General features: G+C 37.5%; 1 protein-coding gene across 13 annotated transcripts; it reads left to right on the top strand.

Moving 5' to 3' along the window:
* Nucleotides 1-4599: 4599 nt before the first annotated feature.
* Nucleotides 4600-69605, top strand: RBM26 (RNA binding motif protein 26). Of its 13 annotated transcripts, XM_082050076.1 has the most exons (25): nt 4600-5024; nt 17497-17615; nt 18154-18290; nt 19176-19264; nt 19833-20071; nt 21736-21996; nt 24530-24769; nt 27405-27572; nt 27927-28067; nt 28834-28945; nt 29724-29883; nt 31255-31419; nt 34909-35040; nt 36030-36101; nt 39214-39342; nt 41404-41478; nt 42126-42296; nt 48522-48626; nt 50612-50821; nt 53201-53287; nt 56618-56731; nt 61269-64319; nt 65860-67430; nt 68064-68123; nt 69014-69605. In XM_082050076.1, exons 1-22 carry the CDS (start codon nt 4954-4956, stop codon nt 61356-61358), a joined length of 3087 nt encoding a protein of 1028 aa, XP_081906202.1. In that variant the 5' UTR covers nt 4600-4953; the 3' UTR covers nt 61359-64319; nt 65860-67430; nt 68064-68123; nt 69014-69605. The 13 variants fall into 13 exon arrangements, with proteins under 13 accessions (XP_081906202.1, XP_081906200.1, XP_081906198.1 ...); XM_082050074.1 differs by having other exon boundaries at nt 65860-68123; XM_082050072.1 differs by having other exon boundaries at nt 68064-69605.
* The last annotated feature ends 74574 nt before the right edge of the window (nt 69606-144179 follow it).

A 144179-nucleotide genomic window follows, 5' to 3' on the forward strand; every position in this document is an offset into this window, starting at 1 on the left:
CAGGCTAAATGCTACAGGCACTAGCTACAAATACTTAAAACACCTGTGGCTTTGGGACGCTCTGCCAAAAGACCTTCACAGAATTGTGGGATGGTTGAGGTTGGAAGGGACCTCTGGAGGCCATCTGGTCCAAACCCCCTCCTCAAGCCGAGCCACCAAGGGCCCTTTTCTCCAGCTGTATCACCTCTCTTCTTCTTGCAAAAACAGAAAGCAGGAGCGACACACAATCCCATACCTTAGACCTGCTTTATAGAAAGACCATGGTCACAAAAGTCATGTAATGTCCACAGCATATTTCATGATTAAATTTTTGTGGTTTTTAAGACCTGAATCTGCACTGAGAGCTTTTACAGGCCCCATTTTTTAAGTGGCCATGACTCTGATTCAGTTCACTATGCAGGAGTCAACACTAGAAAACCAAAGACTAAATATTCATATAAACATTGATCCTTGTGAGGCACAGTCAAGTCAGTGGATATCCAAGAAAATGTAAGCTTTCAAGGAAAAATCTTCAACACTTAAAACCTGCAGCTTGACACATTGACAGAGATTGTTTGTGAGCAGAAGTCCAAGGGCTTTGGAGAGGAGTCAGCGGAAATAAAATCTCAGAAATGTCAGGAAGGATTAATATCTCTGTCTTGGCTAGCAACACGCAGCTCTCACATGAGTAGGTGAAACAATAAAAACGTGAATAAATACAAACCATTATTTTTAGATACCAAAGGTCACTAAATTGAATTAGATAAGACTAATGCAAAGTAAGCACACACCAAACCTATGAACTTTAGGAGTTATTATATATGAAATCATCTACACCACTCTGAAGAAGTTAACTATATTTTTAGAAGCCAAAAGGCTGTTATGGATTAGTAATTCTGATGCATGAATAAATAAGAGAATTAGATTTGTATTACTTTATTAACTTAACACTTTGTTTATATTTAAAGACTATTGATGTTAAAATATGCTTTTTGTATTAATCCAAAGAATATGTATGTCTGGTTTTGTATTTTTGAGGTTCCTATCAAGTGTTTAGTATCCATAGATCATATACATGATACAGAATATCACTGTTATTTTGCATCAGGAACTAATTTTTTAAATTAAGGTTTTAAATAGAAACCTGAGGAGAGAATGTTCAATTCTTCTTTTGCTGCTTTCCAGTCTTTTCAAAGCTTCATACTTTTCCTTGGTATCTTCTTCAGGGCTTTACCTGTACAGGTAGAGGTTAAATTTAGGGTATATTTTATTTTCCCTTGGACAGTTTATGAATTTTTCATCAAATAGCTACTGGAGAAATAGAAATATATTTGTCTCATGGGAATATGACACTGTAGAAGTTAATAATTACTTTGATCCTTTGCACAGATTATCTATTATGTTGCGTTAAATGAAACATGATCTTCAGAATTTTTGTCAGTTAAAGTACTCATTTCAGGTGTGGCTAAAGTTTGTCTTAAGTAAAGACTATTCCTTATTTTGTGGTTTTAGAATTGTTATTAAGAACCTAAATATGTTGTGTCTTAAATAGAAACCACTTTATGTATAGAAGCCACTTTGTATTTTAGAATAAATTGCTTCCTCAGATCTAATAAATAGTTTTACTTTGTACCCCTCTAATCCCTGCTGTGAAATGAAATGAAAATTGTTTCAAAGATGCTACAGAACATTGCAGTCACATCTGAAGACACAGGATCAAAATCTTTACAAGGCCTTAAGATTTCAAGCCTGCAAACTCTAGAACGGGGAATGTCAGCAGCTTTTATTTATTTATTTTATTTATTTACTCTGAATATTGCCACAGAAGGGTGATAATAGCATACTTCTATCAACACAGTAATGTTCAAAAGCTACCACATGCAGACAAGTCTTATCCAGTGCATGAAATGTTTTTTGTGAAATCCTTTTGCTGATTACAAATTTAATCTACTTACAACACTGTGCTTCTGAATGGCTGGAAAACAGTTTAGAAAATGAAATGTCAAACACAGAGAAGTTGGTACCATGATTACATCCAGACATTTTACGCAGACAAGACTTAGAGGCTGTGTTTTCTTGCTGGCCATTGTATATTCAAGGATCAAAGGTAGTTACAAAGATGAGAATGAAGTGGACTGACATAGTGCTTGCCTGAATTATTTCCTCTAGACAACAGCTTTTGCAAAGGGTTAAGTGCCAGATCCAAAACCAAATTTAGGTTCTTATCACAATTCCTATGTGCCTGTCCCTTCAAAGACTCATCAGAATCCCAAGCTTAGTGACCCTTTTTACTTGTTCAGGGAGAGTTAAGTTACAAGTTGGTGATTGTGAGCCAAGGACTTTTTAGATGGCTACACAACAGTCTCCAGACAATTTCAGGCTCTGGTGATTTTCTGTCTACTGACTGGACATGCTCTTCACTCTTGACCACGCAAGGAAACCAAAGTGTATCTTGTAATTGGTAAGTAAGTTCTCACTGAAGTACCTATTAAGCTGGCAGTTTATTTGGTTGGCTTGCTAGACTCTGGGTTTCAACCATCTTTCAAGGATGATAATCAAGCCATAGATGATCACGTGCAGGCAGCCATAGCCTCCTACAGCTCTTGTTTAGCTGTCTCAGATACTGGATATCTTGGCAGTCTCTCTACTGAGGTCAGGTGCTTCTCAGTGGCATGAAAAATTGTAAATAAGGGTCATAATTGTCCATGACCCTTGCTCTGTTACAGATGCAGCCAAGTAAAGTTGAGTTTTTCAAACCAAAGTATGAGCAGTTCATGGTGGTTTCCCATAGAATTACAGAATGTCCTGAGTTGGAAGGGACCCACAAGGATCCCACAAGTCCTGCCCCTGCATCTGACAACCCCACAGTTCACACCATGTGAACTGTGTTGTTCAGTCTCTTCTTGAAAACTGTCAGGGTTGGGGCTGTGACAACTCCCTGGGGAGCCTATTCCAGTGCTCTGGGCAGGATGAAAGTGGGCATGGATCTTGAAGGAGTTTCCATGCCATGACAACAGGCAGGCATTCCCCTTATAGCCAAACATGCCTTCTTGCCTTCACCCCTGCTCTCCAGGGGTCCTTCTGCTGTTATCCTGACTCCATATTGACAGGTCAGCCAAGACCACAGTTGCCATTTAATCTAAGCTGATTACCTGAAGTCTGTCTTTACCTGAGAAAAAGTAGCAGGCATCCTGAGTGTCGTCCACTCTGTCCTAAGAAATGTGGCAGGAATTATTTCCTTGAAATACCCGCCTTTGTTCATCGACTGTGCAAAATGCCTCACTTGGGAGTTCAGGCGAGACACTGGTCTTTTGGAAGCCCACCAACCTGACTGACTTAGATGTACTGCTGACATTTTCTGTCAGCACTCGGTTACTCCACTGTCCCAGCAAAAGCAGCAGCATACACTACACCATCTCTGCCTCTGGGGGTGACTGAGTGGCTGTGTGGCCTTGGCTCCTCCACCAGATCCACCTTGCACGACCTGAACTGGGGAACCACCACGTAACCATCGCAGGCAGGTTGGTGTCAGCACCTGCAGTCCTGTCATGGTACCTTATCCCGCCCCGCAGGACCCATGTAGGGAAGATGCACGGCTCTGTTGCCAACTCCCATGTTTTCAGAGGAATTTTTTACTCTCACCTTTAAAAAAAAAAAAAAATTAAAAAATCAAAAAATCTGTCAGCTGCAATAATTTAGGAGCATTTGTGTCACCGGGCTGGCAGCCCTTGCTGCACCTCCCCTTTCTGTGGCCAGGAAGGCCAATGGCATCCTGGGGTATATTAGGTCAAGAGAGGTTCTCCTCCCCCTCTACTCTGCCCTGGTGAGACCCCATCTGGAATATTGTGTCCAGTTCTGGGCCCCTCAGTTCCAGAAGGACAGGGAACTGCTGGAGAGAGTCCAGCACAGGGCAACAAAGATGATTATGGGAGTGGAGCACCTCCCATATGAGGAAAGGCTGAGGGAGCTGGGTCTCTTTAGCTTGGAGGAGACCGAGGGGTGATCTCATTAATGTTTATAAATATGTAAAGGGTGAGTGTCACAAGGATGGAGCCAGGCTCTTCTCAGTGACAACCAATGGTAGGACAAGGGGAAATGGGTACAAACTGGGACACAGGAGGTTCCGTTTAAATTTGAAAAGTAACTTCTTCACGGTGAAGGTGCCAGAACACTGGAACAGGCTGCCCAGGGAGGTTGTGGAGTCTCCTACGCTGGAGACATTCAGAACCCACCTGGACACCTTCCTGTGTAACCTCATCTAGGTGTTCCTGCTCCGTCAGGGGGACTGGACTAGATGATCTTTTGAGGTCCCTTCCAATCCCTAACATTCTGTGATTCTGCTTCCCCAGGGCGCGTTTCCCTCCCTTACGGCACTCTCCCGCCCACCCAGCAGGCCGGGCGGTCGCTCCCCCCTCACGGTGGGGCGGCGACGGGCGGCGTCAGGCTTCTCCTGGCCGCACTCCCGCACGGCTCTGCCCAGCACCGCCTCCCGGCAGCCCCCGCGCGCCGCTCGCTCTCGCGAACTCCTTATTCTCGCGGCAGCGGGGCGCCGCCATCTTACCTGCTCGCCCGCTCGCTCCGTCTGGCTCTGCGGCTGAGGAGAAAAGCGGGGCGGGCGGGTTGGGCGGTGTGTTTGGGAGCTGCGCTCTGGGCCCGCCGGCCGCGCTGCTCTCCGCCTGAGGCGGGGGGGAGAGGGGAGAACTGCGGAGCAGCTGGACCGCACTCCACCGGGCGAGGAGCGGCGAGAGCGGGGCCCGCAGGGAGCAGCCGCCGCTCGGCTGGTTCCGCCCCCTTCGTGGCGCTTGGGCCTCCGGCCCCTGCCAAGCGGCTTTTGCCGAACCGGGAGGCGGCCTCGGCGCGTGAGGGGAGGCGCGTCGGGAGCGGGGGTCCCGGCCGGCGGGGCGCTGCGGACCCCGCCGGCGCTGTTGGTGCGGCTGCTGCTGCCGGGGAGGCGGGGGGCCCGGGCCGCTCTGGATGGTGGTTAAAATGATCATAGAAAACTTCGAGGCGCTGAAATCCTGGCTCAGCAAAACGTTGGAGCCCATGTGAGTAGCCGCGACCCTTCCTCTCTCTCTTTCTCCCCCCCCCCCCCCAAATAAACCTTCACTTGGAAAAGACGGGGCTGCTGAGGGGCGGGGAACGCCGTACCGGAGAGGCCCGAGGGCCCGAGGACAGCCCGGGAGTTGCCTCCCCAGCGCCCTTCTCCGCTGGTTCTCTCCCCTGGGTTGCGTCGTTCCCCCGCTCTCTGTGGCCGTCCCCGACGGGGAGGTAGGACCGTCTTTCTCCGGAGGATGCAGCTTCCCCCCCTAGCGACTGCATTCGTCTTTCCCTTTGTAGCCCAGGGTGAGCGGGAGATGGTGTGTCTGCGTGTGCAGCTCGCTGTTCCCTGCTCTCAGCCCCAGTCGGGGCCAGGTTAATAGCCACAGCCTGTCCGATAACCCTCTCTGAGAGAGCTCGGGTGCCACTGGGACGTTTTCCAGGATCCTGGCATCTTCCCAGTAGCATTTTCCATAGACTCGTCCCACGTCGTTCTTGGTTGTTTTTGATATTTGTTACTCTCGTGTTTTCCTCCACCCGAATAAAAATTGCATCAGTAGAACACTTGGGAGTAAGAACCCCAGTGAATAATTTGCTTCTTTGTGAATACCTACTTGGCTTCTAAGCATAACATTCATGTGAGTAATTGGGGATCTTCTGCAAATAGTCCATGTTTTCCTTCTCTGAATTACATTTTAGTGGAAATGAGATGTGAACTTGGTTTTAAAGGTTTCATCTTCTGGAGGTGTGGTGTCTGTAGACATTTTAGATCAAAACATGCACTTCATTTGTAGTTCTGAAACACCATTATAACATTTCTGAATTAAATTGCTGGAGCTTGATCTGAGTCAGTAGAAGTAACAAATCTATTCTGGTATTAACTTTTCCTCTGAGATGTTTGGCCACTGTTGGTTTTACTCTGATGCTATCGAATGGGGAAAAAAAGAAGTCTGCTTTATGTCTTCCATGGCCATTAGTTAAGTATATATACGTACATGTATAGTTTTTATGACTTATGCTAAAATGAATAAGTTATAAAATGCTGGGACATTTTTAGGAGAACTTCACTGGTGTTTTGGCAGGGGGGCTACTGTTCTGTTTTTCCATAGGGCCTAATCCAAACCACAGGGAAATAGATGAGTATTGAACTTAATTTCAGTGGACTTAGAACTAGGCCTGCAGCAAATTACGCTGTGTGTTTTGTATAAAAGGTTTGACCCTTAAGACTATGATAAGAATTTTTTTATTTGAAAAAAAATACGTGTCTTCATCTTGTAAAGGTGTGGTTTTGGGAAGGTGGATTAATCTTCCTTTTGGGTCAATGTAAGGTGATATTAAAATAACAAAGGACATTGGTAAGGTAATATTAGAATAACAGAGTGCATTGTGTTCTGTGGTAATAGATCCAGCTAGTCCTCAGGTACAGAATGCTCCCTGTTATTCTCTGGATACATTCTTGCATGAATATTCTGCTAATGGCAATCAGCAGTTTGATGTCACTGTTGGAAAATCTTGTCATTTCCAAAATACATGTTGGTATTTTTAAATGATTAATCGTACACACTTTTCTCTTAGGTGCTCAGGAGCTGGAGATGGATACGTTAGCTTCAAAGAGTTTACAAGCAACATTTTAAAATTCTGTGAGATCTGGAAGTCGGCTAGTGGCGTTTTCAGGAGGGCTTTAGTTGACTTAAAAATCTCTATCCTGAGTAGATACATTAGGTTCTTTGAATTTTGCAGATCTTATCCAAAATTGATTTATATGTTTTTTTTCTACTCACTCTTGAATATTATGCATCGGGAGCTGAAGTTTGACTTTACCAGTACATAATAAAAGTTTCCTATTCACAATACAAGAATAATAGAAAAATTGCCAGATATTATTTAGCTGGAGGTCAGTGTGGTTCTTCAGTCATTCTCCTCAAGCTCATTAGCGATGTGTTGTAGTAACTTGTTTTTCTGGTAACAAACTCGAGTTATTCAATGTTTCTCTGTTTTAATATTGCACCGTGATACCTGCTAGTGATAATAAGCAGTTAAAGGGTGAAATTGTGATTTTCAGCTTTTGTGATCAGCGCAATTTTCTGCTTCTTAGTACTGAAAGGACCAACGTATTTCTGTTAAGTTAAATATAGTGTGTGAGCAGTTTAAATGCATTTCTCATGCTGTAAAACAGTGTTGTGGGGAAGGGAATTGCTGTCCTGGAGTATGTTGAGTTCCCTGAACCTTTTACTTTGGGAGGAAACAAACCAACAGGGACTGTTAAATTCAGCTGTCATTCAGTTTTGTGCAGACTCCTATGTAACTGCATTATTCCAATAAATGTTGGAATCAGTGGGGAAGTATTATCGCTTCCTAGCAGTCAGATACTTTTGGAGCTGCTTCTGAAATTTGTGCCTACAGCCATAGCTTCTGGCTGTATGAAAATTTTAGTGTGCATTTACTTCTAAAGAAGTAAGTGTTGTTAGTGAGATATTAGCACAGTGAAGCCCTTGGTGCTGGTTGTCTGGAGGTGGTACCATAACTTGAAAATAATTTTTTACTTGTTTTTTCCTTTTAATGAAACAAAAAAATGTGCCAATATTTCTTTCAGAAACCTTTAATTGCAAGATAGGCATCTGAATTTCTTAACTAGAACAAAGAAAACACCACTGCATTAAACCATTACAGAGGTGTTGTCTCAGTAGTTTTAAGGTGAGAAGTGTATTGAAGAAGATACATAAATAAATTTTATACACCTGTCTTTAAGTCTGTATTTATGTGCTAGGTACCCAGAGCTGAATAGTTAGAACATGCTTAATTTTCGAAGTTACCTGTTTCCAAGTAGCTAGCAGTCTTTAATCAGGATGTATAGCTTGTTCCAAAGGCCATAACGCATGTGCTTCTGAAACATAATGTTTCAGAACTAGAAGATAGCAATATCCATAAAGCTTGTTTAATTTTATCATTAAGTTTCATCTTTAAACTATTATAAAGCATTAGCAAGAATGCTAACTTTTTAGTGTAATGAGACAAGTGTGTTATGTAATTGTATGGACTGGGCATAATTTGGTTGTTGGATTGCTTTCACATGGTGCCTTGGGGAAACACTGTTCATAATAGACAAGAAGGGGATGATGGAGAATTTAAGTTTTAGAATTCTTTGTTTGTGGTAGATTGTTGGGGTTTTGTTTGGTTTTCACTGCTCTAATGCCTTTGGCAAAGCCTTGGTGATTCTCCACGCAAACACTCCTTATCTGAGTTTACTCCTGTTGCAGTGAGGCGGGAACTGCAAATGCTGCCACGCTGGAGCACATCCATGGTCCAGCTCTGCTCAGGGCTTGTAATCCTCTTAGTAACTTTATACAGTTCTCAAAAGAGAGGCTGCTTTTATGGTTTTAGAACTAAGTCTTGGGCAGCTAAGTAAATATTCATAGGGAACCATTACAGATACATCTATGTGAATGTAATAGTGGTGTAAACGAAGTGGCAAGAGTACTTTTGGTGCTGAAGCTGCTCTGTGTTTGACTAGAACTGTCTTGTATGTTCAATTCCAGTCAGCTCTGTAAAGAAGGCATTTGTCAACAGTCTTCTTACTTCTTGCAAACAGCAGTATGCTTGTTATATACTTTTTCTTGGCCATGGCATGGATCCTGTAGAGTGTTTGAATATAATGTTAAATTTGGAATATAATTTTATGTCTGTCACTTCTAATTTCTGTACTAACAAAGTCTTCACTGAGCCATATCTCTTGTGATGAATTTCTTCTCTGTGAATCTGTTCCAGATCCTGTATAAACTGTGTAGATAATCCCTGCTGGAATAGCAGGATCTGGCTTGGCTAAGTTCCACACAGGGATGTCTTTTTCATTTTTTTCTTGAATTTCTTTGAATCTCTATCTGTGAAAAAATTAGCTCTTTTGTACCCGTGCTGCACTCGCCATTATGCCTTGTAAGACATTGTGATGTTCTCCCCCTTGCCCTAATTCTTTACAGTGGAATTTTTTCTTGTTTTTAATTACTTTGTGTAAAACAAATTTAATTAAAATCTGCTGGCTCACTGAATTTTACTTAAAACTTCATTAAGACTCCCATTTTTATTTTTTTTTTCCACTTTGCTGTATTTAAATTTTTGTGAAAGTTTGTTTATGTACTTAATCAGACTTCCAAGGAAGGTTTAAAAGTACCTGAAACAATGTTTATGCAGTATTTAGATATACCTCATAAAAATGGAAAGGTTTTCTGGATTGGTTAATTCTGTACATGATCATGGTGTTGTAACTGCTTCGTCAGAAGGAATAAAATACAAATTGTTTAAAGAATATTTTGAATATATTTATCATTGGAATATTGTATGGCAAACAGTCAGTATGCTCTGGCATTCAGTTATGCTGTCACTGTTCTATTTTTTGTTTGTCATTTTTTTTTCTTTGTTAAATTCATCAAGCTAAGCTTCTGTGTAAAAAATACGATTATAGAATCAAAATATTGATATTAAAGGTGTATTTGAAAGAAGAAAATAAAGATGAGAAAATTATTTCTGTTAAGGGACACCTTTCTTGTTCTTACACTGAACAGCAGTGAAATGGAACCCCTTGGCTGCATAGCAAGTCATAGAGACAGGGTTTTTGCTTTCTGCATTCTGTTGGACAACCAGCAAGCTGTCAGCCGTTCTCCCTCAAGAGAGCTCTCTTGAATGGAGACGGGGCATTTTAAGCTCCCGGTTACCTGTGGCACCTGTATGGACATGTCAGGTCTGAGTATCACGATAGCTATTGTAATGACATCAGTAACTTATGTAGCAGCAATGGAGACTGTCGGATTCCTCAATGTGTTTCTGTTACTTTAAGTACTGTTAAAAAGTTAATGTAAGTGAGCATTACAGGAGTCATCCTTCTCATCTACAGTAGTGTCTCAAGGTGAAAGTTAGGTCTTGCTGAATGAGTCTGACATTCATTTTACTTATCAAACACTGTTGCTTTTTATAGATCTTTTTTAGTAGCAACACAACAGAATGGTACAACTGCCTAAATTAGACTAGCTACTCTGCCCAATATGCAGTGTACATTTTTCTGAACCCACTCAGCCCTGCAAATACGAAGTATGTCTCAACCTTCAAACATAACCATGTCCACCTTGGTTAATGTCAAGGACTGAGCGGTAGTCTAGAGAAGTTTATGTATATATTAGTCTTTAGGCAACAAAACTAAACTCTGAAATTAGCTTGTAAATTCTCAGGATCAGAATATGACAACTGACATGCACCTACGTGTTATTTCCTTTACAGAAAGACCATTCACTGCCTGGAGGACTTGAGACATGCTTTTGTGGTTTCAATGTATTGTGGTAGTTTACATTTGTTAAGGAACTGGTTTCAGAACTTGCAGCACTGTTTTGGTCTCTACATTCATTTAAAAAAAAAATGAAGAAAAAAAACCCGTGCCTTATGTAGTTTCTTTCATGATTTAAGAAAGTAGTGTGTGCACACTAGCTTTATCTAAAATGAACTCGAGATTTGAGGGTCTTGGCATTAGTTTGAAATAAAGGCAATGAAAGATATCTGAAATGAACAAGCAGTGTCATTACAAGAAAACTTTATGGATATTTTTTTTTTTTTTTCTTCTGTCCTCACTCCTCTCCCTCCCCCAAGCAGAGCTTTTCCCCTAAGTGAGTAACCATGTTCATTTTGTGTAAACTGTCAGGTTACAGTTTGACAGTTTCATCATGGGATATATATATATATATATATATATTTTTTTTTTTTTTTTTGGTCAGATGGTGGAAAGGTTACATACCCTATAGTTAAACACTGCTTATGTGTATCTCCCTTTGGGAATTTGCATACATTAGCCAAACATTTTCACCAGAGGGTGGACTTGGAATACTAGTTTTGTTTTTTTTTTAATAGAAAAGTTTAAATCGAATGTATTTTCTGTGTAATAGTTGAGTTGTTGTCTAATAGCTGTAAAATTTAAACAGCAGTTTGTTTTGCCATGCCAAGGAGATTTTTAGCAAAATAAAAGATTATCCTCTTGTTACACTGATTTCTGTAGTGTTTACTACAGCACCATAGTACCACATCTGCACCAAATCCTGTAGATGCTACTACTAAAAAAATGACCAGAAAGAATTACTTTTTTAAGGCTATAGTTCAAAGTGGCTACTTATTAAGAACTCATTTAAATGATAAATTTGCAGCATGAGAAATTTCATAGCACTGGAGATATGGGGTTTCCTGAGAGGAAACCACCTGGATTTAGATATTTCAGACCTTTCCTCAAGCTAATTAGTTAATACTTTAGAAGACTTCAGCTTGGTATATATGTAGTATACATTGAATATGTGTCTTTATTCGCACTGTGCTCTGTCATGTTGGAAAAACATTATTTGAGGAAATCAGACTGGAGTAGAATAGGCAACATAAATAAGCTATTTAAATATGTGAGTTTTTCAGGTGTATTCTCATCAACTTCACAACTATCATTCTTGAGTCTGTGTGCCATTTTTTAATTCCTCGCTTGTCTTTCTCCTTGGTTTAAGAATTCACCAGGAGTTTGTTCTGGAGTTTTGTTTGCTGCCAGTGTGAGTATTGTAACAGGAGTTATAGTGGCTGTACATTCAGTATTTACTTCGTGGGGTGTTCAGGGCTCTGTTGGGGAGATAGGCCCAAAGTTCTCAGTTGGTTGCAGAATATTTAGTCCAGCAGAGGCTTTTAGATCTGCCTTCCCTTTTGATACTTTTTACCTTAAAAACACTCAAATAACAGCATGTTTTGTCTTTCATTTTAATATGTATTGTTGTACTGATGCTTAAACACATTCATAGGCACTAACCTGGCAAAATATGTCCTCAGTACACTGTATTCAAAGTTTGTGTTTATTTTTTCTCAAGACGTGAGAGATATTTATTGTATGCTTCTATTCAGTGTCTTCTAAAATGGTTCTTGTGCAGTATTTATGTACAAAGGTATTTTGCTGGTTTAGCTTATCTGCCTTGTTGAATTACTTTTAGCTGCTCTGGCGAAGTCTTTCTAAGTCAGTATAAGCTCTGTTGTTAACAAGGGGTTTTGTACGTACAACTATGCCAGTAACATTTTTTTTTTTTTGCAAACAACTTTAACATGTATTCCACATCCACTGAATTTCTAAGTTAAGGCTGATGCCTGTAATTGCCTGATAATTATAAAAATCAAAATGTGAGTATTGGAAACAGGTAGATTGAGTGGCTTTTGATGAATTGCAAAGTAAGCAATTAAATACTGTGCAGAGAACCGGGTCCTCTTCAGCCAAATTATTTCCCCCTTCTCAAACATTCATTATTTTAAAAGAAATATATATGGCTTAAATTTACTCATAACAACTTTGTCTTTCCTTTTCTGTTTTCTTTATTTGAAATGATAATTTCAAATAATGACTGCAAAACCAGATGAGATCAGAAGGATTTCGGAAGAGGGATTTTTGAACTCTTCTGTGAGGTTTGTTGCAGTTGTGTGCTCTTGCTCCTACAATTGACCAAAATATTTGACACGGTGTTACTTTGCTTTTTGAAGCTTTCCTCTGGTGGTTAACAGTTGGGGATATCCACATAACTCTCTGAAGAACATGTAGAGCTGTAGCAAGAGAGTTCTTCCATCTGCCTGTGTATTAACTACTGTTTATTAAAGCAAGATTACCAGAACATTCTTCCTTGTTTATTATAGAGTCGTAGTCACTGTATATTCTCTGACTGATACAGACTCTGCAAAAAAAGCATTACTAGAGGCAAAAACATTTAGCATTACTAGTTAGGAACATATATTGAGCAAGATGGTGTAAGAAAATAAGCTGTGGTGTTTAATTGTAGCAGGCCCTGGGATGTACTTGCTGCAGTAGAAATAAGTGCACATTGCTCGTGCCAACTGCTTTTTGTTTGTTAAAGAAAGCATGAAAAAGAAAACAGGAGGAGAAATTTATGGTATTACTGCTTGTAGCACACACCTACAAAAAGTTGAAGGGATGTAGATATAGGATTCAAAGTTGAGAAATGTTCATTTACATGTTTAAATGCATGTGAATGTTTTTCTAGTAGCCATATTATAGCATAAGAATGAAGTTATGTCTAAATTTGTCACATTTTTGACGTGTAGATTCCATTTATGCTCAGATCTGTGACATACTGCACCATGTTCAAGTTAAGCTAAGTATTCAAACCTGTACCTAATAACTGAAAGTGTGTGTCATTCAGTGAACACTAGACTTGAATTTAATTTTGAATGCTACTTACACTGTTTGAAATGTGTAGGTGGTATTCTGATTTTTCTTATTTTTCTGGATTGTCAGTTAAGGAACATGCCTTTATTAATCTTATAATCTGCAAGAATATGTCTTGATATATACTGTGTGATAAGTCCCTGTGCTACACAATATGTTTTGCTGCCATCAGCTTGCGTGCCTTTTCTGTTTTCTTTAAGGTGACATCACTTAATGAAACAACGTCATCTATCAGAGCATAAAATACAGGAGAGAGATTTAGAAATACTGATAAAACTAACTCAAAATGGGTGAAACATCTACATATGCGGAACAAAGATACAGCAAACATATTGCCTAATATTCACACACAGTGGCTACTATTCTGTAAGAAAATACTGTCAAACAGAAGAACATAAGACTTGTTTTATCAAAAAAGCTCCAGGCCCTTGTAATCCAAACTAGCAGATTGTGATTAAACCAAAGGATGGAGAATTTATAGACAACATTTCAGAATTCAGTTTGAATGAAAAAGTATAAAGGAATTGCTTTAAAAAGGGAGCTCTCCCCCAAACAAAACCATGAACAATAATATCCAGAATTCTAATAGCTATGAAGAACAGAAATTTTCCGGCAGACCTCCTGTATTCACAGTTCTGTGAAGTTTAAATACCTTTTTACTTCATGAGATCAGTTATTCCTCTCTTCCACCACTTTGGGTTGCTAGCAATTTAATTTTAGCATCATCTTTAGAAAAAAAAAAAAGGCAAAGCATTTTATAAGAGTCTGAAAAGCAGTAAAAGGTCAGACTATAACCTTGTTAAATCCATCTAAAATACTAGCTGGAGAAACAAGCATTGTCTTCACAGTAGTGTGGAGAAAACAGATCATTTGGTTTTTTTTTTTTTCAAGCTTTGAACAACAGAGATAGAAGGGAGACTTCTGTTTCAAGTCAGTAGATTGAAAAATAAGTCAGCCTTCAGCTGTGTAAAGATCATTAGCAGTTTCATTTTAAAAAGTGAAATCACATAAAATCATATTGTCGGTTTACAGAAACATTTTCTCCATCTCTACCACAAAATGGATTGTATTCATTATTGCTTAATTAGCATCAATTTGAAGTAATTTGCTTGTTAGTATTTTTTTTATAAATAGTATTTTTTGAATAGCCAAAATAAATACAGTTTTAACTTAAAAGCCTTCAAGTTCTTCCTGTTGTGTACTGGGGAATTTCTATACTGACATATTGAATAATAATAATAGAGGTCAGTACAATTTTTTGCATTGTTCACATGAGCTTGTATTGCATTCAGACTGATAAAGGACAGGACTGCCACAAGAGAAAGTGATCCTGTGTTTTGTGAATTAAAATTACATTTTATTTAGAATATTTTCTTGAGAGCATCTTGGAGTTGGGTGGATGGATTGAAATTCTGAAGTCATTCTGAGGTGGACAATATTGCAAAAATTTCCAAAATTGTCATTGGTGGGGAGGGAGGAAAGCGCCAGTTGTTTGTTATAGTTAAACAAGTTTGTTTGTTTGTTCTTTGGGTTTTGGGGGTTTTTGTTTGGTTTTTTTGTTACACCTTTTGGATTCTAGGTGGCTTTCCAGATGAGATTTCACATTTTTTACTGTGTTCATAAGAGAGGAACTAGTTTAAACTGAGTATGTGGTTGTTGTATAGCCACTACTGTAGGAGCTGAAGAATTAAAGTACATTGCAGTAGGTAACAGCAGTGGGTTTTTACCATACTTTTTTTTACACTAAATAATTTTGAGTGCATGTGTCATCATTTAAATCAGTAGTAGCTGATTTTGAACAGTGACAGCTGATGTGCATATTATCAGACGAGACCAGATTTGTGGAAATGGAAATAAAACAATTCAGCTTGTAATGTCTTACCTGATTTTTGTGGAGAATAGAAAGGAGAAGAAAAGAATTTAGAATTATCATATGAATAGTGTCCCCTCCCCAAAAAAATTCTTTTCCTGTAATGACTATAGATAGGTAATATGAAAATAGCATGCTAATTTTCTGAGTCATGATTCAGCATGAAACTGGGAGAGGACTGAAAATCTTCTGTAGTGACGTTGAAGTAGCACTGAGGAACCATAAAAAAGAAAAAAAAAAGAAATAATTTTATAAATTCAGGCATTGAGAAGTTACAAAATGCTGGTGTTTGGGCCTCCTGGGGGCTGTACTGGACAAGGACCCTCACTGCAGCCTCTGAGGAACACTGTTCAGTGTCAGGCTTCTAGCTCATCTGCTTGGATGGTGTGCTCAGGTGCAGTCTCAGAGACCGTGCTGTGCCACTGCTCTTGCTCTGGGAGGTTATTTATGTGCCTGCCTCCATGATGGCTTGGTGCTTGGACAGCATTTGCTTCTGAATAAAGAACTGTTAAATCTGAATGGGGGCAAACCAGACGTGATAGTGTAAGGAAAACAATTCGGAAGCATTTTCAACTGGTGTGCAATGTGTTTTTCGATTAACAGTATCTGTTCGCATTTTGTCAGTTTGGTGTGTGCGGGTTCTTTTGGAATGTAGACTTGATTGTGAGCTCCCATCTCCTGTATCTGTGAATAATGCAGGCTAATACAGCTCAAGTTGCTTTTACAGCATGAATTGAAATTCTGCTGTTACCTGCTTTCTAGAGGATGCTGAGTTATGTTTGAAGCTTTGACCTTTAACTTCAGAGCACTCTGTGCTGGGCCCAGGCTACCCAGAGGATCTCCTGAGAATGGATGCTGACGGATCTGCTTCCTTTGCCCAGTGGATGTGTTTGCACAGAGGGTGTTGCTTGCTGTGCCGGAGTTAGCTTCTTTGGAGAGAGGAATTAGGGAGCCTGATATGGGGAAGGATTTGGTTTCTTCTGCCCAGTGTCTAAAACATACTTCATTTAAATGATTGATGTTCATATTTGTAATTAAACTTCAGCATTGAAATGTCACTTGGTTAAATGTGGAAGACATTGAGGAACTGCAGTTTTATTCCATCATTGTGACTAGTGGACCTCTGTGCTGGAACAGTATTTGCATGATATTCATATTTGATGAAGCTCCCTGACCACAGTTTGATTTACTTCTCAGTTATTTTTGCTAGAAGTCTGTACAGTTAGGATGCATCAGTGCAATTTTTTTCCACTTGTAGTTTTTTAAAACACTAGCATTAACTTGGGTCACCACTAAAGCCAGCTGTTTGTATCACATGATCAGCGTGTGTGTGTTAAATCCTGCCCAGTTCTGTGAGGTCTGAGGTCTTCCTTTGGTTAGTGCTAACTAATGGGATTAAATGGTTTAACAAAATGCTGCTGTTCTACCTGATAAACCATTTTCTAACCATTTCATTAGTTACTGTTTTTGCATTATGAAGTGTGAAATGGTTTTCTGCAGTGTTCTCACTTGCTTTGGCAGGTTTTACTTTTCAAGACCACTACAAAGTTCATTGTCCATTACTATTCATGAAACATAAAAAAGCTATATCAGTTAAATTAAATAATGTTCTACTTAATGTGGATATACAGCTTACTCTGTTCCAAGTTCTTTGTTGATGTGCATGAGACCATAGGTTTTTACACTGAAGTGCTCCATACTTAAATTGATTGAATTTAGATGCTGAAAACAGAAAATGATCCCCTAAATTTCGCTGCATTGTCTGTGTACTTCTTACAGAGGTTTCCATGATAATATTGTATGAACACTTTCCTTAGACTTTCGAAATTAAGATTTTTCAGTTAATCTGCTTTTTGTGGTGTTCATATGTAGTTAGTAATAAGATTCTTTAAAAACACATTTAAGCGAAAGAGTCTCTCTGAGAGTCTGAATCTTTTTATAGCATAGATCACTTCTGCAGTGTCACTGTATTCATTTGTATTTAGGTAGACTGACTTTTCCCCACTAACAGTCACTTAGTGTTACACTCAGAATTACTGATTTAAAAATTGAGAAATTATGGAAGTATCTGTTGTATTTGTAATCGTTTTTAAGACTATTAGGCAGCAGAGCTGTTTCATTCTAAAGTTCTTTCAAGTTTGCGATGAGGTGCTCTGTAGAATATTGTTTGGAAATATTCTGCTTCTCTAGAAAAGAAAGGTGATGCTTAGTGATCTTACGTATCTGGACTCTAAAAACAAAAACAACCAACCTTGAGTGTTTTTCAGTTACTTTGACAGGAAATGTTTTAGTTCTCTATATGTATTGGCCATACCAGTTTAAGACATTAACTTCTGTAATGTAATTGCTGGTTTTTTTTTTTTTTTAATTAATGTATTTGCAGATGTGATGCAGATCCATCTGCCCTAGCTAAATATGTTCTGGCTTTGGTAAAGAAGGATAAAAGTGAAAAGGAACTGAAGGCATTGTGTGTTGATCAGCTGGATGTATTTCTTCAGAAAGGTATGGACTTTGTCATAACAGTTAAGCTTGAGTAAAACGTCTGTCTTGTTTAGTTCATTCAAATAATCTTTTACCATAGAATTGTGTGCTTATCTCTTTATTAGCTTTGTTACTTTGAAATATGTAATTCAATTTTAGTGAAGTACTTTGTTTTAAAAAACATACATAGCACAATATGCATATATGCTTTGTGTCTGTTTGTATTCCTTGGAGAGAATTATGAATGTTAAGAGTTATTGCCAGAATTAGAAGTGTTGGAGCACTGTATATATTGCAGAAATATTTTTCCAGATACTTTATTAAGAGTCATCAAATAATTCAATGATTTTAACCTTTATGAAACATTGTCATTGTTGACATGTTTCTTGACCCTGTAAATATCCTTTTTAAATATAAAATTATCAGCTGAGTATTTAAAAATAATACTCTTCATTGTTTTAACTTCTTGGTAGATGTTGATTTGAAAAAATATTTATTTTTAAAGCAAATGTTAACTGAAGTTTTGAATAATGGATATTTGTACACTCTCTACTTTTAGAAACTCAGATATTCGTGGAAAAACTGTTTGACGCTGTGAATACAAAAAGCTATCTACCTCCACCAGAACAGCCATCATCAGGAAGCCTGAAAGTAGAATTTTTTCAGCACCAAGAAAAAGAGACAAAAAAAGAAGAGGTAGGCATTGATTTTATTTTAAATGTATGTCTTTTTTCTTCTTCTGTGTAGTTTGCTTATGTGGTTCACCTTCATTGTGCTTATTATTTATTTATAAAAGTTCCCAAGCTTATACTACAGCATTAAAATACATCAGAAGATTTGTGCCTAATATGTTCAAGTACTGCTGCACAATTTTTCACATCATAAGTGGGTGCTTCAAAGGTAAACCAAAGTGGTTCTGACTAAGGAAATGTAAATAATGTTACTGAGTATTGTAGGCGTTGCAGTACAACCTACATTAGTTCTTTGCTCAGGATTGCTGTTGCAGTTATGCTGCCCTTTAATTCAGCATAAATCCAGGCTGCTGTTCCAAATGGCAGTCCTCATTCCTCCAGCTGCTTGATCTAAATAACATCCTTATTATGAAACAAGTGTTTATGTTGTTCTTTGAGCCAGAAGAGTAGGTTTGTCCTTTTCAACAGCAGCCTGGGTTTGGCAGCATGTAGATGTTTAACTGTGATCTGAACCAGCTAACCTGCTGATGAAGAAAAGACCTTACTGTGTGAATTGTTGAACATTCATGTCTCATCAGATCTGTCCTTCCATCTTAGCATGGATTTTTGTCCACCTGTAGCAAAAGCAGATGTATTTTCAGTGCAGCACAATAAGGATTGCTTATGCTGCTTTATTTTCTCCCACTTTGTGCTTTGAATATTCCTAGAAATAGAAATCTAATGTTATGAAGATTCTTTAATTGTATTAGACACAAAAATGTTGTTTCAGTTCAGTGTTATTGCTGACTTTGCTCAGCATTTTGAAGTTTTTGTTGTTATTTGATGGTGCAGAAATCTTTATTTAATAGTGCACTCACGTTTTGATCTAATGTATATACTATAAATTCAGATAGTTAAAGAGGAAGAACGAGAGAAAAAGTTTTCTAGAAGATTAAATCACAGTCCTCCTCAGTCAAGTTCTCGCTACAGAGATACCAGGTAATGACTTTTGTTTAACCTCTTGTACTGTATCAGTAATTAGATGGATTTGGATTTTTATAGTGTTACTAAATTATTTCCTTTCTGTATGGTCACCTAATAAGCCTAAAAATAAGACTTCTATATGTGTGTGGTTAAATTGTGAGTATATAAGTGGCAGTGTAAACAGTTTCTAAGTTGTGTATAACTATCACTTTTGAGTTTTATGATGCATTTTTGTTATATTAAAATTTGTTATATTACAATTACTCTGTTCATTATTGGGACTGGATTGTGATAATTTTAATTTAGAAACCTTTTTACTGTTTCCAGTTTGGGGAAGGTGCACTATTGTGCAGAAAAAGTGTTTTACACACATTTTAAAATCCTAGGGATGGTAAAAGTAGAATGCATAAACCAAATAAAATAATTTAAAAAAACTTCAAAGAAGAAAGGAAGTTGTATAGATTTCATTTATAGTTTTTCTCTAGTTTTCCATTGCTGTTACTTTTAAGTTTTTAATGGTAGCTAAGATTTTAAAGTGAGACTCCATAATTCTTGTAATTGACCTACAACATTGCATGTTTAGAAGCCGTGATGAAAGGAAAAAAGACGAACGTTCTCGAAAGAGAGATTATGACCGAAATCCTCCCAGAAGAGATTCCTACAGGGATCGATACAACAGAAGAAGAGGGAGGAGTCGGAGCTACAGCAGGAGTCGAAGTAGAAGTTGGAGCAAAGAAAGATTGCGGGATCGGGATCGAGACCGGAGCAGAAGCCGGAGCAGAACACGAAGCAGAGGTACCAACAGTTGGTCTCTGAAACACGGTGAATGTTGCCTACAAAATTTAGACACTAAGCTTAAACACTGTTCACGTTGTACCAAAATTTCCTCTATTGTTCTTGTATCTTTGTCAAAATTTGGTTTGGTTTTCTGTGGAAATAAGGCTTTTGTGATCATGTTTCAGTGCTTGTTTTCCACTCTTCTTTAATACCTTTGACTGTGCTGGCCACTTCTAAGCAATGTTGTAAGAGGGGCAGAAAAATCTAAGTTAAGGGCATTTCATTAAGGTTTAGGAAACTCAGAGTCTTGTTTGGGAAGATACAGAAATTAATACCCACTCCTTGGTGTCACAGGCAAGGACTGACATTATTACAGTAAATGTTTGCATTTGCAAATGTATCTGTAGGACTTAAGGCTTCAGTAAAGTAGTTTTTTAAATTAAGCTTTAAAAACAGAGCTGGATGTTCAGCTGAAAAGAGTGGGTTTTTTTCCCCCAGTAGTTGTTATTGATAAATTGAAAAAGAGCATTGAGAGTAATTTTATAATCTCTTCACTGTGTTTTAAACAAAGTAGAGGTAAAAAATTAGTCTGATGTAAGTCTCCTGTGTATTATTTTCTTTCTGTAGAATGGGCCTTTCTAACTCAGCCTTAAAAGTAGGAATGTGGAGTTTCTGAGAGTAGTCAAGCAGATATTTTCCAAACAACTTATGAATGAGGCAGTTAATTAGCATATGGCTGTTTAACTAAAATATTACAATGTGATTAAATCTTAATTCAAGGATTATTTTACATAAACTGCAATAGTAATATAGACAATATAGTGAAAGCTTTGTTTCTTTTTCTAAGCACATTAAGGAAAGTATGGTTTGCGCACAATTACCTACTATCTTTAAGACATTTTTATTAATGTTCCTTTGACGGGGGGTTGTTTAAGTCTACTGATCTATCTCATGAGGGAATTCTTCTGTCTTAATCTGGATACTTACTGTTTATTTGATGGTAATACTAGAAAATTCGTGTAACAGCTTGTATGTATTCAGAATAAAAGGTCATGTCACTGCTATATCTGGTCACTCCAGTCACGTCAAAGCAGGTAAAATGAAGATAAACAACTTGAAGATATAACAGTTACAGTGTCTTGAAGCATGAAAGATGTGTAACTTTTGTAATATTTTCAAGTGGTGGCTATCTTTTTCTTGCCTATTGTTTTTCTATATTCAGAATAATTTTCTATCTGAAATTCTTAGAATAAACATAGCACTACAGAAGATGTACTCTGCTTGAAGTTAAACAGGGTTTCTGCTGTATTGTGGGTATAGCTGTTATTAAAATAGCCCAGCAGCTGACTGTGTACTTTTAAGGTGATTATTTTTCGGATTAAACCTTTGGAATGAAGGATCCTGGAATAATTGAGGTTGGAAGACACCTCTGAAGGTGATATCTTCCAACACCCCTTCTCAAAGCTGATAAACTGGAAGAAGTTGCTTAGCACCCTGTCCAGTTGGGTTATAAATAACTCTGAGGGTGGTGACTCTACAGGCTCTCTGGGCAACCTGTAGAATGTTTCAATTATCATTTTTATATTTTGAGTTGAACAGGTGTGGAATAAAGATACTTATGTAGCTTAGTGGCTGTTTCTGGAGAAAAGGTACAGAAGGAATCATCCAGTGTAACTATGTTTTTTTGGTTGTATTTTTTTTTTTTACAGATAGGGATCTGGTAAAGCCAAAATACGATATGGATAGAGCAGATCCATTAGAGAACAATTATACTCCAGTTTCTTCTGTGACAAGTATTTCATCCGGCCACTACCCTGTCCCTACACTGAGCAGCACTATTACTGTTATTGCTCCTGCTCATCATGGAAATAACACTACTGAAAGCTGGTCAGAGTTTCATGAAGAGCAGCTGGACCACAACTCCTATGGAAGACCTCCGCTGCCAAAGAAACGCTGTAGAGATTATGATGGTAAGTCTGTATTTTTTTCAATTGGTTCCTGCAACTCTGATTGGTCCCTTTCTGAAAAGACCTTTCTTTTCTTAATTTCCTCCAGTACTTTTTTTTTTCTGTTACACAATTCTTGAATCCGTATTTCATCTCACTTTTTATTAATTTAGCTTGTAGACAGCTTTCTTTATTAGCGTTTTTATTGATATTTCAGTTACCAGAATTATTTTATATAGATGAAAAATAATGTATATTAAAAATTATTTTTAAAAATCCAGTTTTACCCAGTTTTTCTGTCTTGTGTTCAAGCCAAATACTGTATTTCAGAGTTCTGACCATGATTAGCACCTTACTGACCTCATAATTTTTTTTTTTATTCCATCCAATCTAAGAGAAATGTCTAGACCTGCAACTTCCCAGGCTCACGTTAACCCATTTGTTCCATGTTTCTTGAAATTGAGTGGGTTTTTTTGCTTATCTGTGTCTTAAGCTATCATTTTGCATGTCTTGTGCCAAAATCCACGCAAGGTGCTGCGTCAGTTGGCAGTGAATTAGCTAAATTCAAGCCAGTCGACTTGTTAGCTCAAAAGAGTTTAAATTTCCCCCTAAAGTTTTTCCTGAGGGTTTTTTTTGTTGTTGTTCTTGTTGTATCTCACAATGATGAGTTTAAGATCTAGGCCAGTTTACATTCAGAAGGCTGATTAGAATAATAATGTGATTTTAGAATCATAATATGATATAATAATGTGATATTAGAATAATAATGGGAGGCTGAGCTCTCAAGTGTTGGCAGAGTTGTGCTAGTGGAGAATAGCTTTGCCAATATATGTCATAGTATTGTGAAGTGAGTAGAGTTGTGAAAGTGTGCTTTCATTTTGAAGTTTTCTTCTAATGCAAGCTGAGATGCAGAATGTTGTGTCATGGTCTCCCAGCTTGACAGTTTTTTTAGAAAGGAACAACATGTGCAGGCTAACATACTTTTGAAAAAGTATCTCCAGACATGACACTGAAACTTCGTATCTTTTAACAGTCTGTTATCTGTAACAGCTTATTACTTCCAATTTCTGAGTATGAAGCAAATGGTAATGTTGGAAAACAGCGATATAGTTGTCTTCAGAGTTTTACTGTTGTGGTGCTTGGTTTTCTTTCCTTACATCTCTGTTACTGAAATCTTTCAGAAGATGTCTCTTCTGCTTGCTTTTCTCCTGGCTGTTTGTGTCTCTATAATCTCACATCTCTCTTCAGTGGCTAGCTGGTTCCAACATGGGTGCTCTTCTTTACTGTACTTTCACATTTTCTATTTGATCCTCTGCAGAACTTGTGGTTTTCCTTAACATTTCAATTTAATATGTTCTGTAACTCTTCCTGAAGGTGAGGTAATGCAGACTACTTTTCAGCATCAGGTTTTGAGGAAGGAGACACTCTGCTTTCTTCCTCTTTTACCAGAAGATATTTTAAACTTTTACCCCCACATTGTATTGTATATTTTTTTTTTTTTGTTTGTGGGGGCTGTTCCTAAACAGTTAATTGTAGAATGGTTGGTATTGGAAGGGACCTTTAAAGGTTGCCTTGTATAACCTCCTGCAATGAGCAAGGACATCTTCAACTAGATCAGGTTGCTCAGAGCCCTGTCTAGCCTGGCCTGGAATGTCTCCAGGGATGGGGCATCTACCACCTCTCTGGGCAACCCCATAGTAAAAAAACTTATTTTTTATATCTATCTTAAATTGATTCTGCTTTAGTTTAAAACCATTACCCCGTGTGCTATGCTACAGGCCCTACTAAAAAGTCCGTTTCCATCTTTCTTACAACCTCCCTGTAAGTACTGAAAAGCCCAGTAAGGTCTCCCCAGAACCTTCTCCATGCTGAACAACCCCAACCCTTTCCTCCCAGGGGAGGTGTTCCATCCCTCTGATCATTTTCATGGCTCTCCTCTGCGTTCGCTCCAGTATTTTACTTGCTTGTAGACTAAGTGAATGCATATTTTTTTATGTATATGTACATAATTAATATTTACATATGTATGCATAGAGACACATTTACAATACATGTATAGGTAAACAACAAAAAATTTTGCTCTTGCATAATCACATAGTATGACAAAATATTCTAATTCTTCCTGAAATAATTGCAGAGGAGAAAAAAGTGGAATGAATTTTCTCATGTTAGAATTTTATAATATTAACTTGTAACTTTAATAGGGGTTTCTCAGTCCCAATATCTGCATTTTTACTTCGAAACACTGTGGTTTTGTTAATGTGATAACACCCAGATTTCATTCTTTGCTTTCACATTTTGTTACAATTCAATGCAGAATTAATTCTTCAAGAAAATCTCAGTCCTATATTTAATCTGCTAGAATGTAGCTGCAGTCTTGCTGTGTGCTGACTGTTAAGGTAAATGGTCAATTTAATGTGCTAATATAAATTTTTGTTGATATGAAGTTCCTAATGTACGAACTGTTGCATTACACATAGATAATCTCTAATCTACTCTGAATCAAACTACAGCTGTTGAATACTAACAACAATTCTTTTTGGTTTTGCTTTTTCAGAAAAGGGTTTCTGTATGAGAGGAGACATGTGCCCTTTTGATCATGGAAGTGATCCAGTAGTGGTAGAAGATGTGAATCTTCCTGGCATTCTGCCTTTTCCAGCACAACCTCCTGTTGTTGAAGGACCACCTCCTCCTGGACTTCCTCCTCCTCCACCCATTCTGAGTCCTCCTCCTGTTAACCTTAGACCTCCAGTGCCACCACCAGGCCCCTTGCCACCTAGCCTTCCACCCGTAACAGGTAATTAAAACCTATTTTTTTAGTAGAAAAGCCTGGATGTTACTTGAGTTGCATGCATGGCACAAAGCTGTTTTAAGAATGCCAGCTATATTTTAGGAAGTTTTACTGTCTTCTACTATGGCATACCTTACCCCAAAATATTTTTAATAGTAATTGTTGCATAGTTGATTGTTGTAAAATTTGCATATTAAATGTGAATCTTGAATATGAGATAATATTTTAGTTGTTTAAGCAAAAGCATGGCATGGCAAAACTCAGTTCCTGGACTTCTGTAGGAGAAGTTGTATTAACTTCTTAGTGTCTGAGGGAAAGGCTGTGGATGTTGTCTTCCTAGACTTTAGTAAAATGTTTGGCACTGTTTCCCACAACATTATCGTGCAGAAGCTGGCTGCTCATGGCTTGGACTTGTGTACTCTTCACTGGGTAAAAAACTGTCTGGATGGCTGGGTGCAAAGGGTTGTGGTGAATGGAGTAAAAGCCAGTTGGCGGCCGGTCACAAACAGTATTCCTCAGGACTCAGTAGTGGGGCCAGTTCTGTTTAATCTCTTTATCAATTATCTGGATGAGGGGATTGAATGCACCTTCAGTAAGTTTGCAGATGACACCAAGTTGGGCAGGAGTGTTGACCTTCTGGAGGGTAGGAAGACTCTACAGAGGGATCTGGATGAGCTAAGGCAAATTGCATGAGGCCAGGGTCCTGCGCTTAGGTCACAAAAACCCCAGGCAGCACTACAGGCTTGGGGAACAGTGGCTGGAAAGCTGCCTGGTGGAAAAGGACCTGGAGGTGTTGGTTGACAGCCAGCTAACATGAGCCAGCAGTGTGCCCAGGTGGCCAAGAAGGCCAACAGCATCCTGGCTTGTATCAGGAATAGTGTGGCCAGCAGGACTAGGGAAGTGATTGTCCCCCTGTACTTGACACTGGTGAGGCCGCACCCGTGTTCAAATCTTGTGTTCAGTTTTGGGCCCCTCACTACAGGAAAGACATTGAGTTGCTGGAGCAAGTTCAGAGAAGGGCAATGAAGCTGGTGAAGGGTTTGGAGCACAAGTCTGATGAGGAGTGGTTGAAGAAACTGCAGCTGTTTAGCCTGGAGAAAAAGAGGCTGAGGGGAGACCTTATAACTGTCTACAGCTACCTGAAAGGAGTTTGTAGCATGGAGGGTGTTGGTCTTTTCTCCCAAGTAACAAGCGATAGGACAAGAGGAAATGGCCTCAAGTTACACCAGGGGAGGTTGAGATTGTTTATTAGTTTAAAAATGTCTTCACAGAAAGGGTTGTGAAGCATTGGAACAAGCTGCCTAGGGAAGTGGCTGAGTCACCATTGCTTGAGGTGTTTAAAAGACATGTAGATGTGGCACTTAGGGGCACGTTTAGTAGTGGACTTGGCAGTGTTAGGTTAACAGTTTGACTTGATGGTCTTTGAGGTCTTTTCTCATCTAAATGATCCTATAATGCTATGAAACTGACTACTGATAGCGAAGAATGGAGAATCCTGGAAACCACAGATAATTGGCTTTTCATTTGTAATGCTGAAGAATTCATGACCCCATCAAATTTACACCTGAAAATATGTCATTTGCAATTGATTTTGAAACTAAACCTGTAACTAAGAAAATTCTCCATCTTTTTTGCTCTTTCATTGAAAGGTACTTTGGCTCACATACTAAAACTTACATGAAGACTTGTGTGCCTGGCTGTCAATCATAGAACAGCAGCTTAGTATTCAGTTCTCTTCTGTGGTTTAAAAACTGTTATAAACATTTTTATGTTAAAAACTGTTTAAAACTGTTTTATGTCATTATTCCTTGCTCTCTTTTTTTAATTAACTTAGATATCCCACTTGGTAAGATTAAAAAACAGTTTATATTTTATGTTTCTTGAAAGTTTCTTAAACTGTGTTCATTTCCAGTTGATAGTATATTTAAGTATGAACTGAACTTATGTGTTTCACTTAGTAGAGAGAGTAACTGTATTGCTGGGATGATCAGTTCTGCTTCACCTGTTATTTCCAGATGTGTGTGGAAAGTCCAAATATGTGACTTTGTATCTTTTTCCAAAACTGGTTTTGCCAATGATTAAACTGAAGGTCAGTCTTGACTGCTCCACTCTGCAAGTGTCACATTACCTGTTGTAAAAAAAAAAAAGTCAAAACAACCAAACAAAAAAACCCCTCACTTTTAAGAACGATCTCTTTGACTTTCTACTGGAGCTATAGGTATCTTCTTGGGTGTTTGGAAAAAGAATTTCAATAAAGTTAGTTACTGTAATCATAAAATATTTTTGTTATATGCTCTTAAAAATAGAATTTGTTTCTTTGAGGGAGTTTTATAGAGCTTTAAAGATCTTCTGGTGGTCAAGATGAATACTGGCTTAGCAGTTAAATTTTGCTTATAGAAAGGAAGTGTTTGGAAAAATGTTAAACTACTTGAATGCTTTTCTCTGTAATCTAAGTTCTTGGTCATTTGCTGGTGGGGATGTTTTCATATGAATGAATGATACAGCACTGTGTACATGCCCTCTCACCTCCTTTTATTAAAATAGCCTTAAAAACATTTCAGGTCACATTCCTTGTAAGTTGAGTGTAATGTAAGTCTAGTGGATAATAAATGAGTGCCACGATTTGCTTTGTTTTTGACAGGACCACCACCTCCACTTCCCCCATTGCAGCCTGCTGGCATGGATGCTCCCCCAAACTCAGCAACTAGCTCAGTTCCCGCTGTTGTTACAACGGGTATTCATCACCAGCCGCCTCCTGCTCCACCCTCTCTTTTTACAGCAGGTGTAGTACTGAGGCTTTGCCCACAAGGTTTGCTAAATAGTATAACATTGATTCATATTATACTGTACTTTTTAGATATTATAATTTTATAGTTTGGGAGAATAAGTTTATATTATTTAGACTGTGACAATAATTTAACACTCTTTTTTTCTAACTTAGATCAGGACAGAAGTAAAATTTGTGTGTAAAATGTAAATCTTGACAATGGAATAATATTTTCACTGTGTTTAAGCAGGAAACTTGGCATGAACGTTTTTTAGGATAGTGGTTATAGAACTCTTCCATTGTAACTCTATCTTGCAATTAAATGGAATGTTATATTTGAAACCTTAGGGGTTTTAACTGCAATTTATTTTAATTAGACAATTTCTTTGTTACCAGAAACGTATGACACAGATGGCTATAATCCAGAAGCTCCAAGTATAACAAATACATCAAGACCTATGTATAGACATAGAGTACATGCCCAAAGACCAAATTTGATAGGACTCACGTCGGGTGATATGGATCTACCACCCAGAGGTACACTCTCAAAGCTATACTTAATTAGTTCATCTCGTTTTCTTACATTAATGCAGATTGAGGCAGTTTTCAGAGAAGGTAATACTGAAAACACTGTATTTTTTAAAGTCTTCTGGAGTTAAGAGAAGTTAAATTGAATAACAAATTATGCTTATAGTTGTTTTGTGTGTGTTTTTACAGGTAAAATGAAATTTCTTGCTAGAGTATTGCACGGTTAATACTTGACTGTGATAACTGGTCACTTTGTACAATTTTTTTTTAATGTGGTTTTACTCTGTCTCTGTTGGTGTATTTTCAGTGAGCAGTCCCTCTTTATGATTCCCATTCTTCAGCAAGAGCCAGTCCTCTCCTACCCGATCCCTAAATCTTGCCTCCTAGGTGTTAGTGCTCTGGAGTACCGTACATTTCCTATCATGAGCGTTTTTGTGTATGCCATCTAATAGTGGAATGGAGGTGTGAACAGAAATGTTGTGGGTTTCCAAGCGTTGTATGGGACATGGTGAATCAGTGAGTGCAGTCATCTTGAGGCAGATGCCTCTTTTGTTTTCCTTTTGCATGACATTACTGTGACAAAAAAACCCTATTATCTATTTTGATCTGTCACAGCATCTGTTGGTAGATAAGAAAAGTTTGTGACCAGGAATTGATCCAGTTTGAGCATTTAAAATAAACAGTTGTGCTTTCCAGTGCAAATTGAGAGTACCTTTTTATAATCAAATACATAGAAAATACAAAAATATTATAAAATCTTTTTGTCTGTTTACAGAAAAACCTCCCAATAAAAGTAGTATGAGAATAGTGGTAGATGCTGAATCCAGGAAAAGAACAATTGGTGCAGGGGATGGTGGAGTTCCTACAAAGAAGACTTGGTTTGACAAGTGAGTGCTCATTAACACAAGATTAACTTAATAGTTGGAATTTTGTGCAGCTCTTTTGTGTAATCTGAAGCATATATAAATCTATATAAATTGCAAGCAAGTTAAACTGTGAATAACCTGACTGTACTAAAGTAAATCTCACAGTAGTGTGGTCTGTATTTGACTGTCTTCTCTCAAAGGCAATACAGAGATAACAGAAGTTGATTTGAAGTGATACCAAGATCTACTCCTTGAAATCTGTAGTGTTGTAAAAAACAGAGAAGCTGCAGTGTGATTATCGTTAGGGCTGACTGATTTCAGTTTTGAGATGTGAATTGTATCATTGCTATTTTGGATTGAGTTGTCAGGTATGTTACTGACAGAAAATATAGGGTGCAGTGCTTAGTGTCCAGATATACTGGGGATTTTAAGAGGTTACTGGGACTGAGGAGAGCCTTGAAGTAAGAGTTACTGCAAACATTAGTGGGGAGATTCCATGGAATAGTTGAGGAATAGTTTTTGGAGAGAAGCAATGTAGAAGTCAGGGCTTACCAACACAAGCATCTTATTGTGAATTATGGATTTATATGCTGGGATATGCTTGGGAGTATTGGTGGGGAAAACTGCAGGTATATGGGCCTTTGTCCAGTACTCTTCTACGCTTCTCTAAATTTACATTTTTTTTAAGTCTGCAGATCTTTCTGTCTGTGTTGCAGATGCTCCTATGCAAGCATATATAATTTCACATGGTGTTTTTTAGCTTGCTATGGATTTCTGGCTTGATTTTTATTTGTTGCAGGCAAAATTTTAACAGAACAAATAGTCCAGGTTTCCAGAAGAAGGTGCAGTTTGGAAATGAAAATACAAAACTTGAATTGAGGAAAGTTCCCCCAGAACTAAATAACATCAGCAAACTTAATGAGCACTTCAGTAAGTTCGGAAACTTAGTCAACTTGCAGGTAAGAGTCAACGAAAAGAAGGCAGTATGCTTTGACTTAACGATAGAGGTAGCTGCTAAAAGGAGAATGCCAAATGTTTTATAGCTGTTTCCCTGAAGGTGTTCTTATTATTTTCCTAAGTTGTTTCTTAAACAAGATTTCATTGTTTTTTAATGGAATTGTCATTGAAGAAGCAGAAATGAAATGTTCTAGTCTTCTTTTAATTTTTGAACAAAAGTTTCCTTACAGATAAGACTTCTAAGATACATTGTTTAAAACACTGAAAATTGATTGGAAGTGTTTTTCCTCCACCCCTTTTCTCAAGTTTGGACCTGATATCATAAACCCTCTGTATTTTTTAGATAAATTGGGAGTACAGAAGACCTGTATTTCTCATCCAGAAAGCAGTCCTTGTGATATAGTTACTTTCTAGTCCCATAGCAGTGAGGGTTTATCCCTTATAGTTATTTTGTGGTGTATCCCAGTGACCCACATTTATAAACAAAAATAAGAAAATTATTAGGGAGACATACAAAAGAGATGCAAAGAACTGAGGCCTAACTTGTGTTGATGTTACGTATTACAGGCTGTATGTGTAATGTCAGTATTTCATATCCAGTCACTAAGCTACTCTAATCTGATCTCTCATCATGTTTCATTGTCGAGAAGTTTCAGAAGGTAGCCAGTGTTTTCACGGACTGCTTTCTTGTTTGCATGGTGAGGTTTAACAAAGAGATGTAATAGAATATTTTTGTGCCTAATGATAAAGTACAAATTAAACCTCCTGTGCCTGTCAGAACACTGAGGGAGTTTAAATATCTCTTAATTGCTCTTAAATATTTCTTAAGCCTTTCCGTAGTTTATCTAAGAATATGGGTCTATTAGCAGGCAGTATGATTCAGTAAGGCAAGTAAAATTGTGTGTGAGTATGCACAGAGAGGCAGACATACGTAGATAGATATTGCAAGCTGTGCTTTTCTTCCAAAAAGTATAATTTTGTCCTTTGGAAGTGTCTAAAATATTATGTAAATGCTCAAATGAAAACCAAAATGGACTTTATCTAGTTCTGACACTAGATAGGACATTTATTAACTGACCCCTGTATTTTTTGTAATGATGCTTCCGCTTGTCATATTTGCGATTAGAATTATTGTTTAGGTATTTTACTTGTTTGTTTTGGGTTTTTTAGCTATTCTTTAAGTTTATTAGCTTAATCTCAAGGTTGCATCTTGACACCATGCTTTTCAAACAGAATCATGAAGGGCAAGTACTTATCTGCTGACCCATATTGGGTTTAAATTGTAAGCTTCTGAGCCCTGAAACTGGTGATAATAGAGACACAAATGAAAAACCTACATGCAGTAAGTTTTGTTCTTATGTTTTCAATCTCAGGTTGCATATCAAGGTGATCCAGAAGGTGCCCTTATTCAGTTTGCCACACACGAGGAAGCAAAGAAAGCTATATCTAGTACAGAAGCAGTACTAAATAATCGTTTTATTAAAGTTTATTGGCATCGAGAAGGCAGTACACCGCAGATCCAAACTACTACACAGAAGGTAGAGGATCTAAGTCTATTCTATGTAGAATCTTATGTAAAATAAAATATTTTGAAACATTTTTAAAAAATACGTCTAGGAAGTAAACTGAGTCCTTTTGAAATAATGAAGACTTCATGTAATTGTTTTCCAAAAGTTACTCTTGAATTCTAGATTCTTTGACCTCAGATACAAGGTTCAGGAGTTGATTAGCAAGATAATACTGAAGGTATTTAAAGAAAACCTGTCTGTGACTTATGAAGAATTCGACTCTGTTGTCATCTCATGTGAAGCAAGATTTGATGCTACTGTCTGCTGAATAACATCTATTTTGCTTTGACTAGTATAGACTTTTTTTTTCTTCTGATGGGCACAGTAAAGACAGCAGAGTTATATTTATTTTCTTGGAAGATAATCTCTTCCAAAAGGTGCTGTTTTTCCAGTCTTTTCTTTTTTCCTTTCCTCTTGAGTACGCATAGTGTTTTAGAAATGAGTAGTAGAATTAGTTTTGCACAAAGGTACTTATATGTATATACAGATATATATACACATTTGTGTAGAGAGAGAGGAAATGCATGCAACGGTGTAAGAGAAGAGCTGCATTAGAGACACTGATTTAGTTGAAATGGATCAGGGACATTTTACATTTTAAGTGGAGAGGGAGGAGCTGATCTCTCTGGTATCCAGTGACAGAACATGTGGGAATGGTTCAAAGCTGCGTTAGGGGAGGTTCAAACTTGATATTGGAAACCATTTCTTTACTGAGAGGGTGGTCAAACACTGGAACAGGCTTTTTAGAGGGGTTATCGATGCCCCAGGGCTGTCAATGTTTAACAGGCATTTGGATAAAACCTTTAATAATATGTTTTAACTTCTGACTAGCCTTGAAATGACCAAGCGGTTGGACTAGGTCATCACTGTAGGTCTCTTCCAGCTGAAATATTCTATTCTGCATTTTTGGATCAAATTGCACAGTGGAGCACCTATTGGTAGTTGTCATGTGGATAGTAGCATTGGCAACTTTTTAAGAATACAAATCAGCAATTACTGTTGTGGAGCTTTGATTGGTTATGTGTGGCAAGCCAAATCAGATTTGTTAGCAGGTGTAATGGTACTACCCAAACATAAGGGGAAGCTTGGATTCTCCCAGGTTGTGTAGGTTATTGGACAGAGTATTTTCAGTTAGCTCCCAGTGTAGCAAGTCCCCCTAAATGCTTATGTATCTTGCTTCGTTGGATTTGCTGCCAATGTGGAACAAATTCTGCACATAGGAGATACGGGGCAGGGTCTGTAGAAGTTCATTTACTTATATACATTGGTATAAAGAACAAATGAGTTGTTAGAGGATTATTTCAATTGCCGATCTAAGTTTTGAATTCCTTCTTTCTCCTGATGGCGAATGTCGTCATCATTTGGAATCAATGACCCAGTTTTCCATAGCAATCCTGCTGTAGAGCACATTAGGCAACAATTTCCTTTCTTTCCTTTTGTAAGAAATGTCCTACTTTTTATCTAAAAAAATGCACTTTTAAGGACACCTGTCTCACTGTATCCCCAGTTACTATCCTTTAGATTTGAGTTTGGATTCAAATTCATAAATATCCTTGATGTTTCATGTGAACAAGTGCTTCTCAAACTGCTCTTTATTTTGCAAGCTTGATTTACTTCTGATCAGCCAGAAGAGGGCAGTGGAGTATGTAATTTGAATTAACACAATCATCACCTGTCTTGAGAAGGCTAGCTTGAATAGTTACTGATATCAGCTTATTTGCTGTTTATCTTGGTACATCTTGGAGTATTAATAGTGTATTTCCAAACAAATATCTGATCTGTATATTTCTTATTTTGGAAAACATGAATTTTAAATAATCTTAAGGTTTTTAGTGATGTTACTAGCTTTCCAGCACACCACCTCTGGCAAGTTAACCTTCAGAGTGAATTTCCCTTGATACCAGGTAAATAGTATTAAGAGTTCCCGCTTCGCAAATGACAGCCTTTATCATGAGTCAGGAAGCTACAACTTGAAGTCTGTTGTGGGCGTACAGTGACAAGAAAAATTTAAACAGAAAATTAAAACATTAAGTGCGATGCTTTCATCTTCCTCTGTCTCAAAATATAAAGTCACTAAATCACTAAGTTAAGTCACTAAACAGGTGTTGCTAATTCATAAGGCTTTCAGAAGCATTAATATGTTTACTTCTCTTTTTATTGCCATTAATATTTAGTAGGGTATCTGCAAGTAGTATGAGAACTTTTTTCTTACAGTACTTCTCATACTCTATTTGAATTTTTGTCAAGATTTCTGGTGTATTAATTAACTGCAGCTGAATTAATTTCACCTGTATTAATAATGGTTTCCAGCCAGATTTTCTGTGTGTCAGGCACTAAGGGCAGGCTTTTGAATTGTTGTTTTTCAGTGTAAAATCAGTTGGTGTTTAAGTTGTCACTTCAGTAGTACCTGGTGTGCACAATTTCTTAACCATTGCTGTTTCCTCAGCAGGATTGCTTGTGGAAATTCTGAATGCAGGGGAAGTACTTGGTAAAGATGGTGGGAGACAACCATAACAAATCATCAAATAAAAGACTTCTGCCAAGAAGCAGAAATAATGTGCTCTCCACATCTGTGGTAGATAAAATAAGTAGTACTGGGCTTAAAAAGCAGCACAGGAAATTTAGGTTAAATGTTAAGAAACATTTTCTAATGCCAAAGGGTACTGAAACACTTTTCCTAGAGAGCTGATAGGATCTCTTTAATTGGAAGTCTGTAAGAACCAGATAGATAGATACTGTCGTTAATGACTTAGTTATAGTTGGCTTTGCCCTGGAATGGGGAAATGGGTTAGGTGACCTCCTGAGGGCCGTAATTATGACAGAAAGCTTGCTTGGAAACTTATTTTTTTTTTCGGTCCTAAGTGTTTATGTTTTTGTCAAAGAAAAAAAAAGCAAGGTAAATATTAGCTGGTCTGTTTTCTATTTCTTCCGTCCCAAGATTGCATGTCTCCATGTCCTTCTTTCTTTTTTTTCTGTTTTGTCAAAGTTAAACACATAGGAGATGAAAAGTAACATATTGGTGTGAAATGTGAGAGTCTTTGTGCTACAAGTTTGTAATTCCACCTTTACATAACTAAATGGTTGATGATGAAAGATTTGTGAAAGGAATGAGAAGACTGCTTATTACTTTTTGTTTGGTTCTAGAAGGTGGAAATTAAGAATTAAGGAGGCATGATTAATAGATATAGACCAGGGTCGTTTGATCACTTCTGTGAGCTGCAGGTGCAAAATAGATGTTATCACTGTATGCACTACACAAATAGTCAATATAACATCCTAAATCTCATGAAGTGTTTATTTATACCATCGGGTGAAAAAGCTATTGGATGATAGAAAGGAAGAAGTGTAAATCTAAATGCCACTGCAGCAATTTTGATTTGTATTTATTGTACTACGTATACGTAGTGGCTTTCTGTTAATATTATGATGTGGGTTTTTTTTTTGGGGGTGGTGTTACAGGTAATACAACCCTTAGTTCAGCAGCCGAGTTTACCAGTAGTGAAACAATCAGTCAAGGAGCGATTAGGTCCAGTACCTGCAAGTAATATTGAACCTGCAGAAGCACAGAGTGCCAATACAGAAGTCACTCAGGTATGTATGATAGTAAAAAAATCAGTTGCATGTTTTTCTTTCTGTAATAGGTTCCATAGTGTATTGAATGTATCCATTACAGTTACTCATATTGTGCAAGTGCATATTTTACTACTTATAGGTACATCTAATTTGATTGAGAGTGGTGTTTTGATGTTAATTTTCCTCAGTGCAATGATACTTGGCTTTCTTACCCAAGGATGGGACTTCACTTTTAGTATCATAGATTTTTACTTAATTTTTAAAAAACCTAGAGACTCTATTTTGAAACCTGAAAATATTTTCAAAGTTGGTTTCTATCCGGAGAACTAGAAACTATTCTTTTTCTTAATATTATATCTGCTAAACAGCTAGAGGCATTAGAGACAGATGATCAGCATCTCAAAATGTTTTCAATATTTGTATGTCGTCCTTAATACAAGGAAGAATGTAACTACAGCACCAATAATGACAGAATGTTGGCATGTTACTCTGATTAGAAATAGCCTTTAAATTTTTATTGTGTTAGAAGTATTTCATTATTAGCATTGTGCCACTACTTTAATTTTACTTCTGGAACGGAAGACCACCACACTTGAGAAAACATTTGTGGTTTAAATTCAAACAACAACTTTCTGCAGTTGATGCCTGCAAATACCAGATTATAAAAGACAAAAACTGAAGTGTGTTTATAAGGGCCTGTGTAGATAATCCTCTGCTAACTAGCATGTCATGGACTTCTTGCAAAAAATATGCAGTATGATCTTTGATTCCAAATTTGGCTTTGTTTTCTCCAATCTAGTTATAGATAAATGTATATTAACTATGAAATCGAATATCTACATTTTATCAACTGCTTTAATATTATTTTTCTTGTTGCTTAAAAGTCTATGGTTTTATTAGTTAAATGTTTTTTTTCTAAATTTCTAAGATTTGGGATTACAGAGGAAACAGTAAAATATTCATAAGGTAAAGTATATTTTAACTTTAATTTTGTTTTGTTTTCTTAGAATGTGACTAAATTATCTGTGAAGGATAGACTGGGTTTTGTGTCAAAACCGGTTACTACAACAACTGAAAAGGTAAGAGTATGTCTCATTCTCTTCCTCTCACTCTTAGTTTCAGTAGAATTTTTATTATAAAGCCCTTTGTGTCAATATTAAGTTTGTTTCATAACTATGAATAAAGTTATTGATTAAAGGTTAATTTTATGAAGTATAATATATTGAAACTTAGCTTAGCAGATGGCTAAATGGTTATAAGAAGAATAAAACGTGCTAGGACAGAAGCTGCTTTTCTGTGGTTTTTGCTTTGATATGGCAGATTCCTAGCTACATATGTTTCAGGAACCCAAGCTGTTAAAAGAATGCAGAAGTAAATTTAAAATATAGATACATTTTGATGCTACATATGAATCTATTGAAAGCTTTTCTATAAAAATGTTTTTGGGATTTTGTGTCCCTTAAAATGTGATGCTGTAAACTTTTACCCTACTATTTGGTCTTAAAATTTACAGTACTTGTGAAAAGATAAAAGTGGAAATTAATCAGTATAGAAAGCACAAAGAGAGGTAAGGTGGAAAACGTGCATCTGAATTGTGGTTTTGAGTTACACCTTTTGCCTAGTGGTTGCAATTTTCAGAACACGGAGGTGGTGATGTATTTACTTTAGTAGGAAAGTTTATGATTAATGTTTCCAGATCTACTGAACACCTTAAGGGACAGGCTTTATGGATGTTTGTAACATCCATTTGAGAAGACTTTTGGTAGGAAGGCAGCAAGTTTTATCTGGTAACAAGATTCCTTTGCTTAATTAATTATGTGTCTGTTCTGTTGGGAATTGGCTTGGCTGAAATAAACGAAGTATCCACTGTGTTTCACTCCCTGCCCCTACAGTATGGCAGTTAATGCATTTAGTGGCATCTGACAAGTAAAATTCTCTCTAAAGATACTATGCTGTACTCAACATTAAGTATTGTTACCCTTGTGTATTGAGTTTTAATTGTAGAAGATGTCTCTCACGCATTTCAAGCCAAACAGTCCACCTAAATGGACTGATTTTGGCTTCTTGCCTGTATTCTTTTTTTGTTTGATCAGTTGCATTCTTGTTGCCCTAAACTAGTTGCAGATAAATATGTAACTGTGTATTCCAGAATGACATTTTAGGTACATACTCTATACTTACTTTAGAAATAGGAAGTCTGCTTCAGTTTGAATGGAAATTCATTTTTTTTCCCTGTTCCACAAGAGTTGAGTTATTCTGAAGTGCTTTTCTACAAAAAGTAAATTTGTGCTGAAATGGTTTTCTGCTGTGTTGTCTTGTAGTGCAGACTGGTTTTGATGACCTGCTGGGCTGTTCAGTGAATGGGTTGTGAAACCAACTGTTTCCTTTGGCATTTTTAGTCGGGTTCTGAAACTTGATTTGCCCTATTTTACCTACTACTGTCCCTTTACAAGGAAATACCTTGCTTAATTTGCAGTGACAATGATCTATAACCATTAGAAATTAAAAATTGTCAGCTGTCAAAAAACAGATGTCGTGTCCTAGACTTTTTTTTGCTTCTGTCTGATCGCAGAGTTTATCAAGAATTCTACAGTAAGAAAATAGGTAGCTATGTTTCCCAAAGAGCAGGAGGAAAAGGAGATGAAACAGTCATTGTGAGGCCTTACAAGATCTGTATAGGGACTTAAAATTTATGAACTTCTGGAAAGATTCACAGTATTCTTTGAATAGTATTAAGAGATTTAGAAGACATTAACATGTTGCTTCTTGCTCTTGTATATTAGTTGATGCAGGTATATCTGCTGTGGCATCTCTCCTTATGTTAAAGAGATGAGGAAGCGTGGTTCACTCTGCCATGAAGACAGTTCAGGGCAAAAAGAGTGTGTCAATATTTTTGTCTTGGTCCTCTGTTTGTGATGTACCCTGTCCTGAAGCTGCTTTGTAATGGGAACCACGATTGGATTGTGTATACATTAATGTGCTTTAATAAGTTTTAAAATACTTCATCTTCTTTTTAATGGCCTGCTTAAAACATCTTATATCACTTTTTATAATACCCCATAACATGCTTTGATTTTCTTTTTTGTTCTCTTTGTGCTGCTTACTCTAGAAAACAATATATTGTGCGAAGAAATAGTATAAATAGCACAATGAAGTGAAAAGCTTTTGTATTGTGTTCCTGTTGTAAATTCTGATCTCTTGATCTTTTCTATCTTTCTTATGTTTCTTGGCTGTCTCTGTCTTTTCTTCTCTTGGTGGGTGTTGTGTCTTATTTTATGGAGTGCATGGTGACCAATAGACTCTGCATGCAGCTTTTAATTTTCCACACATATATATATATATATATATTTAAACTCCTGGAAATGATACCATTTGCATAATTGCTGTGATTTGCTAACAAGGTGGACAAGATCACGCCTCTATCTCCAGCAGTTAGCCATGGATTTATCAGTACTAAAATGGCCAAAATGTTCTTTAAGGAATGTGATAAAAGAACAGAACAGTCCAAATCTTCAGGTATTCTGGGGATGTACATAGTATACTTTAGAGAGGGTGTATAGCAGACAACTGTGTTCTCAGTAAATCATGGAGAAATTTTCATACCTCATTCCAAATGTAGGAAAGAGAGCAGAGAGGCATTAGGAGTCTCTTCCTTTGCTGTACAATGTTGAAGACTTCCCCGTATTTGAGTTACTTCTTGTTGATTGTGCAAGCTCTGCTTTGCATAAACTGCCTGTAAAAAAGAACTATTGTATCTACTTTGGACCTTAGTCTCTAAAATTATGTTCATTTTTTGCTTGGAAAATTCATGCAGCCATGAAAAATGTATTTTAAACTTCAAAACAAAAAAAGAATCTTCAGTTATTATTGGTAAAATCCCAGTCTTCTGTTTCCTTAATTATGCTCAAATACGTAACATTTTATGTATTTGAAACCTGGAAGTACATATGAAATCTCAATGGAAAGGATTTATAATCTTATGTTAAGAATTCTTATATATCTGGTATGAAGCTGCCTCTTTAAAAACTGTTTAACTTCAGCAACTCCACATATAATGGTTACACCATTTTTTTAATATTCCATATTATCAAAATATACAAAGAAAAGATGCTTACATATTTTTAAGCACTCACTTTTTTTTTTTAATTGAAATTCACTGGCAAAAAAAAATAAAACAATTTCCTCCTATAGGTTTTATCCACTTCTACTGGCTTGACAAAAACTGTGTACAACCCTGCTGCTTTGAAGGCAGCACAGAAATCTTTGCCTGTTGTTTCCACTTCCGTGCTAGACTCTAATGAAGCACAGAAGAAAAAACAGGTAAATTAAATATACTTCTTTATGAAATGGACCTAGATTGGGAACTTGTGACCACTAGAGATAGTGCAGGAGGTATATTCATCTCAAGAGCACAGATGAAACTAGTTACAAGATTAAATTCCTTTCAAAGACAGAAAATTCAGCATTGTTTTTTTATTTTTGCAGTGTATGTTCAGGCAGTGTAAGCAGGTTTAAAACTCTCTGGAAGTTCAAAATGTGAAACACTTTTACCTGGAAGCAGGATCTCCATGTTGAGGCACGAATTGTCTGTTGTGAGTGAGAAGGAAGTGTAATGTAGTCACTCTTCTTCTCTCTTAAGCCTCTCTGGAACTGACCTTTATTTTCATTAAACTGGCCTTTATTCTCACTGTGTTTTGTACTTGTGACCAAAATTGTTTCTTCACTTGAGAGAACTCAGAACTGTATGACCCTGCATTTTATTGTTTCCAAAATATAGTTCTGCTTGCTTTTCAAAGAACCTGGTAAAGCTCCTTTTTCAGGTTTATTCTTATCATTTAGAAAAACTAAATATAAGACAATGTTTATCTTACCGGTTTCAAACCACAAATTAAGAGTTCAATACTAAGTTAGACTCAAACATAAGTATTGAAATCAGTATAACCATTAAACAAAAATTTTAGCCCATTGGTAAACTTCAGTAACTAGTACCTAACATAATTTGAAATAGGAGTTTGTAGCTGCATGTCAGTCGTGGGATTGATCCAGACTTTAAAGAAATCACTTCTAATTTTGGAATTTCATTTCATATGTGTCCCCTAAAACATGTTTTTCAGAATTAGAGCCTTTACCTTTCAAGTTAATATGATAAGTGCCTGCGAAATGGCAAAAAGCTCGTAATGAAATTATTGACTCATCTTAACAGCTGTAGGGGTTTTTTGAGAAAAGACTGACTCTTCTTTCATGTACTCTTGTGCTCTTTCCTCTCTTCAGAGGTTTATACTACAATATACTAGTACTTTCGGAAAAACATGATTTTTGGGACTCACTCCCTTCTTTCCTCCTGTCTCCCTAGTTTTTCTTAGCATTCTTCCACTTGTCCCTTTTTCCCTTTCCCTTCAGAAAAATGATTGCACACTGTATTGCAAAACTAACATTTCATGCAGCAGAAGTTGTCAGTATTTGGGAATACATACAGAAACATTATTACTCTTTCTTTTTTACATCTGTTTTGCCTTTACACTCTTTCTATAAGGTAATCCACTTGCAGTCTGATCCCAGTTGATTGGTGATCTAGAGGTCACCTTCTTCCTCTCCTCTTTTATCCCGTTAAATATGTTGGTATCAAAGCTCTCAGTTGTTTTCTACAAGTATCTTGCTATCTAAGACTTAAGCATTCCGTATCTGAGAGCAAGAAGCAATTGCTTTCTCTCAAGGAGCATTAGTGGGAGCTGAGCGCAGCAGCTGTGGCATCTCCTCCTCCTTCTCCTTTTGAGTGCAATGTGTCACATATTTATCAGTTTCAATTCATTTTGATTTGCCCATAGCAATGTCAAGGTTCTGTGTTCAGCAGCTTGAGTAGTAGTACTTGTCACTTCCAGGTTATAGTAGTCAGATTCAGGAGGGATGGTTTTCTTTGGGTAATATTTTAATCTTACAAAATAGAATATATATATATATTTTTTTTTTTGCTTATAACTGTACTGGTGAATGTGTTTTAATTGATGGACTTAATTTACAGTTGCTTTCAAGATACTGTCCTTACACATACGACTCTTGTGTGTTGTACCACTTGTCGTAGTGTATTATATTGCCTTTCAGCCTTCAGTGGAGTTGTGTAAAGGGTTGCTTTGTACGTAAGTAATAATGAATTCTTTCCAGCACAGATCTAACTAAGAAAGATCATTAGATCCTTCACTGATTTGTTGATAAATTGTTTTCCAAAAAATAATTTGAAATATTGCCTATTAGTACCTTGAGTTTCTGTTACAAATTTTTTCCTTGTTATTGTAAGTTACTACTGTATAGTTGTCATGTATATTTTTCTTCTGGCATTTTTTTTTTCAAAATCTAGAAACTTTCTGTAATTTTTTATGCTTCTAGGAAGCATTACGACTTCAACAAGATGTGAGAAAAAAGAAGCAAGAAATCTTAGAGAAGCACATTGAAACACAAAAGGTAAAATGTTAGCATTAAAGTAAGTTTGTCATTTGATTGTAAAAATCTCAAGTCAGTTCTCTAAAATATTTCAGAATTTGTAAGCATGAGCTACAAAACTGACCTATAAAATAAGCGTTTGCTTAGAATGGTATCATCACATTGTTTTGAGTTTAGACTTTTAATCTAACTTGTCTTGTTAGTTCACTTGAACTACAAGCTTGTGCAATTTTAGTTAAAATTGCCTAATTTGGGTTCCACATGCAAATGTTTTTTGGGAGAAGTAGAAGTCTGAGAGTTCTACTTGACAAGAGCGGGAGAGATTAATGTAGAAAGGTGTGCTTGACTGCACTTAGGCTTAGGAGGAGAAAAAGGCCAAAATGTCATTTGAGTTGAATAAAAATTTTGAAATAATTTAAGTATGTTGAGCATATTTGTCCAAATGAAATGGAGATAGCAAATGCTCAGTAGCATATGAATTAGAGATTCAAAGATTTTAATTTAATATAAGCTGTTAAAAGCCCTATATGTTGACTTTGAAGAACACAGTAAAAGGAATACAATATTCTGTTTTTCCATTAGTTGTAATGAGTACTGGAATACAGATCTTTAATCGAATTATGAAGTAAAAAGATTTATTCTATTTATTTTTTTTTTTAATTGGATAGATGCTGATTTCAAAGCTGGAGAAGAATAAAGCCATGAAGTCAGAAGACAAAGCGGAAATCATGAAAACGCTGGAAATTTTGACTAATAGCATTACCAAGTTAAAGGATGAATTAAAAGGTGTATCACCAGGAGGAGGGGCTCCTTTAAAAAGCATGAAAACTAAGACTCAGGTACTCAAGTTTTGGTCAGCTTTTTAATAAAATGAATTTACCTGCTTTTGTCAGCAGAAAAAAAATATGCAGCTACATCAGCAGTTTTTAGAACCATACTGGTTTAATTTTAAAGTTCTTTTCGTTTTTGAAGTGAGATTGGTTTTGTCCTCTTTTTAAAGGAGCATAATTAATTTTAAAACCATGCTGTCGTCTAAAAGGTTTATCCACCATTACACAGATATTACATCAAATCAAAAAAGCCCCAAAATCTTGTGATTATTTCTGTTGCCTTATTGGATCTTTTGTGTTTAGTTTATTGTTTTCTTAACTTTTAACAGAAATAATGAAAATAGTATTTCTTCTGCAAAAATATTATCATTATGCAACACAGATATTGTCTGGTCAGTTTAATACACAAAAGAAACTGCTTCATGAAACTAGTCAAACACTGATACATAATTCTCTGGGGTTTTTATGTCACTGAAATATTTCAATATTTTAATTAAGCCTTTTAGATTGAAGACTACACTGCTCAGTTTTCCTTTAATCTGTCTACCCATGTTTGGGTTCTACCTGTGATAGGAGTTCCCCTCCTTTGCTGTCATTCTGGTTAGTATTTGGCTAAAAACAGTTTCCTAACTGCTCAAATACACAATTATATTACATTTTTAAAATGCAATATTTTGCTTTTTCTGGAAGTACGTATTCCTAAGCAGGTTACAAGGAAATCAAGAATTAAGCGAGACTTTGAGAAATAGCCTTTTAAGAAATTAATGTGTTCCTTTAAATACATTAGAAGCTTTTCTTGCTTTGTCAAGTCAGGAAGTGCATACTAATAAAAGAGTAGATGTTTGTCCAGTGTATTTTCCAGTAGAAGACAAAAAGTCTTGCACTTGTCATGCTGTTTTCATTCAGATATTAAATCTTTGGAATGCTTAGTCTTCTGATGTTGAGGATGTTTTTTTAAAAAGCTGGTGTAACATTACAACCCATATTTACTTTGAATGAATCATTAGTTTTCAGTTTGAAACAGCATTTCTACTGCTTTATTTTACACAGAAATATAGGCATTTAAAGTAAGTGCAGTGTAGATTACAGTGATGTACAGTTTTGAAAAGAAATATCAAAAAGAAATACTGAAATGAGCTGTGTGTACTCTCTGTAACTTCTTACATTGTTCATCAGTCAGGAAAAAGTTGAAGCAGTGTATTTTTATCCTTAAAATTGACATAAATTATAATTTCTGGAAGTCACTTTATGCTCCTTAAAACAAATTTAGTTTCTGTGGAATACTCTGCTATGTTTTAGAGGAGGAACTAATGATAATAGGAAAAAAAAGATTCAGACATGGCTATAATAAGATCAAATTCCTCTCTTTTTTTGGAGATGAGAGAAGATTTTTATGTTTTTGGAAGAGAGTGGATATTGTTTGATAAGAAAATGTTTCTGAGAGGTCTGAACAAAGTTACCTACCTGTAGAGTGAATTTAAACTATGAAAGTCCTAGAAATTGTCGATGTTCTCCAAGCTGCATTGGAGAAAACCTCATGTTTTTGTGAAATACTCTTCTGCTGGTGGTATACTGTGCTTCATAAATTTGAACAGGAAGAATAGTTTATAATAGTTTCAATCAAAGAATAATGATTGGTTGTGGGTTTTACCACATGCAAGGAAAAGAATCCAGAACCATAGAAATAAAGAAGCAAGTTGCATCATGAAAACTCAGTAAATTCTTGACTAGAAAATAGTAAATGCAGCATTTTAACCAATGACAGTTATTTTATCCTGAGAGTGGTCCAGTGCATCCTTAGAGTGGACAAGAAAATAGTCTGATAACACAAAGTTGCTCAAAAGGACTGAGGTTAGAATGGATTTCTGGGGATTGTCCTGTTCCATCACCAGGCACTGCTACAGAGAGTCTGGATGTCTTCTTCACTAATGCACACTGGGAATTTAAACACATGGATGAGGTCCTGTCCCCCCACCACCTTCTCATCCTGGAGTTGAACCATCCCAACTCAGCCATATAGTGGGTGCTCCACTGCCTTAATGATCTTTGTGACCTTTCGCTGGACTCTCTCCACTGTGTTTCTCTTGTGCTGGGGAGGCTGGAACTGGACACAGCACTCTGTATGTGGCCTCACCACTGCAGGGTAGAGAATCACCTCCCTCAGCCTGCTGGTGTTGTGCTTCCTAACGCAGCTCAGGAGGCTGTCAGCCTTCTTTGTCGCAAGGACACCTTCCTGGCTTATGTTCAGCTTCTGCTCTGCTACCAGGACACCCCAGGTCCTCTTCTTTTGGGCAGCCCCCAACCTGTACTGTTGGCTGTGGTTATTCTTCCCCAGATGTAAGACTTGGCATTTCCCTTTGTTGAAATGCAGGAGGTTCCTCCTGCCCTGTTTCTCCAGCATGTCAAGATCTTTCTGAATGGAAATACAACCAACTCGTGTAGCAGCCACTTCTCCTAATTTTGTATTATGCACAAACTTACAAAAAGGCCCACTCTGTGTTACCATCCAGGTCACTAATGAAGATAGTAAACAGTATTGGCTGCTGGGGTACACCACTAGTGACTGGTCTTCAGCTGGGCTTCTGTCACTGATCAGAACCTTTGAACCTAGCAGCTCAGCCAGTTTTCAGTCTGTCTTTGGCTGTGAGGATGTTGTGTGTGGCAGTGTTGAAAGCCTTACTGAAGTCAAGGTAAAGAACTTCCTCTTCTGTTCTTGTCCACCAAGCCAGTCACCTCATTGTAGATGGCTGTTAAGGTCAAGCATGATTTCTCCTTTCCTAAATGACCTTCTTGTTCTTAGAATGCTGGGAAATGTTTTCCAAGATTATTTGCTCCTTCATCCTCCCAGGGATTGTGGTGAGACTGACCAGAATGTAGTTCCCTAGATTTCCTTGCCCTTCTTGAAGATCAGAGTGACATGTGCTTTTTTTTCAGTCCCAAGGAACCTCCCCCAAAAGCCATGACCTTTCAAAGATAATTGAGATTGCCTTTCCAATGACATCAACAAACTCTGTCAGTACTTACGGTTGCATGCTGTTGGGTTCCAGGTATTCTGTGTATGTCCAATTTGTTTCAATGTTTCCTAACTTGGTTTTCTTCTGACAGAGGTAAGGCTTGCTTGCGCCAGGCTTTTCCATTGATCTCAGGATCAGGAGTTGCCAAAGGCAAGTCTTCAGTAAAGACTAAGAACAGGAGGTATTGAGTGCCTCAGCTGTTTCTGTGTCCCTTGTTGCCAGGTCCCCTTTTTCCACATTCAGCAATTTTCACACTTTAGTATTCCTCTTGCTGCTGATGGACCTGCAGAAGCCTTTCTTCTTGTTCCTCACTTCCCTTCCCAGATTAAATTCTAGGTGGGCTTTGGCTTTCCAAACCACTGCCTGCATGCTCAGACAGTTTCTCTGTATTCCTTCTGTGATCTGAACCTGCTTCCATCTTTTGTACACGTTGTGTTTGGATTTAAGTTCTGTTAGAAGCTGCTTGTTCATCCACGCAGGCCTCCTGCCACTTTTGCTTTATTTCCTGCATGCTCTGGAACTTGGAGGATGTGATTCTTGAAAACCATCTTGCCTTTCCAGCAGATATCCAGGCCCATGGTCTTCAGACAAGAGACTTCTTCCAATTGTCTGAAGAAGGCCTCACCTACTTGTTTTACCTGGGCAGGCAGTGTGCAGTACACACCCACTGCAGCACTACCCATGTTGCTCTGCCATCTTGATTCTCACTCAAACTTTCGACTGGCTCATAATCCATCCCCAGGCAGAGCTCCATGCATTCCTACTGCACTGTCACGTAAAGGACAGCTCCTGCTCCTTGCCATCCTGGCTTGTCCTTCTGTGAGAGACCATATCTGTCCACTGCAGCGTTCCAGTTTTGTGAGTTTTCCTGCGGTGTTTCTGTAGTCTCAGTGAGATTGTAGCCCTGTAACTGCACACAGACATGTAATTCCTCTCCTTTTTTTCACATGTTGTGTGTATTAGTGTACAGGATCTTCAGAGAGGCACTGATTTCCCAGAAAATAAAGGAAATTTTCCCCCGTGATACTGTTCTGTAGGTCCTCCCTCATTTATGTGGATTGGTATGTGTATGCTTGAGGTTGGTTCCCCTTCAACCCAGTTTTGTTGATCTCGAGATCTCTTCTGCCCAGATCACCCTTTGCTTGGCAACCTGGTTCACCCCTTCCTTGTATGATTGTTTTTTTTACTTAGCAGAGTGAGACACTATGCTAATTGGAATTACAGTTATAATGAAGTTAAATGAGCTGTTTTCCATTTCCTTTGTAATATGAAAAGTGAAGAAATATTTTTTGCAAACCCATTTAATAGTGGACAAAATATTCCAAATGTACAAACATTGATTTTATTGATAGCTTTCCTCTCAGGGAGATTGTGCATTATGTGTGAGCACTGTTTTGTTAGTATTTGAAAAAGAGAAAACAATCAGTCCCATCTGACCTTTGTGAAAGTGAGAAATTAACAGATCCTTCAGTTAAAGTTTACAATTTTGACAATTTTCTGAAAGACTTTGCTCTAGGTTCTCCTACATTTTCTTAGCTTTGAAAGCCTGGGCAGCTCAGAAGACCCTGCAGTCTTGAAGATGAAGCCCATGTGACTGTGCCATTATCTTTACCTATTTTTGTCTTGTTCTAGTTCATACAGATTACAAAATATGCTTCCTCCCTGAGTGTAGAAACCTTTGCTACCTCTTGGTGTATCTTGAAGGAGGGGAGGTATTTTCTTCTTGAGACCTGGCATAGCTCTGTAAAAGAGAAGTCTTCATTAAGAGTGCTAGAAATAAACCTCAAAAGTTTAGAGATTTTCTTTATGACACCAGTGTCACTGGCTGCTTTGTGAGTTCTAACTGCTGGTCATTATTAAACTTCAGAAGTGGTTGTTTTGCCATATCATTGATGTGTTGCAACACAGTGGGATTTGAGAGAAACAGTGTTTCCAATTTTGAAAGCTTTGAAAAACATTTTACTGGAGATAATGGATTTTGTTTTGTGGTTGCTGTAGATAATCAGAAAATGCGGCTGAAAGGAGGTCAGATTGAAGTTGCCAGTTGAATAATCCAGTTTTTTTTTCTTTTAAAGCTTCCAGGAAAACAAACTAACAAAAAAAACCCCTTCTTTATCATTCAGTGGTGATACTTGGTTTCCAACTGTCACAACTGCAAAACCTTCATCACTTGACAACCAGCCTTTGAATACATTACATGCTGTGATTTTGAATCAACAGGTGTAAATATAAAACTGTTTCACAATCATCTATAATTTTATCCTTCATTTGTGATGTCACTGGAACATTAAAAAAAAAATACTCCAATTTGGAACAGAACTTCAAATAAAATTTTCATGTTCACATAAAGCCCTTTCCTGCACCTGTACCAGCACCTGCACCTCACTGATTGCAATAAGCATGTCTAAATTTGGGTTCAGTCACCTTTCAGTTTTGTATCTTATGTTGAATTTTCTAGTAGTTTCTAAGAGTTTTTTTAATTATGTGCTGGAAGGCATCTCCGGGTGCATCAGAGACCAACCTTTTGTTAGCAAAGGTCTTGTTATTGTGTTTTTTCTACCATGGTCTGAACAGAACTACCACTTGTGCTTTTTCCATTACGAAATTGTAATAGACTTAGATGCTTTTTCTCATTATTGTTTATAGATTTTTGTATTCATTCATAATTGTACTGCATTTTTCATAGAATCCTTTTTATCTCATCATCACTACCGTGTAATTTTGCATTTTCTATTTTGTGTATCTGTAGCTTAGGAAAAATCCCATTGGCTTTGGCTGTGTGTTAGTCTAAAAGGTTTGACATCACCAAGCTCAGAAACATTCTACTACACATGGAAGTTTCATCTTGCCAAGAATCTCCTAAGCTTGTGTTTGGTTTGTTTATGAAGGTGGAAACCTAGTGTAGTAAAGCGGTATGCCTGCAAAGTTGCAACTGTGATCTGAATTAATAAGCCACACAACTTGGTTAAATTTAAAATTCCACTACAGCTTCTGGTTTTCAAATTCCTTTTCCTTAGAGTTTCCAGGGATCTGTTTTTGAGGTAGTTGTGCTGCGGCAGATTTCTGCCTTCCCTGGAGGGAATCTTTAAGTCTCTGTGTATTTCCGAAATAGCTTCCTGGTAGGAGCGTAGCAATAGATTCTTGGGTTTTATCGGAAAATTGTTTCCTCAGTAGAGAATGTGAACTGTGCAACTAATAATTTACCATAACAATTTCTTAGATGCAGAAAGAGTTACTAGATACTGAACTGGATTTATACAAGAAGATGCAAGCTGGGGAGGAAGTTACAGAATTAAGACGAAAATATACAGAGCTACAGCTGGAAGTATGTTTGTCTCCTCTTTTGTAGCAATTAACTTTTAATCAAATGTTTTCATATATGTTTATTATCTTGTGTATTGTATCATAAACTATTTTCTTTCAGAGTGCAATATTAAGTTGCATATACATGGAGGAATTTAGCAATATTTTAAAAAGTCAATTTCTAAATTCCACTGAGGTAGAGAAATAGTATTGTCTCTAATTTTGATTGTTAATTTGTTTAAATTCTGTAACTCTTAAGATGATGTTATATTTTATACATTTGTGGTAGTAGTAATGCCTTGAAACTGTGGCATGTTTTTAAATTGTTGCCTGTAGGTGGTGTTATGTTTGATACAGAAGAGTTAGAACACACTGTTTGATCTTTTATTCTTAGGTGTACTGTTAGTGAGATTAACCAAAAAGGCTGAAGTGCCAAAAGTAGTAGTAGTGGAGCATTCATTTCCAGAGGAGGATTTACCAAAAGCGAATACAATGTCTCAAGAAGTGTTCAATGTATAGAAACACAGTTTTTTCGTAATGTACTTGCTTTTTAAAAAAATCAGAAGACTGTGCAAGATTCTTCATATCTGTCTTATTTTGAGAAATTTTGAATGCTATGCGTGTTATTCTGTGTTATATTGCACTATCTTGCTTATATGATTATGTAATATCTACTTAATTGCATGGTAATCTTATCTCTTTTTACTGTTAAGCAGGCTGCTGTGTCGCTTAAATCCTTCTTGTCTTAATGAAGTTTGGTCATGTCTTATGTATAACTACATATGAACACAGTGCACATAAGTATGGCTAAGTTGCATTAAAATCTTACTTTAAAACTAAGTTGTTACACAGCTTTGATAGTTGTGAAAATAGGTTTGTTAATAAGCCAAGCCCAACGTAACAAGCCTTGATTTTACTGTGAGAAAACCCAAACAGTATACAGTTTGATTGTTGAGTCAGCATGATCTTTAACTTTCTGGATTATTCATTTAACTTTTTTTTTTTTTTTTAAACAAAACAACAACAAAACCCCCTACAATATTATTTTTACAAACAAAAAAAAAGTGAACCACATACTATCATAAAATTATCTGAATAATTTCATTAATAAAGCCATAACATATAGATCTTCTCGTGGGTCATATCACTGGCATGCACTTAAGTAGTCATATCAGTGCTTGAGTTGTAAACACTGTAGGATATGTCAAAAACGTTCTGGTGATTTCATTTAACGTTTGATTGTTACATCAGATCTATTCGGATTTGAAAAGTTATTTTTTTTCTTGTGATAAATGTTGTAATTAAATCCTTCAAAGTGCTTTTTTGAAACTTCAAATTAACTTTTGCAAATTGTTTTTTAAATGGCTGTGAGAGATGCTGTCATTGGCCTTTTTTTTGACTTTTCTTGGAGAGTTCATGCCAGTTCTTTACAAAGGCTATACAGGTATTATGGGAATGGAAATTAGTGAGTACATAGAGCCAGATTTTTAGTGAGTATTTTGTTCTTGAAGGTGCTTAGTAGAGCCCCTGTTTCATACCTCACAATTCTGTGGCCAAAAGCTAATGCTGCGTTAGTTCTGGTCAGAATGAAAGTCTTGGCTGGACACTGAGAGACAAATTAAGAGATGGATAAAGAGACAAATTGAGTAGTTAGTCACCACATCAAGAAAATTTGTTAATGAAATTTCAGATGTTGTGCTGCAGTTCCTTTCTCCTATGAGGAATTATCCTTGCAGATAAGAGCTCTTTTGCGATCTGCTTTTAATACCTGGTTCTTCTTCCCTATATCCATCCTATTTTTGATTTGTTAATAAGTAACAGTATTAGCTTTTTAATGTTATTAACGTGCTCACCTTTTGTTATTTTAAGACCTGTAAGCTGCTCTTTCTGAGGCTTGTTTGCGGATATGTTTTCGTAGGTAACATCAAAATATGTGTTTATTAATTTTGTCTAAATATCTAGATTGTGAATTTTAATATGTCAATATGTTATGTATAAACATCTTAGGCTGCCAAACGAGGGATTCTTTCTTCAGTTCGTGGTAGAGGGGTTCATGCAAGAGGTCGGGGTGCATCACGTAGCAGAGGTAGAGGAATACGAGGCCGGGGTAGAGGCAGAGGAGTTCCTGTGCATGCAGTTGTGGATCATCGACCTAGGGCATTAGAAATCTCTGCATTTACAGAAAGTGATAGAGAAGATCTTCTTCCTCATTTTGCGGTATGTGGCAATTTTTTTGTTCTTTGGATGACAGTCTTCTTGTTTTCTCTTGATATAATTCATCTGGAAACATTATTTAGGAATGAACCTGTTCATGGAAAAAGAGGATACATCAGAAAAAGGTGTAACAAATTACACCACTGATTCAACTAGTTATAAAAGTAACCACACAGCATTTACAAGACTTGTGGGGGTTTTTTATTAAAAGAAAGGATATTGGGAATATAAAGCAATGACTTTTTTCAGCATATATGTAAAATGGTTACAAATTATTAGATATAGAAGGATAAAATAACTGAAAGGATGGTGAGAAAAAAGACTGATTCAGTGCCCAAACTTTCAGTGCCTAAAGTCTGTTTATCTTCATTGAAATATCTTAACAAGTGCTTAATGAAAATTTTCACTGAGGATTTTCAGTGCCTTTGCCTGACTTTCTGAATTTAAGAATCAAGATGAGAATTGTGCAACCATATGTAGATCTTGGCAGGACAGCCAAAGGTTTCTGTCTCTTCATCTGTGTAGGCTTAAGAAGTCAGAGCTTTTTATGCTTTTTTTTTTTCCTGTTTTTAGTCTAAAAAATTATTAACTGCCATTTTTTAGCAAATGAAGTAAGAAATCGGCGTAAATTTATAGAAACGCTTATCCTCTATTATAATAAAAGAAAATATGTTTATTTTGTAAAATGAACGGTAGGAATATATAGTGGCATAAATTGTGTGAATCTTCGTATGTTGTCCCCCCGTTGTTTTTTTCTTTCAATATTTAATTGTAGTCATCTTCTATGAAGGTAGAAGTCCAAGAGCCACTAAGTCCAGTAAATTCTACTCCAGTCAATGTACTTAATATTTTCTGTCTGGCAGCCATGCAGGTAGGTTTTAGAAAAAACAAAGGCCAACAAGGACCTGTCTCTCCTTTTTAAAACTTAAAAACCAAATGAAACAAACAAAAAGAAAAACCCAACCAAGCAAAAAAACCCAAATGAACAAACAAAAACCCACTACTATTATACTAATTTTTTAAGGTGTGTTTCCAGGAGCTATGTATATATACACATATATAAATGTATATATATTTAGTTCCCCTTAAATACACTGCATCATATCTATGAAGAGGAAACAAAAAGGGAACCATGTACCCATAAGGGAGGACCAAAATACTTTCTATAGAGATTAATGCCATACTGAATATTTCTGCATACCTATATATATTTTTTTATATATATATATATATATATGTGTGTGTGTGTGTATTAAGGGGAACAAAAGTACTTTCTGTAGAGATGCATGATGGACTGAACATTTGCTCAGTGACTTTGCAAATTTCTGGTGTAAAACTAAGAACAGAACTTTAAAATGAAGCAATACAGTCTACTTGGTCAACCACAGAACATTTCTCAGTCCAATTTCAATGATGAGTATTAGAAAAATCTTATTTTTAAGCTACAGCATTTTGTTGTGATTTAGTCAGCTTTATGAGTCACCTTACATGTTTTTCAGTTCATATGTACTTTTCTTACTGACTGCAAAGAATATAAAAATGAAGATGGAGAATCAGCCACTGTTAAAAGCTTGCTGTGTGGTGTCAGTTTATGGTCATAACTTAGCGTTTTCTTAGACTTTGGTTCTCTTGCAGGGAGAATTAAACTTAATAAATTTAACAAACAAAAATATTAACCAAAAACCCCCAATTTAGTAGTATTTACAAATACAGTTCTACTCACATTTTTAGTAGTATAACACTGAGAAAAAATGTTAATTGTTTCAGTTTACAGGTTGTACTTTTGCTGTTTTAAACTTGATCCAAATTGCATGGAAATGCACTGAGCTGTATTTCTGTGGTATGGTATCACAACTGTCTGCACATCAGCGGTATGTTCTGCCTGTATAGATATGTTGGGCACTGCAGCTTACAGGGCTGGCAGCATTAAAGGTAGCAATACCACGGAGACCATTACAGTAATAGATGACTCAGGTTCTTAAGATTCTTAAATCAAATTTTGAAACTTTTTCTACCATCCCTGCATCTAATAAATCTTTTTGTGAAAGTTTCATAATAAACTAATGGAATCATCCCAAGATCCCTTTTTTTCTGCTAAAGAGAGGAGTATTGAAGCAGAAGAATCTCTTTTTCTGTCGTAATTTTACTTCATACCGGTATGTTTACAATCAGGAAATCCAGACACTACAGCACTTCTGTGTTTTAGAAATGCAAGTCGAAGTAACTATTCCTTGCAAAGACAAATACTCTGATTGACATTAAGGCTGTGAAAGGTACACTGTTCTAATTTTATATTATTCCTGAGGGCATTTGATTTAGGACAGCATTTTTAGAGGTGGAGAGCTATTTCACTAAGCTTTTTTTTTATTTATTTATTAAAAGCAATATGGTGAAATTGAAGATTGCCAGATAGATGACTCTTCTCTCCATGCGGTGATTACCTTTAAGACAAGAGCAGAAGCTGAAGCTGTGAGTATAGTCTTTGTTGAAAATACTCTGCACCATTGAACTTCTTTCTAGCTACAGTATGCTTCTATATTTGATTAAATTTAATACTGCTAAGTATTTAAAAATGTTTTAAAATAAGCCTGACACAAAAGTTTAATTCTAGGTTAAATCTGTCAAAACAGCATATTACTGAAATCCTTGGGAAATGAGGATGTTTATAGCAAGTTCAAATACAGGATATAAAAGAGAAATTAAGAGAATGGGAATTAATAGGTGGTTGTCTTGGTTTATCTTTATTTAATTGCTGGTTGTATTCTACCTGAAGACTTGTTACCCCCCCAGTCTTCCTGAAATTACACTGGTATCCTGTGGAGTGAGCCTGTATTTTGTTCAAGATCAGTTGGATTTACCTTTGCCTGAAAACCTGTGATAGTGTAAATGTGATTTGATGGGATTTGCTTTTTTTCTTTCCCCCTTTTTTTCCCCTTTTCTTAGCATATTTCTTAGAAATTTAGGAAATTACAGAAGTATAGAATTATAGAAGTAACTTTCAAAGACTAAAATCCAGAGTTGAGGTATGTTGTAATTCAGCATCCTTACATGTGGATCATTAGGACTTTATACATTTGGCTCAGCAGGACTCCTGCCTTATTCAGTTCATGGTGTAGGCACCATGTGGACATGTGCAAAATAACAAACAGTTGTTCTGCAGATGATTTTGTTTTCTTTAAAATCCTTGCATCACTGTTGGGAAGGAGTAAACTGAAAATAATAGGGACTCCTGAAAGAATGGATTCATATTTACGGTATGGTTTTATGGAAAGATTTCATTTTATATTTATATTTTGCACAAAGTTTCTGTTTTTGCATGAAGTTCATCTTGTGGAGTTTACTTGAATGTAGTTTTCATACGTGGCCAGACTCCTTTGTGTGCTTTATCTTGAGACACCAGTAACCTAAGTGACGGAAATACTGTCATTTACAATGCAGATTAAGCCAATGGGGACAATAGTTTTAAGCATTTACAGTATCATTATGGTTACATATTTTAAGAAACAATTCGATGCATATGCCAAAGGTGTTTTATGGAAGCACAGAAATGTTGTTTGTGAGACTCTTAGATGTAGCAATGATGAGCATTAACTGTATGGAGATTTGTAACTGTTCTGTAAAAAAAAGAAGTGTAATTAATGATACATAGTATATGCTAACTGATAGTGAAAAACAGTACTGTACAACTGTATTGAAGGAACACAGTTCAACAGTGAACAGAAGTTCAGTGGAGAATAAGAAATATCTGCTGGCAGATGCAAGCTGTCATAATTCACGTACTCAGAAATTGACTGAACTAAGATTGGAATTTTAATTTTGATGCTTCCTGACTTTGGGCACTTCATTTTGCAACTTCATATTCTTTGATGTTGTTTACATAAGAAATATTCTAAGTATTGAGAGAAACTTCTGCTTCCCTGAAAATAAAAACAGTTCGCCTAGAACAATAATTGTTTTTTATGGACTGTCCAAATGAAGTCTTTAGTTCTCCCAGGTGCAGTATGATTCACAACAAGGATCTTGACGTATTTGTTTATCATCAAAATACACTTTTTACTGTTATAACTTTTTTTGCCTAAAAATTGGCATGGAGAATCTTTTCAGCCTTACCCAAAAAGAATTGGGAATGGTAGCATTTTGGAACCAAACATAGAAGTGTAGAGATAGGAAGCACCTGAAAAAGAAAGTTGTGTAGAGAATGAAAAAAGATGTGACGTGGGAGAAGGGAGATGTGTTTGGTGGAAAGGTTGAAGTCAACATTATGTGCTTGGTTTTTTTCTTTTTTTTTTCTTCCTTTTTCTTCACTTTTTATGATGCATTTCACTGCATTGGAAAGCAGTATGTTTTTCCTTGATCACTCTCAAATAGGTAGAGTTTTCAACCTGTATTCAAGGTGACGTTCAGAATATACTCTGGAAAGAGGGGATGTTTTAGCTGGGTCAGAATTCGTGATCAATGTGTGAGATGTCCACATTCTAGTTATCATTAAAACTTCTAATTGTCAAATGACTTCAAGTCTAATTGCATCTTTATTTTTAAATTGAAATTTTATGAAAACTGTGTTTGATCCAATATAGTAAAATCTGTGTTTTTCTTATTTCTTTTTTCTTATATATGAAATATATTTCCACTGAAATTTCTGTGTTTACTACTAAAGCAGACTTTAAGGCTAGCAATTGGAGAAGTTGTAGAAGGTAATCCCTAAGAACCTCTGTTGAGGCCAATTGTGAAGTAAATGCAGCTAATATTTTACCTTCTTAAATGAAAATAGGCCTATGCTTTATGACCATATATGTTCTAGCCTGGAAGGAAGAGGAAGATTCCCTATTGTAAAATGTTGCGGTTTTATGTAGTAGTAATTTCTTCCAAAGATTACAAGTTGTTTCTGCACCTAAATGTCAGGGATAAGTACTTTTAAAAATTCTAGTTGTGTGACATTGTGATGGGACCATGGACAAAAAGCTCCTGAGCTGCATTTTAATAAGCATAGAATCTTTTAAATTTATCATAAATTTATATGTACAGATTTAAAATTTATACCTGGGGACTTTAATATCACACAATTCATGTTCAGATGTCATTGAACATGTAATTGTTTCTACATTTCACATTATGCTGTGCTTTCAGATTGTACTATAAATCTTTTGTGACCATGACGGTTATTTCGGAATGTTGCTAACGCTGATTTATGCTCATTCATGTTACTTTAATTTGAACATACTATTTCCAAAGCAGCCACTTAATGCAGCTGGTACTTAGGCATGAATATCCCATAAGTTAAAAATTTTTACATTTCAATTACCACGGCTTTACAGGAAGTGGAGCATTTTCCAGTAGATTAAGTTGTAATCACAAAGGGGCTTTTCTAGTTGTTTGGGTGATTTTTTTTTTTTTTTTAAATATATTAAATCATTTGTATTTGTGGGATGTCTTCTTCCAGTAAGGTGTGCATTAACAGATTTGTGTCCATCTTTGAAAGGTGAAGAACCCATCAAGATAATACGAAAAATGAGGAAGGTGTTGGTTCAGTATGTTACCCACATTACCAAATGACTTATGGTTTTCAAACCTTATTTTCCTCTAAATGTATTTTGATAATTTTCCTGAAAGGAAGTGTGAATTCCATGCGCAGTGAATGAAGTTTTGTTTTAACCCATTGACAATAACTCAGCATGAACATATTACAACTTGGATGTTCTTTTGAGAAAGCAGGCTGCTGGTTTATTTCTGGCATTTAAGTATTACCCAAGTTAATTTTTCCTGACAAATATATAACTAAAATGTTTAAACTTGTTTTAGGCTGCAATTCATGGATCTCGTTTTAAAGGACAAGAGTTAAAGTTGGCATGGAACAAACCTGTTGCTAGTATGTCAGCTGCTGAAGCAGAAGAAGCTGAACCTGATGAAGAAGAAGTAAGCTTGCTTTTTCTTTTTTTCTTTCATTTTTTAAGTTGAAATATTACAGCATTTTCAAAATCAAATGATCTGTTGATTCATACTTCTATTTTTGAATCTAACTCCTGTTTTGAATTAAGAAAGTGCATTTATCTACAAATACATCTTGTTTCCTAAGCTGTTGAAAGTTCAGGTACTTTACTTTTCCTTGTAGAAATGTTTCATTTCTTACACACAAAATACTCTAGAGGATATATCTAGAAAATGAAAGGGGTGGGTTTGAATTTGCGTGAGAGAGATTAAGGATTTTTTCCAAAACATGAGTTTTTATATAACCTACACTAGGCACTTATTTCTTAGATAATCAAAATTCAGAATCTAATTTAACTCATTACGCTCAAATACCGATGTTTGTGAATTCTGGAAAAATAGATGTCACTTGGTGAAAAAGTCAATAATCTACTTCAGCTCAGGAAGTGCAGGTTGGACCTGTGCACAGTGATATGGATTGAGAGCTGGCTGGATGGCAGAGCTCAGAGGGTTGTGATCAACAGTGCAGAGTCTAGTGGGTTTCCACAGGGTCCAGTCCTGTTCATCCTGTTCATCAGTGACCTGGATGAAGAGACTGAGTGCACCCTCAGCAAGTTTGTTGATAATACCAAACTGGGGTGAAGGGCTGACACACCAGAAGGTGAGACCTGGACAGGCTGGAGGACTGGGCAGAGAAGAACCTGATTAAGTTCAACAGGGGCAAGTGTAGAGTCCTGCACCTGGCGGGGAATAACCTCGGGCACCAGTACAGGCTAGGGGTTGACAGGCTGGAAAGCAGCTTTGTGGAGAAGAACCTGGGAGTTATAGTTGACAGTAGGTTGACCATGAGTCAACAAGGTGCCATTGTGGCCAAGAAGACCAACCGTATCCTGGAGTGAGGCCACATCTGGAGTACTGCATCCAGTTCTGGGCCCCCCAGTTTAAGAAGGATAAGGAATTACTGAAGGGAATCCAGCGGCGGGCTACAAAGATGGTTAGAGGTGTGGAGCATCTTTCTTAATGAGGAGAGGCTGAGAGAGCTGGGTCTGTTCAGCGTGGAGAAGAGAAGGCTGAGAGGGGATCTTATCAATGCTTATAAATATCTCAAGGGAGGATGATAAGAGGATGCCATCAGTTAACTGTGTATGCATAATTGCCGTAAAATAGCTGAAGTACACCTTGACTTATTTACTCAGTGACAGCATTTTGTCTGTATATTTTTCCTGTACCTTGGCAGGTCTACCATAGTAGCAGCTTCACAAGGTTGTTTTGATATAACCAAAATTGGTTATTCTTCTTACACTTCCTAGTATTCACTTTCTGTGTTTGTTTTGTTTTATTTTCTGAAGAAAGCCAGTTTGGCTATTCACATTCTGTCTCCAAAAATGCTAATTTATTTTTATCATGTCAGCCTAAAAAACAGGTAGGCTACCTTCACCACTATGTATTCATATTAGGCATTTGTGCATTCTAAGTATCATTTGTCTTGTATATGCAGACCTCAAGCACTGTCAGTAATAAGCTGTGAGTGAACAAGAGGCTACACTAGATAATCTTCAGACCATAAATTGATGGACTCATCTAAAACTTGCCAGATTTTCAGAACTTAAGTAAAAAGGGAAAGTAACTTTCTTTTTAAGGAATAGCTTCATTACTGGGATGTATACCTTTGTTGTGGACATGTGTTTTTAGTGACCGTTTATTTTTCTAACCCTTTTCTTGAGATCTGATTTTATCTTTAACGGTTTGTCTCTGGACTGTTTCTGCAGTTATTCCTCAGCAAATTATTCTTGTGGAAAATGCATAGGATTTGATCTTGGATCAAAAACTCTAGCTGTTCATTGCTTTTGTATGCTTGCTGAAATCTTTGCAATACCAAACGTGTAGTACAAGAATACTAGTTTACCTATATTTTTGTTAATAGTATTGGTGGATTCTTACTTGGCCCAGTGTTTACAGATATTTTTTTTAATGTAACATGATTGATGTACTTGCCTCTGACCTTTTTCCATTTTCAAAACAAGCCCAATATATGTATCTCTCGTATCTTCTTTCTGTAATGAGATTGGATTTTATTTGAATTTTCTACATCTGAATTAGTCCTAAACTTCAACAAAATTATTTACATGAGAGATTTCTATTCAATAAACCTTGAGAAATTTTGCATTTAAATGTCATTCTCTTCTGTGAGCTTTGTATTGCTTCTAGCATTTGATTAAGTTAGTATTTGAAGTATAATGTTATGATCCCTGGATGAGTTCAAGAATGTGTGTTCACGCGCTGAAGTTCAACCAGTTGCATAAAATAATTTTTACATAGTTTTATTGTTCCAAATATGGTACTTACGGAGGATTAGATTGGGGATGGGATAAGTTCCTACAGTAAGTGGTCTGAATTTCATATATTCTCTTTACATGTAAACTGTCTTGAGTTTCTGTAAGCCTACAATTAATCATGGTGTGTATTTAACTTATTTCATGGTATCTATTTTGAATACAAAAAAAGTTTCCTTCATTTGTACGTCTGCCGTTTTAATTCAGCTAAGGAATGCTGGGCCAAAGAGGGATAGCTGACTTAAGAATTGAGTGAAACTAAACACCTTGATGTTTGGGACAGGAGAGGGAGAAAAAAGGGAGATAGATCAATTCAGCAGAGCGACATTTTTAATAATGAAACAGGGCTCCTAGTACGTTTATGAAAAAATTAGGACTTGAATGCTATAGAAAATCTCTGGTGAGTAGCCACTTAATTATGAAAGCACCTAATCTCCCTAGATGCCTTAACGTTCTACACCTGGGTGCCTAATAAAAGAGTTGGCTCTGCTGACTCAACAACAGATGTCTAGGAAGAGTATAGGATGTGTAAATAGAGATAAACTTTTAATCTTCAGCAGGTTACAGTTCAGGGACCTGTTGAGTCAGAGGTATGGGAACTTTGTAGTTGAAAGCACTTGATAGGTGTTTATTTTATGAATTTGTCTGGTTTCTTTGGAATCTGAATAGCATCTATAATGTCCTGCAACAGGGAACGTTACTGTTAAACTGTCTAGCAGGGATAAGTAACTTTATATTTGACCTGCCACCTGCATGTTTAATTTTTATGTTCTCCTGCTTTTGCATAAAAAAAACCAACCATCATTCCCTCTTCACTTTCTCTGGGACACTTAATATAAATGGGCTACTGTCATACTTCCCCTCAGTTACTTTCTCTTCAGGCCAGAGAATCCAAGTCCCTATAGTTGTTCCCCAAATGGAAGTTGTTCTGGGCTTTTTCATCATCCCTACTGCCAGTTTGCCTTGTGCACCATGAAGTTCTCCATTGTGTGATGCCCAGGAATCCTCCTTTTTGGCAGCAATGACATATTTTAGCCTGCTGGACATCTAAACACCAGGAGAAGAGGCTGAGACCTCGAAAAGCTTCTGTGCTTTAGTCTGGCTTAGAGTACCCAAGGTCAGTTGTTGACAGAGCTGCTTTTTAAAATGCACTTTCCATAGGCAGAAGTAATGGAGATAGTTTTTCCCTCTTGTAAAACAGCCTACTGAAAAGAGAGGAAGCTTAGTTCTAGGCTTTTTTTAGCCTGGAGCCTCATATCTCGCCAGCAGGCACCCGAACTTCACTAATCAATCTTCGCACCTCTTTTAGAATTTGGAAATTCTGTGGAAGACAACCCCCCTACAATTACTGGGACCAGAAGAATAAGCCATGACTGTTACTGAAAGGCTGGGAGACTTAGCTGGGGAGAGATATCCTTGTGCTGTAGTCCTTTCAATTTAACTTGTGCAGAAATTGCTGTGATAGTTGGAATCATCAAAAAAGTTCTGAGGCAGGGGATAGTTTATCTATACCCCCATGTTTATATGTAGACAAAAGTTAAAACAAATCACTGTTTATATTTTTTTTTTCTTCTTTTAACTTTGCCTCTCTGAAGCCTGTAACTGTCGACCTTAAATGTTCAGGGTTTTGTAATGTGTACTGAGTTAGTATGTTGTTGCTGAAAGCAACTGAAAATACAGAATTATATTTTGTCTGAATTTCTGTAAATTCCTGTCTCCCTGTCCCAGTCTTTTAAATCTTGATATTGGTTTTAAGCTTGATTAAGCTGTCAAAATCAAAATGTGTCAGATTCAACATTTCAGTGCTGTGGCACAGGTAGATTAAACTCTTGAATGAAAACAGGCATAGTTATTCTCAATGTGGAAAAACTGGCATTAATTTTCAGAATAACATCTTAAGTTTCATGGGAACATTGCAGCTTGGGCATGAATGATACGCTGAAGAATCAGAACAGCTATTTTAGTATGAGGTGCAAATGTCCTGGTCATTTTGAAGTCCACAGAAGAGGTTTCATTTGCCATTTGTTAATACATGTATATAATACATATACACACAGCTTTTTTTGAGAGCATTACTGTGTACCTATTAAAAATATATCTGTTCTTTATTAAATCACAAGGATCAGAGATCTGTGTTTTGCCTTTTGATCTTTAACATTTTCTGACCTGAGTATCATGTTTTGTTCCTAAAGTTTCAGGAGGAATCTTTGGTGGATGACTCGCTGCTTCAGGATGATGATGAAGAGGAGGAAGATAATGAATCTCGTTCGTGGAGAAGATGATTCAACCAACTGATCAGTGACAGTGCTAGAACTGCACTTGTGTTGCATTAGTATTACCTAATGTACTTCTGCATCTTTGTATTTGTTTCGTGATGAAGTTGGATTCGGATATAGACTAAAAAGCAGCTGGTCGGTTATACATTTTGAGAGATTGATGTTTGAGTTACATTTCAGTAAATGATTGCTAAAGACATCATACTAGGAACATATGCAATGTTTTTATTACATAGTTCTACAGAAAGTTACAGAATTCTTTGGGTTCTTTGTAATTTACCGAATTGGTCAAACACAAATGACCAAAAGTTGTTATAACATAGATAATTTTTGTTCTATTCCAGATACGGAATGAAAATTTGCATTTAAAATCTTTGTGAATGTTTTCTGAAATGAATAGATAACAGTACTAAACTGAAGTCTCTAAAGTTATGTATTCAAAATATTGCATAGTAGTATGCTTAGGCTTTACTATGTACTAGCCTTTTGTTGGATTTGTGTACGTATTTTACCTATGGGTTTTAATGATAAAGTGTATGACTGCTTTGCATATAAGTCCTTATGACTTTAAGATGTTAAAAAATAAAGAAATGGAATGGTCTTCAAAAAAAAAAAAAGAAAAAAAAAAGAAAAAAAAAAAAAGCAATAACCAAAAGGCAAAGGCAATGGTCCTTTGCAATGGAAAAAAAAAAAAGAGAGAGGAAAAAAAAAAAAAGAAAAAAAAAGAAAAAAAGACCGTTCCAAATGGCAAACCCCACCCCCATATTCACAAAAGGAGCTCTAATCACTATCACTTATACTAAAATAGTATTTAATATAAAAACATCTCAATATTTCATTTATGTTAACACACAGCCGTACTTACTCTCTTACATAAAAGCTTTTGGATGGCTTCTGAATTTTAAACTGATTTAAGTCAAATGGTAAATAGCAGGATAATATTTCAACAATAAGGAATTTATTCTGTATTCTTGCGCTGTGCAACTGTAGGAGAAAATTTGATCCCACAAAATATATGCAGTACTGAAAAGTAATTTAGAAAAAATACGTAAGGTCAAATGGAATATTTGGTAGATATTATTCTAAAAACTTCTAACTACCCACACTAGTGCATTTTTTAAATTTCTATCTTTCTATCATTACATTTCTCTATTTCAAAAGTAGCAGATACTAAGTTCAAACTATAGTGTATGTTCATCATTTAAAAATGGACATACATGAGGTGTTGGTAGATTTCCTATTCCACAGAAGTACTTTAATTGTCTCTTTCTAACAGGGCATTCTGCTATGTGAGGTCTGAAGTTTCTCTTAGGAAGAGGAACTGCCTGGTCCTTTGCACTAAAGGACCTCTCTCACCAGAAAAATGCAAGGCATAATACTTCAGTTGTCAGTGTATTTTCTTTAGTCTGTGGTTTGGGGATTTTTTGAGGAGGAGGTAAGGGAGAACTTCTGTAAGTCATGTCCCTGCCCCTTAAAAAAAAAAAAAAAAAGAAAAGAAAAGGAATGGAGGAAAGTAGAAATAATAGTAGTAATAGTATTGCAGAGAAAAGAGCTCCAGGTGTAGAATTGTAGAATTTTTGTTCTGTGCTTTTCAGTTATTTGAGGGGTTTTGGGGACCTAGATCCTATTTGGGGTTTGTTTTTACTTTTTGTTTTTCCCTACATCGCTGTGCATATGCATATCTTGTTGCAAAAATATGCACTTAAAATTTTTGTATAGTCTTAGTTTCATATTGAAATTTCACAATTGACTGCCATGCTTGTTACAGTAAGTTCTAAATCTTGCCATAAGGAATTGTGTTTGGGAAATGGATTTCCTTTCACAGTGAAGTTCAGGCAAAATAAAATGTTTTAAGAACCTTTTTATTTAATGCTCTGAATGAGCTGTTTCTAGTTCACTGAATTAAATACAAGCCTTCCTACTTTTCTTTTTTAATAATTTAGTACATCTGAAGGGTGCCAGATTGACAGTCTGGGAGGTGGAAGTTTTCTTTGTGTTGTGTTACAGAACAGGTGCAGCACAAGAACAGGCTGCGGATGCTGCCTCCAGGTGGTCGCGTGGCATCCTGTGTCTGGTGCTCAAACATGCCTTGTCACTGCGGTCAATCAACACAAGCTAATGACAACTATTAGTGTGTTCTTTCCATGGTCACTACTTATGAATCATCTGAAGTTGCCATATCGTGTAATTTTAAATTTCATATTACAGGTTTTCCTCCTTGTATTGAATTCAACCTGGTAATGCATCCGTGCAAGATTCATTTATTAATAACTGTTTGCACTGTGGGCTACCTGTAGGAGGAAGAGATCCTTTAAAATTCTTTTTACTACCTTCCTCCCGAAACTTCCATCAATGAAAGGTGTTAAGGGGAATTCTTACCGGTGTGTATTTTATCTCCTGCTGTTACCTTGTGACACTGAATGACTGAAAACCACCTGCATCAGAATGGCTTGGTTTACTCTCACTTTAAAAAACAAACCCAAATGCTTGTTTCAGTCAAAACTAATCTGTGATTGTGTGCCATTCAGCATAAGAGAATGGTGTCCCAGCTGCGGTTAAATGGATTCTGTATGTATTTCTGTCATTATGAAATGATTTTCTTGATTTGATTGCTTCTTGGCTTGCTCTGTCCTTGTATTCCTTGTCTAGCTCTACTCTCCCTTTTTTTGTTACTACCCGATCTAACTCTTTTAATTTCAGTTCACTCAGATCCTTATTAGTGCCGCCTTCAGTGAAATCTCTTGTCACCTGGAGCAGCATCCTTCCTTGCCTGAATCTGCAAACCAAGCATCCTGCTGACTTGCATTCCCTCTTTACTTGGTTCATCCTTCTGAATGCATTCCCAAGTATTCCTCCACTGTGATTAGCTAAATAACTGTATTTTTTTAACAGTTCTGCAAATGGATTTTCCTAGTCTGAAACACCGAGAGTGAGGTTACCTTGGTTTTCCCTGGACAGCTTAAAAAGGTAAACGTTTAAGCAGGCATATTCTTTTCCAGCTAGATGCTAAAGGGCTTGAGTAAGATGTGATCTGACATGGAGTTCAGCAACAATATTGTAGTAAACCACATTTATTTGAACTACAAAAAATTTCAAGTAATGTGAATCAGAAATTCAGACTATATTAGAGTCTGTCTACAAAATAGTAAAGTAACAAGAATACTTCTTTAAAGCATTACTTATGGCCCATGCTATTTGTATTTTTCTTCTCTTAAAACTCACTTATTTCAAATCAGCAAATTCATAGGTGAACACAAGTTATTTATTAGTAAAACACAAAGTTACAGGATTTATTTTGCGACAAAGTCTAAGCAGGTCTATTTCTTAAATAGAAAAAGCACCCATTGAAAAGTATTTATATAATTCCAGAAACTTAAATTAGGTTCTAAACCGCACTCTGAAAACAGTCTTTATTCCTTAGCTAGAAAAGCAGTCAAAGCCACTGTCAAGGTAACTTAGGTAACTGAGAACAGTGTAGCATGATTGTACCTAATTTAAAACATATGATTTTGTTGTTGACCATCTACTCTGAAGAGGTCCCCAAACTGTCTAATTCTAGTCAGCTCTTGGATAACTTTTAAGAACTGTACCTTTATTTGAGGTATTTTATGGTGGAATGGATAATTTGTCAGTTGTCTCATGAGCATTAAAAAAGCACAAAAAGACGCACAAGAATTTGGCTTGGCTCAAAGAAGATCTTTATTCTTTCTTTCTTTCACCTGTCACACAGTACTGTTGTACCAATACACAAAGTGACTTTAAGGGGCTAGAATAGGTCTTCTAGGAAGTACCTCATTTGCTGTAATTCAGTGTTGTTTTAATGTTGCAACTAAAAAAGATACAGTCAGATTCAATCCCGTATCACTTACCTTTTCTTATAAATAGCAAATTAAGTTGCAATTAAGATTAGAACAACTGGAACAATAGCAGGAATTAAGAGGGGTTTGTTTCTTTGTCATCCTGTTCTGAGTGGAGCTGTTTCTTGCTGTGCTGTATAGCACTTGATTACTTTCAAGTCAGACAAAATAGAAATTCTTGATTGAAATAAAACAAGTAATTCTTTTTCAGTTGAGACGGTATTGTTGTAAACTGATCCTTGGTGAAAAAGAACTCTTAGTTTTTGTGGACTCATGTAGACCTTCATAAACATGTTAGTATGCTTGTCACACAGTTGTCTAAATACTGTAGTTTTCTAAAATAATTTTCATTTTTTAAATATGTGTTTGCATGTTTTGTTCTGAGCTGTGTTTTAAATATGTAGACATCTAAAATACTTGCAACACAAATAGACTTTGGTGATTTCAGTCTTTTATTTGAATTCTCTTTAGATCTAATTGGAATGCTAATAAGGATTTCAAGAACATACTGCACAAGAAATTTATTTTTTTCCTAATGGATCATTATTTGTAAAATCTTTCTGTATGTATTAACAGCTTATCTGAATGTTGGTGCTTTATTCTTTGTCCATGTGAGTGAAGGTTATTATTTTTTTTTCTTCTTACATTAGGCTTGTAATCCTGCGAGCAGTCGATGTCTTTGAAAATCATCTCATCTGACCCTGTGGTATTTTATAATAATTTTGATGTTACACTTTGACTTCCTGAATTCCAAGATCCTTCCTGCTGCGTTAGCACAACAGAATAATTCAGTTTCTCACCTTTCTTTGGCCAAGACTGGAATACCACATTCAGCAAATCCGCCTGTGCTAGTTGATGAGCTGGATTTTAGTATTTCCCTGTCAGCAACTGGGAGAAAAAATTTTGAGGCGTGTATGCTTCAAAATCCATTTTTCTGAGAAACATCTGTAGGAGATGTATTTTTTTTCATTTTGACCTTTTGAATGCAGAGAGGATAAAATTGTCTTTCTTCCCTTTTTATGCTGTTTTACTCTTCTGTGTTGAAGTTTCACATAAGATTTTTGCATAGTAATTTAATGGGCAAATATTTTCTTCAAAATGTCTGAGCTTTTTATATCATCTAGCATATACTTTTCTTTTAAAAGGAAGGAAAAGGAAACAATCAAACTGGTATTTACAGTTCCTCCTGACAATTTATGGAGATAATTTGAAATCAGAGATGTTTACAGGCCTCAAAACTCGAACGGTGCAGATGACCATTTTCAGTTGCTAAAGAATGACTTCTTAGGCTTTGTGTTCTTTTAAATGCAAAGGAAAAAGGAAACACTAACTTCTCCAAAATATTTTCGCAATGATCTGCAGCTAGACAGAAAATTTCTTGGCTCTAAGGCACACTAACTTTTCTTTCTATACAATAATTTGCCCTCTAGGGAAATGAGAAAAGTTTCTTAGGTTTTAAAGGTCATAGTTTATTCTTCATCATGTATGGAATTTTGCGCAACAAATAAGCTTGAGCCAAAATGAGAAAACAAAGACTTCACAAAAATGTATGTGGATCTATGCGTGTAAAAATCTGTATCTTTTGCCAAAATCATGTGCATGTCGCTAATGCATATATGGTGTAGGTGAGATTTGCGGAAGCACAGAAATGCCTTTAGGGTACAAGAACTCTGATTTTCAGAGCTTCACAGCTCTGCAGGACTCTGCTGCATAAAAGCTGAGAGAAGTGTCTTTGCCATTAAAGTACCTTGTTTTTAACATGAAGAAATGTTCTTCCTCACATTTGCAGACTCTGCTTTCTCTGCTTAAAAAAAGAGTCAGTTCTGATTTTGTGGATTTTTTTTTCAGATGCAGCCCTGTATTTTCTCTTTCGAATGCTAGAGGGCACTATGGCTACACAAGTGAAACACAATAACTGGAAGTAATTTGCTCCCATTTCAACACTTCTGTGATATTTTTCCTGTTTCAGTTCTCATACTAATATTTGCATTTCTTGCAGAAACCTGTATATATCTCTACCATGTCAGCAGAAATTCTATTTGTGTGAACTGAAACAAAGTATCTCTCTTTGGATTTAGGTACCTATGATAAAACATGACTCCAGGTGTTTAAATCTGAATAAAATAGAAGAACTGTGTTGCGAGAGGCATATATCCATCTCCTGTTCTGGGAGTTGAATTAGCTTTTTATGGATTCCAGTTGAAGTTATAGAAAACTTCAGGTACCTACATTTGTTTTTCAAAGCTTTTCATAAAAATTAATCATTTAAGCATGTTGTTTATGCTCTAGAATAAGAGGATATTCAGGGAATGGAAAGCTAAAACATTGCTGGATAGTGGGGGAGAGGAGGGGAGCAGAAATGGCAGATGATATTACATTTTTATATAAATCACAAAATAAATCACTAGCCTAACATGGTATGAAGAAATTTCCCTACTGTAACCAGTTATCTTTGCTTTATGGTAGACTCATGTTAAATGTATCAATGAATTACTGCTGTGGCTCTACCAGCTGGTGCAGTGTAACTACATGAAACAATTTTTCAGCTCTGATATGGAATCCTTGCTTATCCTCGTACCTCTGATGTGCTGCCTGTTACTGTCTTGCCCGAGCACATCGGGAAGCTGCTGGTAGCCCATGGGTCTCTGCACTTGGAACTCTGAATGTGCAGTGTCCATGCGCACAAGCCACATTTAGGCCAACAACATGCAGGATGCACATGGCTTGCTCTGCGTTCTTTTCTTTTCAGTCAGCAGTGCAATATCAGAAAGCACTGAGGTATCACAAATTTTTTACTTAACCCACAAATTCAGGTATATGGAGATCATTACATACTCTCTTTTTTTCTTGCAAGACAGCAGCTGTATTGTTACCTGTGGACAGACATCGTAAAATGCTGAAGAACTTCCAACAAGTCAGTATTTTTGAGTTCACTTAAAGATGCAAACCTTACATGGCAGAAGTGATTGTGAGAATTTCATGTTCAAAAAATTCTTTGGTTTTTTTGGTCACAATTTTCTGTTTGTATTCAGATCTGATAGATGATTAACATCTACCCAGTGCTGCTCTCAGAGACCTATTAGATAATGGTTAAAATTATATATCCCCCGTGTGTTCTTTCTACCAATTTGGTAGCAAATGAAAGAGACATACTATCTTCATATATGTTTTGATACAATTTTAATGTTAGTTTTCCGTCTACATTCTCCACAGTAATACTTTACGTTAGAAAAACACAGAAGAATGGTAGGATACTATTTATTTTTACAGTCTTAACCTTTCTCATTACTGCTGTTTTCAAAACTCCCCCATAGACCATACCATCCTTCATGTATATAAGACAAAAAAGTTGTGTAAGGTTAAATAGAATTGCGAGTTTTATCAAGAACACAAAAATAGAAATATCCAGTAAGCAGAAAGTGAGCAGATTTAGAAAATTTTGCTGCAGTAGAGAGTTGTGCAGTACAAATGTTCACAAAGATAGATTTTCTATACCTGAGTAATTGAAATCTTGTCTGTATTTCAAACAAATTCTTACAATGAAGGGAAATGTTACCTGCTCATATCTGAAAACTTTGCTTTAGTGTGTTACTCCTGCAATTGAATGGACCTGAATGTGGAACCATAACTGCTTATCTACTGGAACACCTTTTAAATGGATTAATCTTTGTACAGAGAAAATAGAACTTCTTTTGCCAGCTATATCCAGGAATAATTATACAGTATCTTTTGGGAAAAAAAAAATCTGTCTGCTTTTAAAATACTAAGTTAAAAACTGATTAATATTTGCTTCCAATATTCAAGGATCTGAACACTGGGAGTCCTACAAGCTACTTCTGTTGGATTTTTTTCTGATGCAGTGAAATTTCATCATCTAGTTTGCAAAACTACCTTTTGGAATCGGAGAAAAGCATTTTCTGATTTTAGAGCTTGGAATTCTTTGTTCCCAGAAGCAAAATCCTGTACGCAGTGTATTTAGATGTATTATTGTGATGTACCCAGATTTATGTGTGGGAGTATTCTGTTACTGAAGAATGTGAGATTACAGAGCAAAGAGCAACAGCAGGAGCCTTCATGGTGGACAAAGCTGAGAGATGGTTAACAAACAAAGTTCTGATCAGCAGACTTGCTGCCTGACCTGAATTACAAAACACTTTTTCTGTTAGAAATTATGTAAGGATCTTTGCGGTATAGCACAATGAAACTGAGCCCTTTTTCTGTCTATAAATAGTGAAAAATTAAGGAACATAAGTCACCATTAGACCTTGTTAACTTTTAGCAAGTTAATGCTGTCTGTTTTTGCAATTTTGTATTGGTGAACTTACCATAACATTATTTGTATGTCTTCACTAAATTTATGTTTTGGTAACTTTATATTAAAATAATTTAAAATTGATTAGCTTCTTCTGTTTCTGTGTTGAAGTATCTCTAAACATCCTTTCAAGTGAATTTAAAGTAAGTGCTATTTCTTTTCCATCCTCATTTAATGTAATGCTTCCTGTACTGAAAATAGCGATGTGTTTGCTCTAGTACTGGCTCTCCTCTGCAAATTTACTATATATTGAATTTTTTTAAGACAGCTTGCCAGAAAAACACTGAAGAAATAGCTTTGTATTAGGGGAATAAATTATAGGAACCAGAATGTGAAATAATAAAAGGATTCACCAGTAACATTCACTACACTGCATTTTTGAAGATGGCACTGTATCACACTACAGTACTATCTGTAGATAAGCTTTTGTTAAACTTTTAAAGTAATTTGAATAGGTAATTACTAGTATTTTAGTAGTCCAAAGCATGATTGATGGCAGCTTGATTGGCTGTTACAGTTACTAAAGTTCACATTTTATGACCTCCTTAAAAATATTAATTTAGAAGCTTATGAATTTCTCTCTGGAGTCACCCTGTATTAACAAATACTGAGCTAGCTTTTAGCTTTTGAATCTTTCTGTTAAATAATTTCTGCCTACTACTGAACTTTATAGTGTTTTTCAAGAACTCGTTTTCTAGATAGAGCGGGAGTAACTCTTTCATGGCCAGAGCTAAGTTGCACAAAATGTTTTGGGTTTTTTTAGTATTATTCTTTTTTATACAAATGTGTGACAGCATTAAAGATTACCCTGGCTGGTCACTCCTGCCCATTCTTTGTGTTTGACAGAGCAGTTATTTGTGTGATAATCACAGAATGTTAGGGATTGGAAGGGACCTCGAAAGATCATCTAGTCCAGTCCCCCTGCCGGAGCAGGAACACCTAGATGAGGCTACACAGGAATGTGTCCAGGCGGGTTTTGAATGTCTCCAGAGAAGGAGACTCCACAACCTCCCTGGGCAGCCTGTTCCAGTGCTCTGTCATCCTCACTGAGAAGTTTCTTCTCATATTTAAGTGGAACCTCCTGTGTTCCAGTTTGAACCCATTACCCCTTGTCCTACCATTGGTTGTCACCGAGAAGAGCCTGGCTCCATCCTCATGACACTCACCCTTTATATATTTGTAAACATTAATGAGGTCACCCCTCAGTCACCTCTTTTCCAAGCTAAAGGGACCCAGCTCCCTCAGCCTTTCAGTGCAGTAACTGAGGAGCTATGCTTTTAAAAATAGGGTAGTCCAACTGAATTACCTTCCTATTCTACTTCACCAGGTGGCTGAAAATACAGTGTTGGGGGATGCTGGGGCAGGACTGAGGAGCTGGGATCAGCAGAGCTCTTCACCTCACATGTCTGGTTCAACCTGAGCTACTTCCATTGGAAACACCAACACCACTGTGCTGTTCCCAGGTACCTGTGTTTGAGTTCAGCAATTTGTTCTCTTCCCTCACTTAACAGGAGCCAGGACAAAGCCTTTAGTGAGCAAAATATAGAAGCTGAAGTGCTTCCTTAGAAGAGCAACTGAGAACAGAAGCATCAGGCTTTCCCAGGCTCCTCAGAACCATGAGGTGTGCCATGGTTCAACAGTGAGCTGCTGAACTGAGCTGCATGGCCCTGCATTTGAGCTGCCCCTCTGTACCCATTTGGAAGTCAGTAGAAAGGTCACCTAAATAGCCTTATAAACTGGGGTGGAGAGGGAAAGGCGTTCTCAGATGAGTTAAGGGTTGCCTCCAAAGGAGGTATGAGAAGCCTTGCAAGAATTTTGTTAGACCTTCTCAATCTTCGCTTAGCTTATTGTGAGTGCAGTCGCTTTGTGCCAAAGGCTGTATGATTCATGAATCAGTGCAGATGCTTAGGAGATGCTTCCTGCTCCACACCACCATTGTGCAGCAGGGTCACAGTGCCTGCGCTTTCATGTCCTAGGAGAACTCAGGTTTGCCAGCTGGGTAAAACAGCTCTGTGGCTCAGCTACAGCGGGTAAAGATCATAGAATCATAGAATCGTTCCGGTTGGAAGAGACCCTCAGGATCATCAAATCCAACTATAACCTAACTCTAGCACTAAACCATGTCCCTAAGAACCTTGTCTAAATGCCTTTTAAACACCTCCAGGGATGGTGACTCCACTACTTCCCTGGGCAGCCTGTTCCAATGCCTGACAACCCTTTTGTCGAGGGTTAAGATTGCGGGGTGATAATAAAACCCTGCCAGATGTATTGTTAACCTCCTCTCCCCTCCCCCCCACTTCCCCCTTTTGCCCCTCCTTCGCCCCTTTTCCCACTAAGGACAGGCGATTGGGAGGGAAAGAAGGACAGAGAGAAGAGAGTTGGAAAAATTAACAATGTTTTACTAATGCTACTAATAAGAATCGAGAAAATAATACAAAATATACAAAACCAATCTTGAAAGTCTCAGCAACTGCAGAGCCGGCACCCGAAGTCCTGGATTAGACTCTGCAGCCAACCGGAGCTGGATTCAGTCTCTCACTAGGCCTCAGTTCGCAGGGACGACTAGCAAGGTCCTCTCCTAAGGTCGGCCATAAGCAGAAGGGAAAAAGCAAAGGCAAAAAGGGACGAGATCCTCATGATCTCCCACTTTTATATGAAGTATTCATGTGAATGGAATGTTATACACAGTTGGTCAGTTTCTTGGTCACCGGTTTCTCGTTGCCCCTCTTGCGAGATGTCCATCCGTGCTTATCAATAAGTTTGCATTCCATTGCTAGGTTTACCAAAACACGTGTCTGGTTCTCCAGGAAAATGCAGTTAATATGAAGGCTTTAGCTGACAGGCAAAATCACTAAATGAGAAACTTGTTTTTTAATAAAACTAGGACACCTTTCCATGGAGAATTTTTTCCTAATATCCAATCTCAACCTCCCCTGGTGTAAATTGAGGCAGTTTCCTCTTGTTCTATCATTTGCTACTTGGGAGAAGAGATTGTTGCCTCTAATAGATCTGTATAGACAAGATAAACTATTGGAAGGGAACAGACAATTCTGATGGTATTTAGAGAGCTTAGACAGTCAGGAACCAAGCAGGTGGCAATGTTGCCATGACAGGAATTAATCCTCTTTGCAATTGCTAACCTGAACATATGCAAATCGTTTCAGTTTTAGGTTTGTCTGCTCATATAACGAATATAAGAGTGACTTGTAAAACACCTAATCATGAACTACAGACACTACTGACCTTGCAGCTCTAAACATTTTGAAGCTTGTACAATTAGTTGAGTCTTGCTTTAACGCATATCCCAAGACTTGGATAAAGTGCTCTTTAGCTGAACATTACTCATAATATGCTAAAAGGATTATGTAATGCAATATGCCAACGTGTGACCAGTTGGCTCTTTAGGGTGTGATGGTAGCGATAAGATTTTGTATATAATGACTTTTACTTTTCTTGCTGGCACACTGGCTTTATTCCAACATGCAGACTTATGCAACTCTGTAATAAATATCTTGTCTCTGTGTGCTAAATTTGGCTCATTTATATGCACACCGGGTAAAGAACCCTGTTTTGGGACCAGAGGAAGAGAGTGGAGTAAGTACAGGGATGTACCATGTGCTGTAAGACTTGCAGATAGTTTAGACAATGTCAAGGCTGGTTTTGTTGAAGTTTGTTTGGTGTCAATGAAATAAACTACCAATATCAAACTGTTAGGAGGTGCTGAGGCAGATGGAAGCAGAGGTTTCAAGTTTTTGGCCAAACAACTGGTTATGTGCATATCACCTTTTCTGCAGTTTACCCACTGTCTGCCACACCTGTGGGCAGCCCAGTCTGTTGCAGAAAACACTTGCTATAAAAGATTCAGGAAATACTGCTAAATCCATAGATCGATAGAACCGGATGAGGAAATACTGTGTGGCAAGGAACTGGGCAAGGAAATACCTTGTACTTTCACAGAGGCTTCCATCTGGAATTTTAAAATAGCATCCAAGATACCTAGCAGTTTAGAGAAACTTTACTTTAGTGGTTCCTTCTGGATGGCTTAGGGATTTCAGAATTCAGTGTTCCTTGTTATGAATCCCTTTGGAATATGTTGTGTCATCAGTCATTTGCTGATATGAAACACTGCTGTCCTTTTTCTGCCAAACAATGGTTGTGTGTTCAAGCCTGTTTGTCCAAGTTACGTTAGGTTCGCTTAAACAGGTAAAGTAATGGACCTTTGCTGTTATTTAAATGTCTTGACCATGTTGCCTGAGCGAAGAAGTCAGGAAGCAGTTATATGAGCAGCATGGCATGCGGCTCATAATTTCAGATGGGAAAATGAATGACAATAATCTGTGGTAGTACAGGAATATAGGATCCTCTTTGATCATCATGGCTGCAGAATAATCGGAAAGGTATGGGTTTCAATGCTTACAATTACATTAACTGGAGCTTGCATCAATTGAACGTTTAGAAGTGGACACTTTTGCAGTGCAAAGCATTTCAGTGCCTAACTCCTTTCAGATATTTCTCCAGCTGTCCAAAGAATAAATGGTCCTGTCTTGCCCTTCTTTCTCTGAGCAGATTGGGAACTCATCTGAATATTTGAAGTATTAGGAGCCATACCAAGTACTGTTTTATCTGAGTGGTTGTGTATGCTTTGGTGACTACTTTCCAATATTGAGTAATCAAAAGCATCCAAAATAAAATATTGATATGAAAGGAAAGGTAGGCTGTTATCCTACATCTTCACTGGAGTCCAAAAGTCACAATGAAATGTAATTTTCTACTTCTATCTCCATGGACCCACTGGTCAATTTAAAGAGTTCTCAAAGCTGACAGTAGAATCATAGAATAGTTTGGGTTGAAAGAGACCTTCAAAGGTCATCTAGTCCAAGCCCCTGCAATGAGCAGGAACATCTTCAACTAGATCAGGTTCTCAGAGCCCCATCTAGCCTAACCTGGAATGTCTCCAGGGATGGGGCATCTACCACCTCTCTGGATAACCTGTGACAGTGTTTCACCACCCTCATTGTAAAAAATGTCTTCCTTATGTCTTTCCTGAATCTTCCTTCTTTATTCAAATCTCTAAAATGTACTCAAATACTGTGTATACTGTTTCTTGCAAAAATACACATTGCCTTTTGAAGAACTCAAGTTCATTTCCTTCCAAATGTCTGCAGAAAGAATTAGTGGCCTTCTCTAGCCACGCTGTTTAGTATTATTTAGTGGTTATAGGAATAATGTGGTAGGAACCCTCAGCATGAGTTCTGTAATTTTAGTTACTAAGATACTGAATGAAATTTTAGATATTGTGGGGATCTGAGGCCCTTCTGAATTTCACACCAAATGTTTAGGGGACAAAGAACTAACAGTTACATACAACAGGCACTCCTACCCCAACAGTCAAAAGGTAAGAAAAGCCCATCAATGTTATTGCAACACCAACTGCTCCTGCCTGCAGCACCTTGCCTGAAGATTTTGCAAGGTGGTAGACCATGGTGGCTTTTGAATGCATTGATGTCATGCAGTCATACTCTGGTTTAGTCTACTGCCTATCTGGCACTATCACATTTTGGCATGTCTTTGTAGCTTTTGCTTTTAGCAGAGCTCACTGGAGACATGTATTTTTTTGGTGTCTCTTTTCCCGTCTGAATGTTGGTACTCAGCCTCTTAGTCGACATCAATACTAGCAAATTAAACATGGCTGGGACTGTTCTCTGGTGCTGAGGCCACCTGGCATGGTTGCTCATGGAGCAACACCATCTATTAGGCTTCAAAACAGGACAACCACATCCACGTTCTCTGCTGGGAATGGTCTCTGGCTTGAGATAGCTGATCCAGGTCTCTGTGGAGCTAAGGCCTAACAATTTAATAATACCAACAATAAAGTTCCAGTGCCTGTTATATATGCTGGACCTGTTCCTTTTACTAATTCAGATGTGGTCTGAGTTGTGCTGTATCTTTAAATGCCAAGTGTTGTTCAACAGCAGCAGGTAATGGGGTCTAGTTCCACTGGTAGAAGGAGGGGCATGGAGGAAGATCTGTTGTTTGGAAAGTCGGCGAGAATTGCCAATGCTGTTCTGCAAGGAATCCGTCCTCTCTAGCGATAAATGTCACTAAATAAAAGATAGAAAGGGTACTTTTGCTAACATATAAATAAAAGGCAATTAAGAATCCAAAATTTATAGACTATAGTAACTACTAGATTTAATAAGAAGTGTAAAATACATGATGGTCTTGTGAGATACAGAGTCAGAAGAAACCTTATTAAAGAAAATTTCTAAAAATCTTGAAGCTCAAATATACATAGGCCATTATATTCAAACTTTCCTATAATAAGTGAGGTTTGGAGGTCTCTCGAGCTATCCACTAAGTATTACCAGCCATCTTAAAAATTAACCTAGCAATAATGCAATGTTGTAATCAAAGGGGCAATCTGTGATACTTTTCTGGCAAGCCTGCCTATAGAATTGCAGTTTCCCATAAACAGGCAAAGGGGGATCTATACAGAGATAATTCATCCTTCAGCCCTTCATGTATAAGTATGTTTCTGGCACAATGCATCACCTTAATATTATACCTTCTGCAGCAGGATAGAATTCTCTGACTGAATATTTTTTGTTGCCAAATTACTTGCACACACATTGTGAAAGTATTTTCTGTGTCTGTACATGTATTTTGTCAGCTATGGTGACATCTGTCAAAGTAGGGTGAATGCTTTAATTGCTTAATCAGCTTTCTGGGTCTCCCGTGCAGGCATAAAACCACCACAGTGAGTTGTATAGTTATGTGGTGGTGGATAAGCAATTATTAGAAGTAGCTTTCCCAACCTTTGTATTCTAGTAGGCACCAAGCACGGTGGATTTAGTAACACGATAAGAACAGTTATTTACTAGCAGAAGCTGATGTTTTTCTCCCCTCTATTTTTACATCTGAGGATAAAGTACAATTTATGTTCTGGGCATCATCGTGTGGAAGTTCTAAATCACTTCATGAGGCTTTCAGCCTGGCTGATGTCATTTATCCCTCAGCACTGAGTCCATTTAATCCCGGCCTCTCAGCTGTACAGACCCAGCTCCTGTTGTGAGTGATCGGCCTGCTTGAGTGCTCCCAGCTTCTCCTGTCACATCACATTTGCATAAAAGAGGACGGATAACCAAATTTGAGCACACAAATGAAAATGCTAAGCGCCGAACCTGTCACAGTTGTTGTTCAACTAATTGTGAAAAATTTGATTTGCTGGCTTTTCACTCTTTATCATGTGGACCCCCTTCTCAAATTTGCCTTGGCTTCTGCTTCTGTACATGTAGCTTTTAAACTCTCTACACAAGCAGCTCACCCTGGGGATTACTTACCTCTCCTACCAGCTTTTAATGTTGGCTCATCTACTTGACTAAATTAGGCCACCATGGCAAACAAACACATAATTAAAAACCTGGGAAAGACAACTGCAGTTGCACTTCTTAAATTGATTTTGCAGTCTATTACTGCTATATGCCTTCTCATTTTGCCATTTTATCTTGTCCTCCTATAAATCCTGAAAATGTCTTTGCATTTGGTTATGTATAGGAGGAAAATATTATTTCAAAATGAAGACTAAGATTTTCTTCTCAAAAAGGGAATAGTAAATAAAACCAAATTCTTATTTCTGGGTACTTTGTGGCAGCCTGTTACAGAGGTGCTGTATTCACTTGAAATTAAGACCAATTTTTGAACTAGCATTGAAAGCTCATGGTTTGCATTGTTTGAAATCTTGTTATTTTCAAATTTCTGGGGTTTGACTTAGCTTTCCAAAGGTACTTACAACTGCTGTCATACTTCTATTTCAGATCACCTTCCCTTATCTGTATAATTTACACATCACTTCTTGTAATGTATAGCAAAAGGTCACCAATTAAAACAGTTGAATGTCATTTTGCTTTTTTTTTTATGAGGAGAGAGGAGGTTCAGCCAAACAATTATATATACAAATATGCAAAGTTTCATCTGCATATCCAAATCATCCATCTCTTGGGTATCGATGTTGGTTATACTCTAAATATCCACAACTATCATCATTTAATAAGGTGGATGATAACATGGACTAGTGGATACAAATTTATGAAGACCGTTGAAAGCTTCTAAAAACAACCTGATAGGAAAACCTGATATTCAGACACATGCAAATAATTGATATTTTTCTGGTAGTAATAAACATAAAAATAACTGATTTTAAATGAAGAGAATATTTATTCAGCAGATACAACTGAAATATTGTTTAAAAATAAAATTGAGAACACTTTGCTGAAAATGCTTTTTAATTTCATTCTGTTGGTGAAGGTAAAAAGTCCCTGAAGTGACCTTTGTGTGAAGTGCAGTTCACTGGCAACAGTGATAGTAAAGCCCCATAATCCCTTTCATAAACTGATAAAGAAAGACCTATCTTAAAACTGTAGGATATTTTCATCTGTTTCTCTAGTAAGATTGTGAAGAAGAAAATAAAATCTATATTTTCTGATTATTAAAAATTCTGCAATTTGTAGTCTAAACTGATTTACATTCAGGTTAACTATGTTTAGGTATCTTTTATTTTAAATAGCTTTTCTTTCTTCATAGTGATTACTTCCTTCGTACGTTCATGAACAGCTGTCATGTCGTCGCCGCCTTCATTTCACCAGGCCACAATGGCTGAACTGCTAAAGGGCTTCGACGGACAAAGTCTGATGCATTTAACAGCATCAGCTTACAGTACAAACATTCACAGCCCAGTGTCTTAGAGATGACTGTCCTTTATTTTACCATTAAGTTTTGCTCTTTTCTTCATTTTTACTACTGAATTCTACTGCCATTAAAAATGCAGCTGGAGAAATAACTCATTCTGTACTCTATACTCAATACATTTTGTTTGTGATCAGTAGAATACTGTTTCCTTTTTCACGTGCTTCACACCACACTACTTTATTTCCTTCATCATTAATAGCTTTCCAAACATATCCTCCTTTCCTGCCCTCTTCATTGAGTTTGCCAATGAATTACATTAAATACACAAATAATATTTACAGCATAAAGTATTTAGAAATGAGTGTTTGGAAGAGAGTATTTATTAGCATGTCAGGCCTACAGCAGCAAATGGAGGTGCAATAGAAATCTGAGAAATGAGTTAGCTAAAAAAACCCCATATTCCTTACTTGACAAACTGCAACTACATTGGCAGCAGGTTTGATTCTGAAGATCTGAAGTAGCAGCTCTTGGTCCAGATCAACAAGGTGGCTTGCAGATTTCCAGAATGCTGTTACATCCTTTAGGTTACTCTGAGTAACCTTCAACAATATGTTCCATAGTGAATGTAGTAGTCCCTCCCAGCTTCTCCCACTTGCAAAATACGTCCTGATAGCTGAAATGTCCTGAGGTATCCATGTGATTGAAGAGGCAGAAGAAGATTTATCTATTCATGAAAATAGGTACCATTTTCAAAACCCCTTTTCTTCATATAAAGAGAGCAGTAAAAATTAACTTAGTAACCATGTTTTTCAACAATGGGGTTAATATCTATTGATAAACTGTTATCTCTTCTTATCATGGCGGGATCAGATCTGGAAACCTCACACATACGTTAAAGCTGGTAGAACAAAATTAAATATTTAGGCTCATGCACTGTCTTGGTCTTCGAAGATCTATGTTTATGGATAAGATTCTGTCCTCTGCTTTTTCTCAGGGCCCTAGATGATCTTTCGAGGTCCCTTCCAATCCCTAGCATTCTATGATTCTATGAAAACAAGACGTGAATTTCTCACTTCTTTTTTTTTCCAATTTAACAATATTAGAATGTGGAAATTTTATTGTTCAATCCTGGAATTTTTTTATTCAGTAGAAAAAAACCAACCAAACAAAACTTGATCCCTTGTTTTACCTCCTTTGCCTTTCTTTGAACTTAGTTGTGTATTTTGTTAGATATATTCTGAAGTAGTACAAGAAAAGCAGAATGGAAGAGAATTACTACAACAGCCACACAACAAAATATCAGTTCTCAGGGTAAGTTTTGAAGTCAAAATATTTGTGACAGTGGAACTTAAATGGCAGTTTCTCAAAAGGGAAATTAGATTTTAAACTTTCTTCAGAAGTTCATCTGTTGGCTAAATAAATGTGAACTCCTGATTTATAATTTCAGAAACTACATTGCAAAATTTCTTCCAGTTCTGTATCCTTCAATATCCTTATCCATAAAATGCTTTGCTAGGCAAGTCAGAGAAACACAACAGAGTGAGGACAAGAAATGTGTTTAAAATTTTGAACAGGTATTAATGGAAAATGTTTTGCTATATTCCCTCAGCTCTAATAAAATGTACACTTTCCATTTATCCTTCAACTAGGTATCTATTGATGTTTGATTAAAAGCAATCTCCTCTGCTTCTGTAAGTACCTTTGTGTAATTCATGGGGATTTTCTCATTTTCCCAGGTCCACTTGGGTAAATAAAGGTTTCTTCTTAGCTCAGTCTCTTAGGTTGGATGTTAGAATAAACAAACTTCCATTAACTTGCTTTTTGTTTTGCTTTAAATCGCAAGTAAATTCATCAGCATGTAAGAGAGACGACTGCTCCATTTCTCCCTATATATTCTGTTACACAAAGCTGACCCCCTTCCCATGAGCTTAGCTCTTACCTATAGCTAAAAGCAAAAGAATAAGCACACACAGATAGATTAGCAGGTTTACACATAGACATCTCCATGGTCTGTGGGTATATGCAAAGAAAGAGATATGTTAAATTGACTGCTCTTTTTATATAAAGAAGTAAACTTACTTACCCTATGGGTAAAATGTGTGTTGACCTACAGTATTACAGTATAAGCATGAACAAGGTTACTTTTTCCCCTCTTCTGCTAAATAATAAGGCAACTCATGCTGAGGGTGCACTTAAACTATACCTATAACTCTTGGAAATTCATAGATCGTAAGGCCAAATGGGACCATTATGATCATCTTGCCTGACCTCCTCTATAGCACAAGCCATAGGGTTTCGACAACATAACAGTATTTGTAATTTCATATGCATTAGAGTGCTATTTATAGGATATATATTGTATTGAAATGGCAGAATATTCATTGCTCTGAAATTCTGCTAGATAATTTTACTACTGTAGTGACATCTACAGCATTCTCAGTTGGTACATATTACTAATAAAAAAATTCAAACTGAATTTCAAGTAATTTGCTGAAAGTGTGACTACATCTAATAAAAATGCTTGGGACAACAGCTGCAAAGCCATATGTTTAATATAAAAATACAGTTGATACAAAATAATCCGAGTAATTTATTAATTACCAAGTACTGTAGAATCTGAAGTCTAATTAAGAAAAGGAAAATTATGACTAACTGGCCCATTCTACAATCTGGAGTATTTGAGCAAGACTAGAGAAAAGTAAACCAAAATTTGTGTACCTTTCACAAGGCTTACTCTTTTCCTTTGGGCATCTCCCTTATGAGGAAAGGCTGAGGGAGCTGGGTCTCTTTAGCTTGGAGAAGACTGAGGGGTGACCTCATTAATGTTTACAAATATATAAAGGGTGAGTGTCACGAGGATGGAGCCAGGCTCTTCTTGGTGACAACCAATGATAGAACAAGGGGTAATGGGTAAAAACTGGAACACAAAAGATTCCACTTAAATTTGAGAGAAACTTCTTCTCAGTGAGGGTGACAGAGCACTGGAACAGGCTGCCCAGGGGGGTTGTGGAGTCTCCTACTCTGGAGGCATTCAAGACCTGCCTGGACACCTTCCTGTGCGACCTCACCTAGGTGTTCCTGCTCCAGCAGGGGGATTGGACTAGATGATCTTTTGAGGTCCCTTCCAGTCCCTAACATTCTGTGATTCTGTGTGTGTGTGATATCAAGAACTATGGTGCTTGATTTTCATTTCCATGGAGCCGTTGCTACAAACGACCGCTACCAATGGGAACTGGTTTTAAATGGCAACTAGTGCAGAAGCAGACATCTGCATACATAAAGCAAACTGAAACGCATCCCCTGCCTTGCTTTGTAAAACTATCACCCCAAGGAGTATATTTAAAATTCATATCCCTCCCTTTTTTTAAATAAATTTGTTAGTCCTCAAGTTTCATTTCCTACCTATCTGAAAACCAGAAAATGTTCTCAGTGTTTTCTATAGGAGTCGCTAATGAAATGTACTACATTGAACAGCCCTAAAGGTTCCAATCAAACCAAACCAGCTTCACTGCTCAAATCTTGGAAACAGATAATATGCCTGATTTTTAAAGATGAGAATCCAGATATCATCCATGTTTGTATTTGCTGCTGGGAAGGGAGCAATAAAAGAGCAATTAGCATTTCTACTGATCATTGGTTAAAATGATTTAACCTGCCTTTTAGCAAAGTAATAAAGATCCTTGAAGTAATTACATCATTTTGTTAAATGCTAAGAATGATGAGGTAAAACAGCATAGATATCATTGGTCAAAGATGTTTATCTGATGACATTAAAAGCCTTTAAACCTGATCCTGTAGAAAAGCCTATGCCATTCAGGGCAGTCCCTTCTTCTCCCAGTCTTGTCTGAAATTACACAAATTTAAAGAACAACTATGCCCTAAAAAAAAATAAAGCAGAGAGAACACTAAATATATCACTTAATGGAAACTTTCAGGAATTATTTATCAGGAAAATAACCTCACTTTGTAAAATCCGAAATGCTTTGTTTGGAGTCTCCCTGCTATGCGGAACCTTTGACAAACTCCTGTGACAAGTGTGGGAGATGGGCTGTGTCTCAAGGATAGAATTTTGATCCATTCACTAGCAAATTCTCTGAGACCCCAGATGGTTACAACATTTTGCTAAGAAAGGTTAGTTTAAAAGCAGTTTTTAAAGACATTTCAATGGGGCGAAAGAGAGCAGGGATGAAGAGACCAATTAACCAATTTTTCTTGGCCTTTCTCTCACGCGCAGACACATTCCATACAAACCTCTGTTTTGATGTATTATTTTAATTAATCCCAGTCTTTTGATTTCTGCAAAAAAGAAGGTTAGCAAATGTAACAATGCTCGAGAGTTTCTTTATCGTAAAAGACACATAATTTCAAGCATTTAATAAGGTAGATTTATTCTGGGTAGTTTAGTTTGCACATTCACTCAAACAGCCCTCCCCAAAGACAACATTAAAAATGTGATTAGTTAGCTGCCATCAATAACACAAAATAGGAAAACACTCTCTGAAGGGACAGCTTTGTGGAGGGCACTGCACAGTGTGTAGTAAAAATATATGGCCTAATAAGTTTACATTTGCAGGCTCATTTGTTAAAACTCTTGAATTTCTAATTTGTGTCGGAAAGATAAATGGATGGGGCCTCAGTAAAGTGTGAGATTAATACTGATGGATGGGGATTCAGATTTTTGCTAGCCTCTTACTTCTGTACAACCCAGTAGGCAGTTTATGGGGAAAACCAAATGTAAATAAAAAAGAGGACATTATTTACCTTGGTCAAGGCCAATTACCAGTTATATTGTTCTTTTCAACTTTATTGTTTGGATGTAAATTATCCTTATCTAATTATTGTTCAATGCATTTTGGTAATCAAGCCCTTACAAAGTGTAATTAGATGCTAAAAAGGACGGGCACCCGATGGTTACTTTGAAACAGTCAAATGGTAGAAATGGAGGCCACTGGGACCATCAAGGGTGTAAGGTGGAAGAATAATAATAATAAACCATATTATATAATAAAAGCTCCTTTATACCTGATTCAAAATACATAAAATGAAAATGAGCTGAGGTTCATACCAATAATAAAATAAGTGGGACGTGCATATGTTGTACAGAGTGGATTTCAACAGCCTGCCTTCTGCATGCCGTGCCAGAGCAACACTATTGGTGCTCTGTAAAGGGACAGACAACCGAGGTGATGGACATATGTCTCAGCTGTTTGGCAGAAGGTACCTCTGAACTTAGGTGAACTTCACCAACTTAGAGGAAAAAGTTGTTATGCTCCAATAAGGTAAGCTGCAAATATATTTTCAAACTAAAATATGAACATAGATGTGGGAGAAATGCAGACATCAGTAAGGATTAAAAAAAAGGGACACTTCAACATGAACTAACAAAGCAAAGGTTACACTTCTGCATGTATAGTCCTTTCAGATCAAAGCTGATCCGGAAGTCTTCAATATTTGTCAAACAACATGTGTTGGAATGTCAGTACAGGTTCATGTGGGTTGCTGAAGCTGACAGCCCCACAGAGACAAGACTGACACAGCTCCAGGTGCCCAGTTCCGACTTGTGGTGGTGCTGGACATGTATTCCCAGAAGGCATGAGCAAAAATGCACGTATACAATTGTTGTGGTTTAACTCAAGCTAGCAATAAAAACGTGAGAGCCGCTCGCTCACTCCCGTCCCCACCCCTCCCCAAACAGAGGAGAGAATCGAAAGGGAAGGGAGAAACTTGGACTGAGATAAACATAGTTTAATAAAATAACAAAACACTGATACACTACTAGTAAATATATATATAAAGCAGAAATAGAACATAAAATAAAAGATACTCAAGGCAATTCCTCATGAACTCTGTTCACATCAAGCAGCCAGTCCCAGGAAGCAGCACTTGGTCCCAACAGCCGATCCCAGAGAGAGAAAAGAGGAGAAAGGCAGAAAGGCCCAGAGGCTTCTGCAAAACAGCAGGATGTCAAAAGGCCAAACTAAAGAAAGTCCTGAACAGAACTCCCCCAAACAGGTCTCTGAGAGCAAAGAGAAGAGCCAGAGAGAAAGAGAGACCAGAAGATCCCGACTTTCCTTAAATATGAAGCATGACACTAATGGGATGGAATACTCCCATTGATCACTCTGGCTGTCAGTCATGCTCTGCCCCATCTCTGCCCCCCCTTGATGCTGCACACCTGTGGGCAGAGCTCTCAAATTCTCCTTGACTCTCAGACCAGAGCAATTAAAAACATGAACTCCATGCTGTGGTGTTATCTGCTTGTTCTCAAACTATAATGACCATGTTAGTTATGAAAAAGAAAGGTTTCTAACTGCATGAAGAAAATTAACTCATTTTCAGTCAAACCAGCACAACAATATATGTATATAAATGCATATACCTCTCTGGTCATGCAGCTCAACAGAGGCAGAGACACGTGAACATAAACAGTACCATGGCTTCATCTTATTCTCCTCTCTGGCTGATTAGGATGAAAGCCCATTTGTGGGAAAAATATAGATATATATGCAATGTGACTGTCTCCAGTAACTGGACTCTGACACACAGCCTGTCTGGTAACTGCCCCTGGATCCTCTCATCTCCAGGTTCCTCATGGATACCCACACACAGATCTCTCAGCCAAGCCTCAAGGTCTCTCCATCAGTTGGATGCGTCTCACCTGATGCTTCCAGTAGCCAACTCTTCCCATAGTCTTATCCTCAGATATCCCTTGTCTCCTGAACCACTTTGCCTACTCAGCAGATACTTCCTCTCCTTCATATCCTACAGTAAATCCTGTGCAATCCTGAAACACTCTACCGTTGCACCCCATAACATGTACCCTGCCCCTCGGTAGTGATGCCTTTCAGTTCAAAAGGTGCTCTGGAGAGCAGCTCCTCTTGACTCATGATGATGGGTTTCACTCTCCCCTGTGATGAGCCTGGAAGTCGCTGGGCAGGGTTTTTGTGTGTGTGGAGGTGGGGTTTTTATCACATAACACAGACTAATGCCTCGAGGAGCTACATACTTAATAAATTTGTACAGCCATCTTTAAAGAAGCAGGCAGAGATTTGCAGGGAAGACTATTGTCTTGGAAAAAAGAGAGAGTATCAAAATGGTCTGTGTAAGCAGCTGCAACTTAAAATGTGGTTGCAGTCAGAAAAGTGACTTACATCTGATTTTGCGTTACAAATGTTTTCTTGACTTATTATACTTCCTCTAATACCAATGGCATTTTGTCATTTTTTAATCTGTGTTGCAATATAAATGTAATAATGAAACTTGAAGGCAGGTGCTTCTTTAGCTTCAGCATCATCCATTGCAATTTAAATTGAATTCTTCCCATAGGAACTTCAACCTTTAGCCTCACTCCACGGATACATGGTTCAGGGTATCAGTGTTGTGTGAATTGTAAGAATGAAATTTCAGGTCTGGCTTGCATTCACTCAGTAAGGGGGGAAGCTTGTTTTCTTCCTAGCAGCCCATGTGGTGCTGTCTTTTAGATTTGTGACCAAAACAATGTTGATAGCTCACCAGTGGTTTAGATGTGCTTGCACAGCTTCAAGGCCTTCTGTTTCTCACTGTGCTTCCCTGCTCAAACCTCACCAGTGAGTAGGCTGGTGGTGGCCAAGAGGTTAGAGGGGACACAGCCAGAACAGCTGACCCCAACTGATTAAAGGAATATTTGATATACTATATGATGTCATGCTCAGCAATAAAACTGGGGAAGTAGTCTTTCCAAGGTTGCTCAGAGACTCGCTGGGCTTCAGTCTGCTGCTGGGAGGTGATGGCTATGCATCACTTTACATCACTTTCTGTTGTTGTTGTTTGGCTTTGTGGTGTTGGGTTTTGCTTTTTGGTTGGTGGTTGGTTGTTGTTGTTTATCAGTTATCAAACTGTCTTTATTCAGACCTGTGGGTTTTCTCTAGTTTTTGGTCTCCCAGTTCTCTTCCCCGCCCCACTGCAGGGTAAGCGAGCGACCAAGTGCTTAGTTGTACCCTAAGTGTGTAAATATATTGTGAAAATAGAAATAAAACTGGAACATATATCCTCTGTGAGCAGAAGTAAGCAGTTCTTAGTTTAGTTAAAAAAAAAAAGAAGGTGTAATAGTGACTTGGCACATTCTCTGGTGACAATTACAGAAACATGGTGGGACAGTTCACATGACTGGAATGTGGTCATGGATAGCTATGCCCTTTTCAGAAAAGACAGGCCGGCCAGGCATGGTGGTGGAGTTGCTCTCTATGTGAGAGAGCAACTACAATGTACTAAATTCTGCCCAGGAGCGGATGACGAGCGAGTTGAGAGTGTATGGGTCAGGATCAAGGGGCAGGCTGCCAGGGGTGACACTGTTGTGGGCGTCTGTTACAGGCCACCAGATCAGGCTGAGGAAGTTGATGAGGCCTTCTATGGGCAGCTGAGAGTGGCCTCACAGTCACAGGCCCTGGTTGTTGTGGGTGATTTTAACTTCCCTGATGTTTGCTGGAAGGACCATTCAGCCAGCCAGCCACAGTCCAGGAGGTTCCTCCAGTGCGTTGATGATAACTTCCTCATGCAGATGGTGGAGGAGCCGACTAGGAAAGGTGCACTGCTGGATCTCATCCTCACTAACAAGGAGGGTCTGGTCGAAGCAGTAAAGGTTGAGGGCTGCCTGGGTTGCAGTGACCATGAGATGGTGGAGTTCAGCATCTTGTGTGGCAGGAACAGAATAGCAAGTAGAATTGCAACCCTGGACTTTAGCAGGGCTAACTTTGGCCTTTTCAAGCAATTGCTGGGGGAAATCCCATGGGAAAGACAACTTGAAGGTAAAGGGGCCCAAGATAGCTGGGTGGCATTCAGGGATTGCTTCTTCCACGCTCAGGATCAGAGCATCCCCACACGTAGGAAGTCAAGGAAGGGAGCCAGGAGGCCTGCGTGGTTGAATAGGGATCTCTTGGGTATGCTCAAGCAGAAGAGGAGAGTTTACAGGTCATGGAAGCAGGGGCTGGCCACTTGGGAAGAATATAAGGCTGCTGTTAGAGGATGTAGGAAGGCAGCTAGGATAGCCAAGGCCTCCTTAGAATTACAGCTGGCGAGAGGGGTCAAGGACAGCAAAAAGAACTTTTTCAAATACATAGCAGATAAAACTAATACCAGAGGCAATGTAGGTCCACTGATGAATGGGGTGGATGCCCTGGTGGCAGAAGATACAGAGAAGGCAGAATTACTGAATGCCTTCTTTGTCTCTGTCTACTCTGCCGGAGGCTGTCCTGGGGAGCCCTGTACCCCTGAGACCCCGGATGAAGCCAGGCCAATGGAGGAGTTTGCTTTAGTTGATGAGGACCGGGTTAGGGAGCAATTAAATAGTCTGGACACCCACAAATCCATGGGTGCGGATGGGATGCACCCGCGGGTGCTGAGGGAGCTGGCTGAAGTCATTGCTGGACCGCTCTCCATCATCTTTGCCAAGTCTTGGGAAACGGGAGAGGTGCCCGAGGATTGGAGGAAAGCAAATGTCACTCCAGTCTTCAAAAAGGGCAAGAAGGAGGACCCGGGTAATTATAGACTGGTCAGCCTCACCTCTGTCCCTGGGAAAGTAATGGAACAGCTTGTCCTTGGTGCCATCATCTCAAGGCATATCAAGGATAAGAGGGTTATTAGGGGCAGTCAGCATGGCTTTACCAAGGGTAAGTCGTGCTTGACCAACCTCATAGCCTTTTATGAGAATGTAACAAGGTGGATGGATGATAGCAGAGCGGTGGATGTGGTCTACCTTGACTTCAGTAAAGCCTTTGACACAGTCTCCCACAGCATCCTCACAGCTAAGTTGAGGAGGTGTGGTCTAGACAATAGAGTAGTGAGGTGGATTGCAAACTGGCTTAAGGAGAGAAGCCAGAGAGTGGTAGTCAACGGTGCAGAGTCTAGTTGGAGGCCAGTATCTAGTGGAGTGCCTCAGGGGTCAGTACTGGGGCCAGTATTATTCAATATATTCATTAACGATTTAGACGAGGGAATAGAGTGTACTATCAGCAAGTTTGCTGATGACACCAAGCTGGGAGGAGTGTCTGACATGCCAGAAGGTTGTGCTGCCATCCAGCGAGACCTGGACAGGCTGGAGAGTTGGGCGGGGAATAACCTGATGAAATTTAACAAGGGAAAGTGTAGAGTCCTGCATCTGGGCAGGAACAACCCCAGGTTCCAGTATAGGTTGGGAAATTCCATATTAGAGAGCAGTGTAGGGGAAAGGGACCTGGGGGTCCTGGTGGACAACAGGATGACCATGAGCCAGCACTGTGCCCTTGTGGCCAGGAAGGCCAATGGCATCCTGGGGTGTATTAGAAGGGGGGTGCTTAGTAGATCGAGAGAGGTCCTCCTTCCCCTCTACTCCGCCCTGGTGAGACCACATCTGGAGTACTGTGTCCAGTTCTGGGCCCCTCAGTTCAAGAAGGACAGGGAACTGCTGGAGAGGGTCCAGCATAGGGCAATGAAGATGATTAAGGGAGTGGAGCATCTCCCTGATGAAGAAAGGCTGAGGGAGCTGGGTCTCTTTAGTTTGGAGAAGAGGAGACTGAGGGGTGACCTTATTAGTGTTTATAAATATATAAAGGGTGAGTGCCATGAGGATGGAGCCAGGCTCTTCTCGGTGGCAAACAATGATAGGACAAGGGGTAATGGGATCAAGCTGGAACACAAAAGGTTCCACTTAAATTTGAGGAAAAATTTCTTCTCAGTGAGGGTGCCAGAGCACTGGAACAGGCTGCCCAGGGAAGTTGTGGAATCTCCTTCTCTGGAGACATTCAAAACCCTCCTGGACATGTTCCTGTGCGACCTCACCTAGGCATTCCTGCTCCAGCAGGGGGATTGGACTAGATGATCTTTTGAGGTCCCTTCCAATCCCAAACATACTGTGATACTGTGTGATACTGTGATTCTACATAAAGATAAAGCTCTTCAAACCCTGTGGGGAAATTTTAACAAGGGTAAATCTTAAGAGTAATTTAGACAATGATTCACTGTTGTGTGACATTCTTAAATTAAGATTTGGTGTTTTCTTAAAAACAAAGCTTAGCTGAGTGAATGTCCATATCCATTCTCCACTCTTGCACACAAGCATCTTCAGCTCCTATGCCTGGAGTTTTGGAATTATCTTCCTCTCTCTGTGTTTTGCACTGGGGACCTAAAAGGGTAGGATGCATTTTCTTTCTGCAGCTCTTTTTCTAAATGCTGTGCTGTAATTCAGCCATAAATTACTGCACATGATGCAGAAACTATTGATTGAAGTTCTAAAGCCGCTGTTATGACAGAGGTCAGAACAGATGTTTTCATTGGCTCCTACTACCTTTGCGAATTCTGAAATCTGTTAAAACAGATACTTATGTCTCGTATACTCATATTTTAATTGAAAACTGGCAGCTGTTTTTACTACACAAGTTTAGCCCTAGTTTCTGTATGACTCATGCACTAGTATGAGTACATGTTTAAATGAATGTTTATCTGAAAAGGTCACAAAACTATCACGATGTTAATGTCAGAACAGCCCTTTTGTTGTGAAGAAAGCTATTACCTTATTTTTAACTGCCTGCAGCTCTACATTCTGGATAGATAAAAGATCCATTTGTATTACAGAAGCTCACGGCTTGAAATTTGAATTTCATCACTGGAAGCAATTACAGTATCAGTGCAGTCTCTGCACGTAATTCCTCACTTAGTAATTTAATTAAAAACAAGTAGTACCACGAGCAGCAGAACTAATGAAGCTTAGTTTCCAATAGAACTGTGTCATGTGGTTGATTGACTTTATTTTGAGCTATGAGGAAGCTCCATTGTGAGTTCCTCCTCTGCTTCCATCACTTCAGAAAATGTCCAACATCTAGTTCAAAATCATGAAACGTTGTACCTCCAACTGCTCTTGAGATGGCTCATTGTTGCAAGAAGGAAGCAAGTTTGGTTGGGGCAGTTGTGGCAAGAAAAGGTTTCTCAGCAAGACCCTGGCATCTGAAAGCCCAACAACCACTGGTTCAGCATGACTGCTTCCCTGTGATGGAGAAACAGGATGTTTCGGGGCTAACTGCAGAATCTGGGGCATGGCTGACAAAGAGTACTGAAGCAGTAGTGGGGAAATTCACAGACCAAAACACTCTATTATGTTTATATTTCTATAAAAGTAAATGACACATCTAGTGTATTTCTTCCTTTTTTTCCTCCCTCTGTTAAGTTTTGAATTTTCATTCTTCCTATAATGGGAAGAACAGGTAGGAGGGGAAAGAGCTCAGCAGGCTGAAAACAAGGAAATTTAAGAAGTGGTCAAACAGACTTATTGCAAGTCTGAGTCTTGAGACCTTGAACATCAACTACGTGCTCTGACTGATTCCTAACTTCTTGAAGTGAAAATAGTGCACCCACTAGCATACTCTCTTATGAAAAATCTTAAATGCCTTCATTTCCTCTGTTGAGCACTCAGTATCTGTAATTTCTCAGAGGCTGGGGGATTTATAAAAAATAACTCTACTCCTGCACACTAGAAAGCTGACCAGCTCTCTTAAAAAAATGTTTGAATGCGCAGCAGTCTGATTCTTTTGCAGTTAATCTCTGCTTGAGAGAAGTGAAAGCAAAAATAGTGTGTGTTTATATAGTGAGCACACTGTTTTTGTCACATACCTAGCTAAGAAATTTATTTCAAACAATAGCTAATACCATCTCCTGGATGATGTTTTATATATTTAGATCTAATTCACTAGTGTTGAATTGTCTCAACACCTAGAACAGCAAGATTAACAATTCATTTATTTACAGTTATTTTATTTACCAAGGGAGAATATATACAAAAATGCAGACTCGTGCCTAGGTACTCAAAGTTATAACTGACAGTTATTTTTAAAACATTCATTCTTGGCCTTTTTTAGATGATCAATGCTTGATGCTTTGCTTTGGCATGAAAGGTTCTGTATAAGAAAAAGTGCAGGAAAAAAAAAACTGTGACAATAACCAAATGGGTTGAGCTTGGATCATTGTAGGGCATTCAGCTTGAGTTTTCTCCAGCAGAATGTCTGAGGTGGAAGATGAGTAATAAAGAATGGAAGTGTAATATTAGAGATAATTTCAGATGTTCTTGTGATTTTATGGGAAATACATTTTATAGTATAATGTTGATGTTGCTCTTCTGACTAAAGCAAAAATTCAGTGAAGGTTGTTCTGAACTGTGGTGACAGCTGAGTATCTGCACAGCACTCAAATGTACCCCAGGTGACGTTGTGATAAAAAAGCCCGTGATTTGCAGGATCCATCCAGGGACAGTGATGAATGGGTTGCCACCTGGACAGTTGCTTTTGATAAAAATTGTTAAAATTGTGGGTGTAAGAAGACAAGAGAGACTATGTCTTTTCACAGATCTGCCTGGGTTAAGCTTGCAAGAGAGAATGCATTAAATACAACAAAGGTGAAGGTTTTTGTAAGTTATAGGATGTACTGAATGCAAGTTTTCAGTGCAATTTTTCAGCCACATTGAAACTGTTGAGGGTTTAGATTGTGGGGTGACAATAAAACCCTGGCAGATGTATTGTTAACTTCCTCTCCTTCCCCACTTCCCCATTTTCCCCCTCCCTCTCCCCCCTTCCCACTAAGGACAGGTGATCGGGAGGAAAAGAAGGACAGAGAAAAGAGAGTTCGAAAAAATTAAAAATGTTTTGCTAATGCTACTAATAAGAATAGAGAAAATAACACAAAATATACAAAACCAATCTTGAAAGTCTCAGCAGCTGCAGAGCCGGCACCTGAAGTCCTGGATTGGACTCTGCAGCCAACTGGAGCTGGACTCAGTCTCTCACTAGGCCTCAGTTCACCCGGACAACTAGCAAGGTCCTCTCCTAATGTCGGCCATAAGGAAAAAGGAAAAAGGGACGAGATCCTCGTGATCTCCCACTTTTATATGAAGTATTCACGTGAATGGGATGTTATACACAGTTGGTCAGTTTCTTGGTCACCGGTTTCTCGTTGCCCCTCTCGCGAGATGTCCATCCGTGCTTATCAATAACCTCACATTCCATTGCTATGTTTACCAAAACATGTATCTGGTTCTCCAGGAAAATGCAGCTAATATGAAGGCTTTAGCTGACAGGCAAATTCACTAAAAGAGAAACTTGTTTTTTAACAAAACCAGGACAGCAACACACCTACCTGTCACATACACATTGAATGTGTCTTCGAACCAGAGACACTGTACCGTAATTATAGGATGTGATGTGGCAACTGGTACAGAGTGTTTGGTTCTGATGTCTCCAGCCCCAAAGGACATTAGAAAAAAAGCTGCAGCTCAACACCCAGCTCAATATATGTCTGTATGTTTATATAGCAGATCTTGCTGAAAAACAGCCAACTGATCCGTCATGGAGAACTGTTGGTATCAAAGGCTGGCAGGACAGAACAATGTGAATATTTACCTGTGGAAAAAAAGTACAAACACTCTAGATGAGAAACACAAGAAGTAACAACAGCTTGAAATTAATTGTAAAATAGTTATAAATTTAAACCTTAAATTTAGAGAGAAAACTGTTGGTGCTTTTTTGTTTGATTTAAATCTACTGCTAATGAATCTTTTATTCTAGACACTTGAGATAATGGTTACTAATTACAGAGTTTTATTTGGACATGCCTCCAAAAATATTACACTTTATAGTCTCTTGAGACAATTGCTTCTGGTAAACTTTTATTGATGATAGCACATTGGGACCAGAACTACATATCCGCTAAGTCTGTTGTTTTGTAATGTAATTATGACACTTAAAAAATAATTGAAATGACATTCATATGGATACCCATGTTCAGAAAAGCATGCATTTGCGTCAATACATGTTCAACAAAAGATGCAAGCACACCTTTAACATTATACATGGATTTTAACACCTTTTGATTTCGCCAGGATTTAAATTGCTTCTTAATTGCTTTGCTGGTAAGAACCTCAATATAAGGTTTCTTTCTAGCACTAACAATGTCACAAATATTGCATTTTCAATGTATTAACCACATTTAATAACAAGTTTTAGTGATGATGTATGCGTGTTTTCAGATTTGACAAGACAGAATTCTCTACCCCTCATTTTGTATACATCATTCTAGTCTCGCTTGCATGGTTTTTAGAAATTGCTTATTAAAATGAATTCTCTACCTGTTCTCTGCGTGACTGATCAAAAACGTAGTTCTTCAGATTAGCTTGAAAGAAACAAATTGTGTTTTGTATCATTTTAAAATTCCCTAAACCATCTATAACAGCAAGCTGTTTAAAGGGGGTATCAGAGATAAAGCAGATCTGGTTTTCCATGAAATAAAATAATTGAAATTGTAATGAATTATTTCTGCACAACTTTATTCAATGAAATCACAGTGCACCAAGACATTTAACTGTGGAAAAGAAAAATCCACCCTATCCTTACAATTTAGATGAAGTCATATATATAAAATTGATCACACACCAGGCTATGTGAAGTGTGAATTTATAATTAAACATTTTTCCCAAGTCAATGGAAGACTATTAAAAAAAACCCCAAATTATTCAGAAATTAAAACAACAACAACAACCACAACAACACAAACAGAAAAATCCCACAAAACCAAACAAAAATCCACCACCCATTTCCTTTCTTTCTTCTTGTGCTGGCACCCACTGTTTGCAGTGACAGAGTGAAATGTTTTCAGAGACTTCTTCAGAGATTTTACATACCAAAAGTTTCAGCTCTGGTAGGACTTTCAAGCACTCCACTTCTCCACTCTTATACTCCAGTATAATTTTAGTTCTGTTTTCTCCCTAGCACGGGTCAGCGAGTTACTTGGGGTCAAAGGAGCTCAGCTATTTAATACTGTGCAACATGAATTTCTGCAAGAAAACCAGTTACAACCACAGCCTTTCAAGAAATTGCAAAGTCACTGGAAACTTTCATGTAATGCTATTTCAATTTTCAAGAAGTAATGGTTTTTATAGAACCCATAAGCCACGCTGCATATTCCCAAAGTTAATTCATTTTCCAGGTACCTCTGTACACAGAATTGATTAAAATGTATGTCCTGTTTATAGAGACCTCTGTCTGAAGAAGCTCAGCTGTTTTGTGAAGTCTTAATACAACCTCAGGAAAGTTGCTTTAGGCTCTTGCTTTAAAAGTGTATCACCATATGTTGCTTCAGAGTTGCATCAGAAATATGTGTTGAGAGGCTGTAGGTTCATGGATGAGGGGAAATGGCCTCACGTTGCACCAAGGAAGGTTCAGATTGGATATTAGGAAAAATTTCTTCATGGGAAGGGTTGTTGGGCATTGGAACAGGTTGCCCAGGAAAGTGGTTGAGTCACTGTCCCTGAAGGTGTTTAAAAAATGCTTACATGAGTTTCTTAGGGGAATGGTTTAGTGACAGTGTTAGGTTAATGGTTGGACTCGATCATGAGGGACTCTTCTAATCCAAATGATTCTATGATACTATGAGTTTCAGCAACAGAAGGGGTGGGAGGGGGCAGGTACAAAGACCCTGACTTTCCTGCATACCTGAATGGCATGTTAGATGAAAGGTACCCACCTTCTCAAAAGCTAAACTGATTAAGCAGCGGAACAGCTGGCTGGTTACATTGTTCTTCATGAATTTTATGCAGAACAGGTATAAGTTCTGTAATGAATCCATGTGCAATTGCTTTCAACTCTTCCTCAAGCAGATGACATTCCTGTGTATGTTCATCCAGATTTGCAGCTCAGATGGATCAGTGTTTGACATTTCAAAGACTAAAAATGATCTAAAAAATAAACACACTGCAATAATTTTGAAGGCTTATCAGCCTTTTAATGTGGTGTCAGTTGACGGTTATTTTGTAAATTAGGCAGTGATTTGATTCTTTATCAATTTTTAGTGGTGTTTAACATCACCTAACTCATGAAGAAGGCAGCATTGGTAGCTTGAAATGTAATGAAGCTTTTATCTACTTCAGAAACAATGACAAGTCTTTTAAAAAATTTGGGATGACTTAAGTACTCATGAAAGAGATGCTGATGGCATTAGCTAACACAGATACTGTGCCAGCACGCCTTGTGAACTTCCAGACACAGCTCTGACAAGTTCTCTCCACCTGCCAGCAGCAGTTTTTGGAAGGGGCATCAGCTTGAGCAGTGAATCTTGTGAAAAAAGGGTAATTCAAACCAAAACAGTTGATACTGATACAGAGTTTCCCTGAATTTTGGACTTATTTCCTTTTCTTCACATCTCCAGTAATGGAAAGTGCACTCTCAACACACTGGACAGGGAACTATTTTTGATGGTTTCAGTAGAGGAGAACTCCTTAAGTCCTAGTTTTCAGGACTGAGTATAGTTTTATGAGTGTGACCCAGCTATTGTTACCAGTAGTCAGAACTGAAGCAGGATTTCTGTTTGTTTGTTTCTTTGTTTGTTTTTTCTTTTTGTGAGGCTTTACACAATGTAATAGAATTTTCGAAAGGCATTTTTTTTTTATTTTGGAGGGGTTACAGATCCTAACAACGCAAAACTGTGTGAGGCATCATGCAGTAGATTTGTTTACAGAAAATATTTGTCTGGAAAGAGAGTCCACATGTCATTTCTAAAACTGCTAAGACATTGTAGAGCCTCCTGCAGAAGACCTTCACTCACAGAGATATTGAACGCTTCAGTCATGACCACCCTGTAACTATTGTGGGTGATTTCTAAGTGATTTTGTCAGTGGCAGAACCAACTTCATGCAAAGCTTTCAGTGCATTAATAGTGAAATTGCTGTCAATGTTATTTTGTTTCCAGTCTTGCTTTCTTGGAGGTAGACTATGTTTTGGATTTACTTAATTTACCATTAAATTTATCATCTAAATTGCTTGACCATAGCAGAACTGTTTGTCTGAAGCCAGATGGGTCTGTGGTAGCATGGAAACAATCTGGGTTGTCTGAATTGATTCTAATTTAAAACAGAAATGTGGTTTTGAGGTCTCTGGAATGGACAAGCAAGTAGAATATGGACTTGATTAGAAACATAGTGCACAATCTACTCTGCACGTAGATCATAGTCAATGATGTGTTTGATTATTCTACAGTAAAAAGGTTAATGCCAGCCATCACTGAGTTAGCTTTTCTAAAAAAGCAAGTTGATAACTCTTCCTATTTTTACACTATTATCCCAGAAATGGGAAGTTAGAACCCTTTATGCTTGTCATGTCAAAATGGTTTCACAGTGTCACTTTCAGCCTTTGAAATCTACTTTAGGACATCAAAGCCTCCTATGAGTTCTTACCATACTAAATAGTGGTCAATTGAACAAGACAACTGAACCAGAACAGGTTTTCTGATCCAGAAACTTCCATGCATTTAATGGAGACATTTAGGTACATTTAGGACATAATACAGAAAGGGAAGGTTTTGGCCTCTCTTACACCTGTGTGAACACAGAGCAATTGTGCTGAGATCCATGAGAGATGAGGAGGCAACTCTGTGCAGGTCACTGACTCCAGGGCTCATGGTCTGGATTGACAGTGGCATATCTGTTCCTTGTCAAGCATGTGCAAAGATATGTCTACTTTGAGTATGCAATGGTGGGGCAACGGTTTGCTCTCATTGCTTAAAAGCACCAGCAAATAGTCTCAAATGTACCTTCTCTTTAAAATGGTGGAGTAATTACCTGCGAGTAGTGAATATTAGGAAGTATATGAGCAGCAAATAATTTACTACTGGCATTATCTAATAATTGTCTCTAGATGAAATTGCAAGACTGCAGTGTTTTTAGGGCCCATTTGTGACCCATAAAATATGGGTTAGAACCTCACATTCCACCACTTGCTTTTGCAATTATTACTGCAAATGGTGGGAAAGTACAAAGCAATCACTAGGAGAAGATATCTTTTAACTACTATCATTTCTAAAACTAATCAAAGAGATGGAAGGACTTGCCCAAAAGTTGATACCTATCTCACTTTATTCACCAACAAGATGATATAAATGTAACTTGTAGTAGTAGCAATCTCTCTTTCAAAAATCAATGTCCTTCTGTCTAAATGATAAAGAAAATATCCTTCATCTTTACTTTTCTGCTATAAGAGGCAAAAAGACAGAGTCTAAGCTCACATTTAGAATGGAAATTAGAAGACCAAAGCAAGGACCAAAAGAGGACAACACTGCCTTCTACAAGTGTATCAGGGTAATTTCTGGAGGGAAAAAAAAAAGAACAAAGCATCAGCCTTGTCATAAAATAAGTTTAGCTCCTAATACATTTACACAAGAGATGACAGTAGTTTCTTCTGTACTTTACAGCAGCAAAAATAAAGCTTTCCTGCATGAAAAATGTGGGCAACCTCCCCAAAAGGAACAGTTTTAATGTGGAGCTTGTCAAATTCATTACAGAGACAGTGTACCATCCCATTACCTTTGGTAATATGGAACTGGACTGAAGTATCAGGATAACTCTAGTAGTCCTACATTTTTGCACTGAAAATAAAGCCTGTAGTCAGGTAATATTACATTTGTTTGTGACTAAAGTGAGATGAGTCATTTTATTTCATGCTCAGGACAACAATGACGAACAGGCAATCCTACATAAGTAACCATACCCCCTACAAGAGATTTTTATGCTCTTGGAAAACTCACCCAGAGAATAAAGCTTGGGAGTCGACAGGATCAAGAAAAGATATAGGAGGTCAATTCTTCTGCCCTGTTTTTGAGGCTGATTTTTACTGGATTCAGTAAGATTCAGACAACCTCTCTCTCTAGACATCAGGCCCACGATCAGCTTTAAATACAAGATGGGCCACAGGCAAAGTGTGAGAGAGAGCTGTCTGAAACAATGAGGACAACGTGTAAATACACAAGTGAAAGGCTTTAATCTAAGAAGTATGTTGACTTCAACTAGTAATAGCCTCATAACTTCTCATGACTGGAAACAGAAGATTGTCACCAAAATATTTATGTAAAAACCAAACCGAGGTGAAGCCGAACCAACACAACCCCCCCATCCCGTCCCTCTCCAACACACCTAACAGAGTGAAAATAAACCATCTGTTTCATGGCTGAGGTCTACTCCTTCATGGCAGCCAAGTGCAGCTTCTCTCGCCGTACTGCATTCCTATCACTAAGTGGCAGTGTGCTAAAGTGTATATGTACACAGCCCCACTAGTAAGAGCTTGCAAAATCCGCCCACCTTTCCCATAACCTAACATGGCTACAGGCCAACACCATGCCTTCCACCAGCTCCCCAGAAAACCCCTGATCTATTGATTTAAGAGAAAGATTCCCATGTCTCCACCTTTTGAGATCAAAAGTAGTTAGAAGAAACTGCCTATGTAGCACAGCTACTTTGCAAACAGATCCACACTCCTTTCTTTTTCCTCTAAGACCTTCTTTAGTTTTAACACAAAGAACTATATTTTGTGTTAGTATCCAGATCATGCCCTTGTTTTTAATGTTCCTGTGACAGCTCGATCTCTCACAAGAAATTCTGAAAGAGGAGTTAACAGAAAGCACCAAAGCAGTAGAAGCATTGAAATTACTTCTCAGAAGTAACTATAGCATCTAATGACCTTAGTGGGAGTGTATTTCATGACGAGATCCCAAGTTACTCGTGAGAATGAGCCAGGTAGTCTCACTTCTGCAGCTGTTGCTTCTGCAGAAGAGTCTCGTGCTAACTTGCATGAGAAACTGTCCCCTCTAGACTCTTATGAAAACATCTGCCTTCAGCACACAACCATCATTTTGATGGTAAATTATATAGGGATAGATACAAGCAGAGTGGCGTATTAAAATTTTTATCTTTTTCCCCAGAAATGCACCTAGTCAAACTACCTAGTGAGGAAGCCCACTTGCCACTGAAATATCCTTGAGTTCTCCACAGTTTCTCATTGGATCCTATTTCTACGTCCTTTCTTTAGATCTCTTTGGTTTACAACACAGCTCAAAGGAAGAAAGCACTTTCAGTGTAACAAGGAAGTCTGGCAGAGTGACACCCATCTGCAGCACTAGGTACCAGAGAGAGTGCATATAGTGTCTTCAGAGAGGCGTTTTGCCAGGTAGCAAAGAGAAGGGAAGCAGAAAGGAGAAGAAAGGCAGTGGGATGCCACAGTTGTGTTTGGGCCATTAAAGAAGCATGAGCAGGCACCCCAGACATGACACCTGAAATATCACACGTGTTTTATGAAGACCCATGTTGGTGTAGAACTGCCCAAAACACTCTCATGACAACACGTACTATCTCTTGTGTCATTAATTATTCCATTACTCTTCAAAACATAAGAGGGGTGATATTACCTGGTTAAGCTACAAAGAAAAAAAAAGAGAGAGATGAGGTGGGGAACCCTTGTCTCTCACACTGTTATGATACAAGTGCCATGAAAACATGACTTCACTGTCCATTCGCCATGGTCCTTGACTGCTGGTTCTCTAAAGAGAATTTATGCTGCCTCATGCTTTAAAAATTTCTTGCCAGTGGTAATTTGCTAGCATTTTTTTAATCTTTTCCTATCCATAGCTTCAGCGGGATAGGAAAAACTCCCAATTAAGCTCTCTGAATAAAATATAAACATTTAAAAGCAACTCTACTCAAGCACTGCTGAAACCTCAAACAGTACACACAAGAGAAAACTGCTGCTCTGTTTGCAAGCTAACGTGCCAGTTGGCTGATCATGTTTTGCATTGAGAAGAGAGGGAGGGAGCCTGAGATGGATAGCAGGGTCTTAATACTTACCCTCTGCCACCATCATCTGCAATACCTCTTCATCTTTCACTATCCGATCCAGCTCTCACAAGAAGAATAATTTTTAGAATTGCCCTAACAGTTTCAGTGAGTACCACAGCTATCAGGCACAAATTCCCACAGGTGCTATGTTTTTATATGCTATGTTTTTATCCTCACTTACTCAGAGAAAAGTGAGGAAGGGAAAAGGAGAATCTTTTTCCAGAAATGATGCTGTCTTGTCCATCTGTGTAAGAGGACACAGGGACAGTGCAGCATGGCCTTGTATGAAATATCTGGCCCTCCAGAGACACCAGCTGCTCCAACATGACATAGGAGAGAGGAAAGACTGTCTAGAAACCTGCATCCATAGTTGAGGTTCTTCTGTTCTTTGTTGAGCATTAGGCATTTTGCATTTATTTTTTTTCAGATTTACATGTAATTTTTCCACTGAAGTTTTGTAATAGGCTGATATCCACAAAGGTGGCAATACCAAAGTAGTCTTGCAAATCCTTTGGGAGAAAGAAAATCCTGAAAATGTTAGAATAGCTAGTTGATTTCCAAAATTCTTGATTTATTACAATGTTATTGAAACTCTTTAAACAACTTGAACACTTATCCTTTCAGATAAACAAAAGACAATTATTTTCTTCAGCCAGAAATGCTAGAATTTATCTGGTTTCCCAAGGATATGAAGCTCACATGATAGTTGTCTGTAATCAACTATGTATGTATACATTGTCACACATGTATGCATAGGTGTCATTCTCATCACAGTAATTTCAAGTATATTATCCAGTTTTAACTCCATTGGATAAGGCACTACATTTTTATGAGTTTTTTAGAAGTAAGTGGTTCTAGAAATAGGTAGGAGTTCCTATTTCTAGACCCAGAGGAAGAGAAAGGTTGTAATGCAAGCACTGACACTACAAACATTTCACACAGGAGGTGAGCTTAGAGGTAATATTTATTACCTCTATGAGGTACCATCTGTTACGCTGATGGAGAAACCCTGGTTTTGGAACTGCCAGAAAGTCAAAAGGTTGGTTCTCTGAGAAACCAGTCTTGACTACAAAGATATCCTGAGACTTTTTCATCTTTCTTGAACATGGCTCTTTACCATGTAGAGCACCTTGAATGTTGCTTGGGTTTGGCTTCCTTTTTGGACTAGTAAGATGTCTTTTAACATAGAAGAAAAAAAAAATCTCACTAGCCATGTTGAAGAGCCCACTTCTCCCACACTCCCCTGAGACACTGTCTTTTAATTCAGTTCAGTTCAGCTCCTGGAGGTCTTCCAGTTTGGAGCTCTGCCTCCTGCTTTAATTTTCCCTTTACCCATAGCATTGGTTTAAACACGCTTCCTAGATATAAATGTTTCCACACTCTGTGTCTGCATGAACACCACAACTAAAATGTTGACTATATTTCCCCATGGCCACACCTCAGCAGAGAGCAGCTGATACTTCACACCAGAGCACTCTTGAATACAGAAAGAAGCCATGTGGTACTGAAATAAATAGGTTTTGGGGGGATGAGGGACAGCCTCTGACCGCAGGTCTCTGGTTAAATGGTTTCAATGTCCTGTCTTGAGAGAGAAATTGTCTTCCCTTGTAATTCTGACATTTCTTCCAGTCCCTTTGCTTCACATGCTGTTCTTTCCTTCTAACAGTTGACCTTTTCTCTTCCCATTCACCTCTGTACTTAACAAGTCTCTCTCTCCCGCCACCAAAGGATGTGCTGCCACTTGGCAAACCACTTGTCATCAAAGCTGTGCATGTGATTTACAGAGGTCCAATTTCCAGCTCCACGAGGTCAACACAGACCCATTCAGTATTCCTCAGATATCAAATTGGCTCACTCTTCTGCGTGGAGCTGGCAGGGAGATGTTCCCTCCCTCTGCTCTTCACTTTATGTGCACATTAAAAGTATCCATGACCAAATCAAAAATCGTGCAGCTGTTTCAATAGCTGCAAAACTGCTTAGAACAGGGAGCCCAGAGTATAGAGAAAGAGACCGTTGTGAATTGAACACTCTCTGAACTAACTTGTTTGTGAAAACCCATGTATAATTAAAGCCTCTCTTGTTAGTGAGTGAAGCCATACTTAAATACACACAATGTATATCTTTATTTCCAGCTCAAATATTTTTGGGACACTTTCCAGCAATGTGTATTATGTGGCTTCAGCAACTGCAGTGCATCATCATCATCATCATTCAAACAGTGGAGCTCCCAGCTACATTATGAACATCTTTCCCCTAAAATACTTTTTGATGGGCTACAGTATAGCCCTTCTAGACCTGAACTGCATAATAAATGAGTGCCATGATTCCTCTAATGGCAAGGTCCTTTCCCTCACTGCAAATGGAGATGTAATTCAGATGCACACTATCTCACCCTTTGCATGCTGAGAGACAAACAGCAACATTCATTTGTCTTTTTTTCTATTTCCCTTACCAAAAAGTCAACTTCCAAAGAAAATGTTTACCAAAACACTTCCCTAAACAATCTGAATAATATTTTAATGGACCACTTACTTTGTTAGTATCTAATTAAATTTTGCATCATGACGAGTGTATTCAAATCACCGTGGTATTGTGAATAAGGATTCAATAAAAAATACAGGATAAAAGAAATCTGCAAAATAACCACCATTAAAATAATGAGTAAAAATTCAGCAGCTATAATAAAATCCACAAGAGAACAAATAAACTGCAAACAACCATATTACCAAACAATATTAGTCAGGTTTCATCTCATTCCCTCATGCATCCCTGCACTGAACAGGAAAAAAAGAAATACTCAGAGGAGAACATTTTGACAGAAGTAAGGGCCAAACACACATATATAGAAAGATGCAGTAAACACTAGCAGCTGCATGGCTTAAGGTACCAAATAGTAAGAAATCTCTTAATTAAAAAAATGAATTAATTGTTGTGACTATATTTCTCTTGGCAGAGAACATTTACACTTCTGCAGAATGCAGTGTTTAACACACTTTAAAAAATAAGCTCCCTGGCAGTTACACCTGTAATATAAGGGCATAATATTAAGAACAAGGAAGCAAGGAATCAGTCTTCCTATTTCACTTGAACTTGGGCTTATCACACTCCACCTGGATCCTATAAATATTTTCCTAAAGGCTGCTTGGTTTCTGCTCTGCTCCACAACCCAGTTCAGCAATACACATCCATAATACTAAGCTTGGGCTGCTCCACTGAAATCAATACTCGTGTGCCTAAGTGCTTCACTATAAAAGGGACTGGATGGCTATAAGGCCATTGCCTTGTCACTCCATATAGAGTGATTTCCCTGCTGTGCAGTATAACTCTGTAGATGCAATCTGTTCAGTATACCAAATAAATATCTCTGTTGGAACATTCCACCTAGGGCTTATTCATGACGTGTGTGAATGTTATTTATTAGAAAATTTAAACATTATTGCAGCCAATTAGGAAAGCACTTTTTATTACTTGCAGCCTTTGCTGCCGCCAATGACCCATGTCCGCCTCCTTGACACCAGCGTTATATAGTGGCTCACTTAAGAGATGTGGTGAGCAAGTGTGCCCAGCTCTGCAAAGGCATTCTGTAATCTAAACTCCAGGTGTGTCTATACTCTGATTTCAGCTGTGCTGCTTATGCCTAAAATCTAGCAGGCATGAGCACAAGTATCTGCAGGATCCAAATTTCTGTAGATTTATAAAGTAGGAGTTCAACCGGAATAAGGGAGGGGTTCACTTCTCTGAGATTTTATTCTAACTAAAAGAAGTATTTCTGGAAGAGTAATGTCCTGTCCTCCATACTGCCAATTTTTGGGATGCTTTCCAGTCCACTTCCTCTTGGCCCGTGTGGCAAAATTTGGAATACAAATATTGGAAATCTCTCCATGTACACTGGATTGCTGCAGGTAAAACAGTACTTCCTGAAGAATTTCACTTACATTGTTGTTTTTCTAAGCTTTCTTTAAAAGTCTGTTCCTTGAAGAGACAGGGGAGGCTGTCAGTTTGTGAATATCCTGTTGTAAAGTCACATAAAGAATTGCAGATCAATCCTACAACTGAAATACACAGAGCATATATTTTGTTTTGCACATCTGACTTTTAACCTCAGAAGTATACATAAGAAGTGAATTTACATGGTGGATTTCATAGAACACCTTCTATTACCAAGTAATTTGGTTGAACACTTGACCTAAAGAAAATTATTATCACACCATTTTCAGGCATATTTATAGTCTCCGCTGAAAGGGTATTTTGATAGCAAAATGTAGACTGCTTTCATTCCAGCTATCAGCCCACAAAAACAAAAGTTATCAGGGGTTGAACTTGTGTATGTTTGAATCCCAGGCTCTACCTACAGAACTTGTAGAAACAGAATAGTGAAAACAGTTGAACACAGACACTTTTCCTGAAACCCCAATACAAGGCATTTATTCCTACAGCCATAGACACTTAGTTTCCCAATGAAGTCAATGGGAAGGTGGAGATGCTTTCAAAGAGTCCCCAAGGAAAGGACCTTAAATTTGTGTGGATTTGGACATAATCTCCTGCTTTCTGGAACCTTGAAAGATGCCCATTGTTTTCCACTTAGGAAAGAGTGCACCTCACTGTTCCAGTGGACTGGGAACAGCTACCTAACTTACAAAGACTGCTTTGGTCTGCACCTTAAATTAAGTCTATGTTAATCCTGCCTCAATATCTCAGTTAGACACTGAACACTTTGCTCCTGCTCAGTGTTGAAACCTCTGTCTTCCATGTCTGACACTGGCCAAGGGGTCAAGTTTAGTCTGGGGAGGTAGAAAGTAGAAGAAGAATTGATATGGATACACCCAGATTGATCACATCTGCTTGTTTGCAAGGCAAAAAATACATACTGTAATATGTTCAGTAAAAATTCTTCTTGATAATAAAGAACAGGTTATACGGCACATAAAAGAAAGACATTCTAGCTAAAAATATTTTCTATTGGTGACAAACTTAACAGGAAAAGGAAAATTAACATAGCTGAAAGCATATATTTACATTTGCCATAAAATACATATATGTACATATATTTATATAAGATAAAAGAATAGAAGATGAGTGCTCATCATTCCTAAATTCTGAATTCATACTACCTTTAATTATTTTGCATGTGGTTTATATTTTTTTTTAAAGAAGAGTTATTTAACTTAAATTTAGCTGAGAGTGTTTTAGTTAAATTTTATGATTTTATTTTCCAGGAAACATACTATACTAATTTGAATCACAATTGTGCTGGTTTTCTTTTTTTATAATATGTCCACAAACATCTGAAAACACTCCCCAGCAGTGCTGAGTGAGGGCAGAGGCTATGTTATAAGCCTTTGTATATTTTTTTTCATTTATAATTTTTCAGACACCTAAGCCTCATCCTTCAAGCATTCTCCTGGCCTCTTACCTTGCAGTAAACAAGGGGGAAGAAAGAGAGGAGAGCTGGTAAACTTTTGTAGGATATATTGTCAGAAAAGAAGTTCCTCCTTTACTTAGTAATCTGACATTTAGGACATGCCAAGATACAGGAGCCTGAGGTCCAACTCTTCTGTGTGACGATATTTGACTATTGGTCTTCCATTGCCCCAGGGACTGGTTTGACGGCACAATGGTACTAGGTTCTTAGTTTCTTTTAAGATGCTGTTGCCTTTTGTACAACTATTAAATATTAATGTGAGAAGGGGCTGATGTCCAGATCTCTCACACTTTGGATGCATGCCCTGATCAATAGGTTTCCATAAAAAAGGACGAAGAATCTTTCTCTGCAGCTTTACCTTTTCATGTCCTTGTTTTTCTCCTAAGCTCCTAAAATTGAGGTATTTTATTGTATTCAGCATAAAATTGAGCTCTTACACTTTAAGGGAAAACTTAAATTAAACTTCAAACTTAGTTTAATCTAAACTTGTATTCACTGTTTGTCATCAAAAAGACCCTTTTGTCACCCCCTACCTCAAATCAGGGCCAACTCAAGACTAGAGAGTAGATGCAAACAGAATGGGAAATGAGGGGTAGTGGCATAAAAGAAGTGGCTGTAAACAGAGTTCCCGCCCGGACTTATGTCTGTATGTATGATATTTCCTAATTAAAAAGTAGAGTTTCTATCGTCTGTGCCACTCATAGTAAGGGAAAGGTTACACAGCCATTGACTTAATGGGAACTGACACCAGAAGGGCTTATTATCACCTTCACAAGAGTGATACATCCTTTGATGAGCTCTACGAACAACCTTGGTTGAATACTCTTCTCAACTAAATACCATTCCCAGGTGAAGCAGGCTGGAATACATTCCTGTGTCAACATGTCAACTTTTGCTCTAATTTTCCAAAAAACACATTTATTCTTCAGGCCAAAATCAAGCATGAATAGTATCTGACTAAAAATCAAACTGGTGAAAGAGTTCTGTACAACAGTAAAAGAAAGAACTGCCACTAGGTTTTAGAAAACACTGTAATAAACACTCTCTGTGTCTGCAGTAAAACACTAGGAAATGAATATGCTTAAAAGGCTTGTGTACATGATATTTTCATGTGAAGACAACTTAAAAATTCAGGACCTTGAATTCTCACTCTCAGTAACTTTCTCCTTGTTAGGCCTTACGGTAGACTAGCATGAGATTGCACACTATGCCAAATGATAACGGTTATTTATAAATAAATAACTATATAACTGTATTTTAACAATTTTGCAGTGCATACATCTGGCTACCTTTGCCATTATCATGTTAGATTTTGTATATGCATGTACAGAACAAGAACAAGACTGTTACGTTAGTACCCACTCTGGTTTATTTTTTTAATTATTTGCTGTTCCACCTCTCTTAGGTTTTATGCATTCAGCTGGAGAAATTTTCCACAAGGTGTGCTCTTGAGCATATCACCCATTTTCACTGGATACTAATCTCTGCAAATTCTCTCCCACCCCTCCCCACCAAAAACAAAGGCATAATAATAAATGCAATATTGACCGTGGAGCCCTATTCTTATATGAAATCTGAAATTGTCCAAAACAGGTGAAGGGCAACAAGAAGATTTCTTTAATCATGATTATCCTGACTGTATAGCCACCATTAGAGACAATGGATCATCTAATTATCTATTTGAGATAAAAGCTGTTGAGAGGAGTGTCAAGTATTCCAACAGTATTCCAAGTATTTCAAAGTTCTTATTACAACCTCACAAACTCATGAAATATATATATCACCTTGTAGACCGAGTGGAGAAAAGAAGGCACAGAAAAAGAAGAAAACAAAATAAATAAGAAGAAAACAAAATAAATAAAGAATAAGGAAACAAAATAATGTGGAGGAAGAAACTATTACGGTGAATAACGTACTGAGCCTGTGGAACCATACCTGGTATACTGAAGGTAACTGACCTATAAGAGAAAGTAAAGGTGGAAATAAAGATGTGGGAGGTATTTCTGAGGAAGAAAAAGTCAGGTGGGATGGTACAAATAGCAGTGGGATGGGGTTGGCAAAAATGTGCAATTTCATGATAGCAAAAAGCAAAACCAGGAATGAGTAAAAGAAGAGTGGAGAAGAAATACCAGAGTAACGCTAAAATTAAAAAAAAAAAAAAAAAAAAAAAGAAAAAACAAAACAAAAACAGGAAGAGCAATACAATTTGAGGATTATGAATGACAGAAGTTTTTCAGGGGTAGGGGAGAGGGAGAACTGGAAAGGATGGGAAGGTGCTTTAAGGGCACTGGTGCCTCAGCATCGCACCTGCAGAAGAGCAGGGCTCTCTGAGGCAGTCTTGCAGTGATTTCTCTGGGACTATTTTTTCACACAAGTATGACACAATAGTGTCCAGTGTCATTCTTTTTCTTCTGATTGGGCAGAGATGAGAAAGCAGGATCATTAGGAGAAGCAAGGATGGACATGACAAAGTTTGTAGGTCCCACTGGAAGTGTAGGGCTAGATATCTATGTCACTAAAGCCATTTCACATGCTCTTAAATGGGTGAAAATACAGTAGAATTGACTCAACTATTTCGGTTTATTTGATGCCTTTGGGATGGAAGCTGAGTTTTTAGACTCTTTCAGGTTGAAATGCATCAGCCCCGAGTAAAAACTTTTCCACATTCTGGGTAAAGTTCTGGCCAATATCTTTAAGGACTGAGTGGATCCTTCCTCAATAGTCTGTCCACAGTAGCCACACAGTCCAATACAGTAGTAGAAATCCTGTATCACTCCAACATAGAAATCAGCAAGAAAGGTATTTTGTTTTTTCCTGTCCTAGCCCAGGTTTTGAAGATGTTTTCATCCTTGACTGAAGACAGTTCGGCTGTTAGTAGAATTTTCTATGTTATATAAAATTAAATTTGTCCAGAAAGTTGAGGGAACTCAGTTTTAATGTTCGCCAACACAAAAATGTGCTTTTTATTTCCACTTAGCAAACATATTATAATGACTATGACATAAAATCCTAGTGAAGACAAGAAAGAGCTCTTGCCATTTTCACAGACTGGCAAATAAAACTTTTTGAGAATATGGCTGGTTTATCTCAATATTCTAGAAAACCAGAGAAGCTGAGATCTTATCCTAAATAACTCATATTTTATGTAACACAGAATAAAAATATACGTTTTCCTATAATGGAAAATAACTTAACATGTGATAACCCGTCATGGATTTGCACAACTTCATGCAGAACACTAAATATTTGTTTCCCCACTTGAAATATTTTCTGTCCTAGTCACAGAAGAGAGCTAGTACCACTTAGTAAGCAAATTTGTATTAAGAGCAACTACTGGGAATTCTTACCCTGCATTTTTGAAAATATACTAATTTGCATTCACAGTAAACGGCGTATTCTGTTATATATGTCCACTTAATGTATTTTTGTAGCCCAGATGACGTGTATGTGCTTTGCAGTATTTAATTTAAAATATTATTTCACTAATGGTGGGAAAGGGACCATAATTATAGAAGGATTTCCTTCAGTACTAGAGTTCAAGTGGTGCTTCATTGTTCTTTTAAAGAAGGAATTCAATGACTGACTGCTGTGGGAGGAACACCAAAATACTGAGCTTCTTAGAAAAAACTTGAACCGCCTACAAACTGGTATATACTTGTGTGAAAAAAAAAATAAATCTGGCAATTTACAAAGAAACAATTTACAAAGCTTTATTTTGAAATGGTTCTCTAAAATACTTAACACTTTGCATATTTTCACTCTAAAATGATTTCAATACAAAATCTCACAAAAAGAAATCAACCACCACACTAAGTCACTGAATTGTTGCTTAATGAATAAGGGCCAATACTTCTTCCTTCACAACCACTCCAGTGGTTAAAGACAAGTTTTCCTCTCCTCTTTGTAATTGATGGCAGTATTGGATGGTGATTTCCCAATGGAGTATTTTCAAGAACGATCACCATAAATACATGGCTTTGGAGCTATCCTCACCCTTTTATGTCATTTTATAACAGGACAACTTGCACAGAGCCTTGTTTCCTCTTTCTAATATGTCCACACGAAAAAAAGAGAGGTTTGGTGGTTTGATATGTCTCAGTTCTCACTGATTTAGTTAACATTCACAGTGGTATTACAGTAGATAACAACATGGTGATAGCAGAGTCCTCAGTGCAGAAGGAGATATCCAGAGTCTCAAGTGCACTTGTACAGGTCATGCGAAGCGGAGCCAGTCATGGCTGCTCTACTCCTGCTACTCCTGCTAACAAGACTAAGGGCAGCACAAATATCTGCTGCTTATTCCTGCTGCAATCACACCTTCATTCACTGCAGAAGGAGCCACTTAAAGGCTTTAGCTTAAAAAAATAATTACTTCTGCAATTCATAGTAACAAAAGTGATTAGCTCATGTGTCAAGATGAATTATGTGCAAAGCAAAAGAAAATAAAAGCCAACATCATATAATTAGTAATAAGAGCATGAAATTAGGAAATAATAATGTGAAGGACACTTAAAACAAGGCTAGAACTGCCAGTAAAAATTACTTAAACAAGCTGCCACCATCTGTTCTACTTCATAAATTGGCTAGGCTGAAACCCACTGTGTCTATTACAAAAAAATAATTACTTAAAACTTAAAAGTAATACTAATATACTCCAAATCAAATGAATATTTATGAAAGTTGAATGGAATCAAAGCTATTGAAACACAAACAACAACTTAGAAGCTGAGAAACTGGAACAGATGAGAAACTTATAAATGAGATAATCTTTATAACACTTACAGTTTGCATACTTTGAGCAAATAATTTTAAAGAATTTTTATGATTTATTAGTTACTTTGTAAACAGTCTGATGAAAATGTATCTAGTGAGATGTTTTGTGAGTTTTATCAATCTTTGTTACAAATGATTAGAATTTTTAGAATAACATACATGCTCTGCATGTTCTCTAAGTGAATTCCATTAGCTAAATGAAATTTCATACATAAATTGAATTTGAGAAATTATGAGTCAGTTGTAATGAAACAGTTATTAATAACTACTGTATTAAGTAGTTACAATCACCAGATTCAGGTAACGCAAAAGTGAATTTTTTGAGACACGAGCAGTAACTCAACAAAATATTGTCTTCTCTTGTAACTACCCTGGATGGAAGTATTTTGCTAGGTTGAGTCAGTAGAACGAGACAGACTCAACTTGTTTGCTTAACAGTTTCATTTGCCCACCTGGCTCTGCTCTTTAAATTGGCTATTTGGACATCAAAGACTCCCATGAGGGGACTCAGGTTGTTCTTTTTCCAGAAAGCAACACAGCTGGGTGAAAATAGAAAGAGCCAAAAGTGGTCAACGTAAAAAAAAACAGAGGTTTTTCAGCCTAGCCCTTTCTAACAGTACTAGTTTTGCAACATTGTCTCCCAGAATAAGTAACACAGTGAGAAAATGAAGCCTAGAGGTAGCTGATTCGGCTGATTTGCATTAACGCGGTGTCACAGCTATTTTTTAATTGACCGATATACTCCAGATGCTCTGTTGAGGAGGTACGGAGATCCCAAGTTATCCTTTAAGGCACCGCTTGTTTCCAAGATCACTGGCTCCCAAGCTAAAGTATGAGGTGTAATGTTTGTTCTGATCTCAGAGAGAAATTCAGTTGCAAAAGAGGGTCATGCGACCAGAAACTGGAAGATGCAGCTGAACCTGCAAGAAGAATTGAAGCCACAAGACAATGGCTTCAGAAACTGCTTCCTCACACTGCAGGACATCTCTTATTCACGCTGTCACTATCACTATTTCACTACGTTCTTTGGGTTTTCATCTTCATTGAAACTGTCTAACTATATATTTGTCTGTATTTGGGACAGGTACTCTGGAAGTTTTCCTCACATATATTTTTTATTGTCATTCCCATAGTTCCTGCAGTCTTATATTCACCTATATAACCAAGACCACTTATTGTCAGGATTTAAAAAAGTCTGTAGAAGGCTAGCTGGTGAAAGGTTTGTGTTTCCTCTACTGCCCTGCATCCCCAAATGCAAAGATACCAGTGTGGTGGGAGAAATGTCCCTTCCTACAGTCAAAAGCCCATACAAACCCTCAGCAGAGGCCCTCAAAAGCATCAATAATGTGTTCCAGTGGGAAAGGATGAACTTAGCCTTTTGTTCACTAGTCTTCATGAAGCCAGTAACAATCTTATCTTCTCTCAGGGATGGGGAGACTTCAGGGCTCCCCTGAGGAGCCTCCAATTGATGTGGAAAGTCCCAGCGCAACTTTTGACGCCTGGTTGTAATCCACTGACCATGGCAGGATGGTTTGCAAGGAAAAGGAAACTCACTAGTTACTTATTTATTTCCAAACTTAAAGGGGAGTTTTTCTTTTACATTTTACTTTCTGGAAGGAGTTGCAGTAAGTGAGAACTTTGCAGTCTTGCAAAACCCATGTGTGCATTGAAAGCCCTTGCAGGGATGGCAGCGACACCTGTGCAGAGGCAACCTGCATGTCCAACTCACCCTCCTGTTGCTGCTGCAACCAGGTACGCACCAACTTATTCAAATCACAGCAGAATATCAGCAGTGAGCCACTAATGGGATAATTTACATGTCCCTTCAGTCACCTGATGTTTGTAGCAGGAGTGAGTAATGAGACTGCATTGTGAAAATGTAAAGAAAAAGGGAAAAGAAAAGCAGAGGAGAAACAGGAAAGCACATGAAAAGTGAAATTATGACTGAGGAACAGACTGACTCCTCTAGCAGATGTACCAAAACTTCTGGTATATTTGCTGGGCTTCTGAGGGTAACAGAATGGTATGTTGTTCCTAATGCAAACATTGTTCCAAGGCTGTTCATTTTCATATTTAGTCATATCACAGGAAAGCTAAGGGGGCGTCAATCATGCTCAGTACATCTGACTGGGAGAGCGCTCCCTTCACAGCTGCATCTGGTAGAATACACTCCTTATTTATTATATTTTTAGTAAGGCATACTATCTTGTTCATGTGTGAGAAACTGTAATGCATCTTTCACATTTAAAGTGCCCTCTGAAGCTTTCTGCCTCACAACCTCCTGCCTACTTTCACTGTTACCACTAAATTTTTTATATTGTCTTGAGCATCTCTGAAAGAATTGCAAATTCCAGATAGAACATGATTAATTTAGCACTGTCGTCTCCTACAATATAGTGTACAACCGTCCATCCTTCTTCAGCGTGGCTACATCTTATCTCAGCTCTTAGTGAAAAACTAAATTAAGGCAAAGGCTGAAGTCACTCATGTGTGCTTCTTTTAAAATTAATTTTTGCTGACAGCACCATAGACTCAAAAGCATGTAGTTGCATTATGAAAGCCAGAACAGAGATTAAAATATATGTGTATTTTTGTTATTCCAGGAAAGAGAGTATTTTGCTCCTTCCACATTAGTCATTTTCCCAAAGGACTCTACATTCTTCCTTATTTGGGGAGTAAAAGTCAAAACATCAGTCTTCTTTCCATTTGCTAAGAATTTCTTCTTCTTATTTAATTTAACTCCTTAGACTCACTCTCTTCTTTATAAGATGTGAGTGAAGTTTTATCATGGCCAGTTTGGGTGAGGGAGATGAAGGACAGTTTGGAGACAGTAACATTTTTTTCAGTTTGTCTCATTTTCAACAAATTATTTAATTTGAGAGGAATCCTCCTCAGTTTCTAAAAGCTTAAAATGGTTGAGTTCCATGCACTTTAAACAATCCTTCACCCCAAAATTTACTTTTATTTTAACTGTAAAACTTGTAAAATGTTTAGAATTGAAACTTTATTTTTTTAACTCAACTTTATGTTTTTTCAACTTTTTGAGTATCTGGGAATACAATACTTCTCTCTTAGCTTAATCTATAACAAATGTTTATTTGTAGTTTTTAAAACTATGGAAAATCTGTATTTGTCCGGATTTATTTTCTTTTTGTCTCCCTAGTATTATCAGGACCTGCTTTTCACCTTTTTGATGCAGAGGCGAACCTGAAGGAAGAACAGTGTGGAAATTAATGTATTTTCTATGCCGGAGCTGCTTTCCCAAACATACATATCACTGTTCAAGCTGGTATGAAGTGCAGCAGAGGAGGGCTCTGCCATTCCTTGTTTATTGCCCTCTGAAGAGGAGTGAACTATGTTCACTCTTTTCCAGATTACCAGCATGGTTTAGTTGATGCTTCTGTATCAGATCAAAGATGAAGAGAACAGGGACAAGCTCAGCAGCAGCCTCGCTCATCCAGCATTCCCTTTTAACACGACTAACGTTAGGCAACAATCTGACTTTTCTCCCAGTGACCATACTTACTGAAAGCCTTTGCAACAACTCTGAAGCGTGTCTCTTCCAGGATGCTACAGTGAAAACAGGCCCTTTGAAAACGTGTTTGAAAGCAGAGAGCGATGTGCCATCAAGCTGAGCTCCTCACAATACAAGTATCAAAGGGAGCAGTTACAACAGCAAGAAGATGGTGTTGTGATGGCTTAACATAACCACAAGGATTCCCCACGCTGTGGTTGCACTTGTCAAGGGACATTAAAAATTGTATCCAGACATAGCCTGGTATATGAGACTCTATGTGTGACTGTTGCAGAAAAGGACAGTAATACTTTTTAGGAAAAAGTAAGTAGTCAAAACAACTGTGATGAATAAGAGTAGCATTCTGTATATGTATAGCATCTAGAAAACTAAGATTTTTTAGCAGAAAAAAAATAAACCCCAGAGTTTATAATGGATCACAAACTAAACATGGCTGAAAATATCACCATTATAGAAAAGCAAATTTTACACTGTGATATATCAATAGGAGCATAGCTTTCAAGACACATATATACATCCTTCTGGTCTTGACAGACTTGACAAGTTCTCCACTGTAAACTTTGTCCTGTTCTGGGTACCATATTTCAAGGTAGATGTGCACTAAAGTAAGAAGTCCAGTGAGTTGCAAGAGTGATGAGAGATTTAGAAAGCTTTTTGACTTTTATGCTTGAGAATGTTTAGTCTAAAAAACAGTAGTTCAAGTGGGAACATGGTACAAATTTCCAAGCACATAAATTTTATTCTCATGAATTTCTTTTTAAAAAGGTGAAAAACTCCCACCTTTTTCACATTCATGTGACCAGAAAAAGAAGGAGTGCACTCAACTTGGGAAAAAACAGACTTGTGCTGAATAACAGAAGAAACTTTTAATAGTAAGACATTTTGAAGCAGTAGGATAGTCTGTATGCATTGCTTAAGGATTATTTCTCCTTGCAGAGCATGTCAGGGAAAGTGATCAGGAGTGATGTGGACAGAGCTGATCCTGTACTGCAGTAGTACAATGGACGAGATAAACTCTCTGGGACCTTTTCCTATCTATTTTTTATTATCTTAACATGAGTCCATGAGACAGACAGTGAAAATTCGGTATTAGGGTTTAATATCACTTTGCACCTTTTCAAATAGTTGCATGAATGGGTCAAAGGTGAATGGAAAAGTTCCACTGACAGAAAGCCTGTAATGGTATTTTGCGTGAGATTATTTTGCACTTTGTTCTAAAACACACATCAGATTATGTCTCTGCCTCTAATGGATAAAAATATTATGCAGGGATAATGGATAGATAAAAATACTTTCTCAAGAAAGGAAGTTTTTGCTGTATGTTCAAACCATAAGTCATAGGGTAGCACATGCAGAGGAGAACAGATCAGTAACAAAGGCCTCCACTCTTTTAGGAAGCTTTGAACAAAGAATGCAGGTAGCTTGAAGAAACCGAGAGACTAAAAGCCCTGTTCTGGTAAAGTGCTTTTCTGATAGATGCCCATCCCTGCACAGCTTGGCGTCTGCTGAAGTCCGTGCATGAACGTTTTCCAGTCCTAGACACAAAGGAAAGAAACAACTTGAATCAGAATTACGAGGAATAAAACATTACATTGTGTAGATATGGGACAAGAGATGCACAACTCACATGCTGATCTCTGTGATAACTGCAATATATCAGGAATACACCAAAATCAAAACACAAGAACATTTTGAAAGAAGCCTGAAATTTTTGCTAATTAGCCTTTGGTAATTTCCTGAATGACAGTTTGTTTTTGAGAGCTAAAATCTCAGTGGAAGACTGAAAATACGGATTGTAGAGAAAGCTCACTGAAATAAACAAAACACCAGAACTCTCACTGAAGTAATTCCATTAAAAGTAGGATTGGCAACTACAGCTTTTTCTTGTGGATTTTTTTATTCTATTGAGAATTGCATTGATTTGTAAAACTTTTACCATTTTGCCAAGATGCCAATATGAGTTAGGAGCCTAACTCTCATCTGTAAATGCAGTGAAGTAATAATTTAAAAAATATTCTCAGCTTATTATTAGCTCATCAGGCCATACTTTATATGTACTTGATTCAGACTCAGAGGAGTGATCAAGTGATTTGCCTATGAAAAGTAATTTGGTATTGCAGTTAGAATTTAGGAGATCTGTTTCAGTTCTTAATTTTACCTCCAAATTGACAGTAAGATTTTAAGAAGTACATAATGAAACTTAAGGGCTCACACTTAACTTTCACATGCCTGAGGGGTCATTTTTTTTGTGAGGAAACAGATGAGCATCATTGTTTGGAATAACTGTGCTGCTGCAATGATTATAGTTTCCATGTAGGATGTGTAACTATTGGTAAAAAGAGAAGAGATTTAAAAATGTAATAATAGCAAAATTAACGGGATAAGTGTGAATGATAGATTTTTTTAGTCTGCCAAATAAGTGGGGAAAAAGATTCAAGGAAATAAAAACAATTTTATTTTTCTTCAGGCTAAAAAATAAAACCAATATTTTTTTTTTTCAGGTAGATTTGAAAAGATTTTTTGACTGAAAAGATTTAAATTAAGAAAACAAAATGTTTCATCCTAAAAACACTGAAACAAAACCTTCTCACTCAATAGTTTATTTACTGACTGCCTTATTTTTCTATTTATTTGCATCACAGTTATCTGCTAAATTTACAAGGAGCTATGTTGTGAACTACTTTTTTTGTGGCTGGTGTTTTGCAATGCCACAGATTAAGGTAACTTATTCCTAAATAACTGATCATATATTGTTAACATTAAAGTGCACAGTTTTAATTACCTCACAACAAAACTTTGTCCATCAATTTCATTGCAAAGACTAACTTTAAATATAGCTCGACTGAAAGCCAATAAGACTTAAAGAGTCTATGCCACTCTATCATTTTAGTAAATTGCATTCCCACCTGCTACTCCTACACATATATGCATTCAGATTTCTCTCTATCGCATGTATTACAGATAAATTAATATTAAAACAGCATTATGAAAAGGAGAAATAAAAGGAAATTCTGAGATTTAACTATCATGTATTTGAGCTTTAAAATGAACAAAATATAAATGAAAGGAAACTGCTAACACAAGCATCTCAGTGTTAACTTCTAGGGTGCCAGATCATTTTAAAGTAGCTTTCTACAACCCCTAGCCCATGTTCCTGTTCTTCTCTCCAGGTAAACCTATAAAAGACAAATAGCGGCAGTTTACTCACAGAGTTTGTGATTTTGTGAAAATATTATAAGTGAAAAATTGTCTATAGAGTGAGTTAGAAGTAGTATTTGTACATTTATCTGCTTGTCTGAGCTCATATAGTTTCTTTGGGAATACACTACCAGTTTTTAACATTTCCTTTGCCTTATTCCCCTAGCACAGCATCACTCATCTTTTACACTTTCTGCTGTTTCATCTCCATGAGAAAGAGGTGTAAGTTAATGTTGCTCTTGGGACAGAGATGTGTAAGAAACAAAATTTTCAAACTTCTGATTAATGGCTGGAGGCAACCAAAGGGTTCTCTTTGTCCTGAGATTAGAGGACTGTTGCATGTTGAGCCATGTTTTCAGGGTCTTGGAGTTTGCACCTGAAGCCTATGATTTAAAATGTTGGCACCAAATAGGATGTTTGAAAGAGCCTGCATGACTTCCCCACCCTTTGCTTGTCTTCTTCTCCTTAGTGCTGTTCTGACATTGTCCTGTAGCTCAGTGAAAACTTTTTGGTACCTCCTAAATTTCCAGAATTCACTTATGTCTTCCTTTTTGCTAATAACGTTTTCTTGGGTGACAGAGGCACGTAGGAAAGCATGGCACAAACACATGATTTGGATTAGGGTGAGTCTCACCACTGCAGCATGCAGGAGTGGATTATTCTTGTTTAAGTGTAATATTCTGCAAGGAGCAGGGGATCACGTCACTTGACGCCTTTTCAGTCTTTTACTTATCTCCTCATATATTTTCCTAAGGTTTTTCCTTTGTTGCTGATTCTCATAACTGCTGCAACAAGGCACAAATTATTTCCCAATTTCCTTCTGTCCATATATATTTTGTTTGAAGTGGGTGATTCAAAGATCCACAGTCTTTTGGTCTTTTCTCCTCTTTAGCAAGTCCTTTCACACACCATCAAAAGCACCCAGCATTTTCACCCAGGGGTGGGCAACAGAGATATTAAGGCAGAGCCACATCAGGTCTCAGCGTATTTTGAGCACAGCAAAGTGTCAGAGGAGGGGATTTTTGGTTGAATTTCAATCACAAGGACTGTGACTCTCACACAAGGCACCATCCCTCAGTCTGAGCAACTGGAAAATAGTACATGGAGATGATTTTGCTCAGCTCATATTTAAAAAATGAGCCTGTATGTAATAGCTTTCAACTCACTGCTGGAGGAAATGCAGGGGCCCTGAGTGGATAGAAAGGAGAAACTAAAACCACAGACTGTAGGCACTGTGCCAGGAGAAGGTGCCCTTTCTTGACATAAGCCCATTATCGCTGCAGCAGGCTCCGAATATCCTCATTTCACTCCAAAACATCAAGTATGGGTTGGCTTTAAGGACTTCTTCACTTTGTCCTGTGCTGCTGGAATGGTCTGTACCTTTTCACCATCTAGCAGAGGCTATGGATGAGAGTGTCAGGGTTTTGACTGACAGTCCTTGTGAGAACCATGTGCTAGAATAGCAACCACCTCATTCCCAGGTGACCTGCCCTTGTAGATAAGGAGCTACTCCTCAATTTATGGTCAGAAGTCTTCAGCCATGTAACACAACCTGTTGTGATGACAATATCTAACATGCCCTCTGCAAAATCTAATAAAAAATAATTTCTGCTTACTATTCATGCTAATGACAACACAATGGATGTGTGGCAGAAGGTTACACATAAGAATGATTGTATTTTTATATTATCTGTATGCAAAATGGAGCTTGCCACATACCCACCACAACAAACAGGTATTTCTCTGCAGGCAACCCAGAAATAAACTGCAGAAGCATGAGGCAGTGTAACTGAAAAATGCTGATGGAAATTTTTCCACTCTATTCAGAGGAATATGCAAGAAAAGTATGGAAATGCATACGTGATATTTAAGTTACTGGGGAGCATAAGATGGGCATTCAGTGGTGCTCCCTGTGAAGTTGTGCTGGTGGCAAATAAAATCACACTGTATTAAACCTGACAATTTTACATAGACATATCCTGAAAAAATTTTAAGAAAGAAATCAAGAGAAACATATGTACATCCCCATCACTTAAAACTGACACTACTAGGTACTTTCTGTGAGTATGAATGTTTGCTGAAGCACAAAGATTAATTTTGCATAGTTATGTGTCCTTTTTTTTTAAGAGAAAAAGAAACCTGTACCTCTCTGATGAGCAAAGAAAGCCATTTCTGTAACTGCAGACACGGTATGGTAGTTTCAGTATAAATACTACCAGATGTAAAACTGCTTGTGGCACATAGTAGGGGGTTATTGCAGTTAAGAGTTAATGTGTAGTGTTAAATTTGCTTAATAAAAGTTTGTGCAATTGAAAGTGCTGTATAGTGACTGGTGTGATAATACAAATGAATTTTATTACTTGTTTAAAATGGTCTGTGGCAAGACAATGGATTTATGCAGAGAACAAAGTAGAGGTGTCTGTGAGCAGCAAGCTTAGCACAGTTGTTCTCCTTTGAAAAGATCTGGCATTCTGAAAAGATCCCATTTTGTAATAAACATGACTCTTTCTTTTTAAAAAATCCTAATAGGTCAGATCATTAATTTTCCTTAAAAATAACTTAAAAAAATAATTACCAGTTTGTGTTTGCAAAGAAAATCTTGAATAACAAAGGCTGAAGCCTTAAAAGCCATGAAGGAAACAAAAAGAACTTTTTTTTTTAATAATAAAACCCTTCCTGATCTGTATGCCAGTGTTCTAATTTTATTTTCTTCCTTGAAATAGTCAGACTGCCAGCACAATTTCATTTATCATTTCTCATGTTACTTCTTAATTAGATTAAATGGAGGACAAAGTAGTTTGCTTTGTCGCTGTTGCACTACTAGAGGGAAGGACTTTGGTGTGACTTCATTCAGAAGAGATGATGATCATCTTCTATTTCTTTCCTGAAAGCTAAAGTTCAGACTCCTACTACTACATTCATCTACATCAAGCCCTAACTTCTGGGGATATTTGAAAAAACTCTGGATGTTACAAGAAATGTCTTGGAATTTTTTATGCATTTTCATCTGTGCAATTCTATTGATTTCAGGTAGCACAGGTATGAGTAAGTTTAAGGTATGGCCTTCTGTATATGACAATAATTTTAGAGTGGTCAAGAAAAATGTCTGCCCTCAAATTACAGTTCTCAGGGATGGAAACAGAAGGGAGGTAAGCAGATTATGATTTTTTAAAGTAAAATGCTGCCAAACTACTTTATAACAATATTATGTAATGTCAGACATAACAACTGTCCTCTGCGATTTTTACTCCAGAGTGATTCTCCACAGACTTTTTGCCTATTCTTTTTGAATCCTTAAAGAGATTCTTCACGAAGTTTTACATGCTCCTCCCTGTCCCCGTCCCCATTTGCTATCTGTGAAGTTTGCCACTAGTGGTCATAATTTTACTGTAGCACACCAGGTCCCATTGCAGCATTCAAGGCACAATTATTTCAGAACCTGTTGTTAGTATATCCTAGAAACACTTTGATGATCAAGGATCTTTGAGAATACTGTTTTGCAGTTGAAGAGAATCACAACACCCCAGGCTGTTTTTAGAAAGAAAATAACCACCACTGACCAGGTGGCTTTAGAAGATAATCTTTGGAAAGTCTTCCCAGAATTTAATATTCCACATCAGAAACCAAATCAACAAATAAATTATAAGTGAGTCTTACAACTCATTGTTCTAGGGAATCTTAGCATTGCAGCAATTGTTAGTTCTGGCTCAGCAGAACTAATTTCAACCTAAATGTTTAATTTGCTTTTATTGGTATTGCTCTTGCACTGAAAATAGGTCTTTGATTTCAGTTGTCTTTTCCCTTATTTTGGTTCATGAATATCTGTCACAGGTAACTCCCCTGATCGTTTGTTCATCTGTCTTCTCCTGATTAAATGTAACATTACTGTAGGTTTTAAAAGATCACTTTCCAGGCAGAGGCTAGCAGCAAAACTGATAATTTTCTTCCAACATCTTTCTCCCTCTTTTAAAAATCAGAACTGGATGTCCTCATGAAGCTTGTACTATCCCCCACTAGAGTCATGGACTTTACACAGAGTTTCATGAATAAAGCACTTAAATTGGTATTATCCAGGAGATCACATTACAGGGTTATAATAGTCTCAGTTTTTAAAATGTACAGTTTTGTTTTCTGTAACAAAGTATTTCTGTCTTCACTCTCAAGCTGATTTTGCCTCAGTTTCACCAAAATACTCCAGCAGTGCATTCTGCACCAGCAGTTGGATCCAGTTTGCTGCTAAACTTAACATTTTAAATCGAGACCATATATTTCCCTCGCTAGCTGTCTGTCCATCACTCAATCAGAAGTGAAGGTTACCACAGAAAAGTGACCAAACTTTTAACATATGGCTATTTCTTCTATTTAATGCAAAATCACAAGACAACATTTCTTAAAAAGTCTGAATTTGTACGTCTGGTTTGAGTCTCAATAGGCAGTGATGAAGAGTTCAGTAGATAAAAGAGCATTTACCTGGGTGGTTATTTAACTTTGCAGGCTCATTAATCAAGTAGGACAAACCCCACTCAACAAACAGGTGTTTAATTGAATAGGTTTTTTCATCCATCCAATTTATGTTAAAATACCCTGAGCTAATTAGTTCACAGTTACCCCCAAGTTGATTTACAATCAATTAATGTTCTTCACAAACATTGTTGATGTTTTCAGGTGAGAAGTACACAACAAATAAAGGAACTACAGTATTTGAACCAACCTAAGTTATTGTCAGGATGCCGTAAATGTTGAAGCAGAATACTAATCACATAATGACCAAAGAGAGCAAGAATGAGCGGAACAAAAGACACTTTCATTTGCAGAGGAGGAAACATCCTGCTGCATTGATCCTTCTCTGATACCGTATGGAGTCTGGAGCAGGGGGCAAGAAAGTGAATTTGAATGGTCTGTGAGACAAAAGGAAATCAAAAGGGATTTTGAGACCAAGGATGAAGATAATTAAAGTCTTCAGTGCATAAGTCTTGAATCAGCTTTAAAAAGACAGGGAGCATTGTGGAAGGCACCAGAAAGACTGAACCTTAATAATAAAGGGACAAACAAAGCAAGCTTGACATGTATATAAAGGGCATATAAAGTGACTTGTAGGCATCTATGTTGGAGGTGAGAACCCTACAGACAGTTTTCCTGGCACCTTCTCCAGACCTCCAGCTTGCAAATTCCACTCTTCCTTTTTGGTTCTGGGAAGGTTTCTAGGTGTTCCGCTGTGAAAATCTTCTCCATGATGGGATATCTCTCATATGTCAGAGTTTTAAAGGAAAATCAATCAGCTACTGAGAGAAAAGTCAGCTGCTACCATGTTCTGATTTTGAGGGCTGCATGTGTAGGAATTACTGGCTCACTAAAAGTTATTTTCTGCTGAAAACGGAATGAAATTCCCAATATTTACTTTCAAATTGGTTTTGGGCACAAGCATGTCGGAAGCAACTATTAAGTTATGTGGTGATAACCTGATTGTAGATTTTTTACCAAATCTGTATTTTTGGACCTTGATTCCTTTTGGTGTTTAAGATGTCAGCCTGTGATTTAAACACAGTAGAAAAACCTTCAGGTGAACAATTAATCAATTTCTCAATCGTGGGAATGACATCAGAATCCCAGATACATAACAACTTACTTTAGAGGTGAACTAGCATAACAACCACCTACTGAAGAGAAATGTGCAAAAATGAGGAATTTGAAAGCTTTGTGTGGTGGGTGAGGAGGAGTTAGAACACCAGAATAAGAGTGGTTTTAGCTCTTAGCTTGATTTTAATTCAATAACTACACTTTAAATATAGCACAAGCAATCACTTTGAGATGTCAGCTGCCTTAGATGTAATGTTGGATGAGCAGAGAAGTGAGAGCAGGAGGGCATGTTTTCAATGTCAGCATCACATTAAGCTGTTTGGGACCCTGATCTTCAAGAATTAACAGCCATGATGAAGACTTTTGAGCTTTAAAATGGAAGAGAGACATTGTTTTATGATACCAAAGTCCTCAGCTTAACACAGGCTTCTAGAGTTGCTTTTTCAGCTCTGTAAATAAGAAATTATCTATGCCAAGAGACAAGGAGACGAGTCTTCTTTTCAAAGGAGCAGATGGCAGAAGCATCGGAGGCATCCTACTTCTTTCTTCTTCTGTGCAAATAAATATATTTTAAAATGCTGAACCTGATATGAAGTTTATTTCAATAATTAATGTAAGTGGTATGCACTTGGAGTCTAGGAATTCCCATCACTTCTGGGCAGTGTCCACAGAGACATCTTGGAACAGAAGAATCCTGTGCCCTTCAAACTGTCACAGATATTTTTCATACAGAATGCATTCATTTGTTCTATCAGCATATTTGTGGAGACACTAGAAAAATGTATAATGTAAAAACAACAAAAAAAGTATAAAAGAAGACTTTTCTATTTTGAAACCTAAGAATCCCCTCAAGTCTTGGCTGTTGCTTTTTTCCCCCCTCTAACCCAGCTGCTCTTTGATCTATCTCTTCCTAAGTGGATAAATATATTTTAAATTATTGCTAGCCCCGGGGGAACTGAACTGGTGTTAGCTGGCAAGGAGATGCTTTTAGGAAATGTCACTAATGTAGGTGGCGAAAATGGCAAGAAACTGTTGATGACTGCAACAGCTCAGCTAAATCTGAGCCAAATTTAGGGCTGAAATAAATGAGTGCAACTTGCACTGTCTTCTCTGGGATATTCAGCCACTGGAGCTCTCTGAAATTTTCTGACTGTGCCTTCTTCTCCTTAGGAAATAAGGAACAATAAGTTCCGGGGGGGCAGTTTACTCCCACATGCAGCTTTTTGCTTAAAATACACAGGCTTACCAGAACTGATGTCTACAGAAATGTACAGATTTGGAGCTGCATTCTGCACTTCCTTTTCATATCTGTAAAATAACAACTAACTATAATCATTCTAATTTGTTGACTTGTCTTGCCAATTGGTTCAGTTTTGCCTAATTAGTGACAAAGTTTCTATATAAAAGAAGTTGAACAAGTCCTTGGGGTGGAGGCAGAGGACCATTCAGTGGCCTATGCAGGGACCTAACAACCATCTCCTTGCCAGCTAACACCAGTTCAGTTCCCCTGGGGCTAGCAATAATTTAAAATATATTTATCCACTTAGGAAGAGATAGATCAAAGAGCAGCTGGGTTAGAGGGGGGAAAAAAGCAACAGCCAAGACTTGAGGTTGTAGTTGAGATGTCCAATGGACTCACACAGTCACACAGACTGCCGCTCTCCACCAGTGAGACTGATCCGACACAGACATCTGCACTGAGGAGCTGAAGGTACTTTGAATTTTCCTTCATGCAATGAAACCAACACAAGAGAGAAAAAGCTTAGGCTAAGTTTAAACTTGCTTTCCACTTTTCTGAAGTTTGCTCTGTTTATTAAAGTTTGACAGGCAAGGCAAATGTAAGGTATGGAATAAGTCAAGACTACAGTCAGCCTGACTTGTCCAGGTGAAAAATCACACAGCTCTTTTCTTTCTTGGTTACGCTGTATGGTTATGCTAAATATGCATTAAAAAATATGTGGCTTTTAGGGAAAAGGTTTGATTAAACAAAGTGCATTTGAGTTTAGAAACAAGATGGCTTCAATATCTTCTTGAGCTTAGGTGGCTAGCAAAGTGAAATCATCTCACTTCCTCTAACCAAAACTGTTCAATGACTAAAATCATATCCATCCAGCTTGGAAGCCACATGAAGCACGTGTCCATCTCTTCTAAAGTTTATTTTTGCTATGTGAAGGGCTTTCTAATGCTTTAGCAAGTACTCCACCAGTTTTCTCAAAAATTGATGTGGCTGGTGGTGATTCATCTTGTGCAGAATAATTAATTGGCATTTTCAAGTGATGATCAATCTAGAATGATGTGATTGGGATTATTTGTTTAAAATAGTATTTCACTTATTGACAGTGTGTGGTTTCTGTCATTATTTTGATCTGTAGTGGCAGAATGCTCTAAATAAAGATAGCTGCACCTGTCTATTATAGGAAACAGGGAAAAGAGCTGTATTCTGTTTGAAACCTTGGGATGATTTTCATTGACTTCATGCAGTGGACTCCTGGACATAATTAAATTGCAAGAGGAATTCATAAGCTCACAAAGCTCCCTTTACAAAACCATTGCTCTAAAATGTGTAGTCTTAAATATCTTTAATGAAATCCTCAGAGCAACAAGTAACTCCCACTCCCTACAAGTGGATTATTACAGTCTCCACAGCCTTGTGGAAGTTTTAATTGAAGGGCACTACTTTAAGGGATGGTGTGGGATGACTCTAAGGTAAGATTGATCAGTACGGGCAGAATTTTATTACAAGTGTCAATTAGATTGAAAAGTGTTATAAAAAAGATCATTTGCATAGCTTTAGGGGACAAGGAGACACATTATTCTGAAATCTCCTTTGCTGATTGTTTAGTGATTCTCTAAGGGTAACAGGGAGGAAATATTCCCTCCTGCAAGAGGAGACAGTAGCCTCTTTCTGACTGGCTTTGATTTAAAGCTCGTTAATGAGATATGTGCAGCTAATTAAGAGCAGGGAGAATTTAGCTATATACCACAGTGGAGAAGAGCATTTATCAGAGAGGATCAGACTGTGGCCCTATTGAAGTTCAGTGCTGTGCTACCAGGAACGACTCAGTTCCAATAGTGCAGAGAAGGCCAACATAGCAAATAGCTAAAGCTGGTTGAGGATGTCCTTTTCCCCCTAGAAAAATAAGGTTGCATTCTTTTAATGAAAAAACTCATTTTTGTTAATTCAACACAGTAAGGACAAGTTCTCCCTTTTAATTTTCACCCTTTTTTCATCTGGAGGGAAGGGACAAATTAGCAGACAGCCTTTGGTTATTGCTACTACATCTTTTTTTGGTACTTGAGCTAGATCATGAGAGTCTCTACAATAGCATTTTATTTAGGAGCAGGTGCAGCTTTCTGAAACAAATCCTCCTGCAGCCCCCACTTCCCATGCTTTTGTTTTCATCACAGAAATGGAAATGTGATCACAGGAATGGATGTGCATGAATTAGATTTCTTTTCAGACTGAAATAGGATGGTAGGTGCCTGTGTTCAGGCAACGTGATCCTGCCCATCATCTGGGAATTCATCTCCAGCCAGCAGGCACCCAAACTTCAGCATATAAACAGAGGCATCTCTACGTAAGGTTGTTGATTACATACCATTAAAGTAAGTGGAAACGGATAGCTTATATTTAATGCTATTTTCAAATGTTCTGGTCATCCCCCTGGCCTCCAGGTTACCCGTCAGTCAGTGTGATGTAGTTATCACATATACAATAGAATAACTTGAGGTGTTAAATTCCACCCTGAGACAGTACAGTCAGTGGACCCTAGAGAATCATGCAGTCAACAAAAAGCAGATGTAGGACACAGATCTGTTGCCTACTCATAGACATATGGAGCTGTATGAGATACTTCGAGGTATTCAAAACATCTGCACAGGGCTGGTAGCTCTGATGCAGGATTTATGGAAGACTCAGAATCTTCTGCTGTGGTAGCTGCATAGCAAGGTGGGATACCCTACAATGACTAAAATGAAGTAAGATGCCTGTGTTTGGCACACTGTGGAAATGAGGATAACATTTTTTTGTCATTTGGTCTGTCACTTTCCTCCTCCTTGTCATCCAAATACTTTGTCTTTGGGAGAGGTAATGAATATGCATCACCAGGTGGAAATAGTGTAAGAGTGAATTATTTGGGGAAGAATACTCACCAAAAAAAATCAGACTTCTGTTCAGGTCCTTCTTTTCTTGTGCCTTTTCCAATAGGTGAGTTCCCAGTAAGACTCAAATGCACGGTAATAAAAATAGTGTTTCTCAGTATTGTGTGAGTTTGAAACTTTTCTGTGTGAGGGAAAGCTAAACACATCTCATATGCCCTAGTCTGGAATATGAGTATCATCCTCTGATTGTGTTTTGTCATCAGATCAGTTGTAGTACTCTTTAGCGAGGTGAGATAACTTCTTGAGGGAAATTACAACTAGGGATCTATCTTAGAATTCTTCCAATACCATGTATATTCATCTGTTTATTTCATGTCAAATTTTATTATATTCAGTTTTCAGGGGGCAGATTGCATTTTATGGCAAATACATTTTTTTCTCAGAAGAAACTGGTTTACTATTAATATCTTCAGCTTCTAAATTGTATTTTAGCTGCTTACCTAATCTCATACAGTAATTTCTTTGCCACGTGAACTAAAATTCTTAAAACTACGTAAAAAAATAAATTGAGAGAAAACTGCAAAGGATGACTTGAAAACAATTACCTAAACTTTGTCTACAATGACATTAATACCTCCCTATTTCTATTAGAATTACTTTATTTGATGCTTTGTAGTTATCAAACAGAGGGCCATAGCCATACTTTGTACAACTGTTATACACAGACTCCTTCTTCTGCCACTTCTAGCTGACAAACTTACAAGTGTTAAAGCAATTCTTGATATTCATCCCTCAGTGCATCACTTTGCACTTTGTACAATTAATTTTTAAACCATTTTCTTTACTACAATCTCCAGAGTCATTTACCTGTTTCTATGAGATTTTTGGGAAAGCCTGGTAAGAACCTCCTTCCAGTCCAGTGAAACTCCTTATAACACAGTCCCTTGAGTTGCCTGCATTTTATCAAATATATATAATTTTAGTTGTGAAAACTTACTCTTTCATAGAATTTTCCCCTAGTAACAGATACAGGACTAAAATCAGTAGCTACTCAACAACATTTCCTTCTCTTAAGATATGTAATTTCTCTCAAGTGCAGTAACTCCTTCAATTTGACAGATTCATGAAAAATACTGTTTTGGTGGCATACATTATTTAAGTATCTTTTCAGCTCAGCATGACTTGCTAGTGGTCAAACATACAGTTCTGAGAAAATATAATTTAGTTAACGCATATTGATTTGCTGTTGTTTTTGTTCATTGACTAGAATGTAACATAGAGATCATGTTTAGTTTTGTGGATGTGCATGCCTGCATGTGTGGAAATTAGTTTCAGAATCACAGAATTGTGGAATCATAAAAATGTTGTTTGGAAGATTATCTAGGCCAGCCTCATGCTTGAAGTGGGACTATGGTCCATGATGGATTAGGTCAGATGTGGCTCTGTCTAGTTTTTGGTGGATACATTTTTCTTGTGTATTTCCTTGAGTGTTTTAGCATTCAAGGAAAACAAAACCAAATGGGTCATGAGTAAGGGTGATGTGAAATTCAGATTTGCATTTGAATGAATATTTGCAGATCTCTTTCATATTATTCTCTCGGGCCATGAAAAGTACAAGCACAGATTACTGAGAACTCTCTAGACTGACTGATTGATATGGTTTGTATTTGCCATGTAAATGAATGGCATTTAATACTGTATCTATACAAATATAATGCTGATTGACAAACTTGCCCAGAAACAGTCATCTCCTAGGAGGAGGAAGTCATTAACATTTTAAAAAGAAAATCCTAAAGGAAGTCTCTTCAGACACTGCAAAGGAAGGTGGTCCTTTGAAATGTGCAAAGGTATGAGAAGTCAATATTAAGGATTCCTTTGTTTTTATTGGAACAAAATTCAAGGATTTTTTATTTTTTCAATGAGAGAAACACTTGATATGCAAACTAGAAGAATTCAAAAAGGATTGAGGAATAATTAATTTTATGATATATATTGGAACATAAAAACAGAATTGTAAATTGCATATTTAAAATTTAAAAAATGAGAAAATGTACAACATGTTGAAGAAGCCTTTAGCATTTGAGTTCCATAGAGGACTATAAAGGGGAAGGACACTAGCTCTGAATATAGCCTACTTGCTCACAAGTTTCCAGAGAGCAATCCTGTAAGTCAAACAATATGCTGCTGTTCAGGGGGAAAAAACACCCTTTATTAGGTAAGTTTTGTTTTTTTTTTCTTTACCTAGGTAAGTTATAGCTCATGAGTAAGATATCAGCTGAGATGGTTACCATTTATCATAGTGCCCTGCCTTGAAGTAAGAGAAAGTAGTTTCCATTTTAATGAGCAGTTGTAAAGGAGGATGTTAATTCACACAGCATCAGGGAGACAATTGCTGATGGCATGAGCAAGAAGTATAATGAGTTTTGGGTTTATCAACAAAGTCACTGTGCACTGTCTTGTCAGAGAAGGCCCTTGCACCTTTCCTGATGTCTTCAATCTACTTTGCCTCTGTTGGTCTACGTACTATTCTTTTTCTCTGGCTTTCGATTCCCTTCGTTCTTGGTCTTTTCACTGTTTCTCTCTCCACATATTGCTTTCCCTCCCGCCTGCTAAAATGGGACACATCCTCTCAAACGACAGTCCATATACCATACATTTAAAAACAATTGGATTTGTGGCCATCTTTCCTAGGTTCCATTTGTCCAAAAAAAAGACCATCCTGACTGTTTTGACCAACTTTACAGGGTGCTTTCATCTTCCTCAGAATACTGAAGAAAGATGATCAAGTCCATATGAAAAGCCATGTTTGATTCTATCTGCTTGATGATCATGGAAACTATAATACACATTTATTGCAAGACTTGTTTTAATACTGTAACTTTGTGAGGCTTCAGAAGTTGATTCCTCACTTTGCTGCAGTATCACAGTATCACAGTATGTTTGGGATTGGAAGGGACCTCAAAAGATCATCTAGTCCAATCCCCCTGCTGGAGCAGGAACACCTAGGTGAGGTCACACAGGAACATGTCCAGGCGGGTTTTGAATGTCTCCAGAGAAGGAGACTCCACAACTTCCCTGGGCAGCCTGTTCCAGTGCTCTGTCACCCTTACTGAGAAGAAGTTTCTTCTCAGATTTAAGTGGAACCTTTTGTGTTCCAGCTTGATCCCATTACCCCTTGTCCTATTATTGTTTGCCACCGAACATGTACATCTGAATGAAAACATGAACACTGTGGGGCAGGCCTGCAATGTATTAAACTGGCTTGTTTCCTAATTAAAATTGTGAACTGAGAGCTCTCTGTGTGATTCCTGAGCCCTGGGATGACTCAGTTGAACTTGCTCTCTGCTGGATGGGGACTTGATGATGCCTCTAAGATGCAATTCCTTTCCAAAAGCTGGAGGTGATCCTGTGAGCCTCTCACAGTAGCCTTCTGCAGGTTGGCCAGCAACAAGTAGAGCAATGCACAAAAGGTAATGTAGGCTATATTTAAAGACAAGCTGTTGTCTCTGTAGTTCAGCTGTTTAGCCTAACCAAAAGTTTTGTTCTGAAATGCACCAGTCAGAGGAACCCAAAATGTAGTTTCTAGAAGGCAACTTCACCTCTTTTTCTCTCTAGATCTGTAGCACTAGGTTTTCTCTCACATTTCTAGCGTAATCGATGTGCTGACCTACAGGTAAGGTTGATAACTCTACTTTTCACTCTTGTCTGAGATTCAACTTCATGATTTCTGTAGTAGCAAGGCAGTTTTCAGGGCAAATTTGCTCTTCTCCCCAGCTTGCTATAAGTTAGTGGCTATACAGCAGTACTTGTTCCACTGCTTGTGTAGTCATGACCTAAAATTGGTCATTGTAGTGATTCAATGTTTCACAAGCCTTCCAAATCCAAGGGGCAGGTTGGCAAAGAGGGACCTGGACAAGCTTGAGAAGTTGGCCCATGCAAACCTCATGAGGTTCAACAAAGCCAGGGACAAGGTCCTGCAACTGGGCTGGGGCAACTACCAGTACAGGTTAGGGGATGAAGGGATTGAGAGTAACCCTGTGGAGAAGGACTTGGGTGTACAGGTGGATGAAAAGGTGGACATGACCTGGCAATATGTACTCATAGCCCAGAAAGCCAACTGGGTTGCATCAAAAGGAGCATGGCCAGCAGGTTGAGGGAGGTCATTCTGTCCTTCTGCTCTGCTTTGGTGAGACCCTACCCGGAGTCCTGCATCCAGCTCTGGAGACCTCAACACAGAAAAGACATGGACCTGTTGGAGATGGGCTGGAGGAGGCCACAAAAATGGTCAGAGGGATGGAACACCTCTCCTGTGAGGACAGACTGACAGAGTTGGCATTGTTCAGTCTGGAGAAGTCTCTGGAGAGACTTTGACTCTTTCAACATTTAAAGTGGGCTTGTGAGAAAGATGGGGACAAACTTTTTAGCAGGGCCTGTTGCAACAGTAGAAGGGGTAATGATTTTAAATTAAAAGAGGAGAGATTTAGACTAGATATAAGGAAGGAATTTTTTACAATGAGGGTGGTGAAACACTGGAACAGGTTGCCCAGAGAGGTGGTAGATGCCCCATCCCTGGAGACATTCAAGGCCAGGCTGGACAGGGCTCTGAGCAACCTGATCTAGTTGCAGATGTCCCTGCTGATTGCAGGGAGGGTGGACAAGATGACCTTTGAAGGTCCTTTCCAACTCAAACTATTCATGTTTCTATGAATATTATAGGCCTGACACACCAACAGGAGTGTTGGTGGTGAATGTATTGTTCTAAAATTCTAATAAAATAGACTATTCCAGTTGGAAAGAACCTACAATCATCTAGTCCAACCACCTGACAAATTCAGAGCAAACAATAAGGACTACAAGTGAACTTTGGAGCATTTAATCGTAATTAATGACAACACATAATGCGTACCAAAGCACATTCCCCAAAATGTTGTCGATGACAAGTGCCTTGTTTCCCCATTTATCCTGCCAATATTTGAGTTTTCTGAATTTCTTACAGGTTATTTAACACCCATTTCATACAGTCATCTGCAGTCACCACTATGTGAGGCTGGCATAGGGGAAAAAGCAAGAAAAGTGTTTTTCTTGTAGTCAAGGCTGAACTTGCAAAGGAGACAAATCTCCACCAGGAGATTGGTCTTCGACAGCTAGAGGCACTCCTCATATGGCACACTTTTGATAGTGGTATTTATTGTTATATCTGGAACAACTAATAAGGCTGCAAATCAGAAAAATGTCTCATTGGTTTAAGGAAGACAGAGCTCCTCAGAGGTCTGTGGGTAGGAACACAAAGATTGTCCCAAGACCACTTTGTACCTGACACAAAGTCCACTAGAGGCAGCTGGAATCTTTCCCTGGTTTTCAAAAGGTCTAGGGTCAGTTGTGGCAGAGGATAAATCATTGTTTCTTTTGGTCTGTTTCTATTTACAAATACTATTACAGATGCAGAGGAGTAGTCTTAAAAGGTTTGATTACTCACTGCAAACACATATATTTTAAAGCTTGGGTGAAAAATATTAATCTGATAGTATGACATCTTTTTTACTGTGATACACATTATGAACAAGTTAGAAGCAAAGAAAACGTGAAGTTGATGTTTATTCTGCAATAATGAATTACTTAGAGAGTTAAATTTTCTTAGGAACTACTTGATGCAGGAAGCTTAGTATAGCAGGTCTAATCCTGCTTACTGTGAATTCCACACAGCCACAGATGTGCCTGATGTATTTTAAATAGAAAGTGAGCACTGCTTGAAATAGAAAAGACATTACTTATTCCTTGAAATTTCAGTCATTTGTATAATTGAATTACAAGATCTGTGTTTTTAATAGTGGTGTGTTTTTTCTCTCAGTCCCTCCCTCAAAGTATTGGTATTATAAATGCTTTTTAACCATGTAGTCCCAACAGATGGTGTTGAATTTTGCAGAAAAATAAATTAGCTATTACCTGATTGAAGTGAGCTCTTGGTGAGTTTTATCTGTTTTAAGTAGAAGACATGTTTGTTTGTATTCTAGAATCATCACGTTTTACAAGGTTAAAAAGTACATAACAAATAATTTAAATTAATTTTTAAAGGACAAGTTGATTTTGCATTTTTGCTTGCTGCCTTAGAATAGTGTGCTCATTTCTATTAGGCAGATATTTAAACAGTTCTTCCTTAATCTGGTAAAAGTTGTAGAAAACATGCATTTGAGATTTTGTTATAAAGTACTCAATTGGAGCACACTTAGAAATGCCAACATCCAAACGATTCTTTGAAGTTTATCATTCTTAGTAATCTTTTCATACTACAGAAAAGGCAAGTAATAGTGTGACCAAACAAAATTAGAACCATAAATCAGATTAGCCCTTTGCTTAGTTTTTCACCAAACAACTGGCTCAATAAATCACTCTGCATGGCCTAGACATTATGCTTACTGCTTTTCCTGTATCTACCTCAGCACAACAGTGTGCTATAAAGTGTTATTTTATATATGCAAACTGAGATAATGGATATTTTAAAAACAAAACAGGAAGCAGAGAGGATTTTTTCTATTTTAAATGCAGTAGTATTTCCAGAAGATGATTTGGTTAGAAAAATATGCACTGGCTGTAGCAGTGCAGGAGGAGCATAAAGTTCTGCACTATCATGCTGCTACAAATACAATCAGTTACTGGCTGCTGTTGTAAGTGACAAGGCCAACTTCAGGTTTTGAAGCATGAAGGTTAAACTGTAAGCATCCCAAATGACACATCTACATTTTCCTTTGGCGTTTGTGATAGGGTTGCTATCTATCTCCAATCTCACTGGTCTATGACTGTACTTACACTCTTCCATTTTGCAGTATTTCACAAATGACCAGCATGCTTGAGATTCCTCCAGCCTTGCAACATGGCCCTGCACAAAGTCCCACGTTCCAGCTCACACATTTTGCCAAAGTGCAGTATATGTATCCATGCGTTTTCATGCTATGGTCTAGAAAGGGCAGGAGTGTGAGTCAGACTCACTCAAAATGTCCTGAGAAAGAGAGTTTAGTAGGTAATGGAAATGTTATTGTAGTCAAAAGCAAAGAAAATCTGTTTTCTATTCCCCAGGCTTTGAACAGTGAACAAACTGCAAAGACCTCGGATTTGACTGGCAATAAGGAGAGTTGATAAATTAGTGTCTTTTAACCATCCCAAGGTAACAATAAGGCATAAACAAATGAATAAAGAAATAAGAATTGGTCCTTGATGCATTGTTGATTAGATCCCTTGTCTCCTGACTCTATTTCTATGCTTTTTGTGTTATCTTTTTGGTATCTCTAAACAATTGGAAACAATAGTACACACAACCTAAGTATAAACCGGAATGATGAGTACCTTGGTCTTTTTGATTGTCGTTTTTGCCTTTGGAAGCTGAGACATTAAAACTGCTTAGCACAGAAATTTTTATTTATAAGTACCATTTTTTATGTAAAAATACTTTTTTGCTGAAATAAAAAATATTCTTAAGAACAGTGGTTCTGACATAACTTTATCTGGAAAGGAACCAAGGTAGAGCTTGAGACTAACATAACTAAGTACTTGCAGGCAGAGTAATATTGGTGATATTAGCTCTAACACACTATTAGCTATAAATCACTACTCATAACAGTGGTAGATTGTTATGCTAGATCACAGGACTTCCTTAATCTGCATTTTTTAAAGCAGGGACATACATGGTGATTTTGCATGTCTTAGCTTAAGGTTTTTGGATTACAGAGGACTCTTTATCTCATGTGCTTTTCACAATATTTGTGAATGAATATAGTTTTCATTCTGCATAAAATTTTAAAGCAAGTAATCGTAGAAATATCAGACAAAACTCAGCCTTCATTTTCCTATTAGCTATATCTGTAAAATGTGCCAAAAAAGAGACATAAGAGGTACTATGAAAAATGGAGAATATTTTCTTTCTCCCTAATATGCCTTTTGACTTATTTGATATATTTATAACTGGATATAAGTGTATCAAGTGGCATGAATTTTACATTTTACAAAATGTTTTTGTTAATTGCACTTTTTTTTTTTTTTTTTTTTTTTTTAATTAACAACACTACTTTTGTAACTAAGCTGCACAGCTTCTCTGTGAACAGTCAACAGTCTCCCCTTTCTTTTACAAGTGGGGTAGCTGGGAAGCCTTTCACTCTTGGCTTGGTCCTGGCAGGGAATAGAAGCCAAGCCTGTGAAAAAGTTGACTTGTGTGTCATGGGGAGTCACATTTCTTTAGGCTGGTCATACTAAATCTTAGTACTATTGGTAACTGCCAGTCTCTTCTCTCAAGTAGCAAGTGATAGGACAAGAGAAAATGGCCTCAAGAGCACCAGAGGAGGTTTACATCGGATATTAGGAAAAAATTCTTCACAGAAAAGTTGTCAGGCATTAGAACAGACTGTCCAGGGAAGTGGTGGAGTCACCATCCCTGGAGGCGTTTAAAGGTCGTATAGACAAGGTTCTTAGGGACATGGTTTAGTGCTGGAGTTAGGTTATGGTTGGACTTGATGATGAAGCCTGAACATAATGTATTCTTCTGTCTCACAGTAGCTTCCCATAAACTCATTGCTTAAAAGGCTACATGAGCACAGAGGGCAGCTGTACTCTGGCGTTCTTTGCAAAAGTGGAAGACCTGAACCTATCAACAAGTCATTGCTTTTATTACATTATTTTAACCTTTGTAATATAATACATAATATGTATTTATAAGACTCCATTGTGTTGCTTACTTGGGGAACTTGGATTTGTTGACATATACTGAATCATCCAAATTAATTTTTATAGTCCTTAATTTCTTTCATGACCAGATGATTATTCAGTCCATTTGAAATTTGAAATTAATCCATTATAATGAGGTCTCTTTGGTCACTGTGACCTCTTCAGGAGGCAAATTTGCTGGCATTTGATTTTAGGTCTTGTGTCCTAAACTCACTGCCATGATTGAGAAATTTGCCACAGTGCTGCTCTGTACACAAACAAAAAAGTTCAATTGCTGGGGATGTCAGTCTCTCTCCTTTCTCTAGTGTTAAGTTCTTGCTTTAAACATCAGATGTTTACATGCATATTATTTGTTAATATAGTATATTATTTAACAATATTATACACTGAGAACCTCAAAAGACGTGAGCTATGAAAATGAACAAATCACAAAGGTACACTATAGCAGATTCTTAGAGATATTGTATATTCCTTCTAGTATTATAATGTGCTAAGTGCGTTAGGCATAAAGCTGTCTGAATAAAGAAAGCATTCTTTATCCTGATTTTTATTTGTTCATGTATTTGTATAAGAGAAAAGACTACCAATTATATATTCCTGAGGAAAAAAGATCGTGAATATTTTTAGTGAAATAATTTTAAAAACATGAGACCTTGTTGTCTAATATTACCTAGATTCTCAGGTACTTGACTTTTTATCTCTCAGTCAGCCAACATGAGCCAAAAAGTGGCCTAAAGGCTTAGATGTTCCAGTGGTTACTCCAGCACAATCTAATCTGTGACCTCTATCCCTTTGGTTTTTATAATGTCCTTATAAAAACATAGTACATTTAAGTATGCTCAAAGTGCTACTGGCTATAATTAAAGTTCTGTCAGCCTTTCCATTATAAATCCTTCTTTTCAAGGTTTAATATCTCAGCGGTTTCAATTCCCACTGGGCTGAACTTGATACAGAAGCTGTCAGCATGAATGCAAATCCCTCCTACCTTCAAAAATATTTTCAATTCATAAAGTTGCTGGTTTTTATTGAGTCCTACAGTCTGCAAAACTATTTCTGATTATCTCCCCTCCCAAACTGTCTCACACTGTCTTGTCTCGTCCTGCATAAATCAAGAAATAAATGTGTCCTAACTTTGAAGTGCAGAAAAGCACAGATGGAGTTTCCTTTTTTCTTGTTCTAGGCTATAGATTGAGAGCAATTTCTACCTGTATTGAAAATTGCTGAGTTCAGGTTAGATCCCCAGACTTTTCCTGCATGTGGAAATTAAAAGTTAATTACCTTGGCCATAAACTATTATACCTCATATCTACATTTCCCATATTTATTTCTCAATACTGGACTGCATTCCCTAAACCTTTGATTAGAGGGAAGCAGGCAACTCTTGGAAAAATTAGCAGTTACCCTGTTTAATTAATTTCTAAGTTTGGGGATAAGTGTAAAGCTTCTTAGCACCCCTCTGCCTTACTGTTGTCTACTTCAATAGTGCAAGTTGGCAATTCTTGGTCTCCAGTATCAGAAGAATTTCCTGAAAGCTGAAGCCACTCATGCAGAGTACCTTGCAACTGGCCTAAACTAGAGAGAAGATCCTTGTCAACTGTTTGATGGTCTTCTAATTTCACCGATGTCCACATTTCAAGTTCTTATGGAATATTACAGAAGGCGGCACTGGTGCTTCCCTGTTTCATACGAATGAATATGTTCATTCTCTTTTAGGTTCACTTTCTTATACAGACTCTCAAGCAATTGATGTCTTAACCAAAAAATATTGCATCAGGACTTCTTGATCTCTTCCTTTCTGGGCCCATGAATATATTCCTGAACAGCAACTCCGCTTTACCCTCTTTCCTCCACCCATCTAGGCTTGTGACTAGGGCACGTTTCTGGAAGCGGGGGCTATTTATGGGACTAAATACCTCAGAACTAGAAGGACTTTGTTCGTCCCATTCTGGGTGACTGTTTAATCTTTGGGCTGTTACAAGAAAGGACCGTCTGGCTGTCAAAGTGGAAGAGGACATTTCAGGGTCTTTAGCTCAGTTTCACAACCACAAAAAACTAGCTGAACCTGCAACATATGTACCACATACCCAGATTTTGAAACATATTATTTTTCTTTGCTGTTTCTAATTTTCTGATTCTCTGCCCTTGGCATGCCAGTAAGCTTGAGTGTGGCTGTTCTGAACCTCATTTTTAGCAGTGTGTCTAGAGACACACTGATGCACAAGGATTCATGTTTTTCTGTGTAAACTTAAGTTCTAACATTGCAAAAGAAAGAACAAAAACCTCTTGGCATATTAATATACATATGCATATATATACATATATACACACACAGTTGTGTATAAACCTTGACATACGTTATATATAAATACATATTTATACACATACACTTTGAAATGTACTTCGCCTTTGAGTTTGTTTACACTGTGGCAGATTGGGAAAGGGAAAACCGGGATTTTGTCAAAATAACTCAGATACTGCTGTTTTATCAGCAATAGCAGGGAAAAAATGACAAGCGGTTCATCACAGAATGTCTCTGTCAGGCCTAAAATAGACTTCAGTGCTAAATACCACCTGTGAACAAAGTAAATGTCTATTTTGGTTCCTTATTAGCATCCCCTCTCCTCTACAGACACTTATTGCTTTTTCTTTTGGAGGTGTTTGTGGTGGGTTACCTTTGGATAACAGCCAAACTCCCACCCAGCTGCTCACTTGGTTTCCTCATGTCTCTATGTCATTGTAGGTACTATGGTTGTAGAACTCAAAAGCTCCAGGCTTCCAGGAAAAAAATTATTCTATAATAGCTCATAGCAAATAGCAACAACAATCATCTATGACATGTTTTTTACCATGGAGCTCTAAACAGGAACCAAGACCAGAATGATGGAGTAAAGCAATGAAAATTACCTCCCACCTTTCTTATACAGTGCAAGGTGTAGAGACGCTTTGCCATTTCTACAGTTAGGTTTCTAATGCAAATTTATTTACAATGAAATTTTAAAAAGACCCATTGATTTTAATCTGTTTAACCTAGTTATTGTTTTAGGAATCTACATAAGTGGTGGGAGCCCTATTTCAATTGAAAATGGTAATTTAGGTGGAAATGGATTGAGAAATGGTTGAGAGAATTTCTAAATTTTTGGGAAAACTATTTGTTATTTATGTATTTTCATATATAAAAGTAAAATCTTAGTGAAAGTGTTCAAAAAATCCACACAATGAATATATAAATTAAAATTACTCAAAACTAAATGTTTAATACTGCAACATTTGTTGCCCTGTCTGTTTAGTCCTTTATCTGTTTTGGTTAGAAACCATTGACTGCTATATGCATTTAAGTGGAATGTATCAATAATGATGTAAAGACTTAACAATCTAAGTAATAGCTATATTTGCAAAGGGAATAAAGAGATTATCAATGGGCGAATGGTCTGTAGCTCTATTCTGAACTGCCTTGTCCTTTGGGATTTCATTTTTATCACTGCCACTTCCTATGTTATTTTCTTATTTACTATGATATTAAATAATACAACAAATAGTAAGAATCACATGGAAAGTCATCTGATATGTTTTTGTTGTGGCATCATGTTACTTTTTTTGTGACTGTTTTGGATCTGACAAGCACCCACAACTTTGACTAAAGCTATGAACTAAAATTAAAAGACTGCTTCTTTGCAGAAAAGCTATAGATTTTCTTTCACTGAGAATCAGGGTATTTTGTGCTCTTTTCACCAATTATGATTCATGGGCCAAACTCAGCTATGTAGTATTTAGTAGTATAAATTATTTTTTTGAAAAATGATAGGATATTCCGTTAGAAGCCAAAGATACTAGACATTCCTGAATAAGAGTTGGAACTAGCCTCAAATGTGGAGCCCAAATTAGCTGGGGAGCAGCAAGGCTAAGAGAAAAAGATTGAAGAGATGAAAAGATGCATGCGCCATAAAATAGTAAGGAGTAAAAATGAGTCAGAGAATCGGTCAGGCCAGTTAGAACTAATCCTTCTTAAATCCCAAGTAAAATATGCAATCAAGAAAAGTTCAGTGTCCTACTTTTGTGAGAGAAAAGTTGAATGCAAAGTGTTGCTTTTGGTCTAGTTTGAGTACAGCCCGGTGCCAGAACACACAGGCACTTTGTCTGCTCAGAAGCCTACAGCTGTTGTACTTTTCAGTTTGGTTCACTTGAGTTCTTTTGTCACTCAGGTGCACTGCCTTATTGAACTAAATCCCCATGTATTTGGAAGTCACTGAAAAGAGGCTACATTTGTAGGCAGTCTAACTGTGCTTGTTATTGTTTGTGACTTGAAGTGGATTCGTAAGATGGCGGAATAAAATATTAATGAAAATGCATTGGAAATGTGTTAAAGCAACCATTTCTGAAATATCTAAAAAGAGACCTTTTTTTTTTTTAAGGAAAGGAAGCACTTTAGTTTCAGTTTTTAAATATATTTATATACATATAAATATAAATACAAACACAAGCAAATGCATACCCTTTTAAACAGTGACACTTTTAAATGTACCCATAGAAATCCAGCTGCAATCACAGAACTTTGTAGTAAACTATCTCATTTTATTTACTGGACAGATTAATTTTCTGATCAGCAAATAATTTAATAATGACCATATTATGTGGGAGGAATATACTATCCCAAACACACTGGATTTTTGCAAATCTCTTTAATATTGGCAAGTTCTAACAAAGATGCATGCTCCTATTACAGGATTTACACAATGCTAAATATTTTTAGATTGATTTCAGCAGAAGTACTCAGAGATAACTCTTGCAAGAGTCTCAAGAGGATCTAGTTTAGCATTAATTTTATACAAATGAAAAAAATACAACAAAAGTAATATAATTTTAACATTTAATCTGGTTACCTTTTAACCTTTATGAAATGGTAGACCTTGCATTTTCAGTGTAATAAATGATTTGCAGAAATTCTTCCCTAATGTAAACCTAAGATTTTTTTCTTATAACAATTGATTTCACTTCAGAGATTTTGAATCTCTCTCAAACAAATGGTGGAAAGAGGACTACCATGAAGGAAATGAACAAATGATTGTACACAGATTATTGCTTTTCTGCTACTTGCAAATACAAGAGTATTAAACAAGAAAAATGCACATCAAAGTGACACAGAACTCAGCTCTATCTAGACTTTTCATTTCAGCTCAGATCTAAACATTTGTCTCTTATGAGGTAAAATATACAGTAAGACAAGGACATTTCAACTCATACAAAACCAAACAGGAGAAGTTTTGTTTTGTTTTGTGAGGCTTTTGGATTTGAACGAAGTTAGCTAGTGTCCAGTAACTGTTACATTTCTCGCATCCTGGCTTTTCTCATATCTATATTTTCAGAGTGTAATCTTCATTTACTGCAAAGCACAGCAGAAACCTTGTTTTGGGAGGAGCAGACAATGAGGCCAAGAATTTATATTTTGAGCTTGGATCAGAACTCAGATGCATTTCCTAATTGACCTTTTATCCACGTTATTAAATGCCTTAACCAAGTCTATGTCATGCACACCTGGGCTCTTGACACACTTATGGACATAGCAAAGCGAGGGTAAAGCCACAATTGTTAACTTCATTTTTTTCTGTAGCATAACTAGATCAACGTGAAGTAATAGACTCTGTAATTTTAAGAAATGGAACAAAGAATAAAGTTTTCAGCTCTCCTCTGGAACAGCTTTTGAGCTCTTGGGGACAGATGAATTAATACTCAAATGCTGAGATGAAGTTACCAGCCGAGATGATAGTGTCTGTTTGCTCAGAGCTCTTCAGTGAGCTGTGCCTTTTCCATGGGCACATATGCTCAGTGTATAATAGACATCTATACACCTCACTCCTTTGGTGTTCTGGTATCCATACTTCAGGTTGGGCTGAAGCTCTGATGTGATAACACTTCTATAAGTAAACCTGACACATTAGAGTATGAGCTTATATTATCCGTATAGAAATTTATGGTGATTAGGATTTCTCTACTGAATATAGTTTTCAGAGCTGTGCTTCTAATATTTCATTTTAAGCTGCTGATCCTGTGTGGTGCAGGTAACTTGAATGCTGCTTGATTCCCATAAAAGCTGAAAGTATATCAGGTGCTCTTAAATCTTACAACCGTGCATGGTTTCAATTTAATAATTTACATTGAGCTTATCACCACAGTGACACAGTGTTCAGATCATTGTGCTCATAATTCTAGATCAGGTGTGTAATAGTTATCAAGGTTTTTGAAATGTTCCAGATAAGACATGGTAAGAGATAATAAACTGAGAAGATGGTTATCTTCATATGTCCTTTGAAGGCAATTTGATTTTTTAAAATTATGTTTGCAATAACACTGAATACATGGAGACAGTGATGTATTTTAACAGTTGCTAGAAATCATAAACAATTTTTGTCGTTCGAACTCCATGATGGAAAAGAATCAACCAACTTGTTCTGTTTGCCCTCAGGTCGTGATAAAGTGTTGTAAGGCTCACAAAATTAAAAATGGCAATGAATAAGCAACCGAGTTGTTTCTTCTGTGTTTCCAGAAATTGTGTTCTCTTTTCACCAGTCTAATTTTTACCCTCCATTTGTTTACTTAAACACCTCTCTGTCAGATAGTGTTTCATAGCTTTTTTCTTCATGCATTTTTCTGAGAGTTTCAAGGAAACTGCAGCTGTAATTTTTATTGTAAACTGCAGTGAAGCATGAAGTTTGGCTTACTAATGAAACCACACACAATTTGCTAAGACATTAAGAGGCAAGAAGCAAACAGAAATGCAAAGCTGTCTGGACACAAAGACTTTGTTCCTGGGTTAGTTAAAAAAGTAATAAAAGAGTAAGAAATTGTTATAAAGAGAAAGGAGTGGAAAACCACAAAAATTCAAAGGAAAAAATAAGATATAAGTTATCAATCGCAAGAGATGAAAGGGCTCATGACACTTTTTTAACCAGGTAAACTTTTTATAGAGTAGAATCACAGAATCACAGAATCACAGAATGTTAGGAATTGGAAGGGACCTCGAAAGATCATCTAGTCCAGTTTCTCAAGATAGAAGATATTTTTCTTTAAACTGAAGATAGGGTACTCCATGTGATAGTTACCTCTCTTGATACTCTTGTATTCCAGGATGCAACATGAACAAGGATTTTAGGGAAAGCTGCACACATATAATGAAGTAAAACACCAGCAGTAAACCTGCTTTGCACTTAGGAGAATCATGCAAAAGTTCTGTGAGACAACATGACTGTACAAATTTGCATTGCATTTCACAACAAAATAATAAAGAAACGGTAGCATGAGGTCTCTGATAGTTTTTCACCAAAATATTTTGCAGCTCCTTTTGAGTATATAATAAATGCTTACTATCTCTTGCTATTAATTGTCCATGGTGTGCCAATTCAGAAAAATATTTTCTTGGTATAAAATTCCTTATTCTCTGAAAATCGGAGCAATAGTGAGAGACTTGGTGCCTTGAGTACTGATCTCTCATTTCCTCCTGCATAACCCTGGTGACTTATCTGAGATCTCCAATTCCCGTTTCTCTAAACCCACACATCTTCCTCAGAGAAAGCAACAGTAGGCAGAAGGATTCAGGCACACTTTTTTTACATTTGATATTCCTACCTGGCCCTTGTGACAATTTTGAGAGTATGAGCATGAAAGCAAATTATCACAGTGTTAGTAAATGTGATTATAACACCTCCACTTTTCCATGGTACATGGGTTACATACATTCTTTGACTTGTATAAATAAGAGATGAGTTGCTATACCTTTATCTTGCTAATCTGTGCTTACTCTTGAGCAAAGGTACAAACACATAAAGTTAACATGAAGTAGTTGGTACATGGGCAAGCATTTTCATCACAGCATTTCTCATTGGTTTCTTATGAGTATGTACATACAAAAGAAGCATTTCTGTCATTGCTCTTTTCAAACTGACCAGCCAAAGGTTCAGGATCTTTCAGGTTGTTCTTGTAAGGAGGTGACTAATCTTAGAGTCTTGTTTTTCTTCAGTGCAATTCTGTTAATTCAGTTTTCTATGTGGAAAGAAACAGCAAACTGCAGCTCGTAACTTTAAATATATTTTGGTTAGCAACCTCCAAAAATCTTCCTCTCTAGGCTTTTTCTCCTGGGGTTTCCACACACTCTTTCTGGACCCATGCTCTGTTTCACCATGCTGCTTCCAGTCTCTGAATCAACTCCTTCATGTCTGTTTCAACATGTGAATCCCAGCACAATTTCACACATCAAGCGACTGAATTCTTGAGCAGGCCTGGTGAAATGGAGTGTGGAGAATAAAAAGAGAGAGGGAAGTAATCAGTGACATGAATCTCTCTCTAGCAGCTGTTTCCAAAGAAGACAGGTCTTCATGGCCACAAAATGCCATAGTCAGAGGAGGTCAACGGAGAGGCCACCAGCTACTTTAGCCCCACTGCCTGACCAAAATGCTGTGCAGATGTTTTCCTGACCTAGAGACTTGCATATCCACTGCCATGGGGACCCTGTAGCGGCAGTATGTGTTAGCCATAGGTTGATGAGGCCCCACTTCAGCTACTTCAGATTCCAGGTGTATAAGTCTGTGGATTTAGTGAGGGTGGAGAGAATTTCCTTCATTTGCTGGTGGTTTGGGAAGCCACTGTGCAGGCCTAAGGAGAATAGGCATTTTCCATTTAAAAAAAACAGAGGAATTATGAGTTTTATCATACTTTTGACCATTCTGTTCAAAATGAGTTAATTAAACTCCAGAGATGAGGAAGACCTATTGAAATGTTGGGAACATTGACCTTTTCTTTTGTCTGTCACCTTATTTAAATAATTCTAGGTTTAATTAACTGACTTGGAATGAATTGATAAAGGGTGACTGTCACTTATAATTTCTTCTCTTTTAAATGCACCAGTTTTGTGCAATTGCCATAACCTCCTATGTTCACCCTAATTATTAAAGTGAATAGTTTGGAAAGCTGGATTTTTTAAGCTCTTAAATGTCTAATAACAGGCCTATAAATACAACCTGAAACATT

The sequence above is a fragment of the Streptopelia decaocto genome (genome assembly GCF_964273445.1).
Source record: "Streptopelia decaocto genome assembly, chromosome: 1".
NCBI lineage: Eukaryota > Metazoa > Chordata > Aves > Columbiformes > Columbidae > Streptopelia > Streptopelia decaocto.

Coding starts and splice junctions, on each gene's coding strand:
- RBM26 (XM_082050065.1), top strand. CDS start 4,954: ATGGTGGTTAAAATGATCATAGAAAACTTCGAGGCGCTGAAATCCTGG. Junction 19,265..19,832: donor TCTCGCTACAGAGATACCAG/GTAATGACTTTT, acceptor TTGCATGTTTAG/AAGCCGTGATGAAAGGAAAA. Junction 42,297..48,521: donor GCATGAAAACTAAGACTCAG/GTACTCAAGTTT, acceptor ACAATTTCTTAG/ATGCAGAAAGAGTTACTAGA.